The 111,043-nt window shown below is 37.1% G+C and overlaps 15 protein-coding genes across 17 annotated transcripts; 5 read left to right on the top strand and 10 right to left on the bottom strand.

Moving 5' to 3' along the window:
- Positions 1-706: 706 nt before the first annotated feature.
- Positions 707-1,483, bottom strand: LOC126794940 (dirigent protein-like). The gene has a single exon (XM_050521737.1). It carries the CDS (start codon positions 1,463-1,465, stop codon positions 890-892), a length of 576 nt encoding a protein of 191 aa, XP_050377694.1. The 5' UTR covers positions 1,466-1,483; the 3' UTR covers positions 707-889.
- Positions 1,484-5,717: 4,234 nt separating this feature from the next.
- LOC126794870 (disease resistance response protein 206-like) lies at positions 5,718-6,554 on the bottom strand. The gene has a single exon (XM_050521662.1). It carries the CDS (start codon positions 6,473-6,475, stop codon positions 5,915-5,917), a length of 561 nt encoding a protein of 186 aa, XP_050377619.1. The 5' UTR covers positions 6,476-6,554; the 3' UTR covers positions 5,718-5,914.
- A 1,842-nt stretch (positions 6,555-8,396) lies between these two features.
- On the top strand, positions 8,397-12,692 carry LOC126795407 (uncharacterized). Its single transcript, XM_050522248.1, has 6 exons — positions 8,397-8,637; positions 11,174-11,417; positions 11,924-11,996; positions 12,140-12,279; positions 12,416-12,482; positions 12,564-12,692. The coding sequence occupies exons 1-6, from the start codon at positions 8,397-8,399 to the stop codon at positions 12,690-12,692; spliced, it is 894 nt and encodes a 297-aa protein (XP_050378205.1).
- A 4,421-nt stretch (positions 12,693-17,113) lies between these two features.
- On the bottom strand, positions 17,114-17,670 carry LOC126795158 (dirigent protein 5-like). The gene has a single exon (XM_050521988.1). It carries the CDS (start codon positions 17,666-17,668, stop codon positions 17,114-17,116), a length of 555 nt encoding a protein of 184 aa, XP_050377945.1. The 5' UTR covers positions 17,669-17,670.
- Positions 17,671-18,396: 726 nt separating this feature from the next.
- LOC126793306 (cation/H(+) antiporter 18-like) lies at positions 18,397-22,642 on the bottom strand. 2 transcript variants are annotated; one of them, XM_050519776.1, is made up of 4 exons: positions 22,471-22,642; positions 21,508-21,723; positions 20,136-21,137; positions 18,397-20,031 (listed from the first exon to the last, which is right to left on the bottom strand). In XM_050519776.1, the coding sequence occupies exons 2-4, from the start codon at positions 21,691-21,693 to the stop codon at positions 18,820-18,822; spliced, it is 2,400 nt and encodes a 799-aa protein (XP_050375733.1). In that variant the 5' UTR covers positions 21,694-21,723; positions 22,471-22,642; the 3' UTR covers positions 18,397-18,819. The 2 variants fall into 2 exon arrangements, with proteins under 2 accessions (XP_050375733.1, XP_050375732.1); XM_050519775.1 differs by lacking the exon at positions 22,471-22,642 and having other exon boundaries at positions 18,398-20,031; positions 21,508-21,801.
- A 2,122-nt stretch (positions 22,643-24,764) lies between these two features.
- On the bottom strand, positions 24,765-31,660 carry LOC126794526 (cation/H(+) antiporter 18-like). Its single transcript, XM_050521273.1, has 4 exons — positions 31,398-31,660; positions 29,510-29,751; positions 26,306-27,307; positions 24,765-26,211 (listed from the first exon to the last, which is right to left on the bottom strand). Exons 2-4 carry the CDS (start codon positions 29,702-29,704, stop codon positions 24,991-24,993), a joined length of 2,418 nt encoding a protein of 805 aa, XP_050377230.1. The 5' UTR covers positions 29,705-29,751; positions 31,398-31,660; the 3' UTR covers positions 24,765-24,990.
- A 25,099-nt stretch (positions 31,661-56,759) lies between these two features.
- On the top strand, positions 56,760-59,331 carry LOC126795406 (light-sensor Protein kinase-like). Its single transcript, XM_050522247.1, has 4 exons — positions 56,760-56,797; positions 57,941-58,490; positions 58,553-58,624; positions 59,173-59,331. Exons 1-4 carry the CDS (start codon positions 56,760-56,762, stop codon positions 59,329-59,331), a joined length of 819 nt encoding a protein of 272 aa, XP_050378204.1.
- A 1,248-nt stretch (positions 59,332-60,579) lies between these two features.
- Positions 60,580-64,571, top strand: LOC126793834 (uncharacterized protein At5g41620). Its single transcript, XM_050520466.1, has 3 exons — positions 60,580-61,095; positions 61,983-62,108; positions 62,614-64,571. The coding sequence occupies exons 1-3, from the start codon at positions 60,661-60,663 to the stop codon at positions 64,144-64,146; spliced, it is 2,094 nt and encodes a 697-aa protein (XP_050376423.1). The 5' UTR covers positions 60,580-60,660; the 3' UTR covers positions 64,147-64,571.
- An 832-nt stretch (positions 64,572-65,403) lies between these two features.
- On the top strand, positions 65,404-65,997 carry LOC126795275 (uncharacterized). The gene is given in 4 exon segments (XM_050522119.1): positions 65,404-65,574; positions 65,719-65,766; positions 65,768-65,849; positions 65,941-65,997. Coding segments are annotated over 4 exon segments (351 nt in total). The 5' UTR covers positions 65,404-65,410.
- On the bottom strand, positions 65,955-67,912 carry LOC126795405 (uncharacterized). Its single transcript, XM_050522246.1, has 6 exons — positions 67,643-67,912; positions 67,498-67,548; positions 67,283-67,308; positions 67,125-67,197; positions 66,268-66,403; positions 65,955-66,185 (listed from the first exon to the last, which is right to left on the bottom strand). Exons 1-6 carry the CDS (start codon positions 67,910-67,912, stop codon positions 66,031-66,033), a joined length of 711 nt encoding a protein of 236 aa, XP_050378203.1. The 3' UTR covers positions 65,955-66,030.
- An 18,228-nt stretch (positions 67,913-86,140) lies between these two features.
- On the bottom strand, positions 86,141-89,697 carry LOC126793255 (BTB/POZ domain-containing protein POB1-like). The gene is made up of 6 exons (XM_050519715.1): positions 89,380-89,697; positions 88,576-88,698; positions 88,104-88,246; positions 87,951-88,020; positions 87,514-87,793; positions 86,141-87,166 (listed from the first exon to the last, which is right to left on the bottom strand). Exons 1-6 carry the CDS (start codon positions 89,630-89,632, stop codon positions 86,371-86,373), a joined length of 1,665 nt encoding a protein of 554 aa, XP_050375672.1. The 5' UTR covers positions 89,633-89,697; the 3' UTR covers positions 86,141-86,370.
- Positions 89,698-90,801: 1,104 nt separating this feature from the next.
- Positions 90,802-91,793, top strand: LOC126795404 (uncharacterized). The gene has a single exon (XM_050522245.1). It carries the CDS (start codon positions 90,906-90,908, stop codon positions 91,791-91,793), a length of 888 nt encoding a protein of 295 aa, XP_050378202.1. The 5' UTR covers positions 90,802-90,905.
- Positions 91,794-93,070: 1,277 nt separating this feature from the next.
- On the bottom strand, positions 93,071-97,035 carry LOC126793254 (ABC transporter C family member 10-like). The gene is given in 18 exon segments (XM_050519714.1): positions 93,071-93,192; positions 93,286-93,525; positions 93,609-93,673; positions 93,881-94,020; positions 94,022-94,173; positions 94,176-94,197; positions 94,279-94,458; positions 94,460-94,481; positions 94,483-94,495; positions 94,631-94,744; positions 94,747-94,918; positions 95,040-95,204; positions 95,306-95,893; positions 96,060-96,143; positions 96,233-96,249; positions 96,252-96,423; positions 96,426-96,552; positions 96,647-97,035. Coding segments are annotated over 18 exon segments (2,403 nt in total). The 5' UTR covers positions 96,655-97,035.
- Positions 97,036-98,670: 1,635 nt separating this feature from the next.
- On the bottom strand, positions 98,671-103,406 carry LOC126793253 (uncharacterized). Of its 2 annotated transcripts, XM_050519712.1 has the most exons (8): positions 103,291-103,406; positions 102,868-102,934; positions 102,340-102,451; positions 101,939-102,008; positions 101,482-101,788; positions 99,919-100,962; positions 99,457-99,606; positions 98,671-99,276 (listed from the first exon to the last, which is right to left on the bottom strand). In XM_050519712.1, exons 2-8 carry the CDS (start codon positions 102,892-102,894, stop codon positions 98,842-98,844), a joined length of 2,145 nt encoding a protein of 714 aa, XP_050375669.1. In that variant the 5' UTR covers positions 102,895-102,934; positions 103,291-103,406; the 3' UTR covers positions 98,671-98,841. The 2 variants fall into 2 exon arrangements, with proteins under 2 accessions (XP_050375669.1, XP_050375670.1); XM_050519713.1 differs by lacking the exon at positions 102,868-102,934 and having other exon boundaries at positions 103,291-103,384.
- Positions 103,407-106,605: 3,199 nt separating this feature from the next.
- On the bottom strand, positions 106,606-108,919 carry LOC126794253 (V-type proton ATPase subunit E-like). The gene is made up of 6 exons (XM_050520920.1): positions 108,747-108,919; positions 108,531-108,631; positions 107,888-108,044; positions 107,412-107,608; positions 107,090-107,189; positions 106,606-106,896 (listed from the first exon to the last, which is right to left on the bottom strand). Exons 1-6 carry the CDS (start codon positions 108,846-108,848, stop codon positions 106,861-106,863), a joined length of 693 nt encoding a protein of 230 aa, XP_050376877.1. The 5' UTR covers positions 108,849-108,919; the 3' UTR covers positions 106,606-106,860.
- Positions 108,920-111,043: the final 2,124 nt, after the last annotated feature.

Here is a 111,043-nt window from a genome sequence, read left to right as displayed (position 1 = left end):
CTTACTCTTCTAATGCATATATACAATTATACAAATAACATAAATTAACCAATCAAATATTCATATAGCACATCGTAATCCAGAATCATTTACAAAAGTATTATATTAGCGGTTTGAAAGGTTAATGATTGACCAATGAAAACTGAATTAAAGATCGTGAGTGATCAGTAAAGCTTTAGAAAGATAAGAAATGAAAATAATTCAGATTTGGACATGTAAACTAGATTTTTTTTTTTAGAAATGTAGATTGAACATTTCTTTGAAACCATGAAGAAATTTTTTTTTGAACGCTTCAGTTTGGACTCAAATTTGTCAGTTTAGTCTAACTGACACCTATAACCATTAAAAAAGAAGTCTCGTATATATTAGAAAAAACAATACGTAAATAGTCAAAATCTAATACAATTTAATAGATTAGCGACGTAATAGCTATTAACTTAGCTAGCATTTTAGAATAAGAGATACTTGGCTGAAGACACGTTATTGAGAAAGAGAAGAGTAAAGTATAGAAGAAAAACAAATGAGTAGAGTCGGTTATTGGGGATACTTTCGCTAAGGAGAATCCCAAAATCAAAAAAATTAAAACCTAATTTTTTTTCCTTGTCTTGACCAATGGGGATACAAGAGTCACCCCTAAAAAAAACCTAAATACGCCCCTGGTTCCAATACAACATTTTGAGAATCACTCTATATTGCGGAAGGACAATTCATATATTGATAAAACAAAACATCAAATTTTCGCTCATATATGAAAATACATTAGAATCAAAACAGGAAAAGAGTGTTAGCTGCATGCTTAAAACTCGAGTACAAAGTGAAATCAAATGGAAAAACATTGATCCAAAAACAAGCAACACGTACAGCAAATAGCTAGTCACAATCTCTATGGTTACCAACACTCGTACAGCTTAATGTCAACTTTGAGACGGAAATAGACTTCATTCTCAAATGAATCAGTTGACAAAGTAGCAATCCCTCTAGTCATGAAGAAGTCACCAGTTCCACCAATGACTGAAATGTCTCTGGTCTTGTTCATCAATGGATCAGCCCCAGCAAAGTTGATGCTCCCCCTGTGTTGGGTTGAGTTGAACACGAAGGAGAACCCGAGCCAAGCAGTGAATATATCTTTCTTGTCGTACAAGTAAAAGCCTTGAGCACGACCAACCGGGGTCGAGCGCAAGTTGTTGTCCAAAGTGATCGGATCGTCAAACACAACCATATTCCCAAAATGGTTTTTCCCTGCCAATATGGTCTTGTTGCCCCAGGCGGGTGCACCCACAATTGCTGCTGTTGCATTCTTGGAATTTTTGCCGTTGTAAATAATATCGTGGAAATAGAAAACGAGGCGTTTGCAAGGGAGAGGACGGCGATGGTGAGGCTTGGATTTGAGGGTGGGGGAAGCTGTTAAGGTTCCAAACAGAAGGAAGAAGAGGAAAAGAGTTGGAGCTAGACTTTTTACTTCCATTGCTAAATTTTGGTATAGATAAGTAGTGGAAGCTAGAGCTCTAAGTAGTGAAGGGGTTGTGGTCAGGTCATCCTCTTATATAGGATTAGAGGAGATTGGAGAATGTTAAACTAGTGTGACTATTGTTGGCTAACGCTTGGCTTGAAAGGCATTTTAGGTGGACTACTCAGATTGTGGACTAGTTCATTTTGTTAGCTTTCAGTCTAAGATAAACGTAATCATTGGTGCATGACTTGAGTTCTGGCCGGGGACCAAGTTGTGGAGGCTTAGGAACCATTAAGAAATTAGGGCGTCGGTTAAAAACGAACTAAAAAGAAAAAAGAAAATAGAGAATGAATTTTGCCAGTTTGAGAACCATCCTCATTCTGAAACTGACAAATTTTGTGAAAGTTTTAAATTATGTAACTTAGTTCAACGTAACTTACAGTGAAGAGAAAGTGAATTATTATGTAAAGTTCAGAGTAATAGTAAAAGGTCTAGTAAGATTTGCTTTCTGGATATTGTTGGTGTGAACCAACTCCATGCTAACTAATTGATCACCACCATCAATGATTCCCATTGTCCAGTTTCTGAATCATATTCATACATGAGCTCGAGTGTTTTCGCCTTATCCTCCTGCAAGTCTAACTCAACTAAGACCAATTACGATCCACTACTTTTTCCCCCAAATTATTGTAGAGCAGCAGTGCCACCAGATCCACACCAACCGAGCTACCACCTTAGAAACATGCAGGATCCGTCAACAAGTTTTTTTTATCTCATATTTGTTTAATCAGTTTAATCATTCTTTTCAAATCCCCAATCTCCTCCGATTCTCTTCCCCTCGTCACCATCGAGGAAGCAAGCCATCGTCGCGCTATAGTTCCTGCCATCCACGCTCCTCCAGCACCTCCTACCACTCTAATTAACCATTTCTCTTGTTGCATTGAAGCCCAAGCACCCCACCTCCGTACTCACGGTTGTCAAATGCAAGCTGTCTCCGGATCCCAACCTCACCGCCACCACCACGGTAAAGAAGTCCTATGAAAATTTGGAATTTAGAGAGGGTTTGCTTCTGTAAGTTAAACACTTCAATTATAGGTATTGAACTAAGTATACTGCAATATTGCATAATGGATTTGGAGTTAAACTTGTTATTCGAAAGCTTGTTTGTGTGTATGAATGAGAGGGTGTAGAAGCTGGATAGCGAATCTTGCTTTGTGGCTTCCGTGGTCGGTCTTCGTCACTAGCTCCGGCGAAACAAGGAGAAGACGAGGATTGAGGATGAGAAGACTTATGTGGGGGTGGAGATGGGTTTGAGATAATGACCAAACAAATCTAAAATATAAATTTTATTCAAATTAGCTCATCAATTACCAACCCTTAGATTATAATGAACCTAATCTAACGGGGAGTTGTGCAAACGGGACTCATATATACAGAGGTCGTTAATACCACGACTGAGAGGTAAAACAATGTTGTTATAGGATCGATGATGATTCCTAAGCCAAATAGCACGGACATGAACACAAGTGTCTGTATTGGACACGAGTCGATAAGTAAATACGGCATATATAAATTTTTTAAGACACGGATACGTACACCACGTGTCAATTAAATATTATTTTTAATATATATATTTATTAAAAAATTAATTTATAAATTTGAAAGTATTTAGATGTATATATATGTCAAAGTGTGCATTAAAATAATGAAAACATGACTTGTTGGAATAACTAATAACTTAATAAGTACCTTGGATAACCAATGTTCGAATCTCACCACAAACATTCTTATTTTTATCACGAGTTTCTCTATTTATATATATATATATATATATTAAAGTATGCATAAATATAACAAAAACTGAATCTGTTTGAATGGTTGGGTGCATTGGATGACCAATGATTCAAATCCCACCACAAACATTCTTATTTTTATAACAAGTTTCTCTCTTTATATATACATATATATATATATATACAGTCTCTATCCAGAGTGAAGCTTCACTCTGAAATTACAGAGTGAAGTTCCAATTTTGGTACACTTTTCGGTCAAATTTTTTCATCATAAGCGATTCAACATTTAGGTATGCTATTCAAGATCATCTCTACAAAATTTCATCCAATTTGACAATGGTTTGAGCTTTCAAAATTGGGATTTACACGAACGGTTCACGTTGAACAGTTTTAATTCATTCATTGATTTAATCTAATTTCAATACCTTAACGATATCCGAATCAGATGAAATTTTGTATAGATGATCTTGAATATCATACCTAAATATTGTATTGCTTATGGTGAAAAAATTTGACCGAAAAGTGTGCCAAAATTGGAACTTCACTCTGTAATTTCAGAGTGAAGCTTCACTCTGGATAGGGACTATATATATGTATATATATATACATATATATATATATATTAAAGTGTGCATAAATATAACAAAAACTGAATTTGTTGGAATGGTTGAAGAGTTGTTGGGTGCTTTGGATGATCAATGTTCGAATCCCACCACAAACATTTTTATTTTTATCACGAGTTTCTCTCCTTATATATATATATATATATATTCTCTATCCAGAGTGAAGTTCTAATTTTGACACACTTTTCGGTCAATTTTTTCACCATAAGTGATTCAATATTTAGGTATGGTATTCAAGATCATCTCTACAAAGTTTCATCCAATTTGACAATGGTTTGAGCTTTCAAAATTGAGATTTACATGAACGGTTCACGTTGAACAGTTTTAATTCATTCATTGATTTAATCTAATTTCAATACCTTAACAATGTCCGAATTAGATGAAATTTTGTAGAGATGATCGTGAATAGCATACCTCAATATTGAATCGCTTATGGTGAAAAGATTTGACCGAAAAGTGTGCCAAAATTGGAACTTCACTCTGTAATTTTATAGAGAAGCTTCACTCTGAATATAGACTGTATATATATATATATATTAAAGTGTGCATAAATATAACAGAAATTGAATATGTTGGAATGGTTGAGGGTTGAGGAGTTGTTGGTACCTTGGATGACCAAGGTTCGAATATCACCATAAGTATTTTCACTTTTATCATGAGTTGGTGCGTGTCCGCGTGTCCGATTCAGATACTCGCGTATCCGGGCCGTGTCTAAAGTGAGTTCGCGTGTCCGAACGTGTCTATGTGGGACACACATTATAGACCCCAGAAACCGTGTACGTGCTTCATAGTTCCTAAGTGAATTTCTATGGAAGTCAATAACATTACTCAGAATTTCAGGTTTTTGAACTGGGGCGGCCGGCCATGATTAGTATATCAAGCATGCAAGTTCGATTGAGAGCCAATTAATCGGAGTTCAACAATCACCTGGTGATGATATATATATATATATATATATATATATATATATATATATATATATATATATATATAGTTGATTTCTTGATTACATCATCAACGATTCCTAAAGAACTTTGTTCAAGTAAACTGTATCCGTGTATACAATGACGTATCCAGGATCAGAAACCTGTCTAGGCTAATTAGAAGTGTAATTTTTTTTTTGCAATTTCTTGATACATATATATTTGCTTTACTCGTCAAAAGAAAATTCTTTTGTTGTTGCAATGATATATATAAGAAAACATTTTCAGAATTCATATAATTGAAAGTTCAAATTTAGCAAAACATTCTTTCAAAATATATGTACCATAGAAAGCAAAAGGGAAGGAAAAGAAAAAAATGTATATCATACCTTAAGCGTTTAGAGAAAAATATATGTAGGGTTTAGATAAAAAAACTAAGTAGATGAGAAATGCTAGAAAGATGATTCGAACCTTAGACATAGAGGAAAATAAATTAGGTAGTTTACTAACTGAACCATCACTACTTTCATTACTTATGTGTATTAACATATTATATATTCTTCAACTCTGTCTGGGCCAGACAACCTACCACATGGATCCGCCCATGCGTATACATGGTCTTTTAGTTGATGTTACCATTTGTTACGTACAACAAGACTCAGGTTCGGGGGATTTTGGTTCATACCTTCAATACCTGCGCTCGCATGAAGAGATCATCGATACTGAACATGGAAGCGATCCCATGATGATTAGGCCTTGAAAAGAGAAGTCTTCCTATAAGTTGACCTGGCTGTCCCTGCCATTAATGGCGGGCGTTTTCCAGAATTACTCTTCACACAAAAACCATATATTTTATTACAAAAAAAACCCATATATTTGTCATTTCAAAAAAGAAAAAAGAAACCATATATTTGGAAAATTAAGATCATACTTGATCAGTTAATCTGTTTATTGATGGACATGAAAGTACAAAATGGACTGTAAATTTATCTTTTACTTGCTGATTGACTAATTCAGAACTAAATTTAAGCACACTAGAATGAAACAGACCCAACATATTTGAACACCATTCTCACATTTGACATAACTCGGAACTGATAAAAGCCTTAAAAACATGCATTCAATTTACCAACACTCGTAAAAGTTGATGTCAACCCGGAGCCTGAAGTATACTTCACCTTCAAACGCATCAGTCATGATGGTTGCAACTCCCCTGTGCATGAAAAAGTCTCCGGTGCCACCTACAATGGATATATCTCTAGTTTTATTCATAAGAGGATCGGCTCCGATGAAGTTTATGCTACCTTGGTAGGCTGTGGTGTTCAAAGAAAACGAGAAACCAAGCCACGCGGTGTAGGTGTTCTTTGTATCATAGAAGTACATGCCTTGTGCCCTGCCCACAGGCTTTGAGTGCAGATTGTTGTCAAGGGTGATGGGATCATCGAAAACAGCAATGTTCCCGAAGTGGAATTGGGGAGCCAAGATGGTCATATTGGCTCCTTGAGGTGCTGCTACAATTGCAGATGTGGCATTGGCAGCGTTCTTGCCATTGTAGATAATGTCATGGAAGTAGAGTACTAGGTGTTTGCATGGTTTATACTGTTTCTTATGTTTAGGGAAGGCTGAAGATAAAGAAAGGAACAACATGAAGAAGGAAACAAAAACAATAAAACTTCTAACTCCCATTGTGTCTCTGTAATGCAAGCAGAGGAGACTAATCCCAAAGAGAATGAGGCAGAGGCCGGAAAAGGATGATCGCTTATGCTAGTAGCTAGATAGAGCAAGTTGTGAGTTTCGAGCTCACTCCAGTTCATGGCTTTATATAATGAGTGGGAAGGTTGGAGGTGGTTATTCCATAGTTGCTCGATTACGACAAGAGCTAAAAATCAAACTCACATGGAGTCTCTTACGATGTACGTACATGGAAGATAAGTATTCCATGCCTTTTAAATTAGACTTTTCTTCTTGATGTAGCTAGGTTTCCACCTACCACTGTTACCATATAATGCAACTCACCAACAAAATAAGTGAATTATTGTCATATATTAGCCTTTATTTGACTTCATAGGCCAAAGAAATCCAATTTGACTCCCAATTAGTGTACGTAGTATCCTTTCGCTTCTTTCTTATTTCTATAAACAATAATGTCCCGGGACTTTTTTTGTTGAAACTAGTTTCTGGACTTCGAAGTTTAAGGCCGCTTATGAAGTTATGATCGAACGTAGACACGAACTAAACAGGGCGATGATTTTACACAGTTAATAAAGTGAGAGTGCAAGACTACACTTGATTGCCAAATAATAAAAAGACCCGCTTATTTGTATCAGTAATTCATATTCACAATTTGATAATACAAAAAGAAGAAGATCATACTGCATCTTAGCTTGTAAGATTATATAACAATCATACCATCTACATGGAATGAGCTAGAGAACGTTGTATTTCTAAATGAACATACTTTCTGTCTTATTTTATCAACATTTCTGAGATAAACCAAGCACTAAAATTTGATTTTTTTTTTCACGAACCGTATAAGGAGAAATGAATTTTATTTTAGGAGCTTTCTCCTCTGATATTATTACTTCTTCTGCTTTGATAGTTCCGACTCCGATCATTAGTTCAAATGCTTATTTGCTTTAATTTTATTTATTTATGTGCTAATCTTTTCTTAAGTAAAAGCTAGCCCACTAAGAGTTAATTAACTTAAATTAATGTTTGCTCAACTTGTATTACCATGAGGAGCATGACAACAATGAGCTTAAATTACACAAGGTGCTGAAATGGTGAGGCCAGGCTGCTAAAAATGATGATGATAAACTAAGAAAAGCTTTCTAAAGATCTAGCTAGCCTTAAAATCCAGGATTGCCAAGTGCAAATAAAGTAGTCGCATATGGGAGAAGCTCGTCGATATTGAATCATGACAAATTGGAGAATGATGTAAAGTAAAAGCCTTGGTCAATGGTATATGGCCAAACAAGAGGGTGATAAGATGAACAGATGAAGACATTATATTGCGTCAAGACATAGAAGATCGATGATAAGTCAAAACTTATGAGTAACCTAACTAGGGTACATTTGTAGAAGATCGATGTTAAGTCATCGAAGTACTTATCGAGTATTCGAGCTGCTAGCTGCTGCCATGATCATATAACTATCCATAACTAGGTATATTAATATTTTCAGACAAAAACTGCGAATATGTTATTTGTACTCATGCGATTTTATTCTTTATTAACTATGAACTTGTAACTCTTTATTAATTACGTTGTGCGTGCGGCTATCAATGACTATTATTTTTCTTATAACAACTGTTAAGATCGTGTCACCCAAAACCTTCTAAATCAAAATGCATAAGGTTTCATTAAAAAAAATTCACCATCAATACCTGAATTTTGGTAACAAGGTCAATGTGGTATCCAGACTTATAAAACTATCAATGTGGTATCCAAACTCATTATTTGCTATCAATAAGGGGCCGGATGCCTTTTCCGGCATGTAGTCGTCAGTTTGATCACGTGCGAAGCAAATACCCATTTAAAAAATGACAAATTCGACTTTCCCCAAAATCAACTCAAAACCAAACCCCTCCCACTTGATTCATGCTTTCATGGCCGCCAAGGAGCTCGACATCGCCAAGGACCTCGACCTCACCCTCGCCCTCGTCCGCAAGTGCCGCCACATCAGCGTTCTCCGCCAGGTCTTCTCCATCACCACCACCGCCGACTTTCGCAAAGTCTCCGCCCTCCTCGAGTCCTCCATTGGCAACATGAAGTGGCTCCTCTCCGTCTTCAAGTCCGACGGCGCCAACCTCTCCCTGCCGTCGATTGCCAGCAACGACCCCATTCTCAGTTGGGTCTGGTTCTACATTGCAACCATCCAAATGGGCTAGCTTCGCGACTGAGTAGATGTCGCCACCTGTAACGATCCTAAAATTTCAAGCCTAAAAACTCAAAATTTCAAAGTCGTTAGAACACCAAAACAATTTCAATGAAATCGAAATCATTTAACGTGCACAGCGGATCATCACTGAGTTCTCAATACAACTCAGAAAACCAATTATTACAAACCAAACATATAATTCAACATTATATCAATTAGAAATGTATAATCCTCACAAGATAGTCACACCAAATCCTCACGCATGCTGGAGATAAATAACTTCAAGTCCTCTGAGCGGTCCGTCAATTCCCGCTAATCCACACCTGCGGAGTTATCCACTACACCATCGAATTGGTGCACCGGGATTGTAAACACAAACCCGGTAAGCTTTACAGCTCGTATGAGTAAAATGAAAATATATAACTCGCATATCAATATATACGAAAATCCACAAATCAAACAAATATAAATGCACTCATGAGTCAGTGGACGGCCCATCTGGTTGTCCCAAAGAAAAAGAAGCGCTCATGAGAAATTAAGTAACCCTTCTGGTTACCCAAATGCATTTATAATACGGGTACCAAGAACGCTGGTACACATCTGTTACCCCTCTCGTAATACACCGCCGATATTGGATAGCCACCCGCTACCCAACATCCAAAACAATCTGAGTACCCATGAGCAGATAACCACCCGTTACCTCACATGCAGTACTAAGGCAGACAGACTAGAGCTCTAACTGTATCGTAACTTTCGCCCGGCCAAAGGCTAGGTTCCGACTTGCCAAACACGTACAATAATCTCACATCATATTGTACCAATCACGTCCGAAGACAAATCAACATTTTAACAATCTCAATGTTAAAAATCACGTACAATAATCTCACATCATATTGTACCAAAAATCATGTCCGAAGACAAATCAACATTTTAACAATCTCAATGTTAAAATCACGTACAATAATCTCACATCATATTGTACCAAAAATCATGTCCGAAGACAAATCAACATTTTAACAAACTCAATGTTAAAATCACGTACAATAATCTCACATCATATTGTACAAATCAAAATCACATGCTCGATATTTAAATCTCGTCATCGAAATGACATAAATCACGATAAAATCATAACAGTATATTATATAGCAAACTATATATATATGTACATATTTACCATTTATACAATATATATATAATCCATTATATCGTATACATGTCATATTTCATAAACACGTCTGAAGACAAAAACTCGTCCGAAGACAAAACTCGTCCGAAGACAAAACATTTTAACAAACTCATGTTAAAACCACGTACAATAATCACACCTCATATTGTACAAAAATCACATCGCATGCTCAACATTTAATTCTCGTCATTCGAAATGACTAATTCCAATGAATTCATAACAGTATATAATATAGCAAACTATATATATATGTACTTATTACCATTTATACGATATATACGTAATCTACGATATATACGTAATCCATTATATTGTATACGTGTCGTAATTCAATATTAAAAACTCTTGCAAAAATCTTGGAATCGCCGCAAGGGTAGATTCGTAAATAAGTGAGATTTTACTCACCTTATCGACTCGAGCGAAATTCCACAATTCCTGATGATAATTCATTTCCTCGATTTAACGATCACCTTGAAAAGATAAGAAAAGAATTTTAGAATCGTTTCGTAAACCTTTAAATGCCGAAACAGTAATAATCGGTTACTGTTCAGCAATTTTCGGTTTTACGAAATTACTGTTCAGTGTTACTGTTCACTGTTACTATTCAAATATACGATTAATACGTATTCATGTACGTATAAATATTAATACGTATTTCTGTACGTATAAATATTATATACGTATTTCTGTACGTATAAATATTAATACGTATTTCTGTATGTATAAATATTAATACGTATTTTTGTACGTATACGTACTATTTAAATGTAAATACAATCTCAGTAAATAAAATTTACTAATTACCTTTTACAAAATTACTTTTCACATTTACTGAAAGTAATTTATATTTACATTTACCGAAGGTAAAATTTAATTACATTTATCGTAGTAAATAAAATTTACATTTACATTTAAGTAAATTACCAAAATACCCCTATCGGAAAACATTGTCACACCACCGCACGTGGCGGCGCGTGGGGTGTACGCACCACCCGCCGGCAGGCCGCGCGTGGCACTCACGCGCCACTCACTGTGGCAGCGCGTGTGATGCCACCGCCGCCGTGATTCTCTCCTCCTCCTCCTCCTCTTCCTTCCCACCACCACAGACCCCTGCTAAACTAGCCCACGCACTCCCACGCGCCGCCTCTAGGCGGCGGTAACCATCTCCTCCAACCACCTCCGATCTGCCCAAATCTCCATCCAAACTACTCCAATCCAACCACAAACATCACAACCATGAATTTGAAAGCCTCCTTACCTAGATCGGAGTCCAAAACGCGTTGGAAAAGCTTGAATCGTTGATGGGTTTCGTGCAGGAGCTTCCCTCGACGTTGTGGCTCCTTGGCGGCGGGAAGAGGCACGGCGTGCTAGAGGGTGGTGGCAGAGGTCTCGTGATGCCCAGGGGACAGCGGTGAGGCACGGCTGCTTGGAGATCGACGATCGGCGCGAGGCAAAGGGTCGGGGAACGAGAGAAGCTCGCGGGGTTGCCTGCGGGGAAGCTCGCGGGGTCGTTGAGCGTGGCGGTGAGGACCACGTCGCTCCGGCTGAGGAGATCATCGGGTGATTCGAGGAGGAAGGTGAGATTGAGGGAAAGAGAGAGTGAGGTTTCGGGGAGGGAGAGAGAGAACCGAGAGAGTGAGAGAGAAACGAGGGAGGCGGCGAAAGGAGAGAGAGAAGGGTTTCCAATAATGGAAACCCTAATCTGAAAAATGTCTATTTATACTCGTTTCAAAAATCGGAAACTAACTTCCGACGTTAATAACTTTTACCTCCGACGTCCGATTTGAACGTGTCACATACTCACGAACTCGTATCGACGAGCTCTACAACTTCCGAGAAGAAAGTTTTCGCAACCGAGCGACGGAAATAAAAGTTGATAAATTCGTTCGGAAACGTAACGTTTTCTTATTAAACGTTCTCGGAACGTTTCCGTTTCCGTTTTCGTAACATTCGCAACCAATCACATTCATTCATATTAAAATTCCAAATTTTATTGAATTAAGATCAAACTTAAAATTGTTTGAAATTTAGGGTTATTACACCACCTCACTCGTCTCTTTGGCCAGAGACAGTGATCGTAACAAGAAGATCGTCGTCGACGAGGGCGGAGTCACGCCGCTGTTGAAGCTTCCCAAGGAGGTATCCTCGCTAAAAGCCCAAATTGTAGTGGCAAATACTCTGTTCCATGTTGCTACGGACCAAGAGAGGGTTCGGATTGTGATCGATTTGAAGGGGATTCCAATGATTGTTTCGGTCTTAAAAGACTCTCCAATGAGGTTCAGGCGACAGTGGTGAAGCTGGTGGCAGAAATGGCGGAGCTTGATCTGATTGCGCAAGAGTTTTCTAGAGAAAATGTGACTAGGCCGTTGGTGTCGTTGTTGGCTATGGAGACGGTTTTGGATGAGCCAAAAGGAGAAAGTGGGTAAGCCTAGCATTCATTATCTTGTGATCAATAAAGAGTTAGTTGGGAAGGGTTCGAATTCGAGTAGTCGGTTGCGTTCGTTTAGTTCGAAACATTATCATTCTGATGGGAGTAGTATAGGTGGTATGCATTATAGGAAAGAGAGGGAGAGAGAGGTTGAGAGTGCTGAGGTGATGCTTCATGTTAAGGTTGGTTGTGTTGAGGTATTGTGGAAGTTGCGTAAAGATTGTTTGGTGAATAGTTGAAAAATTATAGAGACGAAAGGGTTGATTTGTTTGGCCAAGATTGTCGAGAAGGAGAGTGGGGATTTGCAGCTGAATTGCTTGATGAATGTGATGGAGATAACTACAGTGGCTGAGTCCAATGCTGAACTTAGAAGATCCACAATGAATCAGTCCTTTTTTGTTAAATAGGGACTGATCAAACTCACGACTCTGTGCCGGAAAATGGTCTTCGACCCCTCATTGATAGTAAATAATGAATTTGGGTACCATAGTGATAGTTTGATAAGTCTGAGTAACACATTAATCTTACCACTAAAATTCAGGTACTGATGATGAATTTAAAAAAAAAATGCATGAAGGTAAAGATGCTCATTGAGTTAAACCAATATTTTTATTTGGACTCAAAGTCTCAAAACTCTTTTCATTATTGGTCAAAATTAAGTTCAACAGCTATAGTAGGCAGTCGGTACTTATTGTACTGTAGTATACGCATCAGTGATTGGGGTCCCCGAGAATTTTCTGCTCTTTTCTTCTTGGCGTTCTATTCTGGTGGGAGACTGGTGGAGGTAGGTGTTGATTTAGATTTTTGTTCTGCTGGTCCAAAGAAATATGCGGGTATCAATATGCTTTCTTTATAGATAATTGGATATGGAGTTATGTGGTAGGTGAGCTCTTAGTTAGTCTGACCTTGAGTCGGCATCAGAGAATCAAAAGGATATAATTAAAAAGAGCTAGCTAGATTAGTCTTCTTCTTAACTTTCTAAGAATCGAATTATTATGTTGTTCACTTGCCTTGATCACATGGACAAAATCGGGTTGAGCGCTCCTTCAAAAGTTTCCAGGGAAGATCATCGATAACTGGCGATCATTTTTGGAGCATAAATGAGTAAAGATTTATATGTATATAGGCATTAATTACAATTCTACTAATATTTCTATTACTTCACCGTTGTGACAAAATAAATAGAGTCGTCATTAAAGTTGTACTATTTGCTAGTTGGTGTTTTATTAAGTATTTGTTTGTAGAGAATTCTGATATTATTTCAGGTTTTTGTAATCATAATTTTAGACTATATGTCTTCCTTTTGTATTCGACAGTTTCATTAATGGAAACTTGAAGACAACCGTATTAACTCTTTATTCAAAAAAAGAAAAAAAAACTAGCGAGTTAGACGTTACACATATACTATATGAAGGTTGTATACATACTAGCTCGTATTATAATTGATATGCGGGTTGAGATAGACTTGCTCTTCAGTCTTCACTAGCTTTCTGATTTTTGACCCCAACATAGTTTTTTTTTAAACGAGAACCCATCGTAGTTGGTTCAATTACGAATATGAGCAGCTGGTACAGATGATATATTGATATATTGATTTACAAAAAAAATTTGTTGATCAGTGATGTCCCTTCGATCAATTAACAAGTTCTCTTCAAGTTTATATATATATATAGTTGCTTGAATTATGTGGTATGGTTTAGTAACTATCCCGATTGAATTGTTTGGTCCGACGCGCTATCAATGGGATCAAGGATACTTCCAACAAGAAATATATCGAAGAATTGGTGCTGGCTTAGCCGAAAATCAAAGTTTATCCGAAGTTTGGTCTAAAATTGCTAAAAAACTGGTTTTTTATGATTACATCGGCAAATATATATATATATATATATATATACAGTCCTTATTCAGAGTGAAGTTCCAATTTTAGCACACTTTTCGGTCAATTTTTTTCACCATAAGCGATTCAATATTTATGTATGATATTCAAGATCATCTCTACAAAATTTCATCGAATTTGACAATAGTTTGAGCTTTCAAAATTAAGATTTACATGAACGGTTCACGTTGAACAGTTTTAATTCATTCATTGATTTAATCTAATTTCAATACCTTAACGATGTCTGAATTAGATGAAATTTTATAGAGATGATCTTGAATAACATATTGAATCGCTTATGGTGAAATGAATTAACCGAAAAATATGTCAAAATTGGAACTTCACTCTGTAATCTCAGAGTAAAGCTTCACTCTGAATAGAGAATATATATATATATATATAGGCCATGAGGGGGGGGGGGGTTGCAACAATATTCCAAGGCTAAGGCCATGAGGCCATAACTCCATGAACACAATAATTTAGTCAGTTTATGATGCATGCATTGCCCTACGACCGACTAGGTCCTAACCCTGGCCAAAGATACAGGGGAAAGGAAATTTTCAGTTGTATGACGATATGATACGGATTACTTTTTAAATATATTTTTTTCCGAAATCTTGATTTGGCTGAATTTGGCAGAAAAATTATCTTTAAAGTCAATGAACGTTAATCAAATCATTAGAGAAGTCAATTTTTCCATCTTCAAACTGTAAGTACGTGTTACGACCTAAAAGGCTATAACATTAACTTATAAGTTATAACATAACTAGATTCCTTTTTGTTGATACGCATAACTAGATTCCTTAATCATCCTTTGTTTCTTTATTTTTTAGTGTGGTTACAGTAGAAATAATACATGGAGTACTGTTTCAAGGACTGGGGATATCTCTCTTTAGATCGAACCCTTGCATACTGCTAACGACAATCTTTCGTACCATAGTCGATGCGTCAAACATGATCCAATGTACGTACAGTTTGTAATGAAACATGGTGCGTGGTGTAATATCAGCCGTGTGTGTGTCTATATATATAAGCAGGCTAATGTCATATAGTAGAATAGCTAGTTAGTAACATTCAATCATTCATACAACTTGATGTCCATTTAGAAGCCTTGAGCTCTTCCGACGGCAGGAGACAGAAGATGGTGGTCTTTGGTAAGAGGATCGTTGAAGACAACCATCATTCCGAACTTGTAGTTGCCGAGCCCTGTTGCATTTGCTGCCCTGGCAGATGTAGCATTTCCCACATCAGTGCCATTGAATAGAGTGTCGTGGTAATATAATAGAGCACAAACCTCTTGCATAGTTTCGACTCCTTGATTGAATGTTTAGTTGCCGAAACATATTGGAGTGCAATGAGGACCAATATGATGAAACAACTTTTTTCTACAAACGTTGCCATGGTAATATAGAGTTATTCTGCAGCTAGGTTTGTTAATTATAAAGAAGATGCCTGTATAGAGTTAATTTGCTGCCTAGCTCTTTGGACGTACGTAACTAGCTATCTTAGTATTAAATGACAATCGAACTCGTAGGTAAATAGTAATCCTATGCAAATGTGTTCTGCTACATCTTTAAAAAGAATGTGCACTACATCTTAGTGCTACATCATTATCGTTCTAAAATGATAGAAATGTCATTTCAAACAAAAATGAAATTACAGATGTGGGTATGAATCATACAGTCGGACAGTCCTCTACTGGAGATTCGGTTCACAGTGGATGAGGCCTAAAAAAACGTGGTTTGTCGATCTAGCACTAATCAACGACCTAAATTAAGTTCTAAATTGTGAGCCAAGTGCGCCTTTTGTTTTGTTTCCTAATTGGTGTGTACATACATGCATATAGTTTTCTTTAAAAAGGATTTTTGGTCGAAATTCATCCATAATAATTAATTAAGCAGAAGTGTGTGGTGAAATGTATTTTCAGCTGAGGAATGTCTGATACTTGAAACATTAAGACCAGAAATTTCTTGTTTTCTGCTGAAGTTAGGCCAGTATCGTGTTTTATGGTATGTGACTGGCCGATCGATACCTTTCAGATGCCTACTTGATATTATAACCCCAAAGGCCCAAAGCAGTCATATTTGTTTTAAACATTGTACTTGTCCAACAGTCCAATTAAGTATCCAAAACAGTGTTGGAGAGGAGAGATCCTACATCTAATAAGTGACAAATAAAATAAAGCTTATAAGTGGGTGGATAATAACCAATTGTACTGAGGCCTTTTGTGATTAAAACCCAACACCTGTGAGGTGGTTAAGTTTGGACAATATCGGTACAGTTAGTCCACGGGCCACGTTTGTCGCTGTTTAACAAACAGAATCATGTCCTCTCTACCCGATCAACCCCCGTTACATTTAGATTCTTATGTTGATTACTTAGGTGAGATCCCAATACAGCCGCTGCTGGAAGCAGCTCTAGAGTATCTGGTTTGATTCCTTATCGATTAGTTTGTCGATTTAGCAAAGATGACAAAGCTAACTAATTTAATAGAACAGTGCTGAAAAAACAACAGATGAACACAAGGACAAGGACTCGTCACTCATCAAGTCACTAGCTAGCTAGCAGCAAATACAAGTAATTAACTAGCAGATATATCCCAGAAGAACAAACAGAAAATTACTTCTGCTGTTTGTTTGGCATTACATATTTTGTTCTAGAGATTCTTCTTCCATGTTTGGTTCCCCCTAATTATATTTTTGACGTTCCTAATAAGGCATCAATCCTATTATGCATCAGTACAGGCCAGCCGCCACAGAGAACATAAATAGGAAGTTCTATCAAAAAAGAGATCCTCACATGCATATGACGGGTGCATACAACTTTCTTAATTATTTATAATTAAGTTAATCACCAATTCGTAGTGATTGATTGGTTTTTATATGAAATATTGAAATATACTCGGTAGCGATTTCATCCATTAGCATATGGGAACATCAGAAAATCACTAGCCTAATAACATTCATACAACTTGATATCCATCTTGAGGCGAAAATAATAGTCACCCTGAAAAGTATCAGTTTGAAATGTGCAAATGCCTCTAGTCATGAAGAAATCTCCCGTCCCGCCGACCACCGAAAGATCCCTAGTCTTGTCATACATCAAATCCGCTCCCATGATATTGAGTGTACCCTTGTGCTCGCTCGAGTTGAACACCAAAGTGTAGGCAAACCAAGCAGTGTAGTCGTCCTTCATGTCATAGAAATAGAAGCCTTGAGCTCTTCCGACGGCAGGCGACAGAAGATGGTGGTCTTTGGTAAGAGGATCGTTGAAAACTACCAGCATACCGAAATTGTAAGGTCTGGCAAGTCCTGTTGCATTGGCTACCACAGTTGATGTTGCATTGTTCGCATCTGTGCCGTTGAATAGGATATCGTGGTAATAGAGCACAAGCCTCTTGCATGGTTTGGACTCTTTGAATGAACTTTTGGTCGCCGAAACAGATTGGTACACCAACATGAAGGTGAGGACCCAAAAAATGGAGCTTTTTGCTGCCAATGTTGACATAGTTTTTCTTGCTGATGGGATCAATATTGTGTTGAGTGGGATAATGAAATCTAGTTGGTGCAATTTATAGTGGCGATCTGCCGAACGAAGAATAGGATATCTCATATCTGTCTTATGCTAGCTACTAGTCTGGATTTTGATAAGGAAAAAAAATCGTCACTGTGAGTTTAATTTCTACTGAGTTAAGATTTTGAAATTCAGTGATTATCTGAACTATTATCATGCAGCACTTCAGTTAAAATAGTTACATCTCCTCTACTTAATTCATTAAAATTGGTGTAGCGTAAGATCGCAACTATATATTTTTTTCATTGTAGTACTGAATTCTAAGACGTGCATAAGTGGTGGTGTTAATTTGGTATCAATTGTTTTCATGACCTAAATGTTTCTTGCTGCCTTGAGCCACGTCAAATTTGGATGTTGCGAATTCAATACATAGAACAAAATTTGAACACTCGGTCTTGTAGTTTTCTTTGTTTTTTTTTCTACGAAGATTTAAACTATAATCACTATACTGGCCTCTAAGTGCCAAGATATATGAATAGACATGATCCCAAAATGGCAGAATATAATGATTTGTTTTGCAAGGACCTAAGAGTTCTTGTTTTTAAGACATTTCAGCCGTCCGAATAATCATATACAAGTGGATAGAATGAGTACGATTTACATTTTGATTCCTGTAAAACCCAAACTGTCATTTAGTGTTCTCTCCAGGAAAAAAAAAGTGACTTTGTCTATTTGGAGAGGTCAAATGGAATACTAACAAGAACCCCGCAATCCCTAGCAGGAATCATCTATCTGTTTGATGCCATTACCACAGTAAAAGTCACTCCAGAGTTTTAATTACATGAGTTAACGCGTATTCCCTGATTTGATTCAGGATCATAATGCTTTGAAGCTGAACATTCTTGACCTTAATCAATATAGTCTAGCAATTGAGGTAGGGAATGCCTTGCATTATTGTTTATCAGCAACGAAACCATACACTGGAGGTTGAAATTTCTTTTTCCAAAACAGATGAAATTGCAAGTGACTATATGACACTTAGTAGCATTTGTACCCCAAAATAATGACCGATTCACTGATGGGAGACTAAACTTTGCATGGATATAGTTACATTCTCAACCAGTTCAAGTCATATTCAAACCAAACTATACCGAGTCTGTATCTTTATCAGGTGAGGACTCCTCTATATCCGAGGTCAAATTCAAAGGTACCTGACCATTGTACTGCTGCACTACCAACACTGATGCTTGTGTATGGAAATCTGGTGAAATCAACAAGCTTCCTACAGGCCCCAATTCGGGACACTCACTCCTCCTATCCAGGGCCAAGGGTACTTCACCACCAGGACTTCGCCCCACCAGAAACAGATGGCATCGGCCTATCTCACAAATCACACCAATGGTTTGTGCCTCATTTCTGACTACCTTCTCTTCGTATGTGATTGAGTCATCCTGGGCGAATCTATGCTTGAACTCGGCAAGGAATTCCTCATCTACTGACCCCACTTTGCTGCCAGAATTGTGATCAATATTAACTGTGGATATCTCCCCAACAATTTCAGGTTCTACTGAGAAGCGAATGACCGCTAGACGGATACCAGGGTGCTCGGCCATGCGAGCCCCATAGGCAAGGGCTTCACGATCATCATGACCCCCAAAGTAAAGAACTGTGATGAAATATGAAACATTACTTGCAGCAATATGTGTGGCTCCACCAAGCCCACGGTCGACTAGTATTCCAACAGAGCACGGTGCATGCTCAAGAACTCTTTTGTTAACCCCACGGAAGTCATTCCGGGTCGTTTCCAACATACCATCTAGCCTCTGGTGCTTATGGAATGGAAGAATTATTATTGCAGCTCTTTTGCTCTCAGCAGTGGCACAAATGTCCTCGTGCATATCAGAAACCGAAGAGATCTCAGTCATTGGCCTGATGGACACGCGGCTCAATTGTTGGTATGCCTCGAATGCCACAACAACATTGTCAGAATTTGATCTCAGTCCCTTATTCCAAAAGGGTAAACCATTCCTTCTTGCCTTGTGTACCATTAGGATAGCCGATGACCTCTCAGAGAGCTCCTTCAGGTGCATCGCATAAACACAAAGGCCTTCACGCTTCTCTGTACCCCGTGAGGCCTCAAGCAGGTTTATGATTGATGGAATGTTTCTGGCACTGTGGAAACAGGACAAGATCCTTAGCTGGGAGTTTGGATTCTTCCTTTCAATTGTCTTATACTTGTAATCAGCCATTCTAGCTCTTTTTGCTGGCTTATATACAGCAGTGACAAGAGGTGTAGTGATGAAAGTAGTAAACAGAGCCATTAGAACCATGATGGCAAAAGTCTGGTCATTCAAAACCTGCAAAATGGGAAAATTAAATGTATTAATCCAACTGTTGGATAAAAGTAGTATACCTGGTTAAAGTATTAAGACTATAATAGCATGAGTAACATCTTACTTACCTTTCTATCTTTGCCAATGTTGAGGACAATGAGTTCCACCAACCCTTTAGTGTTCATTAAGAACCCAAGAGCTAAAGCCTCCCGGACAGGCACCTTGCATAAAATTGAGACCACAACAGTCCCGCAAATTTTCCCAAAACAGGCAGTAAATATGACCAAAACTAATAGACCCCATGACTGAACTCCCTGAATTGTGGCTACATTGGTCTTCAGTCCACTTGAAACAAAGTACAACGGAAGAAAGAGACCAGATACAAGATCTTCTACTTTTTCCACAAGACTACCCGCAAAAAGCCCCTCCTTTGGAACAAGAACTCCAATGACAAAAGCACCAAACATGGCATGAATCCCAATTGTATCGGTAATAAAACCAGCTGCCAGGACAGCAGTAAGTGTAGCACACACGTAGATTTCGTCAATGGGTTCACCGTCATGACACCGTTGAGCCATCCATTTAAAGATTGGGGGTACAATGAGAATTGCACAAATGACAAACATGAAGCCCGACAATAAGACCCACAATGAAACAAGGGGCGATTGGTTATTGCCCGATAGGGCAATGGCAAGAGCAAGCAGAACCCAAGCGGCCACATCATTAACTGCTGCAGCTGACATAGCCAGTCTTCCAATTTCAGTGGTCAAAAGTTTTAGCTCAGCTAGAATACGTGCCAAAACAGGGAAAGCAGTTATAGAGAGGGCCACACCCATGAACACAAGAAAGGCAGTAAAATCTACCCCTTTGGATATAGTTGCTCGGAGGACAAATGATGAACCAATTCCTAATGCAAATGGGAAACTGATTCCCACCATGGCAATGGCAAAAGCTTTTTTACCAGTCTGGCGAAGGGCTTTAGGATCGATTTCCAGGCCTGCCAAGAATAAAAAGAATAGGAGACCAAGGTTTGCTAGGGTGTCTAACACCGTTATACTCTTTGGTGGAAATATGGCCTGTAGATAACTTTTGTTTCGCCCCATAGCTGAAGGACCAAGTAGTACTCCTCCCTGCCAAACCAGGAACGTATTCAGACTCAGATGAACTACTATTAACATGGTTCCATCAATTTTCTCTTTTGGTGCAGTTAAAAAATGCAGAAAGAGAATGTTAGATGAAATGATCAAGCAATGCATACGAGAAGAGATAAAAAAAACATTTTACAACAGGGAAACTAATATTGGTGTCATTCTAACATATCATAAAATCCCTACTACACAACAGAAAAAGTTCACATTTACATGAGAGAAAAAAATTAACAATGGTCACAAAAGCTCCCCCTTAGAATTGGTAAAAGTGTGTATAATTACAGAAATATAATGGCTAAAACCAACAGCACTGTGATTGAATATATGCCTAAGAAAGGAGCAACACGCTTACAATTATCTCAGCAACGACTCGCGGCTGTCTTAGTGGTCTCAAAAGATAGGCAAGACCTCGAGTGAGAGCAACTACTATACATATCTGCAAAATAGCAAGAGGCAGTGCAAAATGAAGAGGATCATCACCCTGGAATACACCATTTGATGTCGCCTTCATTGGAGGCGGACAAGCATTTGAAGCCATGACACCCGAGAAGAAGTGCACCACCTAAAACTGAAAATTCAACTCTTGTTCCAAAAGAAGCTCTTATCAGACTACCATTTCCAAAATGACCAACTCATACAGAACAGAACTACAACAAACACTCAGTAATCCTTCCAATAAACAAGTAAAAATAAACAAATAATGAATTGTAATAAGGCACAACACTACTATGCGCCAAAAACAAGTGAACCATCTATGCAAAATTCCACTGTCCTTGGAATGAGAACAAACAGAATCCTAATCATCTTCAAAAGAACCTCGACTGATTCGCTAAGGTCATTGTTGGTATAATAGGTCAGAATAAAAAAGAAAAAGTGTTTTTGTTTTCTTCGTCCATATAGTAAGCCAATTGCCAACTTCCCCACAGCTCATTGCTTGGTCGTTTGAGCTTTGAGTCCTAAATTAAATCAAACTCAAACTGAATATTGAAACCAAGAAATCAAGTCCAACATCAAATCCAACCAACAAACTCCAGTTTGCACACAAAACTGAGATTAAAACGAGAATTCTAAACATCTAAACTAATCAGAGTTAATCAAACTGGAAAATCAAGAACCATAGAACATGAACAATCAACATTGTATTGCTTCTTTATCGTAAAGAAGTTAAAAAAACGAGTCTTCCAATCAATGGAATTGCACCCGTGTGAGATTTCTTAAAAAAGAATTCATCTTTACACAAACCCATCAAATCTTGTAAAACCAAGCATGCACCAACAACCCAAATCAACATAAGAAAGATGGAGATTGGCTTCACCTGGTTATTGGGTTATTGGGTTTGCATGGATCAAATATAAATCACTCTGGCCTTGGCTGAACCAGAGCTGTTAGGAATGGCTCTGTGACACCAGGAAGCAAGTGAAGGTTGAGAAAGAGAGAGACACTTTCAAGTGGGGTTAACCAAGATTTCGGTGACTAAAGATTTCACTTTGTTTCTGGGAAAAAGAGGGTGTTTGGACGGTCTCGACTCGAGAGCTATAGTTTGTGCTTAAATATTAAGAGTAGATGATCAGAGACTCAGAGTTAACGAGCTGTCTCGACTCTCAAGTGGGGGATAGGAAATTTAGGAAGCAAAGCAAAACAGGCTACGACTTTTCAATCACCTCTGTAAATTGACTTTACACACTACTTAGCATGTTCTCCTTTTTATTTTGACATTATATGTAGCACCCCTTTGGAACGTGAGATTGAGATGATGACATGTGCTCGTCTTTAGGGAGGATGGAGTATTTTTGACGAAGAATTGCAATCTACTCGAGTTTAATTAGGTCTCGGTCGAAAAACAATTCATTAAACATTTGTCGAGTAGGTAAGAGAATAGCTATAAAACCTCTTTATATTTAAGTTTACAATCTCGTTCACACTGTCATTTATAATCAATTATTATCAGATAAAAATTCAAATGAAATGAGAATTTTTTTTAAAATTAAATTATTTTATTTTTAATCTTTAAATTCTCTCTATACGGATTAAAATTAAATCTCAATTTATTATAAGTAGTAATATATCTCCTTATATAGATTGCTAGATTAGTCCCTCATTTTAGAAAGCCTTTAAAAAAAACCCGTGTAATCCCAATCACAAAAATAATCTTTGAGCGAATCATTGTCACATCCTCCGCCTTTATAGTCTACAAATTTTGGGAGAAACTTCTAATAGTTTGAGGTAAGTAACTAACCGCACAAACACTTAATGCAATTAAAGCTATTGCTAACTCGAGCGTCAGTGTGTCTTTTACAAATACCCCGTTTTCTTTTACTTTCGGAAGTTTGATTCTCCGAGCACCAAACCAATGTTGCATTGTCCAAGACCAAACACAAGAACCAGGTTTGCAGATCAAAAATCCAATTTTTTTTAATCATGAAACCTTCATTCCCACTTTAGTGAGGAAATTTTACATTGAATTTTCCCATACCAATAACGCTACGGTTGCGGTTTTTGTTCCAGAATCTAACAATGAAATGTACAATTTCTACGATGACATAAATACTCTAATAACTTGTACAATTTCGATGTATAAAACTGAGAATGGCAGGTGTGAGGTGTGAAATGGAGAAAATGTAGCAAGCGTGTGTGTGCATGTATTTGCCGACTTTAGAAATTGAGCATGTATGCACTCTGCCCTATGCTACAATAAGATTTTCCATCTTTGGCTTTGCAAATATTAAATCTGACAATGAAATGTCACAGCTAACACAAACGATATCTACACAGGGTTGTTAGACGGACGGTTTGTTATGAAATGTGTCCAACCAAATATTAATGTTTTAATCTCAAAATTATATTAATGTCTTAAACTCAAACATAAGGTAATGAATCTTTATGTGCAAAAGATGAACAGGCATCTAAATAGGAAGCCTTCTCAACAACCAAGTCATTTCAATTCTCTTGTTTACGTCTCAGTGTTGTTAACAAAATGAACGAATGTTACCAATTAAGTAACTTGCAATCTATTAGAATATATGTTTTCAGTGAGAGATATGTTTCCCGGCTCTTACGGGGTGAGAGAAACTAAAACAAAAATGAGGTGATGAGGAATTAAGTTTGCCGATCTATAATATTAGCCAGTCGATCTTCAGTTGATCTTTTTCATAACTTCTGTATTGAGTAGAATTGTTCATTCTTTTGGCAATTGAAATCTAATCCAACCATTCAATACTGAATTATGAATGTAACAGGAATCAGGTATAGCTACAGTTTCTATAATTTAACAACAGTAGATACATACCACCACTTTCAAAATTTGTTTGACAAATTGCGTGTTATCATGATTAAGGCTTATTCCCATTGATAGGTTCTACATACTACTCCACTCAACCTTTGTGATTTATTTAGCTGAAAATAATTGAGTACTTAATGTAAATGGAATTAGTCTACTCATAAAGAAAGACAGAACCTTTTGTTGTGAGGTTGTAGACTAAGCCAACTATTGGCATATTCCGATACCCTTTTAAGGAGGTGACTCAGAAGTCACAACAGAGAGATTGGATGACTTAAAGCTCAAGCATCCCTTGCCCTAACCCTAAGTGATAGCATTTATAGGTCACAAGATTACAAGAAATTAAGAAAGGAATGCCAACTTATTGTATTAAGGATACCATAAGATGTACAACCTGTAACATTGGATAACTTGTTAGCTTACAGATACAACAATGTTCAGTATGAGTAAAGGTGGACATTCCATTACCAAAAAAAAAAAAAGGTAGACATTCCAACTAAATTTTCACCACCATCTGGCTGTACAATGAGAATCCAATCAGCCGATGCGTGCTGCGCATCAGCCGGTTTCTGATTCTTCCTCAGGCAACATGATCGCTACCTTCGACAAAGGGACTGATGAGTTTGGCAATTTGAGCCCATGATGTTGCTGTACCACTAAGACTGATGCAGGGGTACTGAAGTCCGGAGAGATCAACAAGCTCCCAACAGGCCCCAATTCAGGGCAGTCACTCTTCACATTCAAGGAAGCAGGAATCTGACCCTGAGGCCTTCGACCAACCAAAAACAAGTTACACTGGCTAAACTCGCGTATCAGTGCAGTAGTTTCTGCAGCATTTCCCACTATTTTCTCCTCGTATTTGATTGAGCTGTAACTCAAAATCTTGAGCTTCAGTTCAGCAATGAACTTGTCCTCCGTTGGCCCCGCTGAAGTATCTGAGCCATCGTTGACATCAACTCTTACAATCTCCCCCTGAAGCTCAGGGCTTGGTAAGAAGTGAATGATGTTTAAGGTAATGCCCGGATGCTCAACCATTTGGAACCCGTAAGCAAGAGCCTCACGGTCATCACTACCCCCAAAGAACAGAACAGTTACGACTGAATCAAGATTCCTGGCATTTACATGGGTGCTTCCACCTAGACCACGGTCCACTATGATCCCCACTGAACATGGTGCATTCTCAAGAACCTGTTTGTTGATCAATCTGTACTCGCTTCGAGTTGTCTCAAAGGTACCATCCAACCTCTGGTGCTTGTGGAATGGGATGATTATCATTGCTGCTCTTTCACTGTCAGCACTTGTGCAAATGTCCTCATGCATGCTAGTTAGAGCAGAGATTGCTGTCATTGGACGAATAGTCACTCGACTCAGCTGCTCAAAGGTCTCAAAAGCCACAACAACTTGATTATCATTACTTGACCGCAGCCCTTTATTCCAAAACGGTAGACCATTGTTTCTTGCTTTGTGAACCATCAATATTGCAGAAGGCCTCTCATTAAGCTCCGTAAGGTGCATTGCATAGACACAAAGCCGTTTATTTTTTTCAGTCCCACGGGAAGCTTCGATGAGATTGATTATTGTGGGGAGGTTTCTTGTACCGTGGAAACAGGTCAAGAGTCGGAGCTGACTACTTGGGTCTTTCCTCTCAATAGTTCTGTACTTGTAATCTTTAGTCAACCTTTTAGCTGGCTTATATACTGCCATAACTATAGGTGTTGTAATGAAAGTTGTGAAGACAGCCATAAGAACCATGATAGCAAATGTTTCATCATTCAAAACCTGCACATTATAAGACGTTAACTTACATTCACGACACATGCATCCTATATTAAACCTTCAAAATCCTATCAATAATATAAGAACAGTTATTTACCTTTCTGTCTTTACCAATGTTAAGGACAATGAGCTCCACCAACCCTTTCGTATTCATGAGGAACCCCAAAGCTAGAGCTTCCTGAAAGGGTATTTTGCATAAGAGGGAAACAGCAACTGTGCCAGAGACCTTTCCGAAACAGGCAGTTAAAATAACCAAGACTAAGAGACCCCATGACTGCGCGCCGTGAATGGTTGTTATATCAGTCTTCAATCCACTTGAGACAAAGTACAATGGGAGGAATAAGCCAGACACAAGATCCTCAACTTTTTCTACAAGGGCACCTGCAAATGGTCCTTCCTTTGGAAAAATAATTCCAAGCACGAATGCACCAAATAGAGCATGAATTCCAATGAGTTCAGTGACAAACCCAGCCGCCAAAACTGAAACCAAAGTAGCACAAACATACAATTCTTCAACTGGTTCACCCTCAGGACTACGCTGCGCCATCCATTTAAAGACAGGTCGAACAGCAAATATACATACAAGAACGAAAGCACATCCGGACATGAAAACCCATAGTGGTACCAGGGGAGAGCTGTCACTACCAGAGAGGGAAATGGCAAGAGCAAGAAGAATCCATGCAGCCACATCATTAACAGCTGCTGCTGACATGGCCATTCGGCCAAGATCAGTGGTTAAGAGCTTAAGCTCAGCCAAAATACGGGCCAAAACAGGGAAGGCAGTTATAGAAAGAGCCACTCCCATGAAGACAAGAAATGGGGCTCCGTCTACACCTTTAGATATAGTTCCTTTTAGAACAAACGATGTACCAATGCCTAATACAAAAGGTAAAGTAATTCCTGCAAGAGCTATGCTCATAGCCTTCTTTCCAGTCCTGCGGAGGGACTTGGGATCTAGTTCCAAACCCACTAGGAACAGAAAGAAGAGAAGACCGAAATTTGCTAAAGTATCAAGCACTGTAAGACTTTTTTCAGGGAAAATTGCATTGATATAGTTCTTGTTGCGACCAAGAGCTGACGGGCCAAGTAAGATTCCTCCCTGCAGAAGAAAGAAAAAAGGGGTATTTCAATATAAATCCAATTTTTAGAATTTTTTCAAAGAGAAACTCACCTATATTTTTCTTCATTATTCATCAAATTATTATCATTTATTTAAATCTAAATTACAAAATGCCACTATTAAAGACTGATATACATCAGTCATTAGTCAATGAACAAATTATGCTATTATTTATTACCTTAATTATATATTTTCATAGTCCCTAAATAATTCAGTTTTTCTTTTGTTTATCATAAATTTAGAAATAGAAATAATGGAATATTTCCTTAATTACATATATCTAGAAATAAAAAACTTTTTAAATTTAAATCAATTCAATAATGAAATCACTTCATGTTGATATAAACTTTTCAATTTTTTAAATAATTTTAAACTTTCTATTTTATAGGTAGATTTTGTTCATATAATGCAAACCTATGTTTGTGGTAGAGATATAAGGTTTCTTCCCTATAATTACAACCTAATGATTAGGTACGTATCTCTATAGATGTGTATATCTCTTCTAGGAATTTTTATATTAACCTATTTGTTAGGTATTCTATTATTCCAAAAATCTTTTTCATAGGTTGAATGTGAAATATATACTAATATGCATGTTTTTATTTATTAGGTAACAGTAGAGAGAAAAAAAAATGAAAAGTTGAAACCTAGAACAAAAATTTACCATACGAAAGTTCATATACAGTGATACGAAAAGAAAATATTTGAGAAAACATATATACGTACATACATATTGCATGGATAACATACCTCATTCACAGATTCAAAAATGAAATGAACAAATGATACAAGTACACAAAAAGTATGAATTCTCTCCTATGATCTATAAAAGTTGGAGTAGTGTTTGTATTTTGAAAATTTGATATCATCTATATAAAAAAAATTTCTCAAGAAAAATTTTAAATCGAAACTTTCAACAATTTAAAGTAATAAATAATCAATTGAATGTTTGAATTGTACAATATTTTAAATTTTAAATACACTCCACTAATCTTTTAATACACACCCCTACTTAATAAACTACCAACTAAATTATTTTTTACTAAATACACATCCCAAAGTGCCCAAAATACCCTTATTCTAAAAAATCATTAATTATCATATTATTTGATATAACTAATGTATATCTATATTTTTTTGTAATATTTTTAAATCATACGTTCTATTAGTTTTTGCTATAAACTTCATTCTATATTCAAATGATCATTGAAAATTAATAATTAATGAAGAAATATTGTTGTTACAACTCAAACATCAATCTAAATCGAACAAAAATATGTATCAAGTTGTTCAACATGACTTGTAATCATATAAGAAGAAAATTAAGAATTGTTACAATGAAAATATATAATAATAACTAATATATATAAGTTATAGTCTATGATGAAGAAGATGTAATTTATACATGTAGGTCTATATATTGCGTCATTTTTTTCCTTCTAATAATGTCTATTTTAGTCATTTTACTTATCTATATATCTTATTAAAGAAAAAAAAACAAAATAGGTGTGTGTATTAAGAGGTTAATAGAGTCTATCTAAAATTTCTCTATTTTAAATGAATGCTAAGATTAAGTAAACCCAAATGATCAAAAGGGCAAAATAGATTTTTATAAAAACAATTGGGTGTAGATTGAAAAAACAATTGAGTATGGGTTTAACTAGACTCCAATATTGGGTTTATCACTAATTTTCTCCAAAAAAAAAAGACAAGTAAACGTTACTCTCTTTAAAATTTCATTAATGGACCCAATTTTACAATACCACATAAGTTGCAATTATTGTTCAAATGGCATATATATTCTTTCAGACGACAGATATTGAAACTGAGGAATTTTTATTAATGATCTCCAGATTATATCCAATCTGATTGAAAATAATAATTAGAAGTTTATAATTGCATGTTTGAAAGCTACTGAAGAAGACATGATGCATACTGAGCAAGTGAGAAACAGATCAAGACGTGCATAATATTAAGCGCCAATATCAACGAGCCCAAGAGAAAACTAATACTTCCACACTATCTTGGAAATGCATTTCTCTTGATTCTGATTATATCATTTAAATATTTGATGAAACTGATTAATTTGCCAATAATCAGCCACTTTATAAGCAAAATTTAATTAGAGCATGCAAAGCCAACAAAGGCAATGCATATGTAGTACATACTATAGATACTTACAACAATCTCTGCAATCACGCGAGGCTGTCTTAGTGGCCGAAGAAAATACGCCAGAATGCGCGTAAGTGCAACCACAAGACATATTTGCAAGATGGCAAGAGGGAGCGCAAAATCCAGAGGATTATCACCCTGGAAGACCCCATTGGATGTTGCTTTCATAGGAGATGGACATGTTACTGTGGTATTGTTCGCCATTTTGAACCAGACTTTGATAGAAGGTACAAAAAATTATCAATTCAATCCTGCAAAATGTGACACATATTATGTCATCAGCTGATCAGCATATTTAAATCTGCAGATCTCATAAACGCATATTCACAACCACACTCTAAAAAGGGATGTGGAGCTAAAGAAGACGAGAAAGTGCTACCGGTGTGTAACTATATAGTCACGGCATTGTCACTCATAGTAACCACGAATCGTGTGTGCAAAATCTTTAACAAAATGGTAGCATTCACAATTATGCAGGTAAAAGTTTCAATCACAATAACTTATCCAGTTCACAAATTCAAGACAAGTTCTAGACAAGTCGATTTTTAATGTTTTTTTTTTGGTTCCAGACTGTTCATAAGACTAGGCTCTTTCACTTCTTCTCACAAAACAAAAAAGTAGTACTAGGCTCTTTCTCGTACAGGTTCTACATAGCGGCACATGCATCGTATAGTATAATATAAAGTCTTGATCATCACAGTTCATCATAGAACTTTATATAGTCAATGAAAACTAGCATACAAATCCAAATCAGAATTTGTAACGAGCTAATCAGGTTCATGATCACACTCAACTAACATCGAACACGAATATATATTATTTAATCATGGCTAGTTGAAGATTCAGGAGGTAGGAAAAGTCTTAACCTTGTATGCATTCATGTAAAACATACGCAACTGGTGACAGAGAATTTTTCTAATGGTCTGGAGAAATTGAAACTAATTACAGAGATGTAGCTTGAACTTTTGAAGAACTATTCAAACTCAATACTAGTAGTCCTACAAGGTTGGCTTTAAGTGGGCCTATCACCAAAATTTATACATTCTTTTCCCGTGGTTTCCTGGGCTCATAGCAAGCCAAATAAACTTTTCTTCAAACAAAAAAATTCTGCTTCAGGCCAACAACAATTATCATCATTTTTAGCTTGACAATAAAATCTTTACATCGGAAAACGTGCCCGACCGGCCCATATATGGGAAGGTCGGAGCTAAGGGACACACAAGATATCAGATATTTTGTAAACACATATATAATTATTTACAATATTTTGTTAGAAAAACGATCAAAATTTCACAATAATGACGAAAACATAAGAAAAAAAAATTCAAATGATAGTATACCTTTGAGCTGTTCTAGTTTAGTATATTAAGTTTTTTTTTTAAATCTTGTCCTAGATGACATCAGTGATAAGACACCAGAAAATATGCATAAGAAAGTAAAAGAGGCCTCTACGTAAAGCCCTTCCTCTTTAGACACCTAATGAGGTCTTGAAGCTTTTGAGTCTTTGACTGGCTTAAATCCTCAGGAAAGGCACCGCAAGCTATGCTTAGTCTGCAACTCTGCATGTTAATGGATTCCTCCTACAGAGAGACCATAATCTCCTTACGCCTCTCATCAAATTTACACTATCTGCCACTACTGTAATTAATGGAAATTGAAACAGGTAGTCAGATTGACGCCACCATTCGCAGAAACTCTAGCTAATTATCGCCTCTGAAATCACCCCATACTTTTCAGATCACACGTATCCCTTATAACTCTCTTTGAAACACATCATATATGATTTACAAAATTTATATATGTATATATATATATATAATCAAAACCCACAAGGAAAAACAAACAGTAATTGCACTTGGTAAAAGAAAAATGACAGGAAGGGCATGTTAAAGCTTACACTTTTTTTTCTCAGAAACCAAACAGAAGATGGTGTTTGGTTTGAGACTTTTGTATGAAAGATTGAGACTTTTTGGTCTGTAGAGCTAGCCCACATTTTGTCTTCATTTCTATCAATAAGAGTGGAAACTTTTCTGGGTAAGGAGCTCTGAATTTGAAAAACAGAGCAGCGTCGACGGAAATGGAGGTGTTTGTGTGATGTGAAATTTGGACCAGAAAGGAAGAAGAGGAAAAACTAAGGAAGGAGAGTGATGTGCAGTTTTGGGTTTGAGACTCCTCCTCTCAGAACTACCCCTCTCTGGTTATATAGGACTGGGAGGATGTTATAAGAAAATTCCACTTCTGCCACTGGGTTTTGTTGAATCTTTGAGGGGTTATGGTCAGAAAACAAAAACCAGCTTTACGGTAATAATTAATAAAGATCCGAATCAAAATCACAAAACTGTAGCAGAAACAAAAATATCTGAATCAAAAAGCATTTTTAGAAACAAATTAAGCTACAAGGTGTATTAATTCTTAAATAGTTGGATTAGCGTAATTAATTGCCACGTCTGCCCTTTGTCAAATTTCAATGGACAGAAAAATTCAGAGGATTCTAGACATACAAATTATTTCGTGCAAATTGATATGTACGCACACAGTTTTGGCATGGCAGCGTCTAAATGGTATGAGAGTAATGATGCGGTTCAATATCAATGGTTATTATACGTTAAATTGAGACATGAATAGGTCATTCAAATTCTGAAATCAGCGTTTGGTTTCGGTCAGAAAACTAAGAACTAAGGATGAGAACGATAGTTGCTTGACGGTAATTTTGCCGTCTTTCTTTTTCTTCACTTAAAATTACATAGGGATCCATAAATAATGTTATTCGTTTATTCACATTTTGGTTCAATTAATTGAGATCAGTCGACGCAGGTTTTAACTCTTAAAGTTGTTTCATTCTAGGAGAGGTGTCGATGTGATCTTTAACCAGTTTAAAACATGACAACATTGGTTAAACGTTAAGTGGGAGTGATTTTGTTTTTGCTCAGTTTATAAAATATCCTTTGCAGTTGATATTCACATTTGCTAATATGGAAGTATGAAACAAAAAATCGATAGAAGCGTCTTGGCATGGATTATTGAGACTTCAGAAACACCTGCCAAGTTGCCGTATATGTGCTTTCACATTAGACTTACACACCGCATGCATAATAAATGAAGAGTTGTAAATCACCTTCTGGATTATGTGACGGTAAGAAGAACTCAATAACTACACACTTCTCCTTTAATAATTGACTAGCTTATCTAAGTTGGCAAGTAACGTACCAAATAAGCTTCACTGTTAACGAGATAAAAATGCTGATCAGTTATAGTCGCCTAGCCAGGATATTCAACATTCACTACCAAAGGCATAAGCAGGTTTATAATTTAATGAGTTTGTTGGTTTCTACCTGTGTTTAACAGGTCTGAATTGAACTGTGAAATATAAACATAAACATACACCACCAAGCTAGTATCATTTTCAGATCGTGAGGGGATATCGGTAACTCCTGTATGTGAGATATGATGCTCAGTTAAAGTGTTAATAACCTTAAACCTTATGGATATGTAAAGTTCGAAAAAACACTATGCGGTATGCTGGCAGACGTTACCTCTTAGCGCCTAGACGGCCTCTTAAGCGGTGCTTAGGCATATTTAAATTATTAAATATTTATCTATTTATATATATATATGTATTTAGACTATTTATATAATTAAAAATATATAATAATACTCTATTAATTTTCAAAATAGTCTAAACTCAATATTATTTAAGTTCAAAGTCCATACAAAAATATTAAAATAAAAGGTAAATTGTAAAACAAATGCAAGACTAAATCTCAAATTCTTCTTCTCCAAATACTTCACTAATTTCTTCGGTATCGTCCATATCTATTTTTTTTTCTCATCTTCCGTGTCATTATCCGAAATAAAATATTATACATGAAGTTCTTTTATTTCTACTGCATTTTTATTTTTTTATTTTTAAAATCCACCTATTTTAACCGCTACGGACCACCGATGAACGTCGTGGACCACTTAAGACTGTCTAGGTGACTGCATATCCCTCGAACGTCACGGATAACCGAATAGGCAAAATATGTGGCGGTGACCCACCTCTTATTGTCTAGGCGGCCGCTTTTTAGAATAGTGGGATCTAGTATAAGAAGTTTTCAACTCAATACTCACAGAAGCGTGAAGGAGGAACAAAAGTTGCGTTTGAGTTCCGTGAAGTTATAGTGGAAACCCAGAATCATAGATATATGAAATGAATGCATGGAGAAAAAACGAAAAGAAAAGTCGATATATAACACGAGTAGTGGCTGCATCTGGTGTAGGTAGATATATAGGAAGTTAGGAACTTTCAAGATATCTGAAAGCAATGTTATAAATGGCTCCCGAAAGAGCTGGCAAAGTCGGATATATGGATCTCATTCTACACGTGTTTCAGTGCTAGCTGCCGCGCTCAACTTCTTTCTGACTCGCCAAAACAAAGTCAACCCCCGCGTTTATAAATCAAAACCGTCTCATCTTTGAATCAAGAAAAATTGGCCGGATGGATAACTGACGGTTTTTTTTTCTGATGGTCAATTACTGGCGGTTTGGATGGTCGGTAAGAATACTAGTTATTCTTCTTTTTAATATAAAAATATTTAATAAAATGTAGTTAGGTTTTTTTTTTTTGAAAAGATATAGTTAGGTCTCTTGAACTATATGTTTTATTAATAAAGTAAGAAAGAGAATTTAACATGTTGACTGGTTAAATTTTTGAACTTCTTAAAAAAAATTCAATGTTTATTAAACTCCTAATTTTAATTGGTTATAGTTTGAAGGATATGAATGTAATTTACAAAATATAAATTTGAAAAAAGAGATGATGATTTTGGTTGAAGAGAAAGGAGGGGAATTCAATCTAAATGGATAACAACTCCTATGTTTAACTCTCTCCCACTTTTATCTCTTACGGTTCAGTTAAAATTTTGTTTTCACCTATGTGTTTGATGTTTGAGGCTAGTAGCCATGATATGCAAACTACTTTATGGAAAGAGAAATCTCGCTAATTGTCTAATTAAAAGAGTTCAACCCCAGAGGGTGCGGAGCATTTTGCTTGAGCAATTGTTTGTTCAATGGTGCGCGCTTCCAGTGACGTCGAGCTGATTGTTTGTTTAGATAGAAATAACCTCCTAGTTAGTGACATGACTAAATTTGAGTATTGTTGTATTTATATATGTGCGGCAACATGGTGAGAAAGCACTGTGTTATATGTAATGATGCTTCATCGATATAGAATGAATGAGAAAGACACAACAAAGTAGATAAGCTTTAATTTGTATTCAACAAATGGTTTCCGAATTTGGAGAGGGAGATTTTTTTTATGGCTCGTAGGGTAATGATAAGTTAACGTTTTGTCACGTACCATTTTCGGGAGTGTCTATCGTGGGCGTTGCTGGTTATATGAGCTTCATGCATATGTGAGATTGCTCCAATATCAGAAGTGTGAGAGATATATGGCTGCTCCTTCCGAAGGGTTCAGGTAGGTCGACCCGGTTGAGTTTGGGGAGGTTGTCGCTAGTCGGAGACTTAACGTTAAAGAATGGAGTAGGCCGCCCTACACACTGGTCGGGGTTTGGAGCCGATCCCCTAATGAGCCCAAGGCAGGGCGAAACAGTGCATTGCCCCGTTGGATAAGGCTGACTCCATGAGAATGGAGCGCCACATAGACCAAGTGTGGCAGCCGAATGACTAGGTCCATGACAGTATGCTGGTTTAGTCTGAAAATTTTAAAGTTAATTATTTGTTGACATGAACATAAGCAAAATAAGGTGTAGAAACAGAATTTCATAGCTTCATTGCGAGGGAGCCAAATGCAGTTTTTACTAGAATTATTATTATGTTTGATATAATTAGATGATGATTGAACAATTTCTAAGATAATGTATTTTGTATAAATGATTCATCCTTGAAGAGTGACTTTTAATAAATTGTCGAACTATGAAATGTATAAATGTCAGTGAGAGTCAGATTGGGGCGTGGTATCGAAACAATCTTACATAGAGTTTATATGGTAAACCTGACATCTGTATTATATATATATATATATAATTGTACAAGGTTCAAAACAAATATGTCTATATGAATCCAAGATAAAATTAAGTATTCCATGTTTGACATGGAAAAAGTCTAAAGTTGTGTAAACCCTAATAATTGAGAATCTAAATTATTCATCGATCAGGTGGCCGTATCCGATTAATTTGGTTTATCATTGGATCATTTGAAGAGAGTACGTCCACTCTTTCAATATAAAAGGACCACCAGGCCGGTACGACTGGTTTGCACGAATTTGCTGAAGATTCAGGAATCTCTTACATTTTACAGTTGAAGGGCCACTCGTTAATTAGTTGGAGATTCAGCTAGCTGTGATGACCGAGTTGGTTGTTAATTGGGTCCTCGAGTGGAACTTAATTTGCTACATATTAAACCCATCTCACTTAACTTAATTTGCTATGATGAGAACTCAAATTGATTGATCCAGAGAAAAGGAACACCAGAGTTCACAATTAAGCAAGTTGGAAGTCTGCACAATTGCAAAAACCTCGTCCCGAATTGTCACATATACGGAACAATTACAATTATTGTCAGTGTTGTATATTGGTTCGATTACATGTAATAAACAATATAAAGAAAATACTAAGTAACTTCATTCATCATAGAATAAGGATACTCCACCTACTTGCCTTATCTTCTCGATGATCTATCTCTTCCTCCATCCTCGCATGCGTTCTTGTCATAAAGTCTCGATCTCTCGTCAGTCTTTGTGTGAAGAATTAACATAAAGCATTATTGATTATTCTCCCAGACTATACAGCATACACCATGGACACGTTTGCATGTACGTTTAAATACTTATCGAGTTTTTAAATCTTTGATTAGTCAGTGAAAGTCCCCAACACTCTTCGAATACTAATAATCTATGACCGTCCTGAAATGTAGCTGATGACTTCATCGTGGTTGCCTATAACAATCGCAGAAATACTATTTACGCCAAGAATTGTATATCCTACGTTGTATACACTTTTTTTCAGTTCCTAATTTGAAGCAGGCGCGGATCTTTTGAGCCCAACCCCGATATTTAAGAATGTGATCTTTTACCTTTGTTCAGTATGCATATTTGATGGTCTGATGGGCTTGGTAAGTATTTAGCCTTACTCCCAACCATCTGGGTTCTAATCCCTTCGTCTACCATTTTCTTTTCCTCTTTAAAATATTTTTGTTTTCATTCTTTCCAAAATATCATCTAATAATTCATTATCTAAATTCACATGCTTTCTAATGACTGATTATCTGATTTTTTTTAGATGAGTTTTTATTTTTACATCTCAATATATAGTTTGAATGGGTTCTAATCTTTTTTATATTTTTATGTATATATATATATACAGTCTTTATTCAGAATGAAATTTCACTCTGAAATTACAGAGTGAAAATTCCAATTTTGGCACACTTTTTGGTCAAATTTTTTCATCATAAGTGATTCAATATTTAAGTATGTTATTCAAGATCATCTCTACAAAATTTCATCTAATTTGACAATGGTTTGAGCTTTCAAAATTGAGATTTACACTAACGGTTCACGTTGAACAGTTTTAATTCATTCATTGATTTAATCTAATTTCAATACCTTAATGATGTCCGAATTAAATGAAATTTTGTAGAGATGATCTTGAATAACATACCTAAATATTGAATTGCTTATGGTGAAAAAATTTGACCGAAAAGTGTGCCAAAATTGGAACTTAATTTCAAAATAAAATTTCACTCTGAATAAGAACTCTATATATATATATATAAATAAAATTTCACTCTGAATAGGAACTATATATATATATATATATATATATATATATATATATATATATATGAACACATACAAATTTCAAGCTCATCCAAGCATTAAATTCTGAATCCACCACATTTGAAGGATTCAACTTATCCACCTTCTTATGACACAACCACCGTATCCAAACTAATCGTTTTGACTTTGTTAAAGAACCGGCAAGATTTTAGCATATGTCAGACATGCTTATGATGAATCTAGACACAATCATGAAGAAATTGTGACATATTATGAGAGTGATACATCCCTAGTTGATATATATGACACAATGTACGTTGTCAATAATTCACATCAAGTTCTGAATTAGTCTTCAAAAATAATATTACAGAAGAGATAACTCAATAAGTTCTTCGACCATTCTATATATTAGGTTCACATTTTTAAGTACTACTGTTTAAGTGTGGACTTAGACGTCCTCTGACGAATGTGGTGATTTTGGCTACGGATGTATATATGGTCAAAACAATGGTTATGAAGAAAGGTAGTCATTCAATAATAATAATCACGGCTATACTTTCGAACATGGTAACGACGTACTGGAGCATGCATGGTTAAGTCGACATCTCATTAGTTATACGTATTTAAGAAACTCATACATGTATAAAACTTTTTCTACAATTAGAGCATCTCCAACAGTTTTGCTATAATTTCTTTATTATGGAGAAGTAAATTACAAAATATTTTAAAAAATCATTGTCAAACTTCAACAGCTTCTCTAATTTACAGATTCACTATTTTTATTATTATAATATAAAATTAACATCTTAATTTATTATCATAATAAAATAATTTCAATTTAATATAAATTTAATTGAAGAGAGAGAAAAGTGGTAGGAGATCAATAATGTCTTCATATTTAAAACCGTTGAGATTGAGAGAAAATTGGAGAGAGACATAGAGATTGATAAAACATTTATGATTGTCATCCTGCAAATGTTTTTAGAGAATCTACAAATTTGAAGGAGGAAGCACTCTCTCTCATCACTTTCTCTATTTTGGAGAATAGGATGGAGAAACTGTTAGAGTGAAAAAATGCCAAAATTTTGTAAAATGTTTCAGGATGAAATAATTGTTATTATTGAATGATATGGGGGCATATAATGTGGGCCCGTAGGATTCAGAGTCCTAATCTATTACGGAGATGCTAATGTATCTCCTAACATGAAACATATTAGGCTAAGACACACACAATGGTAGAATAGTAATTCTTCCGGAACACTCCCCCTTGTGTCGCATGCCTAGGTTGCATGGTGCACACATCGTTGCCTCGGTAAAAACCTTGTCAAGCAAAATAAAAACCTCTTGGGTAAAAACAAAAACTTGATCGAAGGAAAAAAGAGCACAACGCACCGTCTACATTTGATAGCATCATGTGAGGTAGACTCCCTCTGAAGTCTACGAAACAACTCCCCTTGATTAGTGTCATAATCATGGAGTACAAAGAACAACGTATACAACGTTCATTACATGCTTCTCAAACATAGTCTTGGGCCAATGATTAATCATTAATCTAGCCACACATCCTTAGATCATACATGTTATACTTAACCAAACTTAGATCTTAGGAAACAAGATTGCATAACAACTCAAAACAAGAGTTTGCAATGAAAATCAGATTCTCTGATAGAATGACCTTCACTCACTTAAACGGTCATAACTTCTTCGTCAAAATAGGTATCTGTGAACCATAAAATGTTATGGAAAGTAGACACCCGTGGATTTCCAGTGACATAAAGTTCACAACCTAACTCGATTGGAGCAGTTCACAGTGCTCTGTCGAAGTTGACTGACTTGCAAATTTCCAGACAGAACTGTCCTATTTTGCTAAAATGGTCATAACTCACTCAATATGATAGCTATGAACAAATGGTTAGTGTTCCTGGAAAGTAGACACATAGATCTTTCTAACAGTACCAATTTCACCATATTTCATCGAGCGAGCTGTCTTGTAGGTTTCATTGAAGTTGCCCTACGAAACTGGACAAATTCTGATTTGTCACATTCAATGTGTCTTTCACAAAGGAATAGGGGAATTGACCAATGAATAACTAATTTTGATCCGAAGCGGAACCGTACGTATCCTTTACGCTACCAGTGTCGACTACTATGTCAAGGCGTACGTTGATGTTGCTGGAGCTGCTGGCGGCATTGGTGTGGATATGATTTGTGTTGGTTCACCAAGTGTAGAACTAAACCCATGTCAAGGGAGCAATGCAAGTCCAATGACGATGCATATGCGCATAGTTAATCACGTCATAATGAAAGCAATAGTGTCCCAACAACACTTACATATATGAATTTATAGCTCATTGAATCTCTTCATCATCTTTACTTAGACGGAATAGAGAATCAAGAATTAGCTTTCATATGAAAAAATATGGGTATGAGTTCTTGCAATCGATTGTACTACGTTCTCTCGAACGTCGCAATCTGATTACATAAGCTCTCCGTGGTCTGGAGGCATTTAAAGTCCCTCAGGCACTCTCATATCTGCGTCAAGATCCCTTTACAAATATTATATGACCACTATCATATGCTGCAAGTCAATTTTCATGGACACTACGACTGATCAAGTAGCGAAAAGCAATTATGTCCATAACGAGAGAATATAACTCATTGTGGTCAATACTAGGATCATGAGACAATCTTTGCGCCATAAGTCCTGCATATATCACATGACTTCATCTTTCTCATTATACTTATGAACAACGACCAACATAACAAGTCTAGTTTAGCCTGTATTGATTCTTTCCACTTCGGTCAAGTTACTCATCGTTGATGTTTTACAACGGAATAAGAGCATAAGCGAATACATCATCAATCATGGGAGATCAATCCTTTAAACACACGCGCGCGCTATATACGATCAATTCGTGAGATTTCTATTATTCTCTAACATCAACAAAATGAGTCTGTAGCGTCCCACATAAACTTAGTTGATACATATGTTTAGAGAATATCTCTTGATGATGGGCGAAATACTTGTGCCTACGCACTTCACTTCTTTCTAGTTTTGATTCCAGAGAATAATTGTATCCCCCTCATCTAGATAGAAGCCAAGACCGAAGTTATGACCCTTACTAGTCCATCTTTGCGTTTGCCGCCCTTGTTTTGTGGTGCAATACCACGGGCGCCGACAACACCACATCGTACAATGGTGCCATTGCCGGCTTCCTTCCCACTGTCAGGGATGGTCCTAACGGTGCTAGGACCAGGTCATATGAAATTCTCCCATATTCTGAGAGCTCCAACCTTACCGGCATATCACAGCATTTATGTGCGATCTCGACACTTTCGCAATATCGGTAAAGTCATTGAGCATCGAATCTTTGACTTTCTGGAGGTCGATAATGTGTTGCACATTTGCTTACTTTGACTAGTTCGGGATCTTAATGAGACATAGTGCCACACCACGTCAATTCCTGGTGTTAAAACCGGAATGGGAGCATTACATATCTCCCCCTAACGACGGGAAATAGGTCTCATCAAAGTGACCGTCTGCTAATATCGCAGGATAGAGATTCACGGTTGTAGGTTGGAAATAGCGAACAAGTGTTGGTGATTCATAAATCATAACCAACCAGAATACTTAATCGTTTCAAGTAGACCCATTGAGATAACTACAATAGAGGCACATAAACAACTTTAACCAAATAGGCGTTAGTGAAAAGAACGTTGGGACCGTATCCAGTGACCATCTGGTACGCACTAAACGCTTGGCAAGTTGTGGGTCTGAAACGAATAAGTGTCGCTGCATGCAACATCATTACATATCCCCATGCAAAAATCGGCAGGTTAGTACCCATAATCAAGTCCGAGCTCTGCTAGATCGTGCAGTGAATGAATATGAGGAATAATATGTTCAACGCCGATCCCATTAGACATGCAAAACGAAATCATCAAAGTCGTGGAGGTGAACTCTCCGACGGTATCCAATCGAATATATTTGAGAGGATAGGAAGGGTTGTGAGCCCTTAGGATGATAACCATAACTAAAAACTTTAGCAAATGCAGTGTTTCTTGTCGAAAGTAAAGCGACGTGTGACCAACACGTCGATGCTCTTAACCTATATCATAAAATACCGAAAAATGCCCGCATTCGGTTGGATAGGGTCCACTAATGTCACCTTAAATACTTTGTAAAATGGAATGTTCTCGGTTTGAGCCTTAGCAAATAATGACTTCTTTTAAATCTAGTAAGATAACAAGCTTTGCAAAATGAGCGATGGGCATCAGAGATTCTTATGGAGGCATTAGAAAATAGGGGTGTTAATTGAAAACCGAAAACCGAAAAAAACCCGAACCATAACCGAAAAAAACCGAAGAAAAAAAAAACCGCACCAAACCGCAAAAAAACCGCACCAAACCGAAAGATTTGGTGTGGTTTTGGTTTGGGACGTTTGAAAACCGAAACCGAACCGAAAAACCGAATATATATATTATAAAGAAATTATATTATTTATAGATATTTTTAATATACATAATTAAATATGTTATCGATCGAGACCCAAACTTTATCAAAATTCGGTGAATTTTTTACCATATCTGTATTTATATATGCTGATCACATCCGACGGTCGAAATTTCATAATTTGAATTTTAGATATTGGAACCACAACATGTCTACTAATGTGGTATAACTTGTTTAGTGGTATTTTTGCAAATGTATGCAGTTGTGAAGCAACTATATCTTATAAATAGAATTTTGCAAATTTGTCCGCATGATGTGTTACGTATAGTGAAATATGGTTATAGTAAAAAAATCACATATTTTCGATAACGTTTGTGTCCCGATCGAGGCGGTCAACCTTTTTTACGCTTATTATCCCCTATGGGTAGCCTTATCCCTGGAACGTAAAATTTTTGAAAATTTTACACGAGCTGCTACATCACATATATGTGAGAGTGTGTGCATGAAAAAATCCACCAAAACTAGTCAAGAAGGAGGGGGTAAGAACAAATTCACTTAATTAGATGAAATTAAGTTAATGTTGACCACATCGATCGAGACCCAAACTTTATCAAAATTCGGTGAATTTTTTACCATATATGTATTTATATATGCTGATCACATCCGACGGTCGAAATTTCATAATTTTAATTTTATATATTGGAACCACAACATGTCTACTAATGTGGTATAACTTGTTTAGTGGTCTTATTGCAAATGTATGCAGTTGTGAAGCAACTATATCTTATAAATAGAATTTTGCAAATTTGTCCGCATGATGCGTTACGTATAGTGAAATATGGTTATGGTAAAAAAATCACATATTTTCGATAACGTTTGTGTCCCGATCGAGGCGGTCAACATTTTTTACGCTTATTATCACCTATGGGTAGCCTTATCCATGGAACGTAAAATTTTTGAAAATTTTACACGAGCTGCTACATCACATATATGTGAGAGTGTGTGCTTGAAAAAATCCACCAAAACTAGTCAAGAAGGAGGGGGTAAGAACAAATTCACTTAATTAGATGAAATTAAGTTAATGTTGACCACATCGATCGAGACCCAAACTTTATCAAAATTCGGTGAATTTTTTACCATATATGTATTTATATATGCTGATCACATCCGACGGTCGAAATTTCATAATTTGAATTTTAGATATTGGAACCACAACATGTCTACTAATGTGGTATAACTTGTTTAGTGTTCTTATTGCAAATGTATGCAGTTGTGAAGCAACTATATCTTATAAATAGAATTTTGCAAATTTGTCCGCATGATGCGTTACGTATAGTGAAATATGGTTATGGTAAAAAATCACATATTTTCGATAACGTTTGTGTCCCGATCGAGGCGGTCAACCCTTTTTACGCTTATTATCACCTATGGGTAGCCTTATCCCTGGAACGTAAAATTTTTGAAAATTTTACACGAGCTGCTACATCACATATATGTGAGAGTGTGTGCATGAAAAAATCCACCAAAACTAGTTAAGAAGGAGGGGGTAAGAACAAATTCACTTAATTAGATGAAATTAAGTTAATGTTGACCACATCGATCGAGACCCAAATATTATCAACATTAGATGAATTTTTTTACCATATCCTTATTTAAATATGCTGATCACATCTGACGGTCAAAATTTAATATTTTGAATTTTAGATATTGGAACGACAACATGCCTACTAATGTGGTATAACTTGTTTAGTGGCTTTTTGCAATTGTATGCATTTGTGAAGCAACTATATCTTGTAAATAGAATTTTGCAAATCTGTCCGCATGTTCTTTTTATTTCGTTAAGAATCAAGTAGATAGACAAGTAAAGAAACTCTGATTTTCTTTACAAAATAACCGAAAGAAAAACCGATATAAACCAGAGAAAAACCAAACCGAACCAAACCGAACACAATTGGTTTTTGAAAAAAAAAGGTGAAAAACCAAACCGAACCAAACCGAATAAATAGAACGGTTTGGTGTTCGGTATCACCTATAAACCGAACCATTCAAACCGATTAACACCCCTATTAGAAAACACGGGAGGCATCACAAGCTCATGTGAAGGAGGGGATGCCGCCACCGACGGCCTGAATGCCATGGAGCCACCGAGAGGGGTAGGCTCTGCCTTACCGTGCATGGCACGGATAGGCACGGCCTCACCGTGTGAAGCATGGGTGAGGTGATCCTTCAATCGCTTCGTGAACATGAAAAATAGATGATCATGTGAATTTCAAAGAACTCGAATAATCATATTTCGTTTAAAATGACCAAAAATGATCATGTCAAAACCGATGAGACAGCAAAACCGAACTCATGATTCAAAGAATCTTGATTTACATAAAGCTATTGCTGCATGCAAGCAAAGCTATGTCCACAGGCTAACAAAACTACTGTCTAAGCTTGAAAAAGCTACTGTCAATGAAATCTGACATATTTATTTCTCTCCATTCTTAATACAAATATCAAGATGAAAATTCATCATTGGCATGTAGGGCCTTTGAAAACTTAGCAAGGCACGAAAATATAAAACAGAATCTCCGCACGAGATCCGTAAAACAACTACCTACGCCGTAGGACAGTGTGGATGGTTACGCAATTAGCAAGACACTCGATTTTACGACTGGACATGCTCAAAATAAAATTAAGAGAGTCAACGACGTGGTGAACTTCTCTAGACAATACGCCGTATGATATTGTAAGAGGGGGATTGAAACAAATGTGCAATCACATCGAGTGTATCACATGGCAATAGAACTACATTCTTCAACTTAAGATTTTGAAAAATATGGTATTGCAGCAGTTGAATACCAAACAATTTGGGTGGTAAAAAAAACCATCCAATTGGTGTGGGTGGTCACCAATAATAATAAAACCGTAGAGCTATGAAATGAGTCGGAGAAAACCGGAAAATTAACCGGAAAACAATGTCAAAATAACTCAAAACCGGGTGAAATTTGGACTGGAAAACGTGGCAGTATAAACTGCGGGAAATATGCAGGAAAACTGACGAGAAACGACGAAAAATCGTCGAAAACTCGCCGGAACCGGCGGCAGTCGAACCTGGTCGGCAAGGAGGCCGGGGCTGCTATCCGACAGGGGACACCGGCAGGAACTGGATGGTGGTGCCGGAAATGCCGGTAAGTTTCCGGAAGGCGGCCAATACGACGAAAAACGTTCTGGAAACGCCGGAACAGTACCGGGGAAAACGATGTCAATTTTAACGTTCCGATGTCCGTTTTCCAAATTTTAATGTCCAAATTCACAATGTAGTACTATTAGGGTCCCATGTAACCTAAAAGCGACCAATTTAAAAACCACGTGAGTTGCAAACGTTGACCATTCATGCTAGGTTTAAGACAAATAAAATTCTCATGAGTTCATCTAAGAAATACGAGAAATTTTATTGAATATACCAATATTTAATACAACACAAACAAGCTTCCAATTCCAATAGATGACTTAAGTTAAAGTCGAGCAAGAAACATGGCAATTCCAACGTCATACTTAAAAAATAGTAAGCAGAAAACATAGTCAAAATAGATTGACTAATCAAAAATCCGTAGCAACAAAATCTTGCATATCGTATCGCGCGGAGCCTTAGCCTGAGGCTCAAAAATGTGCTTACTTGAGAATGGATGAATGTTACGTTTCCATCTCCAAAATTCCCTCAAGAAATAGATACAGGTGCCAAAAATGACATGTGTTTCTCGGATGTGGAGCATGCTTCAAGGTTAATTCTGGTAATACAACGTCATTGGCGTTTATTGAATCAATTTAAGTGTGTCCCATTGAATTCGTTATTTTTGGGATCTTTTGTCAGCAAATAGTGCTGCTTCAGAGTAATGGATTTCAACTCAAATAAATGAGTACGTAGACCATGGGATTATCGTTTATAGACATCAGTTTAAGAAAACTCAAACATTCAACTAACAGTCGCGATGGCGACGCATCCATAAGAAACGAGGGTTGTATAGGTTTCGAATGATCGAAACTATTCAAGTATGTAACCGGAATTAGAAGAGTTGTGATGTATATGGTCAAAAAATAATCGATGCATATCGGCGATTCTCATGATCGCACCCAAAACAGCGGTGCACTCAGGCAACCACATGAAATCGATTTCTTCCCTTTACATAATAACGTGACTCCCCCAGGACCGTCACACGAAAAACGTCGACCAAGAAGAGAAACATATCCCTCTTTGGTCTCATCAGCGCTATAAGAAAGACCAGAAAATAGACATGAATAAGGTTAATAGCGCCCAATAATATATATATATATATATGTTCAAAAGCAGCAACTTTAAGAAAAAACATACTTGTTGGTCTGCCAAATAGACCGTATATAATTAAATTACTCTGCAAATCGATCGTCATGCATGAAGTTGCTTGATGAATTCCTTTTCGATCTTCGTACTGATGTCATAAATTTCGCATGAGTAATGTCCGTCTCAGGCATGGATGTCATCACAGTGGTACGACAATTGATCATTTTTCCTATACGAGCACGTGAAAATTAGTTAGAAACTAAACGTGCGAACAAACGATGTAATAAATCAATAGGAAAAACGAAAAGAAAAAAAATAGAGTTAAAGGGTTATTGGGCTCGGTAGGCCAGAGACCCAAATCCAAGGTGGGTCAACTGTTGCTGAAATCGGGCAAAATCGGTTCGGATCCGGGTCAGCTTTGAAGGTTTAGAGAAGACAAGAATAGCTTCTCTTGAGCAAAGACTTTGCTTGTGGAGTTCGCGTTTCTTGCGTGAATATGCGGGAAGAGCAATTTTGAACCCTTTGATGCGGGGTTGCGAGGCAAAAAGATGTTTTTGCGGAGGAGACCGTGCGGGGCTGCATGGGTTGCGTGCAGGGGCTGCAGGGAGGGGTTGCAGTGGCAGCAGGTTGCGGTGGCTGCAGGGGGGCTGACGGGAAGATGCCGGAAACCGGAGACGAAAGCGGCCGGCGGTGGAGAGGAAAAAAAATTTCTAGGGCTCTAAAAGTTCAGGGTTTTAGGGGAAAGTGCGTGATAACGTGTTTCATGATGAAATAATTGTGTATTATTAAATGATATGAGGGCCTATATATAGGCATTACAAAACCACATTCATGTAGGATTCGGAGTCCTAATCTATTACGGAGATGCTAATCTATCTCCTAATATGAAACCTATTAGGCTAAGACACACAGAATGGTAGAATAATAATTCTCCCGGAACACAAAATAGTCATTTTTCTGTAAAATGCCAAAACTGTTGGAAATACTCTTAAGATCGGTAAAAAAGAAGTCAACATATTAATTGCATGCAAAGGAGGAGCAGTGGGATGTGTGTTAGAAATTTTGTAACTCAATTACGTTAAAAATTTAAACGACAAAGTCTAGAATAAACAATCCTTGATTTCAGAAAATGCCTTTGTTGTATTACGTCCATCTTCACTAATTAAGTACGTACAACTCCATTTGTCTATATGCTAATCACTAATTTACAAGTAAGCACCACCGACCGTACATATACATGTACGAAAATACACGTATTTTTATTTTCTTAAGAAGAAAATATAAGCAGGGACCTCAATTCGAAATGTATACGTGTAATCATTGTAATGTATGTTTTACTTAGAAGTTAAATTTAATGATACTGCATTACTGCAGTAGACTTTTCTCTATCTGATGGATATCAAAAAAAAAAAAAAAAGGATGTGTGCCTTAAGACAGTTGACATTCTATCTCGCATATTCTGTGTGAACATCTTTGAAGATTCTTAATTAGTGATTATGGCACTGGTACGTCTTCTAGTTCTAGCTAGCTACTATTCCTCTTATATATATATATATATATATATATATATAATCTAGAAGAGATAAGAATCATACATGAAACAATGAGATAATCACTTAAGATGTGTCATATTTTGGGAGAGATATATTTGAATAGATCAGCATGTTCAACTGTACTGTTGCGGAACTTGCTATGCTTGTTAGTTGTTGCTCGTCATGAGCCACCATCTTGGGAATGCATGATTGCACTAAACAAATCGAGCTTCAATTTCTTATAAATTCTGCTCATTTGACTTCGATGTAATTAAGCAGCCAACTAGCTATATGTATAAAACCTATCCTATAATGTACAAGACAGCCTTGATCAACAATTAATTATTCGAGGCTGTGATAAGTAGGTGGTCTTAAAATCATATTATGGTTTTGAAGGGTTTAGATATAGTTTCGGTATCAATCGCGATCAATATTCTCACAGACTAGTCTAGAGTTAACAAAGTTTACAGGATGGTCATAGGCAACGACTTGAGATATAAATCATCCATAAATCATATATATAATTGTCTCAATATATAATTAATTAGAATGGACAATGGAGTCGTCACTCCAGGCAAACAGATATGTAAACCAGAACCTAGTTTCTAGGTTGACACTATAAGTGGTTTTAGACATACGCCAACCTGACCCTGAAATCTCTTTCTGGCCTTGCATTGCGATATATTTAAGTCGTGTTCTATGACATTTTTTCAAGAAATTTTACCTCATTTCATAGGTGATATTCCCAAATTTAACTTAAAGTTATATGATCACCAATTCAAGTGATCAAGAATCGATCTTGTAGTCGTTTATGATTAGACTTTATTTAAATAATTACAATAAATCATTTAAGTTCATTTCAACCTTTTTTTGAAATAAAGACGAAATTATATTAATTAAATAAAGAGTACATAGAGCGATGTCAATGCATCGAAAATAATAATAAAAGATAACGAGATGCACAAACGCATCTAAGGTAACTGATAAAATAACAACTCATAACTAGATACACAAACGCATCAAGGAGTAACCGGGTAACCATGTGACTTGTTGAGCTAAGGCATCGCTACACTGCATATGTCACATAAGCAATGTAAAAATGAGAGTAACCATAACTGTAACCGTAACCATAACCAAGGAGATCGAGAATCACCAAGAGCGATAAAAACTCAAGTGTTGGAAAACGACCTATTAAGAACCAAAATCAATCCGAGAACAATATGAGCAGCTCTTCCGGACACAAGATCAAACTACTCGTGCGCCCCGATTTGACCAGAAATCAGATGCTCCACAATACGAAGCCAAACAACAACTCTACTCCAAGAGCCCAAGTCACCAGACTCTCTTGAACATCTATCTCGAAAGGAATTACTTTGGGCACCCAAGCAATCAGGCACCCAAGGACTACTAGATGGAACTGAACGGTTTGCCGCTTACAAGGCAACCCAGCAATAATCCCCGAGCCTCATATCTCGTCGCCAGTCCTCACCCAAGGCCATCGGAGACCTCCGCCGCATACAAAGAGGCAGTTGAGATCCACAAACCGGATCTGGGAGCCACCGTCTCACAAGAGAACAAACCAACCACCAAACATGCCTAGATCCCGACTCACGCCACCAGTCACTACCCAACGGCTTCAAATCCGACCAACCCTGAGATGATCCGTGACGGCGTTGGATATCCCAGCAAGAGCCATCAAATCCCAACCTAATCGAAATATAAACACATCATCGCACTACACGAGGCCAACCCCGCCACCCATATGAAGATCCGATCCATGTGCCCAAATCAAGGTCTCTTTCGAACCGAGTTCTTGGTGTTGCAGTCCAATTTGACGCAATGCCGCCGCGCTGCTCCTCCGCCTGCCATTGAGGCTAAAGCCACAACGCGAGCCGAGCGAGAAGCTTCCTTGTCCTTTTGTCACTGCCACCAACAAGTGCCAATCCATAAATATGGATCCATTGTGCTCTCCACCGAGAGGAAGAGAGGTTGCCAACACGGTTGGACCCCCTGTAAATCAAATTACATGTTATGAGTACAAAACCTAAGATCATATGCATAACAATCTAATCATTACTTTAGTGTTTAAGAACCTACTATCTTAATGAACAACAACTCTGTGATCCATTGCTCCTGACCTGGCGAATGCTAGGCAAGATCTTCTGTTAGTCACTACTCTCTACTTTCTCAATGGACAGAAACTCACGCAATAACTCGTAGTGATAACAAAAACTTTTACCATCTATATATATAGAGGATCAATGATAGTCACATATTTATGTGACTTTTATTGTGTTAATTATTCCTTTTACTTAGCTATTTTGTAATGTTTTTATATTTTAATGAACTTTATTTATTTTTAGGTATTTTGAAGTGGCATAAAGAAGAAGAGAGAAGAAAGAGAGGAAAATCCAATTCTTAACTCGAATATCTTGACAAGAAGAGAAAAATATGAAATTTCGGTAATTTTCCGAGCACCACCACTTTTAGTGGTGCCATGTATTTTCAGGCTAATTTTATGGAGGAACAAGGAAGGAGCAACACATTGTTCTATCACAATTAGATCCCATCTTTTTAGTTGAGATTTAACTACACCATTTTTCTCTCTTTCTCACAAAATCATGGCTCTCTATTGTCCGAAAATCCACACATATATTATGCAAAAATTTGATTTGATTTTGGGTGTAATCATCACCTCTAGGTCCATCATTACATAACCATCACCCACTTCTTCCATGATCATTCAATTCCTACATGATCACCCACTTCCCTCCGTTATCACCTACTTTCTTCTGTTATCACCTACTTCCTTCCATGATCACCAACTTCCTACATGATCACCCACTTCCTTCCATGATCACCTACTTCCTTCTTTATCACCCACTTCCTTCCATGATCACTCACTTCCTCCTTTATCACCCACTTATTCCATAACTAACCACCACACTCACTATACCATTATCTTTCACTTTTCTCTACTTTTTTCACTACCATTCTCCTCTATAAAAACCTCTATCACCATCATCTCCATACACACCATTTTTTCATAACCAACCAAGAGAAGGAGAGGGAGAGGGAGAGGGAGAGAGAGAGAGAGAGAGAGAGAGAGAGGCAGAAAAAATAGAGAGAAAAAGAGAAGATAAATGAGAGAAGACGGACATGGAGAGCCGAAACGAAGTCACCTTCAATCTCTTCAAGCTACAACCCACATCTCCTCAAGGTGCTAAAATCTCATCAAGCCTCCACAAGAAAAAGGAAGTTCGGTCTCTTCTCCTTTAATTCATCTCTCATGTATTCTTTGATGCTTTTATTCAAGATTATGTGTAACTAAATTCCTTAATAGTTAGAGGCTAATCAAAGCTCTAGATATGTCTTCGATTTCAAACTCCAATTGATTTATATAATTTTAGATGAGAATTTCTTAACTAATTGTTCATTGATAATTCTATTGCATGTCTCATTGGGTCGATACTTTGATACATGTTTTAGGGTTTTATTATCTTGAATATGTATATGACCGACATATCGTTGCATATTCTATGAGAGATAACAAGTTCTTTGCAGGTACTTGTGTAAAGTGATTCCTTAGTAATCTAAGGCTACTGACATTGACCTTAGATTCTTTGTTATTACTCAAACGTTCTTAGAACTTCATGATTTTAATTATTTTGGTCTAGATACTGACATTTATTAGATCAATTAATTGAGAATATAGTTAAGTCGATACCGACATTTCGCTTCACATGACAAGTAAGATAACGTAATACGGTTAATGACCTAACGACATTGCCTTAACTGTGAATGCATTCATCTATAATTATTGACATTTTTTTTGTGATTGAAGCATATCTAGTGGTGGAGAGAAGTTCCTAGCTATTGTTTTTCTCATATTTACATCCATATTTACTTTTTAATATTTTGTGTTTAGCAGTACTTCTGTTTTATTTATTTTTGATCACCAATCAAAAAAATTCCGAATACCCTAAAAATTTGTGGGTAGTCTGACACTGCGTCTAGTTAGTGTCTATTTAATTTCGTAATATTTAGTTGAGTGTAGATTAATTAATTAATTAGGTTTACGCTCCTAGGTCGAGTCTGCCAGATTTCTGGTTTACGCGTCTATTTGTGTTTTTTAGTATTAGTTTCACTAATCTTCTGCGCATAATGACCCTTATTTTCCATTTACTACATTGATATAATTGATTTGATAATATGGTATCTTTATAGGTGCTTTTGCGCCTATCAATCAATAACCCTAATAATCCTTCCATTAAGGATTTCTTGCGAGTTAAGTCATTTTATTTAGATTCATGATTAAATAATGATACGTAATATTGCTTCTAGACTTAGAATAAGATTCCTTACCATAATGATATAGTACACGAAATCATTAGGAACTAGAATTGATATTGTCTTTGTTTCCATGTAGAAATAGATTATGACATTAAGCATGATATCATATAATATGTGATATGTCAAAAATTGATATAACAATCTCCTACTTGGACAATCACTTCCTGTTTATGATTATCAAGTTCATGTAATGTCACCATACTATTTACTGTAGTGTGCGCCATAAATAATTAAATAAATTTTTTTTATCACAACATGGTCACTTTGCAATCATTTATGCAGAACAAGAAACAAGTTACACTTTAACAAAAATGCAGAGTTTCTTTGCTACAACATAAGCTCCTGCAAAATACATATGTCTAACCTGTAGTATTTAGATATATATTAATGTGTATTAACAAGTATATAATATATATCAAGTCCTACCGTATGTTCTAAAACCAAAAACTTCAAGTAATAAACTGGACACTAATGACTTTATAACTTGTTTGAGCCATATCATCATGTTAAACATGATTAAAGTCATCTGATTTGCAAGTATATATACAACTGTAACTAATATGATAAATTTTCAGAAACTAATGTAAAGCTGCAGCATAACACAAACAATTCTAAAAATACCTCAAGATTTTATTTAAATCAAAGAAAACTGTTATTACAAAAGTAATCAAAACAAGAACTCAAAACTTGTAAATTTTAGTTTGCTCCTAATGGACTTAGCTCCCACTGACCTCAGGCATCTAATTTTGGCAAAATGCCTATGTTTTTTGTGTGTTTCTTGAACACTTTAATTGGTAATGCTTTTGTGAAAGGGTCAGCTAGTTGTGAGTTTGTATCTATGCTTAGAACCACTAACTCACCCTTCTTAATCCTCTCCCTAACACTATAATACTTTAAATCTATATGCTTGGAATTGCTGGATCTCTTATTGTTCTTGCATAAGTAAACAACTGCTTCATTGTCACAAAATACTTCCAGCTTGTCTTCTACAATGTGATTGAGTACCTAGTTTGCTGTAGAAAATTTATAATCCACACCCTTTCACATAGACTTCTCAAGCAAGTAAATGGTTGGGGTTTGTTTCATAATCCTCTCCTCCTCATCAAAACAGATGGTTATGAGTTCATCTAGAGTCCAATTTTCCTTTTGTGCATCGTAGCTAGTTTTGAGATGGTTAAAACTGCTTAGGAGTGTGTCTAGTGCATGATGCACCAGCAAAGTGTCTTGTACTCCCACCATCATCTTTTATGTCTATTGTTGATGTTAATCAACTTCAACAAATGCTCACTGACTCCTCCAGTTTTTGAGTACTGTAAGCTATGATATTCCTTGTTTAGCCTATGTATCTCAGCATTTTCACTCTCCTTGAACTTAATTGATATTGCCTCTAGAAAATCATAGGCAAATTTCGGCTCAGCCACACACCCCTAATGCTTTTAGACATAGACTGCCTAATCACATTCTTAGCCATCATATTGAATGCATCTATTTATGGTTAGCTTTGCCATTGCATGACAATCCTTCTTTAACATGAAACACCCAAAAAAGAAATTATATTATTTCAAAACGAGAAAGAGCGTGAATCAACATGACTGCTATTCAAGAATTCATGAGTCAATAGCCGATATGATTTCTTACTCGATGATTGCTTGCTCACTATACGACGCTTTGTCTTTAAGAGGGTTATGCCTTGTATCTGACAAAGAATTTAGGAGCCAATAGCCAATTTGATTTCTTGATGACTTTATCCGCTAAAAACACCTATGGCTTTTAAGTTACATGGCTTTTCTTGTCCTTACCAAACACCAATTTCACTTTGGCTTATAAGTAAAGTAACTTATAAGCTGCACCAAACGCAACCTATGTCGGTTCACTTGTGTCGGTCCTTAAAACGAAACAATCCCTGATGATGAAACTAGACTATGTCTTTTAGATTGATTGATTTTAAGCATGTTTAAAAATTGAAAATTAATACTTTACTAATAGGAGGATTTAAAATTTTATGCTCACATGCATTTAAAGTCTATTTCCTATATCATTTTAGATTGATTCAGATGAGAATTGAAATTGTTTTTTAGGTTTGAGCATGATTGATTGATGAAAAGGTCGAAGAAAAGGAAACACTTGGTGCACATTCGGTAAGTACATCTGATTGAGGTTTGAGCCTTCAGAAAAGCTGACAAGAGAATCATCAACCATTGTCGTCGTATTGCTTCAAAAGTAAAGCCATCAGGTATGGACCACAAAATGTATAGACGTGATAGTTAGAGGAAGGTAATCCACCGGGTATAATGAAGCATGATGGATACTTTCGTTAATTCTTTTCCTTTTTTTTTCCTAAATGAAGGAAAAATGGTTGAAGAAAGAACCACAATGAAATAAACAAGAGATGCCTTATTTATCACATACACTTTGTTGCATGAATTTTCTTAAATACCCACTTGTATTGATACTCACATTTACAAATATGACAACAAATTTATCGTCATTGTGGTAAAATGAATTATTAATTAAGTAATTATAGTTAATTATAGGTAAATACTTCACTTATAACATTTTATAGGTTTTTGAATAAATTGTTGTAAACATGGTAATTTTGTTCAATAATATGTAAATATGTAAAATGAATTTAATAATTTTGTTGTTCATGTCGTAATTTAATTTAATTTAATTGTTGTTAATGTAATAATTTTATTCAATTAATTATAAATGACTGTATGATATGCATCATCGTTGTTTAGACAACCCCATTATTGCATGTGTAATGAATGATCGATATGATGCCACAACTTGCTTTGTCTCAGATATGATGATATCTTCACATTATCGATCAAAAGGAATGACCCATATAATGGTAGTTACGAACAACTTCGCTGATCAATCACACTGTCACTGGAAATTAATAACTGTACGTATCAAGTTTATACCAGTTAATTAGACGGGAAAACTGACTGAAACGAATACAGGGCGGAAGGGTTCTGAATCACTCGAAGCTAGCTAGCTAGTTCCAAGTTTGTTTGATGGAACTACCTAAAACATGCACGCGAACACTTAGCGCTTTTTTATTTTTTTGGTCTGAGCATGTTTTTTAGCCTTATTAGGTCCAGTTTGTTCGAAAAGACCATAGTTTATAGTTGAATACGATCACAACAACTACTTAAGAAGTCGTAGGTCTGGGCAACCAAATCTTTATAACAAATCTCCCAGGACAGTAGTAAATTTTGTTCCAGATATTGTACAACCTGTGACGAATCTTCAGTACACTAGTGACGAACGAATCTTCAGTACACTAGTGACGAATCTTTTTCCAGGTACGGTTTCATAGATAGCCAGATAAATAGCGTTGAGAACTTCATAGATAGCCAGATAGGTCGGGTGACTCGGGTCAGTAATTTGGGGGTTAACTTTTCAGTGAAACCCTAACACGACAGTCGACACACCACAATCAGAGAATACATGTATGGCTTTTAAGTTTTAAGTTTTAAGTTTTATCACACTCAGCAACAGGGCCGGCCCTTGCTACAGTCGAGCAAGGCGGTCCGTCTTAGGCCTCACATGATAAATAGGCCCCATTCTGAAATTCACCTCCCTATATATGTGTGTATGAATTAAGAGGTATGAGCATAAATAAAATATTTTGAAATAGAAAATAAAAGCCTAAATTGACACGAATATGACCTTAAAGATTACTTTCCTGATAAGATTAAAATGTTATATTTAATTGGTTATTGTAAATTAAAATTCAATTTTTTTCTTGAACTTTAATTCTATTCATACAGTTTTTGTATTTTGTTTTTACCGACACCTAATTCACTAGTTCTAAAAATAAAGTACTACCTATTCTTTTCCATTAAGAAAACAAATTTTCTTCTAAATTTCGTCTTAGGCCTCAATTTGCCTTGGAATGGCACTGCTCAGCAATCAACATGTCGATCTCTTCTCCGCAAGCTGCAGTTTCCACCTTTTGTCTGACAATTCTACATATTTATTGTTACAGTTGTACATGTTCATTGTTGTGCAAAAGCTTAAACCAGGGATCGAGCCACAAAATTATTAAGATTAGTTTTTTTAACTTGGGGTGTTTAGTGAATATGCATGAGATTGGGACGGTAAAAGATGAACATAACTAACAGCTAGCACAATTTCTTCACGATAAAGATACGACAATAAATTATGTCATTATTTCTAAAAATTAAAATTTACATGCATGTTAATGAAAGTTGACAACAACTCATACATAAGTTTAAGAACTGATTCTCCTAAACCTAAAGAAAATGATGATGTGAAAGTTTTTTTTATCAACTTAAACTTTATTAAACAACAAAGTTACAGTGACGGATCCGCGAACACATTACACTGAAACACACGTTTTTAAAAATATAAACCACAAGAGTGGCAAGACAGGAAAACGAAAGATATGAATGGGCCGGACACAAAAATACAAATAGAAACACAAAAAACAACAATCACAACATGACTAAGCACGATGTGAAAGTTAATAAAAAGAAAAACGAAATTTCTTGTGAACTCGTCACAAAACTCGGTCGCATAAAAGCTGAAGTTCTTAGGCTGTAAATGTGCTGATTGTGTACTCTTGGTTTCTTGACGATAAATTTGTTTACGTTGCAAAATCCAACCAAAATAAGAATCAAGAAACCACGCCCTATTCTAATAGTCTATCATAAGCAAAACACATTGTCCGGTCCACCGTGTATAAGGAAGAAACCATTCGTACCAACAATCCCTCTAAGGCTCTAAAATAAATCGTCTGGAAACATTTTGCTGAAATCCTATTATTTGTCCTAGTAGAAAATGGAAAAGGAAGAGCCAGAATCCCAGGCATGGTCTCAGACTTTTCAGTGAAATCCAACACGGCACGGTAAACCTCTTTTCTCTTCAACTCGTGGTCATACAGTCACAATCAACTGATATTTTACTTCTCGAAACCAGATCAAGTTATTCAAATCCTATTTTCTCTATTAAATTTAGAACGAAGGACACAAAGATGAAAATATCAAGCTCCTTTGTTGTATCATAATCGAGAACATACAGCAAGTCCTTTGCTTGTAGCAATGTAGCATTATATATTTTGTCAGGCTCACATACAGTAATGAAACACCCGACCAGAAATAAAAATGCGGAACCATCTGTATACTGGGATGGACCCTAAAGGCGTCCTATACGCAATGAATTATTTGGAATTTTGATCTCTATGTTTTTTTTAAACTAAATCACTTGATTTATAAAAAAGAAAATTAAAGTCAGAATAATCTCCGCTACCATGCATCTCCAAATAGACAAAAATTTATGAGCATACTCACATGATATATAACATAAAAAAATTCATGTTGGGAGAACTCTCCCCACCCCTGATCACAAGTCAGAATGAGATTGATTGAACCAGGGGCGGATCCAGGATTGAAATGATGCAGGGACTTCAATAACGGGGCTTACCTGACATTCTGAAATTAAGCATAATAACAATGAGATCACAACGACATAACAAGCTACTGTATGTAATTAGACATAGGCTATGAAGAGGCACATAGCACATTTGATAGAGGAAATGTAATTAGACATAATAAGCTCAAGTGCTAACCAACGTAGCACATTTGTTCCATGGATGTTAATATGGATTGCATATGCTAATTAAGCAACGCAGTACAAAGAGTATTAACAAATAAGTATACCAAAGATAGCAATATGTAATAAAAACAAATAAACTTTTTTTGGTGAATTAAATAATATTTCATAAAAAGAGGGCCAGAAGAACCCAACCAGTCAACCACACAAAACTAGCTACCTAAGAGAGGCTGGTACGTTGAAACGTAGTTATACTTATAATTAGCAGCAGTTACATATTGTTCATTCTGTAGCCTCTGGCCTTCAGATATTTCCAAAAACCCTGGTGTAACCTTGCTCGATGCTAATGGTTAAAACAACAAAATTACGTACAAGACTACTGCAGGTTTTGTGAATACAGACAGGAGTACTAAATATGGTTGGGTGAAAGCTACTGCAGGATCTACCGATTAGGCTGTGGAAGTCAGTACAAAGAGATCTTATGGTTGGGTGAAAGCTTTGCCTCAAGGCAGTTCTATGGGGAAATTGAACCCTTGCTGCCAGAAATCTCTTCATTGCTATCACTGTCCCACCCTAACATTGTTCACTGCCTTTGTGCGTTTACAGATGAGGAAAAGAAAGAGTGTTTCCTCATTATGGAGCTCATGAATAAAGACCTTGGCAGCTACATCAAGGAGATTTATGGCCCGAGGAAGCGAATTCCATTCACTCTTCATGTTGCTATTGATCTTATGCTTCAAATTGCAAGAGGAATGGAATATCTCCACTCAAAGAAAATTTACCACGGAGAATTAAATCCTTGTAACATTTTGGTCAAAGGAAGAGGGTTATCCACAGAAGGTTTCTTGATTGCAAAGATTTCAGGTTTCGGTTTAACTTCTATTAAAAACTCCACACAGAAAAACACTTCAAATCAGAATGGAAGTCCACCTGTTATATGGTATTCTCCTGAATTTCTGGAAGAGCAAGATTGCAAGAACACAGTGAAAGTAGTGAGAAAAAGTACACAGAAAAGTCTGATGTTTATAGTTTTGGGATGATTTGCTTTCAGCTTTTAACAGGGAAAGTGCCATTTGAGGATAGTCATCTTCAAGGGAAAGTGCCATCCAATATTCTCTTATCGGTCAAGCATAAGATTAGTTTAAGAAGAAGATGACCAAAGAAGCTATCCAGGCACTTATTCCTACCTCTACTTCCAACATACATTAACATACATTAACATACAAAGACCTCTTATTACTACAACAGAAATAAGCTTAGCTGCTCACATCTCATCTCATTGGGAGAGAGGAAGAAGAACAGTCTAAGACAGTAAGACGCAAAAAGAAACTTAACAAGAAATCACTTCAGAGTTCAGATCACTTCATTATATTACTCAAAGGTCAAAGCAGTCAAGCACTCAAGCAGATGTCAATCATCAACAAGAGTACAAGACAACAACAAAGGAGTTCGCAGCTGATTGATTCTACTTGAATTTTCAGTCAGATGCTAGGTAATAAGGAATTAAGGATGTCAATTAATGCAAAACGCAAGACTTTGAACAGTCAATGAGATAATTGAATTCAATGTAGCACAAATGCACAATCCATTTGATATAAATTACATCAATCAATCAAATTGAAAATCTGAAATCAGAGAAGTGAGAGAACCTTTTTGTGGTGAAATCGACAGAGCCTGAAGGTGAGGGTGGGAGGAGCGTGGACTGTGTGGACGTATGGCGGAAGGCGCGAAGGACTAGAGGCAGACGGAAGTCACAAAACAGTGGGCGGCTGGGCAGTGGGCGCTGAGCAGCAGACCAGCAAGCAGCAGTCAGCAGAGGGTTTCGCGTGAGGAGAGAAACGAAGGACGAACGATTAGAATGAATGGATCGAACGGTGACTGCGACGAGAACTACTCCAAAATCCAAATATCTAATCTGTTTTTTTGTCTTGGGCTAGCTAATATATAATAAATTTTTGAAACCCAAAATTTAAGCATGGGCTCCAGCCCAGACAAGCTTTGGGCTGGATCCGCCCCTGGATTGAGCACGCGCCTATGAGATTTGCATCTTGGTACAAGGATTCTAGTCACCAACTCGTACACCATTGGTGGTTCTAATCCCTAGTTTGCTTTGGAATACAAATAAGTTTACCACAAATAAAATAGTTTGTAATAAATTGGCTTTAACTATTGATCGAGTAATTATTCTATGTACCCGGAACACTACGTGATATTGGCTCCAACCAATCATATAACTTTATGGTGTAGTAAACATGAAGAATTTTCCAGTCATACCAGAGAACCATGTGGCAATATCTAGTGGTACTCACTTCCAATCATCATTTGACACTTATGATTTAATTAAAAAATATATATTTAAGCTATTTTATCAAATACTATTTTAGATTTATTTCTAAAACCCTACACCATACACTTTAATATCATAAACTCTAAAACCTTATACCATAAACCATAAACCATAAACCCTAAATCCGAAATTTTAGTTCAAAATTATCAAAACATATGAAGGTCATTTCACAAATAAAAAAAATATAATTATAATTTTGGTGTAATAAATCCATGTGTCAAAATATAACAGGTGAGGAAGACCACTGGACATTACCACGTGGTTCTCCGGGAGCACTGAAAAAAAATTATGGGTAACATGCACGCGGTGAAAGGAAAAAAATTATTTAAATATGAGTAACTAATCAAAGACAAACACAGTAAAAATAGATCAATTATATTAAAGAGTTACACCATATATACTATGTATCGGGTATATATAATAATTTTTCATGTTGATCAAATAACTTAGTATGCATAAAGTAATTAATGGCCAATTTTGTAGAAAACTATTAAATTTAAACACTGTACAATCAATCCCTTATAATCCGTACAATCTCGATCAAAATTTAGTTTTGGAGGGTGACCGTACGTACTAAATGCAACAAATCTACTGTACTATAATTGGGAAAGAAAGAAAAAACACACCAAAGAACAATACACAGCAAAGACCCATCCTGATCTATAAAAATAAAACCTCACTACTGTGCAGTCTGTGCTGCAGCTGTTCTGTTTGCCCAAAAAGAATAAATCTTTAACTAGGAAAAGATGAGAGAGAAACATCCGTTTGGGAAAGGAAAAATAACATAGTGATAGAGAGAGAAAGGGCGAGTGATGAGAGGAGGAGGAGAAAGTGGGGGAGAGGAAGCAGAAAAGGAGGAAATTTTGGGAGAAAAGTTGGCAAGGAGGAGAACAAGAAGTGTATTGATTAGAAAAAGCAGCAGAGGTGGCCCAACTACTCCAGTGTTGTCCTCATGGAGTCTCTTCCCTTTTGGACAGGAACAACAACATCAACCCATCATTAAAGACGCTCTCTTTACTACTACTACTTCTACTAATCAGACTCGTGTTTCAGCTAGAAAGCTGGGAGCTGCTCTCTGGGAGTTTCAGAACTACTTCCCACTCTCAAAGATGCACAGAGGCAATCACAACAATGGTGTTGGCGCTCCTCCACCGCCTAGGCAGCGCCACCACCACCCGGCCAAGGACAAAGGCATTCTTGGCCTTTCCAACTTTTTGGCTGATAATTGTCCCAGCTCTCCTGACCAGGTACTGTTTTCCCCCATGTTTTCGAGTTTTAGGTGTTGATGGATTTTTGCAATTTTATGTTGAGTCTCTTTCACTGTGTTCTTTACTCTTTGTTTCTTTCCTTTTTTTTTGTTATATGTATTATTTTTGTTTGCTCTATATGTTAAAGAAGCAAGATCATGTGAATTATGTTGATGGGTACATACTGTTTCTTTTTTCTGCTTCTGTGTTTGGAATTACAGATGTTTCTTTGAGATTTATGGAGCTTTTGGTGTTTCAGTATCACTACTTGTCGATGCATACAATTAACTATTGTTTCTTCCTTTATTTATTCCAAATTTATAATAAAGAAGCGTTCTTTAGTTCTGAATTGTAGCTTTTCTCATTTATAGTTAACCATCATTACCAAAGATGCCATCAGGCTTCATTTACTTTCATATGTTTTCCTCATCTGACTTTCAGAGAGTTCATTCTCATCAGACATCATAAACTCATATGATTTAGACATCATGGTTTGCCTTGTAATGCTAATTACTTTCAAGTTTCAACATCAATTTTGAATTGATAAGTGTGGGTTTTCCGGAGCTCAATCGTCTCCGTTTTTATTCTTTAACAAGCACTATCAATTAGCAAAACTTTGTCTAGGGTAGTATGACTTTTCTAGGTGCTGATGACATCTCAATTAACATTTAAAGAGGTTTTCACTGAACTGTGGGTGTTGTATCGATCAACTATGTGTTGTCAAATAGATTCATTGAACTCTGCATTCAGTGCATTGTAATTTCGTGTTCTGGAGGCTGGAAACCCGCCATCGTTGCTCTATCCTGACTGCAAATAAGTAGGGAAGATAATAGTATTACATTTCTGTCCTCTGCAATTGAGTTTTTTTTTTGTTCTACCTACAACAGCCAGCAAGTGCAAGCAATTTAACGAGGCATATTGCTGCATCATTGATGCAACATCACCGATCAATTGGAAGGAATAATCACCTTCTACAACCTGTATCTCCAACAAGCTGTGGTAGTTCCATGGAGGTAAGCATCTGTTAGCATACTAGAACTCAATTTTATCTTTTCTTCACACTGATAACATTATGGAGTTATATGTGCCTATAGTAAGGCATAATCATCTGGCTCTTTATGATTATGTGAGTTGACAGTAACATAATCATACTAGGCCTGTGACCATATCGATAATCTGTACTAAGGTTATGCTCTGTTGAAGGACTTTGCAACCATTTTGAATTCTACCGTGTTCACTATGATTATATAATATCTTGTGAGCACGAGCTATTATTATGCCCTAGCATTGTAATATAGTCATTCACGGTTATGATGAGTGCTCCATGACATAGTTTTCAACTACTTCCAAATTGCATTATATGCATCTTCCACCAATTACTTGTCTTTAAACTCTGCACTATTTATTAAGCATTTGTATACCTAATTAAATTGTAGCTTAAGTTCAGTGCCTCGATCTATAAGATGTTGTCTTATGCTTTAAACTTTTGCATGGTTTGTTGCCTCTCTTAATTTTCAGGTGGCGCCTTATAACCCTGCAGTGACTCCCACCAGTTCTTTAGACTTTAAGGGAAGAATGGGCGAGTCACATTATAATCTTAAAACATCAACAGAACTGCTGAAGGTCTTGAACCGGATATGGAGTTTGGAGGAACAGCATACATCCAATATAGCTCTGATAAAGGCACTGAAAGCAGAGTTAGATAATGCCCGTGTCAAGATAAAAGATTTGGTTCGGGTACGACAAGCAGATAGACATGAGCTGGATGATTTGATGAAGCAAATTGGAGAAGATAAAATAGTTAGGAAGAGCAAAGAACAGGATCGGATTCATGCTGCAGTTCAGTCTGTGAGGGGTGAACTAGAAGATGAGAGAAGGTTAAGAAAACGATCAGAAAGCCTACACAGGAAGTTAGCAAGAGACCTCTCTGAGGTGAAATCTTCTCTTTCCAATTCCCTAATAGAGCTTGAAAGTGAGAGAAAATCAAGGAAGTTGTTGGAAGACCTATGCGATGAGTTTGCAAAAGGCATCAAAGACTATGAACAAGAGGTACATTTTTTGAAACAGAAAACTGACGAAGATTGGACTGGAAGCTCTGACCGTGATCGGTTGATTCTCCATGTATCTGAATCATGGCTGGATGAGCGGATGCAGATGCAGCTAGAACAAACCGAATGTGGTCTTCCTAGAAAGAACTCAATAGTTGACAAACTTAGCCTTGACATAGAGACTTTCCTTCGAGCCAAATGTATGAATAAACCTCTTAAGAATACCGAAAGTCTGTTGCCAAGGGATCGTCGAAAGAATTCACTGGAATCTGTTCCACTTAATGAGGAGGTTGTGAGTGCACCTCAAGATGCAGGTGATGAAGAAGATTCTTTAGGCAGTGAATCACATTGTTTTGAGCTAATTAAACCGAGTAACAGTGACTTCAAATTGCAAGTGGAGGAAGCTGTAGAGAATGGTATTGATGAAAAGGTGAAAACAGATCACTCGAAGAAAAAACCTGCCTCTTCCGAAAGAGTAAGAAGTCGCACTCCATCTAGCTTGCAGGTCAAGTTTGAAGAACAGATGGCCTGGGCCTTGTCATGCGGTGAAAATAAGAAATCTCAAGTGGTAAATTCAGAGCAGGGGAAAGGTGAGGAAGCGAAGCAAACTGAAATAAACATATCTCAAAACTCTGAACACTGTGAAGTCACAGAAGCTGAAACTTACAGAAAGGGAAATAAACAAGATGAAAGACATGGTTCTAATGCGAATTACATGGCTGAAAACCATATCAGAAATCGACCTTTTATATCAGATGGTGGGCATGTACTTCCTGAAAATAATTTGAATGAGGCTTCTTGTAGTAATACTGGATGGAGGAATCAGGCAAGTCCAGTACGGCAATGGATGGCAAGACTAACCTCACCAGCTCTTGACATGTTACAGTCTTCTTCCAAGTTGCCTTTGCGGAAAAAGGAAAATACCTTGAAGGCAAAGCTTCTTGAAGCAAGGTCTAAAGGACAACGGTCAACACGAGCAAAAGCTTTCAAAAGTACCTCTTAAGCTATTCTGAGTCGGTAAAAGCATTAACACAATTCTGAAAAATGGCGCTGTTGGTTGGTTATTGTTGTGTATTGTGGAGATCAACATGGTATTCTCTGAAAATGCAAGTCTCTATCTCAGGTGAGTTTAAAAGAGAAGCTGTAATCTGTATATTAGTAATTTAGTATAATGTGTCATCTTATTTTGCTACATAGCCTACTGAAATCATAAGAAGTTGAAGGCCAACAATTTTGGGTTCTGGATGTACATGAGAACTCAGGTTCCACGTATTTTCGTGATAATTTACAAGTGGATTTATGTTTAGCCACATTCATATCAGCTTCAACTCCATATTTGAAAAGTAAGGGATTCTACTATTGTAACTATACACACTATTACTTCTGTACTGTAACTTTCACTCTTTACTTTCATACTGGGAGGTCTATTGTTCTTAGAATCTTAGTTTCACAGTACCTCCTTTGCCTCAAATCTACTGATAAATCAGTTTGGAATTTAACCCAAAAAAAGTCAGTTTAGAATATGCCAGATTAGTGAGATCTAGTGCATCCAAGTACATTAGAATAAGATTGTTCAAGGATAACAAAACAAATTTATTAAAAAAGTAAAACCTGAATGAAATCAAATTAGGAAGTCCAACCTTATTATTGGGTTTTAGTGTTAATTAGTCATGGTTCATTGTTCATGGTTGTGATAGCACATGGCCCCATATTGTGTAAATGAGTTAAAATTGTGCAATGCATCCAGCTTTGGCCATAAACATGCAAAACTCGAGCATTGTTTCATGAAGTAATATAGTAGTGAACTACTAAGATTATCTCTATGGTCTACATTTTATTCTATTGCATATCAAGTGCTGCATTCCCTTAGAAAAGAAAGCCATATGCTTTACATGGGAATGTTGTATCTCAATTCATTGTTCGCAAATTTTAGTTTGAGCCTTAAAACAATGAAATTTAAGCGTTTTAACTTATATGTGTTCAAACTAACTACACTTGTAAACCATAACAAGTTTCATCTTAACGGTATATTTAGGTTATATGAATTAACATGTTAGTGGAACAAATATATATCTCAATTTGATACTAAACTTAAATTGATCATGAATAACTTCTAGTATGAAATTAGAAACTTTCAATCTATAATGAAATTAGAAATTTCAAAAGACGTTTATACTGGTCCAAACTACAAGTACAGTATGCCCGTTTCTAAAGTTATTTATATAAATGTAGATTTTTTTTTTGGGTACTCCGCTAGAGGGAGAGCGATGGCAGCGGCGTCGTTTAGGTGGATACTACAACTGCACAAGGACGTTCCCAAAGCTGCTCGGTTCTACTCGGAAGGCTTGGACTTCACCGTTCACGTCTGCACTCTTCGCTGGGCCGAGCTTCAGTCGGGTCCACTCAAACTCGGCCTCATGCAATCCCCCAAGTATTACTCTTTTGCTAGATGCACTCAACCTGTTTAATGATATGCCTCAATGAACTTTTGCACTGCATTTGCGCGTTTGTGTTTTTCAACGTAAATGTGGAAAGGTATTGCTTTCTGGGTTCTGCCAATAATCTTGTTTCACAGGGACCATGTAATGCAGAAGGGACACTCTTCGCTTATGTCGTTCACAGTGAGACATTAACCAAACAGCGAAGAAACTAATGACATTAGGAGCTGAACTAGATGGTCCAATCAAATATGAAATATATGGCAAGGTGATGATCGGCTTAAGTTCTTAATTAACAGTTGTGTCATGACTTATTCTTTAAATTGTCAAAAAATTGTGTAACAATCTTTGGTGTCCAGGTTGCGGCAATGCGCTGACCTGATGGGCACGTTTTAGGCCTCTATGAACCTGCATAGGAGCTCCACATGCTACACAGTTTAAGAATGCAGCTAGACTTTGAGCTTTTGTAATGGCATCTTGAAATCTTCTGAACAGGTAGAGAAGATGTGAGAAATTTCTCTATTTTTCGGGTTTCCCTCGAGAATTGATAGTGTTTGTTCGTTGAGGTCTATCACTGCGGTGCACACAGTGCAGAGCGTTGGACCTGGAAACACCGCAAGCAGTTTAATGAGGAATAAGTAAGAATAGATCAGAGTAAAAAACTTTCCAATTGGTTTGTTTTGCACCTGTCATGTAGATAGGGTATGTTGACTCGTCTGTATCTCCTAGAAGTGACAGGACATCTTCTTTGGAGCCTTTAGGTAGCGTAGTTGCTTTCCTTTGCGTTGTTAATGAATTTTCATCATGTACCTTCACATGGACCTGTGATTTAAACTAGGTGAAAATTGAAGAAATTGAGTTTCCTATCACAATTATTATTGATTCATCGATTTGATATTAGTGGATGACTTTATTGTGTTGGATCTACTGCATTGCCCTATATTCTTAAACATGTTATTGTCCGACCCTGAATAAAAATCATGGATAATATATGATCATACTTGTTCAACAGTTTGGTGTGTACTGTGTAGTTAGGCAACTAATAATCTTGTGTTCTTTACATTGTAGCCTCATCCATTCAATTAAAAGTCCTGTCTGCTAGTGATTCCATGGCAATGGTAGCCCACAATGAGGATGCAAATGTTGCTCTGGTTGGCCACACGTATGCTCTCTTTCACGTTCAATATGGCAAGTAAAAGCTAGCGAGTCCTATCACTCCTATGTTCACTAAATATTGCAGCAACTAGTAAGTAACATGATCGATAATGACTGGCATTGCTGCTATTTGATGAAGGAAACTCTGGCAAATGGTTTATCATTCATTGCATATACATATGCCGGAGAGCTCCCTAGCTGTGCATTTGGCCTTAACAGTCGTGGCCTGGTAAGATTACCCTTTATTAATGCAGCTTATCTGGTCCAATCAAGTCACAGGAACTTAAGTGACAGACCAAAATGTTACAGCATCAATTTGAACGAAGTTGTATCACTTTTATGTGCTTTGAAAATGGTTATCTCCAATGCATTATTTACAGGCGTTTACGTTAAATTCGGTACCCCCATCTGAAAGTGAGATTGTTGCTGGAGGGATTGGCCGGAACTTTATTTCACGAGACCTGCTTGAAGCAAAGAGCATTGATGATGCATTATGTGTAAGACCTAGTAATCTGAGCTCTTTAAATAGCTAAATTAGGCCAATACACTGGTTTTAATAGCATGGATTGCACCTGCAGAATTGAATCAGCAGGCGTTTCAACAGGCCATAGTTACAATCTAATTGAGACAAGGGAACAAAGAATTATCAATGTAGAAACTGCATCAAAGAACCGGGTTTCAGTTTATGAGATCGGAGTAACACCATTCTTCCATGCAAACATGTATCTCCATCTCAAGGTCAATCAGGTAAGCATATCCACTGTCTTTGGAATAAATGGAAGAATTTCCTTCCTAAAGTTGATCAGCATAATCTACAGATAACCAAACAACTTCAATGTGATTATAACGTACACCAATGCTATTAGTAGTGTAATTGAAAAACTAAACTTCTTAATTGACCATTACTTCAAGAACTGGCACACCACTTCCGTCTGCAGTTCCTACGAGCTCGTCCCATAACCTCGGAAACTTGCTCCGGTGATTTTCAGTAAGAGACTGAATGAGTGGCTGTGACTCTGTGGTCTGAGCAAATGGGAGGAGCTGGTCTTGAAGAATGAGGTCACTGGCCAACCTGCTCTTTATCTTGTTTGAAAACCTCTGGCCTATCAGGTAGACCATTGTGTAAGCATCTTCACAAGGGCCAACTTCAAATATCTCGAACCCTTCTGCTCCCATGCTAGAGCTTCCAATTAATTTCAGCAAGTCGAACAATTACAGGACCTTATCTTCTCTTCTAAACTAGCGTTAGTCTTTAGGCATCTCCTGTTCTGTCATTCATGGGAGAAATTTGTCTTATTTGTAATTGATTGTTTCTCCAGTCGTATTTTCATTTCCATGTCGTACTAACCATTGTTCTGAAAACGACATAAATTCTCTAAGTGATGGCAACACAGCAAGAGCTTTTGCACTTTGACTGCTCTGGAGACTAGCGTGTTAATTAACAACATCACGGACATCTAATTAATTAACTCTAACCAAATCATTGGTGTTTTAGTAATTGAAAAGCTGATGCTGACTCTACATTCCTTCCACAGGTGCTGACTGACCAAAGCATATCCCCATGATGATTTGGCACTCATATACTTTACATTTCAGCACAGCTACCCTCTAATTGCAATTTACATGTGTGAATGGCTACTGCTAGTTAATGCTCAGAATAATTAGGAGTTTAATTAGTACTTGTAGTTCAATACAAATTACCAAATATTAATTGGTTACTGATATATAATTCTACATATTTTTTGACGCCAAATCAAGAACTAGGAGTTCGATTTAGAGAGGAATTATAAGATGGTCCGGGTACAGCAATTTAGAATACCCCTCTGAGGTAAGCGGGATATTTGACGATTATGAACCAAATTATCACGTGTAGTCGTACAGCACAAATCTTATAGGGTTAATAAGTAGTAATTAAATTTATTTATGAGAAAATTAGAGATAAGTCCAATAATGGAGAACTTTTTTAAACTAAACTCATACCTCTAATTTTATTTGGCATAAATGCCGATTTACACCCTAAATTTGGCTGAAATTGTCAATTTGCACCCCGAACTTGCATTTGAGTCAATTTACCTCCTAAACTTGGTAAAAATTACCGATTTACACCCTGACTTTGTATTTGAGTCAATTTACCTCCTAAACTTAGTAAAAATTGCCGATTTGCACCTCATCCGTTAAATTTAACTGTTTCTATCCAATTTTGTGTCACATGTCATGCACATGAGGGGTAATGTTGTCATTTTCTATTTATATTTTTCTTAAAAAAATAAAAATATTCTTTAAAATGAGGATTATTTTGTTAATCAAATTATTTATGTACATCTTTTTTTCTACCTACTTAACCCTACTTTGAATTATATATTCAATATACCCACCCATTCAAATATAGTGTGTTGTGTATAAATATATTTTTATATGTACACATTGTTGGAGGATGAACAAAACGAGAATAATAACGACGTAATAGAACAGAACGTAACCGTTTATTGATTGATAATTATGTCAATATATATGCATTACATAACCATAATCTCATAGGATTCGGAGTCCTAATCTATTACAGAGATGCGAATCTATCTCTAACAGGAAACTTAATAAGGCTAAGATACACGCAATGGTAGAATAGTAATTATCTCGTAACACACATTTATTTTTAATTTTCAATGTATTTATTTATTAGCTTACGCTTGATTCTGATATGAAGTCTTTCATTTCCTTAACTAATATTTTGGGTGCAGTAAGTAGAATGAAAGTTTTTTTTTTTGGGTTCGTATGATGAATGAATTCTAAGTTGCATGTGTATCTATCTGTTAATTAGATCGATTTTATGTTACGCTTTATGAATACTTTCTTGCACCAATTTTCCCTTCACTTTACACGTACTTCTCAAGTCTTGTAGTTCACAAACTCGATCGCAGTATTTCACACTGACTAGTCCCATCATTTTAATTAATCACAAAAGACAGAAGCTAGCATCGATCGCTATATATCAATCTCTCATCGCTTTCTAAAAAGATGTTGGTTCAAATCTAAAGATTGAGATGCTGAGGGCAAGAAAACTAATTGTGATTAAGATATGAGATCAGTTGAATGATGATCATCAACATTAATTAACCCTTTTCCAAATGGATCAGAACATACAGGAACCAAAGAATAAAGACAAGATATTGTGCTTAGTTTGACAGTACATTTGGGAGTTTAATAAGCACGAAATTTAGACCCCTCGAAAATTCGTCTGTTTATTCATCAGTAGGAAATGAACGCGTGGAAAATTCCACACAAATTGATTCACCAAATATTTGCACAAGAACGAAGACAAAAAACAATTGACCAAAAAAAAAGAAGACAAAAAACAATGGCACTCATGTTTGTTAAAGATGGTGCGGTGATTAATAAAAAGCACGAGAAAGAACCGTTGGATGGATCAAAGCTGGGAAAAAAGACAGAGAGGTAAAAGGCTGTATCCATTTCTGGTAACAGTGTTTGTTTTGCTTAGAGAGGCAGAGGAAAACACAGGAGGAGATACTGAGGAGGTAAACCGTAAAGAATGCAAAGGTTAAAACCCATGCATCGATCTGTCTTGTAAGTTGTAATGGTGGAAAACAGAAATATCATCTGTGGTTGGAACTTGAAGTACATTTTCTATTCAAAAGAGATTCGTTTTCGGGAAGGTAAGTATAACTGTGATGAGGCATCTGTCACTTCTTCGCTGCGACTTGGTTGGAAGCACTAGCTACGTATAGCTTGAAGAACCCAACCTTATTGCAAAACTAGATTAATTGACTGACTACTTATAAGTTATAAGTAATAACAGGAAAGGGAAGAAATTAAGCAAATGACCTCATCAATTAGCAAACTATGGTTATTGTTCATCTATATTATTTCAATTTTATAGAAGCATTTTCATATATAAACTTCTATTTGCATACTCGATTAAACTTTTGGCTGTGCAAATTGCTACAGTATGTGGGTATATAACTATATATTTCTATATGTACTTAATGAACTGGATTCCAAACAGCATTCATAATGGAATTAAAAACCCAAAATCAAAAGGAAGAAGAAAGAGCTCCTTTTGCAAAATAAGTCCACTTCAATTCTTAATTTCTTATACTGTATTAGTTATATCATGAGCCGGAGAACCGTGAACGCATAATCGCACAAGAGGAAGAGCAAAAAACAAAGACCAGGACATTTTATAATTTATATGTTGAACTATACAAATATGCATGGAATCGAAATGGAATAAGAACAACTAAGTTGAAGTTGATACTAATATAAATAACCAAGCAGCCCTTCTTTTCCAGTTTACAATTTTTCCACACAGCATTGAAAGTTCAAGAACTACAGACAATATCATAAGAAACACCAGTCAAATCAAACATTAATTCTCAGTAAAATATATAATTCAAACAATTTTCTAGCTCAATTTGGCTGATTCATACAAGGACACTTTGGTAACTGAACAGAGCCTCTGGGAGACATGTCTAGGAACTTGTTGCGCTTGGGAAGCAAGAACCAAGAAGCTAATGTTGTAAAGCGTGTGAGCGTGGCTTCTTCTTCTCTCATGAATGTCTTCAAACCCTAGCTAACTGCAAACAGAACTCATTATTCCCACATATAGACACCCCGCGCGCAAAAAGAACCCCCAACTGCTCGATTGGAAGGTAAGAAACACAAATGAAAACATTTTTCAGCTTAAACCAACTTGAACCATCAAGCAGTGCAGCAGAGATTACTTTATGCTCAAAAGCTAAACTAGCAAATAGATGGATACTAAGAAACACCTAATATAACATAACTATTACTATATGTGAGCATGCGTTGATCTATATATAGGGCTTCCTTTCTAGGTTACCCGACAAGATAAACACAACAAAAAGTAAGCTAATCGATCAAGATTTGGGCTACCAGGCATACTTAATATCTAGATAAGTTCAGGGTTATCGTTTGATGATTGACCAGCTTCAGTATAATATATGAATATAAAGTATATAAATAAGGCTTATCTGATAAGGGAGCTCCCTTCAGTCCAAGTACAGGAGGCTTAAGATCCAACTTGTCTCCCGCATCATTCACACATTTACTGGGTCCGTCCTGAACGTACGATCTAAGAACCCAGTATTTGGAAGAATGAGTCGGCAGCTAATTGAAATCCTACTGCCACCCATGAGTGGACTGAAGAAAGCTCCCTTCCTGAGGTACCGCCAATACTCATCACCAACAAACTGAGAGAAGATATTGATCCATGAAATTCAAGGAACGTACCCAATCATATATGCTTACATGCACAGATCTACAAAAATCAAGGTCAAATGAATGTCAGACCAAAAAAAAAAGGTCATATGAATGAACCTCGAAAAATTACCCTCATCTCACAGTAAACCTAGCTCTGAGAGAGAGAGAGAGAGAGAGAGAGAGAGAGAGAGAGAGCACTCCAGAGTCCAGACTGAAGTGTGATATGGGTTTGTGTGCCACCTCAACCAAACATATCATGAATCTGCAAAGGGAGGAAGGGGGTTATATAAGCTAAAAAAAGAGCAGACCTAAAATTTTAAGATATTAAAAAATTGGCATGGACATTATTATATATACAGTCCATTTCTAAAGAGGGATCAATTTTTTTGGTTAAAAAAATGATAATTCATTTACCAATTTTTCGATTATATTTTCACATCTTCATTTTCAATTTTTAGAGTCTAATGTATAGATCACTTCTGTAACATGTCAGTCAAAATGGTGATCGTTAAGATATCAAACTTGGTGAAAACAATGAATGCACTAAATCTGTCAAACTTGAACCATTATGTTTATAAGTTTAATTTCCAGTTTTGAATGACTTAAACACTTTAATTTTGGCTGAATTTTTACAAAAGTGATCTACACATTAGACTCTAAAAATTAAACGGTTGAGATGTAAAAATGTGATCAAAAAATTAGTGAATTAGTTATCATTTTTTTTTAAAGATCTCTCACTAGAAGGGTCTTGATTATATATATATTCTTAAATAAATTATACAAAAAGTTGAAAGGTGATTTATATTCTTTTTTCGTTTGATATACGTGGGCATGTTTTGTACAACACTACCAATCACTTGTATAATGGAAAGTCCATCACTAATTTCAGTTATTCCCTTTGCATTACTTACTGGATTAATCCCGTAGGCCTTGTTTCATTGTACAAGTGCATCTTAATTATCATGAGATTCGTAACCAAAGAAAAATTCCATCCTAAGAATTTTTCTTAAGAGAATATATGACTTTGATGTTCTTAATCCCTTATGACTATTTGATCATCTCCGATAGTTCTTTAGAATAACAGATTTCATTCTCCCACACTGAGGAATTGTACATACAAGTATGCCAAGTATCCGTAATTCACCTTTCTACTGTTTCTTGAGAAAGAGAGATACAATGTTGCTAAATGTCATAGTACTTTCAGGGTGTTACAATAAAAAGAAGAGAAAAATGCTCAATGATCGATTGAACCCTAAATAGATACTTCCGCATATACATATCCATGTTTTCCTATCTTGGGTTAATTTGACAGAACCATTGTAGCCTTTTTCCGTTCTACTTCAATACTAACTTTTGCGCAAGTCACCTGATCTCCGCTGCATGAAACACATTCATATTTACAACTAAGAATAATCTTTTTGGTAATTTAAATTTGATCAATGGACTAGTACAGATGCAATAGTTAGAGGACGACCGGCTTTAATTCTCTTTATTGACGACGACAAGACAACTAAACAACTGAAAGTTAATTGTATAGGGGATTAGCAAGTTGTGGCAATTAAATTAGACTGCTCAAAGAACAGAATTGAGAAGATATTGCGACATATACATTCATAAATATAACGATTTAGTCCTAAGAAATAGTGCACTCTCTCTCTCTCTCTCTCTCTCTCTCTCTCTCTCTCTCTCTCAAGTTTCATAGGCACTTTTAAAGTTTTAACATTACTGACACTGATAGTTGAGGGACTGCAATGACGTACGTAATCAGCTCAATTCTTAGATCCTTGTTTGATGATTATTGTCTAAACCTAGCATTAAAGCATACCTATCTGCTTATTCTTGTTTTTTCCTAGCAAAGTTTGCAAATCGTTTACCATGATGGAGGTTTTGGCCTTCTTAAGGCCGAAGTAACCATTTGATGGCTAAACGCTAAATGAAGTTCACAGATGAAACTCTGAATTGCTTTTCAAGGCTAGCTGGTGTATCTAAAGTGTTTGTCCGCCGATGAATTTCACGTTGAAATCCTGCATCCATACCACTGATACCAGCTAGCATTGACTGCGGATGAAGTTCAAGTTGAAATTATCCATACACCGACACACGTAAATAACTACATATGAAGTGCTTAATTATACGCTGGCGGCTGGCCGGTATCGTTAATGGTGGGTTTCAGGGTTCTCACTCCAGTCAGCATGGTCAGACTCAGCAGTGGCGGATCCTATGTATTAGGAGGGGATTTAATCAGAACAAAAAAAAATACTAATATTAATTTTCTTTTTAAGTCAAGTATTCCTTACACATTTCTACACTCGATCATCTCACACATACACACACCCACACCTACACTCACTCACACTCAATCACCTCACCCATCCCATCCTCTCGGCCTCTCCAATTTCACGGAGACGACATGTTTTTAATTTTTTTTCTCTCAATCTCGTCGCCTTCTCCCCTCTCCTTCTTCCCTAAAATTAAAGCCCTAACCCTTAATCCCAAAATTAAAGCTCTACACTCCACTAATGAGTTAGGTGGCGGCGGAGAGAATCGCAACAAATATTAAGAAATAGAGAGGTGGATTTTTAATTTTTCAATCTCTTTTTTATTTTATTTTTTATTTTTTTAGGAAGAAATGAAATTGAGGATTTGAGGATTTTAGATTTCTGGCCAAGTTGAGATTTTTATTGAATGCAAGTGTTGGGTGTTGTTTGGATTTCGACTTTTTAACTTCAATTTAGGGTTTGCTTCAACATCTTTCCAATTGATTGTGGATATTCAGATTAATATTTTTGATTGTTGAATTCGGCTAATTAGTGTATCCATTAGACCCCGTTGCTGCAATATTTCTGAAAAGAAGTGAATAAACAAGTTTTTCCATCCACTGATTCAACTGCATTGGTTACATATGTTTTATTGCTCGGAGGTAATCATTATGCTTTTTTCATCTAATGAACTTAATTAATTGTTTGTTGATATATGAATTAATAGAATAAAATTCTAGATTTTTGAATTGTTTTGTGACTTTTGTGTTGTACTATTCTATTGAATTATTTGGTTATGTATGTTGGTAGAATGGTAATTGTTTTATTTTTCAATGATTATCGGTGATTAGACTAAGATTATATAATGTCATAATCAAAACGGAAGCGTCAAATTTAGATAATTTAACTTGTTTTGTTGTATCTATTTTTGTTTTAATTAATAAAAAACATTTCACACTATCAATATTTTTCACTATTTTATTTTTCTTTGATTTTATATTTCAAGCATCTACAATTTAGTTATATAGGATCTGCCACTGATGATCAGTACCAAAACATCAATTTTTATCTTAAAGATTCGCCTGCCAGCATCACCTCTTGATGAATATAATGCAAAAACAAATTTGCAATCAAATGACCGGCATTAATCCTTATTCGTGGAGGGCACTTTAAGTTAGACCTTAAGTTTCCGACATAATTATACATGTGCATTTCATACATTAACACAATGTGATTTTCATTTTCAACATTAGCCCTAAATCATTCTTTTTCGATGATAGCCCTAAATCATTGGAGGCGCCACCATATGAACAAACCTCGTTGGACTAAAACCCCACAAATTACGAATGAAGCAGCACCATTTATAGAAGTATATAGTAAGTCTGTAACTGCATTTTTTTATTACTAAAGAAATTTAAAGTATTGAAATTTGGTGATTAATTACTTGCGTTAGCTGTATTTTCTTACGTTTCGTTTTAAGTGATGTTTTTAGGCTAAAACAAAAGCGCAGTCACAATGTATAATGATTGTATACTTGTTCTTTTTTTTTTTTGAGAAGGAAATTGCATACTTGTTCTTTGTAAACAACAAGGAGAAAATATCAATGTCAATAATGTGAGGAGCAAATATAATAATTAAGTAATTGGGGGCATCTACATTATATATGTTCAAAGCTAAAATAAGTAGGAAACAGAATAGAAGTGTGGGGGGAACCACATCGATAGCCAACGGTTATATAATGGGAATGTAGATAATTAAATTTTGTTATCAACTCATCACATCAGATTCTGAGTCACCTTGCTGAAATCGGTTGTCTAATCAATCTAAAGGGCTGCCTACGGAAATGAACCATTTCTTACTACAATTTCATTTCCCTTCTGTCCAATCACTACTTTTCTACTCTTCTCTGTCCATCCATCAGAAATCTCATCACTAATTTATTTGTTAGTTTCTTTTGTGTGAAAATAGAAAACAAGGGGAACTGACAACGGTTTGAATTTTGATCAATCATTGAGTACACTAGGGTGCATCACTTGCATGTTTTATTTTTAACTTATAGTTTTTAGAATAGGATCTCACTTTTTTATACTTTTAATTTTGACCTTAAAATTGGTGTAGACCATTTGTAATTAAAAGTAAAATCGATGGCCTTAACACTTGAAAAACTTTCTTATAAACTGGTACAGACCGTTTATAATTAAGAATAATCTTCAATTTTAACATTCTACTTAAATTCAGCGAAAACTCCATTTAATTTAGCTCTAGCTCATCACGCACATTCATTGAGTTGTGGTCAATCAGTATTGTCTTCATAATTTTTTATGATTGTATCCCAGCTACCACTTACAATATCAGGTACGGTTAATTTTTCTTAAGACCAAAAAGCTAAACCTTAAACACACCATCCTTGATTAAGTTGTTGTTCTTTTAATGGGATCCTTGTTTAAGATTTTTTTTTTGTTTTTTTTATGGAAATCCTTGTTCAAGTTGTTGAAGAGTGAAAAGTCACCTGTTCTCTCAAGGTGGACCACCTCCCTACGTCTTGTCTGAGTAGTTCCGACCTTGCCTTGCCGGATACACCCAGCGATTGTGTACCACGTACGTACTTGGCCTCAAAATAAATCCATCAGAGTCGCCCTCTAACACCTCTATAACTTAACCTAGGTATAGAGGTGGAAGACCGGAAGATGAGATAATCGAGCTAGAGGTGATCAATTAAATTCGATTTCATGCAAGGAGTCGGCCTCCTCCGTCCGTCTCTCTAGCTCTTTCCTTTCTCAATGTATTGTCCGTCGTTTAATTTGTTTTTCCTTCTGGTTCTTTGATTTTAACCCGCTCAGTAGTCTTTAGTCTTTGTGGTTTTTTTCGCTTTTGAATGATAATAATACAGATCACCGCCCATCAGAGAATATTTTATACCCTAGAATTTTCCCGATACTATAGGACAGTCAAACATTCAGATCTATTATTAAGAGACTTTCACATGCATGTAGCGCTGACATATTACACGCATTGTCTGGTAGTTTAATTATCCGATATCTAATATAATTTCGACTCTAGATGTTGCCACAATTACTGACATTTTGTCATGAGAAAAAAGGTGGCTAGAAATTAGGTATGTTTTAGTGATACACTGATCAATACAAATGAAAAACATTATCGAAAATCTATAAACATTAATAACACCATGCATGAATTAATTTCATACAACAGTATGCATGTATTACGTGATGGTATACTTTTATTAATGTATAGTTGCACATATTACTGCACTGTAGGGATCCCAATTAAGTTTGTTACTTGTTATCATCCTCTTACAGAAAAGTTGAAACAGATCATGAAACTAGATCAATCAACGGAAAAGGAAGAAAGAAAATAAGGTACATCATCCATAACGTGCACAGAAGACAATATAGGGGTAACAAGAAGCCACTTCTTTCATAAGCAATTGAAGAAAGTGCTATTCCTCCCTTTTCCTTGTGATAATGTATATTCATATACCACAGCCAGACATGAAATTGATACTATTCAAAGTTCGTCTTTGTTGACATGACCGAACAACTGGATTCATCTTATGCTTAGAGGCCCTAATTGGCTGCAAATAATCTTTATGTTAAATGCTTAATCAAGCCACCTTTGCTTAGTTCCTCATCCCAGGGTCGGCAGTAAAGCAAATATTTTCCTAATATAAACCAATGCTAATGATCCATTAATTGCTACTTTGCAATTCTTTAACTAATAGTAGAGGAGACAGACAGAATTTAACTTTGAGCTGTTCGAGCACCCATAATTATGCATAGCCTTAAATCAACTTTAATGGTAGATTAACAAAGGAAATATTTACTGTTTATGAACAAAGCTGTTGCTGACTCTTATCATTTAGCTAAATATAAGTTTGAATGTGTCATAGACGTGTACTTGAAGTTGAAAAGAGGACGCAACACGAACATAATCTTCTTCTCTTTAAATTTTTTTACACGTTAAATCAGAATGAAGAATCTAATAAATCAGTGATTTATATTCCATTTGAATAAGTACTACTACATGCACTTTAATAATTCGTAATGTTATAGTTTTAAGTATTTTGATGGGATAGTTATTCTTTTTTGGATTAGTAATTTTGGACGTCACCTTAATCAAGAAGAAAGAAGGGATTATACCAAATATCAGATGATGATTGCATTAAAAATGAACATGTTCCAATTCAACCAAAAGTTTGAAACATCATTTCCTATATTCGGATGTTCGTATCACTTGGAACCAAATTAATACTGTTTGATTTGTCCTATGTTCCAGAAAATAGTATCTAAAATTTGAGATTTGATGCAGGATGAAAATAATTGTATTATTGAATGATATGTTGGCCTATATATAGGCATTACAAAAACAACAATCTTGTAGGATTCGGAGTCCTAATCTATTACGGAGTCCTAATCTATTATGGAGTCTTAATCTATTACGGAGATGCTAATCTATCTCCTAACATGAACCCTATTAGGCTAAGACACATACATGGTAGAATGGTAATTCTCCCGGAACACTCCCCCTTATGTCGCATGCATAGGTTGCATGGTACACAACGTTGCCTCGGTAAAAACCTTGTCAAGCAAAACAAAAATCTTTTGGGTAAAACAAAAGTTTGATCGAAGAGAAAAAGAGCACAACGCACCAACTACTTAAAGATCTTAACATGTGATGTAGACTCCCCATGAAGTCTATCAAATTCTAAAGTTCCGATAAACGACGCATGCCAATGCTCTTCACATGTTTCACAAAAGTAGATTTAGGCAAAAACTTGGTGAACGAATCCGCAACATTAGATTCTGAACTCACTTGATTGATCTGAACATTCAAGAACTTCTGTTGTTGAACGTTGTAGCAGAACTTGGGCGAAATATGCTTGGTGTTGTCTCCCTTGATGAAACCTAACTTTGTCTACTCTATGCAAGCAACATTATCTTCATAAATGCACGTAAGTTGATCAGATGTAGAGACTAATCCACAAGAATCACGAATATGACGAATGAGTGATCGTAGCCAAACACATTCCTTAACTGCTTCATGGAGAGCGATGATCTCCGCGTGATTCGAAGAAGTAGCAACAAGAGTTTGCTTCGTGGATCTCCAAGATATCACCGTATTCCCAATGGCAAACACATAACCGGTTTGAGAACGAGTCTTATGAGGGTCAGAGAGGTACCCTGCGTCGGCATAACCAACTAATAAGTTGTTTGGAGTCTTTGCATCAGGGGAAAGATCTGCACGGGACCGGTTGCTGCTCTCGGCACCGTGCACGGTCTCCACGCCATGGAGGCCGGCGGCGTTGCTGTGGCGTACGGTGGCAATGCCGGGGTCGGCGACGGCGGTGGTGTGGGGAGATACCGTGGTAGTGTTCTCTCTGCTATAGGGGTAGAGCAATCCCATGTCAAGGGAACCTTTCAAGTACCGAAACAAATGCTTGATTCCATTCCAATGACGTAGCGTAGGCGCGAAGCTAAATCTAGTTAATAAGTTCACTGCGAAAGATATGTCCGGTCTAGTGCATTGAGCAAGATACAATAGTGCCCCAATCACACTAAGGTATGGAACTTCAGGACCAAGAACTTCTTCATCATCCTCTTTAGGATGGAATGGATCATGCTTGATATCTAGACTTCAGACGACCATGAGAGTAGACAATGGACTGCATAGATCCATATTGAAACGTCGAAGCATCTTCTGCGTGTAATTCGGCTGATGGACTAAGATGCCGTCAGCCCTATGCACAAGCTCAAGGCCGAGACAAAATTTCGTCCTCCCTAGGTCTTTCATCTCAAATTTCGACTTCAAATAAGACACGGTCTCTTCAATCTCATCAAGAGTACCAATTATATTCATGTCATCAACGTAGACCGCAACGATGACGAATCCGGAATTTGTCTTTCGTATGAACACGCATGGGCATAGTTCATCGTTCTTATAACCCCTTCTCACCAAGTATCGATGCAACCGATTGTACCACATTCTTCCGGACTGCTTCAACCCGTACAATGAACGACGCAATCTGACTGCATGAGCACTCCGTGGTCTGGAGGCACTTGATGGAGGTAAATGTAGTCCTTCTTGAGCTTTCATGTATAACTCTGCGTCAAGATCCCCGTAGAGATAAGCTGTGACCACATCCATAAGTTGCATGTTTAGTCTTTTGGACACTACCAGACTAATAAGGTAGCGGAAGGTAATGATGTCCATAACAGGAGAATAAGTCTCTTCATAGTCAATACCAGGTCGTTGTGAGAATCCTTGCATCACGAGTCTTGCTTTATAACGCACGATCTCGTTCATCTCATTACGTTTACGAACGAAAACTCATTTATGTCCAACTGGTTTGACATCTCTTGGAGTCAATTCAACTTTTCGAAGACTTCTCTCTTCGCTAATGAGTCAAGTTCTGCTTGGATTGCATCCTTCCTCTTCGGCCAATCTGCTATGCGTTCGCATTCAACTACAGAGCGAGGTCCAACGTCGTCTTCAGATATGATCTCATGTGCGACGAAATAAGCGAAAACGTCATCAATGTATGTAGTGGCTCGGTTTCGGACCGACTGCTCACTTGTGTAGTTCACTGAGATTTAGTTGTTCTCTGGCATCAAACAAGGTTCCATAGCGTCCCACGGTAACAGTTGAGTTGATTCATGGACATAGCTGTAATCAGAGACAACTTCATACAATGGTGATTCATCGTTGATGACGCGTTGTGCCTTGGTCATTCGCTTCTTCTAGGCTTTGAATACCTAGAGTTTATCGGTCTCCCCTTTTTACTTTGAGGAGCTGAGGCCGAAGCTGCTCCATGCCGGGCCATCTCGGCATCGTCGCCACAAGGGGCGCCGGCAACACTACGGCGTACGGTGGTGCCTCCACCGGCCTTCTTACCACTATCAGGGGCGGAGCCAACGTTGCTAGGTCCAGGAGCTTGTCTTCCACGCCCGTATTTCAGGACATCAAACCGTGCCGGTACATTTTCACCGGGTATGTTTGATCTCGTCACTTTAGCAATATCTACAAAGCCGTCGGGCATCGAATCCGCGACTTTCTGAAGGTCGATAATGCGTTGCACTTCTAACTCACTTTGAACAGTGCGGGGATCATAATGAGACATAGTGGAGACACACCACGTTAATTCTTGACGTTCATTTGGAATGATAACATTCTCATCTCCCCCTAACGACGGGAAACATGTCTCATCAAAGTGACAATCTGCAAATCTTGCAGTAAAGAGATATCTGGTGGTTGGTTCTAAGTAGCGGACAATCGTTGGGGAATTATAGCCAACATAGATACCTAATCGTCTCTGAGGACCCATCTTAGTATGCATTGGAGGCGTAATAGGCACATAGACGACGCAACAAAAAATGAGTAAGTGTGAAATATTGGGTTCGTAACCAGTTACCATATGGTAGACACTAAACACTTGGTTAGCCGCGGGTCTGAAATGAATAAGTATCGCTGCATGCAACATTGCATATCCCCACGCAGAGACTGGCAGGTTAGTACCCATAACCATTGCCCGAGAAACAACCTGACTACGTTTGATGGTAGCCTCTGCTAGACCGTTATGTGAATGAACATGAGGAACGAGATGTTCAACTTCGATCCTAATAGACATGCACTAATCATCAAAAGTTTTGGAGGTAAATTCTCTAGCATTATCCAAACGAATGGATTTGATAGGATAGTCGGGGTGGTGAGCCCGAAGTTTGATGATCTCAGCTAATAACTTAGCAAATGCAGCATTCCTTGTGGATAGCAAAGCGACGTGTGACCAACGCGTCGATGCATCAACTAATACAATAAAATATCGAAAAGGTCCGCATTTTGGTTGAATAGGTCCACAAATGTCACATTGGATACATTGTAAGAATGAAATGTTCTCGGTCGAAGCCTTAGCAAAAGAACGACTTCCTTGAAATTTAGCAAGAGAACAAGCTTTGCAAAACGAGCGATGGGTATCAGAAATTTCCATGGAGGCATTAGCAATCACGGAAGGCATCACAAGCTCCTGTGAAGGAGGGGATGCCGCCACCGACGGCATAAAAGCCGTGGAGTTGCCGAGAGAGGCAAGCTCGGCCATACCTTGCTGTGCACGGGTAGGCACTGCCTCGCCGTGTGGAGCACGGGTGAGGTGATCCTCCAATCGCTTCCGGGGCTTGAAAAATGGATGACCATGTGAATTCTTATGAATTATAATCATCATATCACGTGCAGGGTGCCCGAGACGGGCATGCCAAAGCATATAAGAGTCTGAATCACAAAAGTTGTGTTCAACCTCATGTGATTCAAAGATTCGAATGGAAGTAAGATACAAACCATTCCTGAGACTCTTCATCTTCTCTAAGATGCGGTGCTGGCCTGTTTTCGCAGAGGTAACACAAAGATATTCCTCTCCATTCTCAACATAAGTATCGAGGTGAAAACCATTGACACGTATGTCCTTAAAACTTAGTAAGGTGCAGGGAGACATCGGCGCATAAAGAGCATCTACGACGTTGAGAGTCGTACCATTATGCAACATGAAAGAAGCGGTGCCTCTTCGTTGAATGATGGATTTCGAGCCAATCATTGTAGTCATCGAAGAATTTGAAAACACTAAATCCGTGAACAACTGTCTGTGCCGTAGGACAATGTGGGTGGTTCCGCAATCAGCTAGAAATTCGATTTCGCCGCGGGACATCTACAAAATGACAATTAAGAGAGTCAGCGACACAGGAACAATTCTATACAATACGCCGTATGATATTGTAAGAAAGGGAATCGGAACAAAGTGCGATCCTATCGAATGTATCACATGGCAATAATACTACATTCTTCAACTAAAGAGTTGGGAAACATGGTATTAAAGCAGTGAAATACCAAACAGTAAACTAGGGTGGTAGAAACCATCCAAAAATGGTGTGGAAACACACACAAAGAGTGCCGGTGAGTGCATATAACAGACTTGGAGAAAATCGGAAAAAACGAACCGGAAAACCTTGTCAAAAGAACTCAAAACCGAATGAAATTTGGACTAGAAAAACGTGGCAACAAGGACTGCTGGAAATATGCCAGAAAAATGACGAGAAACGACGAAAAATCATCGGAAAACTCACCGGAAATCGGCGGCACCAATTGCCGGAAAACCGGCTGGAGCTGGCCGGTATGGAGGCCGGAGTTTCAGGTCCGACAGGAACCGGATGGCGGTTCCGGAAATGCCGGAAAGTGGCCGGAAGACGCCAATACGCCGGAAAACATTCCGGAAACGCCGGAACAGTAACCGGGTACGACTAAGGGCCAAACGACGTCGTTTTTGACGTTCCGAGGTCCGTTTTCCAAATTCTAAGTTCCAAATTCAGAATGTAGTGCTATTGGGGTCCCATGTAACCCAAAAACGTCCAATTTAAAAACCACGTGAGTTGCACACGTTGATCATCATGCTAAGTGTAAGGTAAATAAAATTCTCAAAGAGATCGTCTTGTAAGCAAGAAAATGAGAAATTTTATTGAATGCCAATCTTTAATACATCACACATGAACTTCTAATTCCAAAATCAAAAGACTATTACAAAGTTAATGAAAATAACAATGGCGGTCGGCCATAACAATACTTGAATTCATAAAGCTGAAGAAGCTAAAAACGACTAATCAAAGTCGGGAGTATCCATAGTAGCGTCCGAAGGCTTAGCTTTAGAAGCAAGGGGCTGGGGCTTCGATGTGATGAGTCATGATCTCAGTGTCCTCATCCACATGATTCGATTCGGGTTGTAGAAATTTCTTGTAGGTGGAGTATGCAGTGATCATCTCTTTACTAGTGTGACAATTGCGATTAAAGTGCTTGAATGAGCCACATTTGAAGCATGGAAACTTTCCATTACCGGAAGTGGAGGCATGAGGAGGCGCACGGTCTCCTTGAGGTTTGGGATGGGGACGGCCTCCCTCGAGGGTGCGGCGCCGCCACCATCATGAGTCCAAGTATTAGACTTAGGCCGAGACCGGCCTTGTTGCCTCCCACCACGAGAGTTGTTGTTTTGGTGCTGATATGGAGCATTCCTTGATTGATTATTTTGCTTAGGAGCTTTCCCATAGTTAGACTATGGCGTAGAAATCTTTTTAGTGCCAACATGTCTATTGTTGTTGCTGAGGAGGATCTCAGAATCTCTCCTTCTTAGCCAAGAGCACCATTAAGTCGGCGAAAGACCAGATCTTTCCTTCCTCTACATGAGTGCGGTACGTATGAGGTTGAACCTCATAGTTGATTGGAAACGTGTCCAATGTCTTATTGAGAAGATCTAGGTCGGTCTTGATGACACCAACGGTGCCAAGATCGGATTGCAAGTATAGCATATCTTGATTGAAATCATCAACTCTCTTATAGTCCAATATATGGATGTTATCCCATCTAATAATCAATTCAGGGAGAAGCTTATCATGAACGTTGTTATACCGCAAACGTAGTTTGTCCCATAATTCTTTAGGATCTTTTACGTTCAAGTATTGCCTCTTGAGAGTTGCATGGATGTGACGTCTCATGAAGATGAGAGTTTGAGTCTTAGCCATGGGTGGAAAAGCAGCAGGAGGGTCCGCAAATATGCCTTTGATCCCTCGGCTCTCGAAAGCGAGCTCCATGTCGGAAACCCAGTGGTGGTATTCATTTCCTTCTAGATCAAGAATGCCAAATTCCCGTCGAGATGGTGTTGATATCTACAAAAACGAATACGGAATCGATTAGATTCAAGTATAATAGGAATTAGAAGGGGTGACGTATATGGTCACAAGAAAAATTGATGCTAATGGCGATACTCACGATTGCACCCAAAACAGTGGTGCACTCAGGCGACCACACGAAAATCGATTAACTTCCCTTTCAAAACAATCGTGACTCCCCAGGACCGTCACACAGAAAACATCGACCAAGAAGGGAAACCTATCCCTCTATAGTCTCATCGGCGTTATAAGAAAGGTTGGAATAAGGACAAGAAGAAGGCTAATAGCGCCCTATATAATATATCTATACGTTTAAAAGCGGGAACGTTTATGAAAAATTTACCTTTAAAGGTTTGTTGTAGACGAGAGTAGCTTCTCTTGAGCGAAGACTTTGCTTGTGAAGTTCGCGTTTCTTGCGTGAATATGCGGGGGGAGCAATTTTGAATGCTTTGATGCGGGGACTTGCGGGGAAAAAGATGTTTTTACGGAGCGAATGCGAAGGAGACCCTGCGGGGTTGCGGGGCTGCGTGCATGAGGTTGCGGGGGTTGCAGGGCCGGCAGAGGCTGCAGAGGGCTGCAGCGGCGGCGAGCAGGAGCGGTGGGCAGGGGCTGCGCCGACAGGGAGATGCCGGATGCCGGAGGCTAAGGCGGCCGGCGGTGGAGAGAAAAAAAAATTCTAGGGCTTTAACAGTTCAGGGTTTTTAGGGCAAAGTTCGTGATAACATGATGCAAGATGAAATTAATTGTATTATTGAATGATATGAAGGCCTATATATAGGCATTACAAAAACCACAATCTCGTAGGATTCAGAGTCCTAATCTATTACAGAGATGCTAATCTATCTCCTAACATGAAACCTATTAGGCTAAGAGACACACAAGTGTAGAATGATATTTCTCCCGGAACAAGATTTTCATTTTTACAAGCCATAATGTGCTTGTGGCATTCAAAATAGAAAGACGCACCACTGACGTCACACTACACAAAATAATTACTCAATTTGAGATTTTCATTTTTACAACACATTGTGGCTTTGATAACAGAAAGACGTACACGTAGTACGAACCTGCTGAGGTTTTTGCTTTGTTCTTCCTCAAGAGAAGAATAGTCGGAGCTTTTCACTCTAATTTGGAAGCCATCGAAAGCAAGACTAAACAAGAAAAACATTGATAGAGACAATAATAATTAAGAAAATGTGATTTTTACTAACCCTACGTTTTCATTTCTTTTGGCCTGAATAGTTATAAGTGCGAGTACAGACCGACCAGGATCTATGTATCAAGAACTTGACAGGGATCACTTGAAACAAGTACAGTTGCCCGGTCTGTGATTCCGACAAGTTACCTAAGGCTGCTAGTAATCTAAACTACAAGTTATTACGTAAGGCATTTTTCACTCTTCCTAACCAGTCCCAGGAAGGAGTCATTGCCTGATGTGGAGCTCAGCCCGGATATGGAGAACAGAATTGATGAAGTAAACGCTGTCATCGGCCATGAATGTTGTCCAGGGCACACTTAGAAGATTCCTATACCCAACAGCCTTCCCTCCAGTGAAAGTGTAAGTTCCTTTGTATTTCATCTTAAAATCCTCCTCGGGCTTTTGCCTTACTTGGAATTCATAGTCAACAGCAAAACTAACTGATCCCTTCTCTTGCATCCCTAAAAACAGCCCCAAGCACTGAAAGGAGTTCTGCTGATCCATGTTGCAATGGGCAGACAAGAAAAAGCCCTGCCCACCCAAGTGAAAAGCCTGTGAGTACACCCGACCAGCTGGAAACAAGCGTGCACACTCTTCGCGCTTCAGATCAAGGTAAACAAGACAATGTGGACGAGGTAATTCAAAATCTACTAATTTCACTGGCCTGTACTTGTAGGAACGTTCCACAATGGCATTCTCTACAGCAAGGGAGCGCTGCCTGTATGGTGCATCAGACTTATAAAACAAAGCCTCAATCACTATCTTTGATGCCAGTTGTGGATCAAAATCATTGCAGCTTAAAATCTTCCTAAGCTTACGACAGGACATGAAAGGAAAACGAATAAGGCGAGAAAGACGTGAAGCAATGACTGCTCGTCGATCTTCAACATTTCGATAATGCAACCGCGCCCACTTCAGAACCAGATCAAAAATAGCATCCTCTGATGCAACATGGAGATCATCACTAGACAGTACAGCCTCGATACCAGCAAGGGGCAAGTTTAATACCTCATCCACAAACCTGGTAAGAAATGAAGCACTTCAACAATCATATTTCTGAATATACAAATGGAGTAAACCACATATCAGATTATGTAGCCTAGTAATAAATTAAAAGTGGATAAAACAAATGCTTTGAAGTTCAGGCCATAAGTAAAAATTTGATGTTCGACAACAGGGAAGACGAAATATTGTTACATGTTCATGAAATAAATTGGCTCTGAAAAACTACATTAGAGGGATTATTGACAAAAATACTCAAAAAAAAAGAAGTTTGCAGCACATGAAACATGATTAAGAATCAATTAAAAAAAACGAAGTTGCATATATATATATATATATATATATATATATATATATATAACTCACTTGCTTAGTTCTCTGTAGCGGATAGCAAGGAACTTTCTTGCTGCATTTGTAAGTGGTTGAACTGCATCAACCATCAGAACGCTCAATGGAAGTTCCAAATAAAGCAAGGCTGAATCACAAGTCATAGGCAATTGTCCCAATAACCAACTGCAATATCTCATGCAAGATGCAACCGCAAATTTGTCAGCAGCCTTTAGCACGTCCAACAATGAAGATGCTGTTGTTGTGGACAAAGTATTACTATACATGAAATTAAGAAGGTCCATGAAGGCAGCTTCTTCTGCAGAAGGATCAGAAGATGTAAATACAGTTAGAAAGGCTTGTATATGTTAAACTCTATTTTTGTTGGGAAATAACAGTTACATTTTGCGAAATTCCTGATAAAGATAAATCAACATATTTCATTAGCTGATAATCTAACTTAAGCAAAAGAGTACCAGATTCATGAATTCTTAGAGTTTCTTGTCGTTCATCTGACTCTGATTTTTTCATCCCAGTCGTAAACAACTGTGGGAGGCATAAGACAAACAAGTGAGTGACTGGAGACAGCCACTAAAACAAACAGCAATCAACTGCACAATGTCATTCACCTTATAAAAAAAGGGACTCTTGGCAGCCAATATCGCAGAACTAATATGTATGGTTTCAACCCTCAGAGCTGTGGAGCAATCGCTGATCCAGAACAAGTCATTGCTTTCCCCAGCTTCATCATTGACAGAAGTGCATAGCGAATCTACAAAATGATATCACAACCAGTCAACAATTTCATATTAACCTATAAAACACTACAGCAGCCAATAGATAGCAGACTGTGATGTCCATGCAAATCAGGATATGTAACCATGTGCTTGGCTATGCCAATCGTAATTTAAAGATTTACAAACAAAACAGCAGTTTATTAGTCCCTGGAAAAAATAAAAACGAATTTTTGTTCTCGGTATCCATTACAATTTCAAGTCAGATATATTAGGGTCTTCATCATAGACTTATAGATTTAAAAGAAACAATAAAAGACAACGGACAGACCAAGATGATGTATGAAAACCTAATTTATATGAGAACCTGAAGGCGGCTCTATAATTGCCACAGAATCCTCATCCTGATTATCACACACCACAAGATCCTCAGTATCAAGCATGTTACAGTCTAAGACCTGCTCCTCAAATTCCACACATATGTCCTCAGCTGAGAGAAAAACCACAAAAATATCCCAGTTCAGTAACATAATTTTATTGAAAAAGGCAAAGTACCATGAAACGCGTGCTGAGATTAATCAAAGATATATACATACCTGTATATATATCCTAAACAGTAATAAAACTCAAATTCAAGACATGTGACAGAATGACAAAAAAAACCAGACAGAAAGCATTTTTTTTTTTTGTAAACACAAGGGGCCATTAATTAAGCCTGATAGGTAATGCAGTCTACAGCTACTAACTCTTCGTTCGACTATAGCATCCTCTAACTAAAACTTGGTAATAATCACGAAAAATCACATTGAGAAAGGTTACATTACCGCAAACATTGCCCTACACCCCAACCAAAACACAAAAACTAATACAAACCATCCCAAAAGCGGTAGCCTTTCGAATAAAAAACTCTGAAAATCCACCAAAGTTACAACTAACACAGAACACAACACAAAAATGGAGCTTCTACATGTTTTGTGCAGACACTACAGAATAATTCAACATTTTCCACCCAACAATTTTAAGCCAAACAGAACACCAAAGCCGCAACCTTTCCCCACATCCCCTCAATTCATCAAAACCAACCAAACAAAAAACCCTAATTTCATCAAATTGGTGACAAAAAAAAGAAGAAGAAGAAGAAAACTTGAAAACAAAAAAAAAGAGGAGCTACCACTCTGTGTCGTACTCTCGGCCCTGCGCCTCTTCCTATTACGCGCGCAATCAGAAATGCTGACGCAAGCGTCGCCGTCCGATTGGGAGTCCGAAGCGTCCGGAATGATTTCGATCCTGAGAACCCGGTCGGAGAAATTGGGGTCGTTGTAGGCGAAGATGAAGTCGGGTTCGGGTTCGGAGTACGGCATTGAGTCCGGAAGCATTGTTTGCAGGGGATCGTCGGAGAGTTGCCGGACCATGGCTTCCGTCATCTCGCCGGAAATCAAAACGGAACGTTTTGAATTGAGAGAACAGAGAAGGACAGCGGGTCTGTTATAAGGGAGAAACCTTTTCAACTTGTTTCTGTTGTAACCGCACGGGTGGCCAAGTTTAGAAAACAGTTAGGAACAAAACAGAACGATGTCGTTTCATACGACAATAATCGGATTTTTAACAAGCCGCGTAACATCCACCTAGGCGCTTTATTTTTCCTATCTAGGCGTCCGCCTAGGTGCTTTTATAACCATTGGGCAAATTCTCAAAATCCTTAATGATTGTATTTTTTTTTCTGAAAAAAGAGAAAAAAATGTTTTCAAACATGAATTCCGAATCTAATTTCTTGGATCATAGTGGTGTATATGTATCATTTTGCCTGAGATTCATAACACGTGTACTGAAGGTTTGTGCTCATGTTTGTGAATCCTCCAAATTTCACCCAAAGTAGTTCATAAAAAATTCCATTGGATTCTAAATTACTACTATAGAATGGACTTTGGATTGATCAACGAGTGCTGACTTGGTAGAGATCCTAATTCATCTCGGACTGAAATTGGTTCCATAATTGTGATTTGATGCAAATTGTAGTGATGTCAAACTAGTCATGCTCAAACTTCTCAATTTCTACTACAAATTTTTCAATCTCATTAGTGTATTTCTTTTTTTTAAAAAAAATTCAATCTCTATAGATTGATGATAAATTTCAAACTATCCGTACAGAAAAGCCAATTGATTTTTCTCTATACTCCAAAATGACATTGAATTTTCGTAACCAAAAGAGTTGGACATTGTTTTTAACTTTTATATATACCATTTGTTTATGCTAACCGAAATGAATTTTCCACTGTGTAGGCCAAGGTTCCATGTTCTTTCACCAGAAAATCTATCATCATTAAAAATTAAAATGATCACTTGGATTGGATTCTCCCAAGTTAAAAGCTGGTCTCCTTCCAAATCCGACTGGATCTCACTCCTACATGAACTAAGTCCAACGTCTATAACTGTAAATCTATCAGCCCTTTTGGCCTAGCTTGAGGAAAGTCAAGAGCACACCAAACAGTGAACACTCGATGAAAGGTGCTCCAAAAGTCTTATTTTCTCCAGGGACCACGAAGCGTGCTGATCATCTTTGCCAGAACATGTCATTATAGAGAACCCCTTTAATCCTAAACCTTCAAGCAGAATACTCATAGAAATCTATGTTCATCTGCATTGTTTGGGAAACTTAAGTCTGGGTTAGTCGTGTGGGGATTGTTCAGAGTCCACAATATGAGCTGGTTTTTCATCTCGGTTTTTTCCATATTTCTTTTCTGCTCGTGTTGCAACTCCAGCACTACTGACTCTTTAGATGTGTTTACAAGAGACGTGGCCTTGAAGACTCTTGTGGAACACCGGCCTCACACCGGTGCTGTGTACAAGGCGGTCTTACCGGCTAACCTATCCGGCGTGGAAGTCTTTGTTGTAGGGCTTCGAAGCAGGAGGCTGTGGAACAGAGGTGCTGAAAAGATCGGATGTTTTCATATCCCATCAAGAACCAAGACAATGCCTCATGTGAAGAGACTGGCGTTGGTGTATCAGGACTTGGGGAATCTGTCATCTCGGTTCTACCGTCTTCCAGGTTACTCATTTCTCACCTCTGTTGTTGGTTTTCTAGCTTATGATGCAACAGATACAAGTTCAAAAAGTGCCAGAAGGGTTGCTCTAAACACAATGGGGAAGCCGATAAAGATTCAGTTCCCGAATCTGACATTAGAGGAAGGCATGCTCACCAAGGCAAAATGTGCATCATTTGTTCCCAATGGGACGGTTTACCTCAGTGAAATGAGATCTCCTGGTGTTTGTAACACTAGGGATCAAGGTCATTTCTCAATTGTCGTTCCAGTGATGAAGAAACCACCGATCCTGCGGTATTCATGGGTTGTTGCGATTGTCCTTGGAGTTCTTACAGCTATTTTGGGGTGTTATCTTGGGATGGTATGTATGAGACATCGAAAGAGGAAGAAGTTTCAAGATATGGAAGAACATGCTGAAGATGACTCGGTTCTTGAAAATAGGTGGGTTTGTGGTAGCAAAATGCCTTCTGGTGGAGTCGTAAGAACTCAGCCGGTTCCTGAGAATGGTTTTCGACACCTAGCTTCACCTGATCATTTCATCTGAATATAGCATTATAGCTATTAGCTAGTTTCAAGGTACCAAAATCTGTTCGAGGGAATTGTAAAGTTATGAAACATGAAATTGCTGAGTAGCAAAATACTATAAACATCAAGTGGAGGTGTGAAACTTATGAAGAGATTAATACATGGTATTCTGTTAATGTTAAAAAAATAAATTAACTTTTTGGTCTTGGTCTAATGCAATTATGCAAACCACCAAAAATTAGTAGGGGTTTACAATTGGTCACATGAACATTATATGCATTTGTCCAATTGTCCAGATAATTGTCTTACTAAGAACATTTTTGGGAAGCAGTATTACCCAGAACATTATACGTTCTTCTTAGCTCAAGATTGATAATGTGAATTGTTAACCTCGTCTTCAACATTACCATGAGTTCTAAGTACTACTTTTACTTGCAAACTAGTGACAGACAAAAGCTGCTGAAAATCTTCAGACATATAACTAGTGACATAGTGACAGACCATTATTTTACAAACCTTTGTCATAAAGCTTTTCTTTAATGCCAGAGCTCTAAAGCTTACACATGAGTCATGCTTATTCTTAAAATTATTGTAGTTACTATGTCTCTTTGTGTATGTGTTAACACTACGTTTTTTAGTGGATTGCTCGTGGTTTTAGGGTCCGATTGGCTCAAAAACCATTGCAGGTATTATTAGCCAACTAGGACAGTTTGTTAAGTTTACTGGTTACACCCTATTTATCTCTATAAATACGTTTTTCCTCTTTACACCGAGTGAAGTCTCCTAAGCCTCTTATCATCCTATCCTAGTCTATCTTTATTGACTTGGGCATCAGAGTGTTAAAGGCCGGTCAATCCGGTATTCACCCCGTAACGCCGTGTGTTTGTGGTTTACAGGTAATTTGAGAGCTTCATCGGTTCACCGGAGTTTCCCGACCGTAACAGTATGTAGTTGTCTTATAATCATAGTTGCATTGAAAAGCTCCAGAACACTTTGTTTGCTGTTTGTAACCATGATTTGAGCTACTACTGATTTCATTAATTACTCTACTCGCGGGAGACGCATAAGCTCTGAAGATATGAACCAGTTTTATTACGAACGGAAGATTAGAATCTCTAGCTTGAACATCTGTTTGTATCTTGAATGCTTCTCAGCAAATAAAAATAGAATGAATACTGCAACAGCTTATTAAACACTTGCCCAGATTCGACCAAAAAAGGGGCAAAAACTCAATGACATCTTAAAAGCTTAAAACCAGATAGTGCAAGCTGTACCAGAGGTGATCACCTTTCCCAATCAATCTTCTGAATGGATAATGGCATTGGTAGAACGAGACCAGTATTCTTTGACAAGCTGCCCAAACAGTGAACCCTCATTGTTTATCAGCTTTGTTGGCTCATCACACTCTACTAATAGTCCTGTCGATGCAAATTTAGCATATTAACAATTAGCATCACATAACTGCCACAAGCGAGTACATTCTTCATTATGGAGGGGGATAGAGTGCTTACCGTCACTTATAGCAAGAACCTTAGTGCAGTCCATCACGGTTGGTATCCTATGGGCCACTGTTATTACAGTGCAGTCTGCAAATTCCTTTCTTATAGTTTTCTGGAGAATAAAGTCTGTTGCATTGTCCATTGATGCAGTGGCTTCATCAAGCACAAGTATTCGGCTCCTCTTGAGTAAAGCATGTCCTAAACAGAATAGTTGACTCTGTCCCGTGCTCCAGTTTGTTCCATCTTGCACAACTGCATTATCATTTCTTATTTATGGTTTCAGTGACGCTGAAAAGCACCACCTAGAAAACACAATCCCTTATATATGCACTTACCAAAGGAATACAGGCCCTCTTCCTTTTCTTGAATGGCCTCTCGCAACTGGCATTTTTCAAGAACCCTCACTACATTCACAGATGATTTATGTGAGATATAAAACATACGGATTATGGATATAGACTTGCACAGTATATTAAGATTGTACTTTAAGTACAATTCAAAAGTTTAAATATCAAGAACCAAAGAACATAGTAAGCTATTCATGTACTTTAAGCTTTACAAGTGAAATACAATAGAATCAAAAAACATATGCAAAAACAGAAAAAACTTTACCTCCCTTATTTCAAGATCAGTATGTTCTGATAAAGGGTCAAGGTTGAATCTCACAGAGCCACCAAATAAGATTGGCTCTTGTGGGATTATCCCCAGACATGATCTTAAATCATGAATACCAATGGTGCATAATGCATATGTCATAGTCATCAACAATAACGTTTCCCTCTGTAGGCTCTACCAGACGAAACAAAACGCTGATATGAGTTGTCTTCCCACTTCCAGTTTGGCCAACGATACCAACTTGGTGCCCTCCCTCAATAATGCAATTGATCCCACGAAAAACCACGGAGAATTTGGCCTATATCTTACCTGCATGATGGTAGCCAAGGTCATATCATGTTCTAATTTTCTTTAGAGTAATATTTTACAATGTTTCTTTGTCACGCTAACCTTTAGGTCACATATTTCCACTTTGCCAACAACAGGCCAATTGTGTGCAGGTCGGTTGTCTTCTATTACTTCTGCAGATTCACTGGTAATATGCATGTATTGTTCTACCCTTTCAACAGAAACGATTGAGTTTCCTATCATGCACTGTATTTGGACAGAAGGTACTAGATATACATAATACATTCAATGAGAGACCATAAGATCATCCCAAAAAATCCTGTCACAGGATGAAGCAAAACGTTAAATCATGTATTATGAATAAACAGATGATTTAGGAAGGAATGTACATGTATCATGCATGTATGCTACAAATGAGGCTAAATTGGATGGTGGCAAGCTCATCTTTACCAACCAGAGGAAGAAGCATCAATCCAAGTAATGACGATGGCTGAGGCTGAGAGAATGATAGCACACAGCAATTCCAGACGTTCAGTTAACCACTCATTTGTTGAGAAACTATTGAAGCAGCACTAGAATTTGCATCAATAAGTTCCAAGTTTTTTGAGTAGGGTCGTTTCTCCTGTCCAAAGGCTCTGATTGTCATGGCTCCAGCGATAGATTCAGAAAGTTGGCTTGCAATTGCAGATTTAGCCGTGCCATTCATTCGCATCAACTCCTTTGCAGAAGCTAAGTAGTAATTCTGTTGTTACAAAAGAAAGCAAAGTAAGATCATAATCATCACAAGCTATTTCGAGAAGGCAAAAGTGTATTGACAATATTATGATTGTAACTAAGGTTATATAGTCATTATAGTGTAGTACCTGAAACAGATGAGTAAGATAAATTGTAGGTGCAATCAGAAATATGAGTGGCCAAGCAAGAACAACCAATACCAAAAATATGCTGGAAGCGCTAACAATCACCCCAGCAGAAAATGCTAACTTTAAACTTACTTCAAGGTCGATGATATTCATATCAGTAGATACCTGAAATAGACAGTGAAAATGTATAAGGAAGTTCCATTCGGTTGCTGTAAGTTGAAATGCAGATTCATTTAAGTTCTGTTTTGGAAACTCTCAAGTCTTACCCGACTAAGTATCCTCCCCACAGGTGTTGAATCATAGAACATCATTGGAGCTCGGAAAAGAGAGTTCAGTAATGCAGAGAAAATAGATTCTGAAGCTCCACATCCTAAATTGACTATCATAAAAGAGCGAGGAAGCAAAAACAATGACATAATACAGAAGATCACAGAATAAACTGTGAAGAGTTTGACTCTGGACACGCTATAATCCTGAAGATTCAAAACCAACCAATAATTCTGAATTAATTGCCCAACAATGAACATAAACTAGAAAAGAACTGATAAGGAGAAGTGTATAAAGCCCTTGCTATGCTTCAAATACTGAATGTATGGCTTGAACCCAGTGTCTCCTGTTTCTCTCTTTTCGTTCTTGATCAATTGATCTCCTGAAGATTCTTTAAGCTCTACTTCAGTTCTTTCTTTCTCAATCTTTTCTGCAGCCAAATTTTGTTTCCTAGTAAAAGGATATTCAACTTGCCTGTCAGAACAACCAGTGTCATTGTGTGCATTGACAAGGTCTTGGAACTGTTGAGAAGAAGCCAGTGACTCGTCATAAGGAGCTGCTCTTGAAATTTTTCCCCAATCCATGAACTGTGAAGAAAAGAAAAAAGTAGAATATCAATTGACCTCTTCATATATGAGACAGATCATTGAATGGAATAGGAAAATGTATATCATTAAATCCAAATAACTAATATATCAAAAGCATAAGAATAGTAGAAATAAAAGCTGAGAATCAGAAAATTTTACACATTACCAATATTGAATTAAAAGCCAGAAGGAAGTCGACTTGGTCTGTAACAAGCAAAACTGTCTTCTCTGCCGCTCCCATGACATATTCCTGGAAAACTCTCACATCAGATATCAAAGTAAACAATTTCAAATTGAAAGACAAAATTATACTAGTTGAGAAGTATACTCTATAGTTACATTGAAAAGGCTTGTGGCGTATGAGCATCAACAGCACTGAAAGGATCATCCAATAGGTAGACTTCAGCATTTTGATACAATGCACATGCAAGTTGAATACGCTGCTTCTGGCCACCACTTAGGTTGACACCCCTTTCTCCTATCTGAGTTAAATCTCCGAATGGAAGAATGTCAAGGTCCTTAACGAGAGAGAACACATCCTAAGAGTTTCTTTGTATCTAACGGGATCCATGGGAGTCCGAAACAAAATATTATCTTGTATGGTTCCTGTTTGGATCCATGCAGATTGAGACATATGATATCGTGCCATATACTTGTACCTGTACGATTAGCAAGTCACAAGCTGTAGATTTAAACAACAAAAACCTATTACTTTTTCTTTTTATATTTTTGGAAATATTCCGTACTGCTTACAATGCCATTGATGCGTGGAACCTCTCCAAGAATTGCAGCTAAAAGGGTTGATTTTCCCGAACCAACCTCTCCACAAATAGCTACTTTTTCTCCTTGCTTAACCACTAAATTTATTTTCCTCAGTGTAGCCTTGGTAGCATTTGTATCCCATGAAATTTCAGAGGCTCTAATGAAAATGGCATGTCAGCCTCCTTGCCGCAGCTGTCTTTTCTATGTCTGTTCTCCAATTCTGGTGCATCAAGGAACTTCACAATCCGAGAGAATGAAACCTTGGCTTCAATAAAAGCTCCAAAGACGTCTGGGATTAGCCTAATTGGCTCCTGAAGAATACGCAAAGTTGCTAGAAATATGAAAACATCACTAGCGGTGAGTGTATACTCCAGAAAGTAACACGTCAGCCACAAAGTTTGATATGAAGGATCTAGGTACACTCAAGTACTTCTTGAGCATTGAGATAGCCAGGGGGAGTGAGGGTATTTATCTATGTCAGAGAAAGTACATCATTGATCTACTAGCAGAGACAAGTATGTTGGACTGTGCACCTCTTGACACCCATATTGAGCAAAATCATCGTTTAGTAGAATATCCAGATCAAGTTCCTATCGATCGAGCTCGTCATCAGAGATTAGTTGGGTACTTGATATACTTGACTCATACCAGACCAGATGTTGCATATGCAGTAAGTGTGGCAAGCCAGGTCATGCATAATCTGAGTGATGATCACATTAATGTTGTTGTGAGAATTTTAAGGTACTTGAAATCAGCTCCAGAAAGATGAGTGATGTTTTCTAAACACAACAATGTTTTTGAAGTTTGTGGCTTCACAGATGCAGATTGGGCTGAAAGTATTACATATAGAAGATCGACATCAGGTTACTTTACCTTTATGGGAGGTAATCTGTTTACATGGAAAAACAAGAAACAAAAGGTGGTGACACGGTCTAGTGCGGAAGTTGAATATAGAGGTATGACTCATGTTCTATGTGAGTTACTGTGGCTGAGAAACATGTTATGCGATTTAGGTGTCAAACCAAAAACTACCATGAAATTGTATTGTAACAACCGGGTAGCGATTGATATTTCACAGAATCTGGTACAACATGATCGCACTAAACATGTTGAGGTTGATCGTCACTTCATAAAAGAAAGTTTGATGTCAATATTATCAGCTTTCCTTTTGTTCCTACACAAAACCAGCTGGCAGATATATTAACTAAATGTGTTTCAAAAAAGACATTTTATGACTCACTTGACAAATTGGGCATGATTGATGTGTATGCGCCAACTTGAGAGGAGTGTTAGCTCAATAACTTCTTTACTTATGCAATTGTTAGCTTAACAACTTATTGACTTATGGACATATTGTATTTATGTAGTTTTAGTAATTGATTTTTGTGTTCATATTAGATAGGTTTTCTATAAATGTATGATCTGAACTTGTATGAATTACAATCATCTATTATAGTGATTGGACCTACTACGATGAAGATCTGCAATAATTGAATGTAGAGGGAGAAATGATAGAGGTGGCAACTAGGCCAGTTGTGCGATGCAGAACAATAAACTCTGCACCCTTAAGCCCGTATCTTCTCTACCCAACAGTACGTCATATAAGTACTATTGAATATACCAAACCTTCATATGAGACAACGATTACACACATGATATAACATGTAAAACATGCTAAAATGCTTACCATATAACACACATGATATAAACATGTGGCCATCTAACTGTGATGCTCACTTGTTTAGATCATGAGGCGATGTTAGTTAAAACGTTGATATCTACTTTCCACAGTAGTGCTGCTGAACTGAAACGTACTTTTACGGGTGCATGATCAAGATGATTTTCTCATGTGTAAGAATAGGCCATCAATGAATTGCTTCTGATAACAGAAGTAGGGCTTATATTTCCATCATTTTGCAACCCTTGTTGTATTTATAATTAGTAGTTTCTCAATTGTAATACAGAATTATCAATTATTAGTATGATGTTTCGAAGCAGATGAATCCACAGCAATCTCCCAAAATTGGCGCCAATAATTTAACTTAACCTGTTCAAGAATGTAGTCCAAAGCTTTTATGGACTAAAGGTACAAGAATGTCATCTACTCACTGCGCTGCCGGGCAAACAATCAAAGTTTTTAGGTCGTCTACTTCAGCATATTACTATCGAAAAAAAGCTCAGGTATTTCAACACTCTATCCGAACAGCACCACTCTCCGATGAAATGAATTTGGGCTTCCTTATAACTTGCTGCAAGCATTGAACCATGTCACCAACCTGAAAATCATAGCAATTTTGGATCACCAGTCCACACTCACTCCCCTTCTTTACCGTGTCCACATCCTGTTTCTCCCGCTTGAGCGATTCACATGATCCCTCAAATACAACTTCCCCACTCCTAAGAAGCCTCAGGGTTGCTGATTTGGAGACAAAACCATCAACCACCCGGCATCCGGCAATCTTCACATCAGGCCCCTTAGACTTGCTCCTTCCTTTAAGTTCAAAAATACTTAGAACCTCGGCTTCCCCAGCAACCTTAGTCTCAGTAGTCCCAGGGGCCTTCTCAACTATAAAGTTCCCAATGTCCTCCAGAAGACGATAGATCACACGGTGTTGCATTATCTAATCCATTGACAAAAAAAATCATAAATATAGGTATATGAAATTAAATTCCAATGGTGCAAGGCCAAAATTATATACAGAACACATGTTTCAATTCCTAGGTCAATTACAATACGTGATAAAAGGGTAGACCAAACAAACTTTCAAAATGGATAATAGAGAGATAAAAGACATCAGTACCTTGATATTGGCTCGAGATGCAGCCAAACGGATTGAACTGGGTGGAGCCTTGATGTTAAAACCAATAATACATGCACCACAGGCTTGTGCCAAGTCCACGTCAGACTGAGAAAGTGGCCCAACACCAACATGTACTACATTCACAAAAACCTAGAAAAAGATTGTACAGTTGTCAAAAACAAAGAGAGACGATAGCCGACTTGGTATAAACAAAACTAGGTATCTATTACAGAGGTACAGTTTTGAAAAACAGAAAACATTTTAGAAAGTGTACATTTCAGCACGGAGAAGAATTTTAGTAAAAGTAAATAAAATAATTCTCCTACTATTGCACGAAAGTCGGACACCAAACAAAACCCCAATCAAACCAACGGATAATGATTAAACACATAACCAGGAATGCAAAGAGAGGATACATATATATATATATGGCATTTAATCATTTATAATCTGGTGGCATACCTGGGGACTATTTAAACTCCCTAATGCATCTGTTACAGCTTGGACAGTACCCTGCACATCCCCTTTCACTATTACCGGCAATTCAACCCGCTTGGGTGCTTCATCTGATGGTTCTATTTCTGGATCTTCTACCCTCCCATCAGCAATTTTCATAAGCCTATCTTTCTCGAATTTCCTTTTCCTCCCTGCACTAAGCATTCTAGCTCGCTCCTCAGTTTCCACAACAATGATATCATCTCCAGCCCTAGGAAGCCCCTTCAGGCCTTCAATCTCAACTGGCATTGCAGGTGTTGCCCGCTCCGTCAATTTCCCTGCCATGTCCCTAATAGCCCTGATTCTACCCCACTCAGAACCCACAACCACATATTTCCCACAAAGTAAAGTTCCTGCTTTGACTATTGCAGTAACCAATGGACCCTTTCCTCTATCAAGTCTTGCCTCTACCACATAAGCTTGAGCTGGTCCATCAATACGAGCTTTCAGATCCATCATCTCAGCCTGGAGAAGCAAAGCCTCCTCCAAATTATCTAATCCACTCTTCTTCATAGCTGAAACCTCAACAACCTGAACATCCCCACCCATATCCTCCAGAAGCAAACCCTCCGATGCAAGCTGGATTCTTACTTTTTCTGCATTAGCAGCTGGTTTATCACATTTGTTAATTGCAACAACAATGGGTACTTTCGCTGATTTAGCATGGGCCATCGCTTCAAGAGTCTGAGGCATCACCCCATCATCTGCAGCTACAACAAGCACAACTATATCTGTGACAGCAGCCCCTCTAGCTCGCATGGCACTAAATGCTGCATGACCAGGGGTGTCCAGAAATGTAATTGATGCTCCAGATGTCATGCCAACAACAAAAGCACCAACATGCTGAGTAATGCCACCAGCTTCTTTGGCTGCCACAGCTGTCTGACGTAGAGCATCCAAAAGCGAAGTTTTCCCATGGTCAACATGTCCCATGACTGTTACAACTGGAGGCCGCTGTAAAATTTCTGTACCTTCACTGGAGTGCAGCCTCCTCACACTGACCCCAACTTCCTACAAATTCATGCAGAGTCAGTAAAGTTTCTTACGGCAAAAATGCAGAAGACATGTACACAGATGCCATTAAAAGGAAAAAACGTATGAGCAGCGAGTCAAAGTTGTATCTGAGATGAAAACTGTAAAGAACATGTATTAACTCAAGCACAAATGTGCAATATGAAATATGGTGCTCAACGATGGATAATGTCACAACAAACAATCGGTGTGCTGGAAAATACATCTTTACTGTACTGCAGACAGTTTCAGGAACAGCAAAAAAATAAAATTTGTTAGCATGATGTGATAAATCACAAAACAAACCCATTTGTCCTCCTATCCCAAAAACACTGAGAAGACACAAGTGGCCTTTGGAAGCACATTATCACGATCAATTTTGTATATATTCCGAGCACACTTTGCCATGTTGGTTCCATAATAAGCATATGAACAATATGTTTTTCTGTGAGATGAAAGACAGGCCATTGCTTAAGAGTAAAACCCAATAATAGTAGTGAGTGCTAAAAGGTGATATACCATAGCAACCAGCTCTGCAATGTCGATGCTGAGAGTATCAAACTCCGATTCAACCTTTTCCCCAACATTTGTAAGAATGGTTTGCAGAGCAGATGTCAACTTCCCAGTGCGCTTCGCAAGTTCATCTATTGTCATACCTTCAAAAATCTCAATTGTCTTATCTACCATGGCCTTGGTAGTTCTTTGAGGTTTTGGAGGCACATATGGAGCATCGACAGGAGGCTGGGACTTATTGTCCCTCTTTGCAAACTTTTCTCTCTTGGGAGGTTTGAAACCAAACGACTGATCATTCTCCCCATGATAGAACCTATGCAAGAAAATTTCCACTATAAAAGGTTGCAATTAACATAATTGCAACCAAAAAAAAACCTTCCTAACAAACATCACTGCAATTATAAGCCTAGATCCCAAGGAATATAAGCACACAACCAGAAAGAAACAGTCAGGTCATACTTACCGTTTTTGGGAGTCTTGTATGAATATATCACCATAACCAAGCATTTGTGACTTAAAATTGAACGAGGGTTCTGCGGCACAAAAATAAGGATATGAGAATGGAATTATATTTTTGGTAGTATTCAGCATTATTTCCAATATGTAACATGCAAGCCAAACAAATTTTGTTTCACAATTGATCCGCTTCTAAACAGAAGATGAAACTATGCACAACTACGTGGTTAATATGATAGGAACAAGTTCTGAAAAGCATTCGCCACTTAAATGATCTGGATATGAAATCAGAGATTTATCGAGGAAAATTGAATTGCAAAGAAACCTATAAATATATAGAATATATAATTAAAATGCAATACTAAACACCAACAAAAGAAGACTTTTACTTGTGCAAATTCAGTTTACCTGGCATGCACGAAACTGATCTACCTACATCAACATCAGATATAGAAGTAAATCCTACAGCACATCTTCGTAGTCTTGATGTCAAATCAGTATTTAGACTGGCACGAACACCCTGCAACAAGAAATTCATGCCAATGTTATAAGTGAAAAAACAAAGCAGCCAAAACGAGACCAGAGCCATCACCAAGAAAATCCATCACCCAACTATTCGAAACTTCTATTTTCACGAAATAAGAAAAAGAGTGTTTTATTTTGATCTCATGTAAGAGTATTAAGTAGCCATCCTAGCTTAAGCTAACAAAATGTTCAAAACACTGTGCCGCCAAATAAGAAACAAGATTATAAGACAATCCAAAACTCCAAATCAGCAACAAATCCGTGCACTATATCATCCTATAAACGCAGAACCGAGGTGAACCAAGAATAACACTCTCAGTGGGGGCTGCAGCATTAGCTTTGAGCGAGTATATGTTTACAAGAACTAAACTCCACATTAAATACGTAATCATTTGCAACTCAAAAGGGTACCTTTTTGCTAAGCACTCTCCACGCCATTCATAAGTGTCTCAGGTCAAATATCAAACTACTTCAATCTCTGCGCGGTAGACCAAGTAATCAGTGCATTTTCAGGAAAAGGGCATCTTTAGAATCGCCTGAAAAACTACCAAACAATAAACCCAGATTGCCCTTTTAAGCAATTCACATGAAGTTTAGGTCGAGACTTTTTCCTAAAAATCCAATCTTTATTTATATATCTGGAGATTAATAACCAACTTAAATGAATGAGATTTCTAGAAGGCGGAAGTAAACCCAGAACAGAAGAGATTAATGGCAGTTGAGAAAGTATTAGAATCTAAAAAACTGAAGCTGTGGGAGACAAAACACAAGGAACATAAAACAGACTCGAATGAAGCAATATGAAGTTTAGGAGCCTTCGAAGGTTGTACTTACTACAGTTTGAACAGGATAATATGGTCGGCGAAAAGGAGTTTAGGTCAGCAAACCTTCGAAAACGTTCACCGGGGGTCGAGAAGATCAGACACAAACAGAGTGTGTGGGCTGACCCGATAATCTGGAGACTGGAGTCGATTCGGGTTTTTTAAGAATTCGGGTATTTGGTCTCCACACTACAGAATTACAGTGTGTACTCAAACGTGCACCTAATAACGTAACCATAATTGGTTTCGGTAATTTGGTACTTGCCCGGTAGTCCATCAAATGGGCACCACACTATATGTTTGTTACCAAAACAAGAAAGATTAAAACCATCAATCAAAAAATATTAGAAAGACTAGTTAGTTTGGTAATCGCACTAAGCATTCTCTGTATAGATATATAAAATGACAACTACATCAGAAGCTCTTATAAATAAATTTTATAAGAGGTCAGTCATTTATAAGTAGGTCCATATATATTAATAGACATATATGCATCACTAAGTCTTGCGTCAAATTTTTGACAATATGATCACAAAAGTGCCTCCTCGACAATTCTTTTACTACTCTATTTTCAGATTGATTCACTCTACACAGAACACCTCTCTCTGTAGCCATACCTTCAACAACTGATGAATATGATAACGATTATTTTAGCTTATATATATATATATATATAATCTCTATCCAGAGTGAAGCTTCATTCTGAAATTACAGAGTAAAGTTCCAATTTTGGCACACTTTTCAGTCAATTTTTTTCACCATAAGCGATTCAATATTTAGGGATGTTATTCAAGATCATCTCTATAAAGTTTCATCTAATTTGATAATAGTTTGAGCTTTCAAAATTGAGATTTACACGAACGGTTCACGTTGAACAATTTTAATTCATTCATTCATTTAATCTAATTTTAATACATTAACGATGTCCGAATTAGATGAAATTTTGTATAGATGATCTTGAATAGCATACCTAAATATTTTAGGTATGTTATGGTGAAAAAATTTGACCGAAAATAGTGCTAAAATTAGAACTTTACTCTGTAATTTTAGAGTAAAGCTTCACTTTGGACAGAAACTATATATATATATATATATATATATATATATATATATATATATATATAGGAAAAGCCAAAACGGTCCTAAGCTGAGTAGGAAAAATGGAAAGTGTGGATTTTACCTTATTGATAGTGGTAACTGTTACGTTGAGGAAGACTCAATACTTTTTCCCTGCGAACAAAACTGAGATGTAAATTACTTACTAAAACTATTCATAGTCAAGATTAATAGGAAATCAAAACCCCTTTTTTGATTGATCGTTTAGTTTAAACAACAAAAGTTCAACATGTTGTGTAGTGTGTACGGAATTACAAACCAAGTTACATTTCGTTAACTTTGGTATTATTGCTAATTTGCTACCTTAGGATTCACCTTAGTGTTAATTTGTTACCCTAGATTTTATTTCTGTCAATTTACTACCCTAGCTTTACATAACTTGCCAATTTACTACCTTAAGTATTAATTTTGTCACTTTGTTAACATTAAACAAAATTTACTTCTCTAGACTTTTCAAGATAATCCAATTTTTTTATTTGGATTTTCAAATTAAGTCACTTGGTAGGGAGAATTGAAAATTTGATATGAAAAGATAGAAAAATAGTTAATTTTAGAAACATGGATTAGCAAATTGACAAAATTAATACTTTAGGTATCAAATTGACTAATTATGAAAACCTTAGGTAGCAAATTGGCAAAAATAAAAGCTAGGGTAGCAAATTAACACTAAGCTTAATCCTAGAGTAGCAAATTGGCTATTAAGCCTTAACTTATTAGGTAATCTGATCTAGGTTGAACACATGCACCGTTTGTTTCTGATTAAAAAATTTAAGACTTATAATTAAATTAAGTGAGGGTGTAGATACAAGAAATTTAATGAAGTAAATTATTTTCATTAAATGATTAAATCGACCAAGAACCCGACAAAATTGCACACGTGACCCAAAAGTCAACAGAGTTAGTATGGACCCGAATAAAATTTGCGTCAGCACATAAACGGATGATCGTAATCAAAGCTACGTGATTCTGACTTTAATTGGAAATTGAATGTCATTGACAATCGAAATGGTAATCGGACATTTGATTAAATTAATAAATTTCTTTACGATTATAATTAAATCAATTATTTGAATTTATTTAATTTAATTATTCTCATAACTAATTTTAAATTAATCAGAAAATACATATCGATTTAATTATATAACTAAAGAAATATTATTATTTTAGTGTCATTAAAATATTATATAAAATAGAATATTATTGACACTATAAATACCACTTTCAACATAAAGAGAGGGAGGATTTTTGACATTGGAGAAGAAGAGAGCAATATCACTCTCGAGAAATCTCGAAGTCTCCCAAGTCACGAAGAATCATCAAGCTGCCAAATTGCTCGTTATTCATCAAATCCAAATCCAAATCCAAGCTCAAATTCTAAAGATCAAGTGCATGTCACCCTTGAGCCAAATCACATACGGAGATAGAATCATAGGAGTTCACAAAGATTGTAACACCGCGCTTGATTATCAATAAATTACATTTTATTTGTACACGTGTCTGCACTCCTTGTTTGTTTTCAGATTCTCATTCTACATAGGGTTTTAAAATTCAACATAACTGATAGCCTCACGATATACAATAACTGGTTAAGTACAATCCTATTGCTTGAAAGTTGAAATCAACCATTGTACAACCAGATTTGCAGACCCAAGCGACTGCTTTCTCTATCCTGTCAATCTGTCATCACCAGTGTTGTCGCACCTTTCTATATCGTGTATGGATCGGGGCAGCCTCGGCTAGTGTAACCAGGGCCGGTCAGTCGAGTATCAACCCAGTAAAAAGGGTAGCCAGCCCCTCTCCAGAAAGTGCCAAAGAAAAGGTTAGCTTCAGAATTAAGATGCATTTGGAGCTTCACCATGTCACTGGGAGTCTCTGACGAGAGGTTCTTCGCTACATGTACCAATATTGGCCTGAAATAATTTATAGATGGAGGCAGGGGTCCAAAAAAATCTGATATTGATGATTTCAAGACTCATAAGAGGTAACATGGTCATTTGGCGTCATAACAATTAACTATAATGGCCATGGTACATGATTATGTCCCCGACAAAACACCAGTCAGCATCCTCTGGAAATGAGGTCTGCAAGATTCAATTATTCTACGAGGAGACATATGGCTCAGTCACATGTCATCCCACAAACCAGTTTTAAAGAGCAATAATACCAATAAGAATTTTATAACTAGGGAAGAAAATTAAACCAACAAACAAACTGCGGTGAAACTACAGCTGCAAACTTTTATTAATGTCATTGTAAATTTGTAATGATAAGAATGAGTACATTGCCATGCTCCGGATCATATGAACACCATATAAAATGATAGCTAAACTATTTTACCACATATAAAAGTTATTCAGAGAACAAGTAAATTGGAAATACGCAAATAACAACTGAACAATAGATCCTTTGGTCAAAGACCACGCTAGGGACTCATAACCTGGGGTATAACACAGTACAATTCTTCCCATTATGCAACAACCTGGCCGAAGAGCCTTCTGCGGATCTGCAGAAAGAATAACAAAAACCCAGATCAAGTGTTGATCCAGAAACCGTGATAAGTATATATTTAACGCTGAGGTCAATAACATATATCAGCACAAGTCATGTGATCTATGCATGAGTGTCCAATCCTAAAGACTGAGCCAAAAGATTACATGTACATGTAATTGTTGTAAACAAAATTGCGAGATAAATACCTCAGGAAGTTTTTTACGAAATACAACATCCAACCGTGCATCGAGAGTGTTCTCACACACAATCTTTCCATCTCGAGAAGCCAAGACTACACCCCCAGAACTGATAAAGTGGAAATATTCATCAGTGATTCTAACATTCATGATTCTTCAATCATAAGAGGAATTGTTTGAGAAGCTACATATAAGCAAGCCAAATCAAATCTTATCCTAATTGCAAGTCGCTTCATAATTGGTAGTAAAGTTGCAACTCATACAGTCTTAATGTACTATTATGGACGCAGCCTATGACTTGGTATAAAATTAAGACAGACCAAGAGATTACCAGGAATTAACATGGGGATTATAATGGGTGGGAGCAGGTGGAAGATAGACAGTGTGGTCAACAATGATCTCTGGTGCATGAACATCTCTTTTCTTCGCATATTCCTGTGCTGCTGCTTCAAGAACAGACTCCACCAGATGCAGGTCATCCTTGCGACAACGCAACAAAACAGCAGGCTCTTTCAGCCTGAGCAAACTCTGCAACAAAATCACAAGTTTTTAGTTACGAATAATAATTACTGATTTATCCATGAAAGCAAATAGTTGGAGTAAACTCAACAAATTCGGGCTTCAAGCAAGCATACTCAGTAGAATGATATGAAACATGACCATGAATGATACTTCAAAGTTCAAACTTGAGCAATTGCCACTAATATCAAATGTATATTGAAATCAACTATTACATGTGTTTGACTATGCAACTGCAAGCATATTGAGATAACAAGCCATGCATATTGAGATAACAAGTCTACATACCTGAATGATAAGATCCTTCAGAAGCTTTGCATATTTATGATGATCTTTGCTGACATTCAAGAGCTCCTTGGATGCAGCATCCTTCATGGTGCTGACCACATCATCTTGAGCTTGAAGAACTTTGATACGAGAAGCATTGAGCTGCATGGAGTACTCACTGCAAAGGCCAATAAATAAAACCTGTTACTCACCCACATCAGTCCAATTCACACAAACCCCAAAATAAATCACACAGACCCCATTATAATCAAGATGAATTCACATTCCAAATTTTTGTCCACACTCGATAGTAAAATTCAACTCTAGGTTCCATCAAGTCCTCAAGCCACCCCATTGCAACTTGATCCAGAACTATTTAAGCAAAAACAACAATCTATACTTGAGCACCAAATCCACATCTCATGACAACACAACATCCCCATAGGAATCTCTTTCAACTCTTCCAATCTAAATTCTTCTCGATCAAAATAATTACAGAAGCTAACCAACTCAAGCAATCCAAAACTCTCAAAAATCATATATTCCCCAACCAATTCCACACAACCTAACAGTCACTAACACTCAGTTTCAACCACATTTTAACAATCAGATAAATCTGGATCGTGAACACAAGTATAATAATGAAGGTTTAAGAAAGTTTTACATCTTCTTTCGGACGTCGACTTGCTTCTCCTTCTTCTCATACTCCTGCCTGATCTTCTTCTTCTCAGCCTCCACGAGCTGCAGCTTCTCAATGTTGAATTCCTGCGCAAAACCAACACAATCAGACGACCAATCTCGAATTCACAGACACGGATCGAACCTCAAGCTTAAATTACAACTTAGAATTGCAGAAATCAAAAGAGGAGGGAGGAGTTACTTCTTCGGCGGAGACGGAGATCTCGTTGGCCTTTTCCTCGGCTTCTTGGCGGATGAACCTCACCATCTGCTGGATCTGCTTGGAGACATCGGTGTCGTTCATGGTGGCGGAGGCGGCGAGTTTGAATCGGAGGAGATCGGTCTATCTGTTTTGTGGCTGTCAGTTTTTTCTCCAGTCGTAAAACACCGAAATGGAGTCCAAGCGGTTTTTATACGTGTGAGAATCACTTGTGAGTAGTGACTTATTTTTGTGTTTTTCTGCTTCATTTCTTTTTAACTTTTAGGCCATTAATGATAGTCAAAATCTTGTATTAATAGAGTAAGAAAGAAACTTAGATGGCTAAATTTTTAAACTACTTAAATTACTTGATATTTATTAAACTTTAAAATATATCTGACTTGTTTCGAACAATATAATTGTAATTTGTAATATATAAATGTGAAAAGAAATTATAGAATGAGAAAAATAAGGAAACAGTCATGATCACTATATAGAATTGTAAAATAGATAATAACTATCAATATGATAACTACCCACTATTTATTTTATTTTATTTTTCCATAATTTATGTTAGAAAAAACAAACGCAAAATTCCACACATGGAGTGTGTTATGAGGCTAGTGGATAAATAAAATGAAAACACACTAATACCATAATTCTTTGCATCATACGATAATGTGACAGTGCGAGACAAGATCAAGATGAACAATGAACAAAATTTTACTAGAAATCGATAATTATCGGATGACTTTGTGAGAATTCATATGACTTAGGTGAAAATAATCCACCGTGGTTAGGAGGGAAAAAAATAGACTAGAAAGATGCGCATGTTGAAGATTGTCAGTATAACAAGATGGAAGACAAGAAGATCTGAAGAACGCAACGGGTTGAACTCGATCTTAAGCATAGAGACGCTACAAGTCTATGACCATTACAAAATCAGTTAGGAAATTAGCTTCAAGGGAGATACGAGTCAAAAAGATGTTTTTAACGAGCTTCAGATTTGGATAATGTCCATGATGAGGTGCTTCAGACACCAAGGGGGCAAGAGGTTTCACATTACAAAATTTAAATTCTCCTATTGATGAATTTCTTCCATTGCATTGAACCATTTTGAGAGTCAAGATTCGAGATGTATAATTACAAAATCATTTGCAAAATAAATAAAGTTTTCTTTCATTTTGGGGAATTGTCAAATTTTCATTGATGGACTCACCCTTTTAGAAATCTATCATCTAAATAAAATCGACTGTGATGATGTATTTAGTAAATTTAAAAGTCAATTTTGTCACAACTGCCATAAAATCTTATGTGTGGCAAACAAGTCTTGCTAACTTGTAAGTATGTGAGATGGAAACAAATTTGCCGACCACAATTTTTGTGTCTAATTTTTTAAACTTACGACATGTGTCCAATTGCTCAATTATTATCTAAATATGAGTTGGGAAAAGACACATGTCATGAGTTTAAAAGAGTGGGCACAAGAATGGTGGTCGACAAATTTACTTACTATGTGAGACATTGGTTTCACCGAGTGATCACTTATAATAAATAGCTATTATATTTCCCACACATTAAAATACGTCTACTTTTAACACGTAAGATGGTCAGTGCATACATCGTTTAGGTGATAGCCTTATGTTTGTTTGCAGGTTTAGTCTTTGTACATATACTCATGATTATATCAGTGTTGGACCAAAAGTTTTGCTGCTTCTCCTTAGTTCCACCAGGTCTGTGTACACTAACTGCTTCTCCTAATTATTGCTAGTGAGAACACATTGATCATATGATATTATCGAGTGTTTAAGTTACACACTACAACCAATGAGAAATGAGGCTCACTTACTAAATTTTAGATAGCAACTCCCTGAAGATGTAAGATGTCTCATTCAAGTCTATCTGATTATTATCCAGATGAATCCTGAAGTCATTACTCATTTATTAGTTATTCTTGCATTTCACTTTCTTAAAACTTGTTAAATGGAAAACTCTTCCTCCTTCCCTCTTTGGTAGTTTTACTCTGGAACTAAAGTACAAGCTTGATGATAGTGGTGGAAAGGCGGGAAAGCCAATCAAAGTCATATATTGGGGTGCATGTTGTGAAATTTTATTTAGATCTCGCAAGCGCACGAATCGTCGTTAGTATAGTGAGTAAATACGAGGTCGTTCTAACTAGGGATAAAGAATCGGTCTAAATTCTAACTTAATTAATCTAAACTAAAAACATAAAGTAATTGGAATATGATTTTAAGATTTTGAAATAATATATGAAACAAACAAACAAGATGAAACTTAGG

Source organism: Argentina anserina, chromosome 5 (assembly GCF_933775445.1).
Source record: "Argentina anserina chromosome 5, drPotAnse1.1, whole genome shotgun sequence".
Taxonomy (NCBI): Eukaryota; Viridiplantae; Streptophyta; class Magnoliopsida; order Rosales; family Rosaceae; genus Argentina; species Argentina anserina.
The sequence above is the reverse complement of the archived record's forward strand: the minus strand, read 5'-3'. Positions and strand labels throughout refer to the sequence as shown.

Excerpts from the sequence above, each read along its gene's own strand:
- LOC126794940 (XM_050521737.1), bottom strand. The coding sequence starts at position 1,465 with ATGGAAGTAAAAAGTCTAGCTCCAACTCTTTTCCTCTTCTTCCTTCTG.
- LOC126794870 (XM_050521662.1), bottom strand. The coding sequence starts at position 6,475 with ATGGGAGTTAGAAGTTTTATTGTTTTTGTTTCCTTCTTCATGTTGTTC.
- LOC126795407 (XM_050522248.1), top strand. The coding sequence starts at position 8,397 with ATGGCCGCCAAGGAGCTCGACATCGCCAAGGACCTCGACCTCACCCTC. Across the intron at positions 11,418-11,923 it reads CCGGCTGAGGAGATCATCGG|AGACAGTGATCGTAACAAGA; the intron begins GTGATTCGAGGA and ends CTCTTTGGCCAG. Across the intron at positions 11,997-12,139 it reads TGTTGAAGCTTCCCAAGGAG|GCGACAGTGGTGAAGCTGGT; the intron begins GTATCCTCGCTA and ends AATGAGGTTCAG.
- LOC126795158 (XM_050521988.1), bottom strand. The coding sequence starts at position 17,668 with ATGTCAACATTGGCAGCAAAAAGCTCCATTTTTTGGGTCCTCACCTTC.
- LOC126793306 (XM_050519776.1), bottom strand. The coding sequence starts at position 21,693 with ATGGCTTCAAATGCTTGTCCGCCTCCAATGAAGGCGACATCAAATGGT. Across the intron at positions 21,138-21,507 it reads GAGTCGTTGCTGAGATAATT|GGAGGAGTACTACTTGGTCC; the intron begins GTAAGCGTGTTG and ends CTGGTTTGGCAG. Across the intron at positions 20,032-20,135 it reads ACATTGGCAAAGATAGAAAG|GTTTTGAATGACCAGACTTT; the intron begins GTAAGTAAGATG and ends CCCATTTTGCAG.
- LOC126794526 (XM_050521273.1), bottom strand. The coding sequence starts at position 29,704 with ATGGCGAACAATACCACAGTAACATGTCCATCTCCTATGAAAGCAACA. Across the intron at positions 27,308-29,509 it reads GCGTGATTGCAGAGATTGTT|GGAGGAATCTTACTTGGCCC; the intron begins GTAAGTATCTAT and ends TTTCTTCTGCAG. Across the intron at positions 26,212-26,305 it reads ACATTGGTAAAGACAGAAAG|GTTTTGAATGATGAAACATT; the intron begins GTAAATAACTGT and ends TATAATGTGCAG.
- LOC126795406 (XM_050522247.1), top strand. The coding sequence starts at position 56,760 with ATGGTCTCAGACTTTTCAGTGAAATCCAACACGGCACG. Across the intron at positions 56,798-57,940 it reads GTGAAATCCAACACGGCACG|GATCTACCGATTAGGCTGTG; the intron begins GTAAACCTCTTT and ends AAGCTACTGCAG. Across the intron at positions 58,491-58,552 it reads ATTGCAAGAACACAGTGAAA|CTTTTAACAGGGAAAGTGCC; the intron begins GTAGTGAGAAAA and ends ATTTGCTTTCAG.
- LOC126793834 (XM_050520466.1), top strand. The coding sequence starts at position 60,661 with ATGAGAGGAGGAGGAGAAAGTGGGGGAGAGGAAGCAGAAAAGGAGGAA. Across the intron at positions 61,096-61,982 it reads GTCCCAGCTCTCCTGACCAG|CCAGCAAGTGCAAGCAATTT; the intron begins GTACTGTTTTCC and ends TACCTACAACAG. Across the intron at positions 62,109-62,613 it reads GCTGTGGTAGTTCCATGGAG|GTGGCGCCTTATAACCCTGC; the intron begins GTAAGCATCTGT and ends CTTAATTTTCAG.
- LOC126795405 (XM_050522246.1), bottom strand. The coding sequence starts at position 67,912 with ATGGGAGCAGAAGGGTTCGAGATATTTGAAGTTGGCCCTTGTGAAGAT. Across the intron at positions 67,549-67,642 it reads GTGGTGTGCCAGTTCTTGAA|ATTATGCTGATCAACTTTAG; the intron begins GTAATGGTCAAT and ends GGTTATCTGTAG. Across the intron at positions 67,309-67,497 it reads TTCCATTTATTCCAAAGACA|GTGCAATCCATGCTATTAAA; the intron begins GTGGATATGCTT and ends TCAATTCTGCAG.
- LOC126793255 (XM_050519715.1), bottom strand. The coding sequence starts at position 89,632 with ATGACGGAAGCCATGGTCCGGCAACTCTCCGACGATCCCCTGCAAACA. Across the intron at positions 88,699-89,379 it reads CGAGAGTACGACACAGAGTG|CTGAGGACATATGTGTGGAA; the intron begins GTAGCTCCTCTT and ends TTTTTCTCTCAG. Across the intron at positions 88,021-88,103 it reads AGAGTCCCTTTTTTTATAAG|TTGTTTACGACTGGGATGAA; the intron begins GTGAATGACATT and ends TGCCTCCCACAG.
- LOC126795404 (XM_050522245.1), top strand. The coding sequence starts at position 90,906 with ATGAGCTGGTTTTTCATCTCGGTTTTTTCCATATTTCTTTTCTGCTCG.
- LOC126793253 (XM_050519712.1), bottom strand. The coding sequence starts at position 102,894 with ATGGCGTGGAGAGTGCTTAGCAAAAAG. Across the intron at positions 100,963-101,481 it reads TTGCAGAGCTGGTTGCTATG|GAAGTTGGGGTCAGTGTGAG; the intron begins GTATATCACCTT and ends ATGAATTTGTAG. Across the intron at positions 99,607-99,918 it reads GGAGTTTAAATAGTCCCCAG|GTTTTTGTGAATGTAGTACA; the intron begins GTATGCCACCAG and ends ATCTTTTTCTAG.
- LOC126794253 (XM_050520920.1), bottom strand. The coding sequence starts at position 108,848 with ATGAACGACACCGATGTCTCCAAGCAGATCCAGCAGATGGTGAGGTTC. Across the intron at positions 108,045-108,530 it reads GTCGACGTCCGAAAGAAGAT|TGAGTACTCCATGCAGCTCA; the intron begins GTAAAACTTTCT and ends TGGCCTTTGCAG. Across the intron at positions 107,609-107,887 it reads TGAAGGATCTTATCATTCAG|AGTTTGCTCAGGCTGAAAGA; the intron begins GTATGTAGACTT and ends ATTTTGTTGCAG.